General features: G+C 43.7%; 2 protein-coding genes across 2 annotated transcripts; one reads left to right on the forward strand and one right to left on the reverse strand.

The window, feature by feature from the left end:
- The first annotated feature begins 37,302 nt into the window (after positions 1 to 37,302).
- DLD (dihydrolipoamide dehydrogenase) lies at positions 37,303 to 62,847 on the forward strand. Its single transcript, XM_044280206.1, has 14 exons — positions 37,303 to 37,441; positions 40,667 to 40,745; positions 42,806 to 42,885; positions 44,654 to 44,722; positions 45,424 to 45,493; positions 47,866 to 47,966; positions 49,859 to 50,002; positions 50,083 to 50,184; positions 51,566 to 51,756; positions 52,945 to 53,115; positions 58,504 to 58,693; positions 61,755 to 61,892; positions 62,149 to 62,238; positions 62,346 to 62,847. Exons 1-14 carry the CDS (start codon positions 37,403 to 37,405, stop codon positions 62,409 to 62,411), a joined length of 1,530 nt encoding a protein of 509 aa, XP_044136141.1. The 5' UTR covers positions 37,303 to 37,402; the 3' UTR covers positions 62,412 to 62,847.
- Positions 62,848 to 66,391: 3,544 nt separating this feature from the next.
- Positions 66,392 to 117,784, reverse strand: LAMB1 (laminin subunit beta 1). The gene is made up of 34 exons (XM_044280207.1): positions 117,681 to 117,784; positions 117,529 to 117,602; positions 110,145 to 110,320; positions 106,136 to 106,271; positions 104,927 to 105,000; positions 104,333 to 104,521; positions 104,175 to 104,238; positions 101,499 to 101,701; positions 99,205 to 99,325; positions 98,809 to 98,997; positions 98,356 to 98,535; positions 98,155 to 98,267; positions 96,017 to 96,096; positions 94,534 to 94,669; positions 94,298 to 94,456; positions 94,033 to 94,160; positions 90,342 to 90,462; positions 89,768 to 89,966; positions 88,483 to 88,626; positions 87,050 to 87,281; positions 86,550 to 86,713; positions 86,147 to 86,371; positions 85,612 to 85,829; positions 85,427 to 85,523; positions 79,528 to 79,897; positions 78,836 to 79,011; positions 77,695 to 77,936; positions 76,611 to 76,814; positions 74,887 to 75,031; positions 73,746 to 73,953; positions 72,759 to 72,900; positions 72,408 to 72,584; positions 68,920 to 69,079; positions 66,392 to 67,085 (listed from the first exon to the last, which is right to left on the reverse strand). The coding sequence occupies exons 1-34, from the start codon at positions 117,767 to 117,769 to the stop codon at positions 66,949 to 66,951; spliced, it is 5,472 nt and encodes a 1,823-aa protein (XP_044136142.1). The 5' UTR covers positions 117,770 to 117,784; the 3' UTR covers positions 66,392 to 66,948.
- Between the last annotated feature and the right edge of the window lie 4,112 nt (positions 117,785 to 121,896).

Genomic DNA, 121,896 nt, shown 5'->3' on the forward strand with positions numbered 1-121,896 from the left:
AGAGGATCTCAAAATCTGACCTAAACGGTTCAGTTTTGATTACACATCAGTATGCTTTCGCTTCGTTAGGATGCGGTTATGTGAAATTGAAACGGAACAAACCGGATCCTTCATTAAATACATTGAAAGTCAATGGGTGATGGATGCGTTTTTTTTAAGACCCTAAAAAAACAGTCCGTCACAATTGACTTACATTGCTTTTAGTAACTGATCCGGGTTTTTCTGTTTCGATGACTGGACACAAAACTGCATCTTCCAGTGGTTTTGTGTCTGGTCACAAAACGGAATGCTGACAGAACGGAAGATATCCTAAATGGATCTCTTTCCATTCAGAATACAAGGGGACAAAACAGAACTGCTTTGGCCCAGTTTTGAGATCCTCTGCTGCATCTCAAAACCGGAATGGCAAAATGCATATGTGAAAGTAGCCTACCTGAGGAGGTTTGAATAAAGGAAAGTCAGTGGCCATAATGTATGTCATAAAGCATCCTCAGGATAGGTCTTCAACATCAGATTGGCGGGGGTCCGACATCCGGAATCCCAACGATCAGCTGTATGAGGAGAAGGCATGTGCCGTCTCCTGTCTCTCTTCCTGCTCGCTGCTGCTATGTCTATGGCAAGCAGGAAGAGAGAAAGGAGACGGCACCACCCCTTTCCATGGATTATGTCTGGTACTGTAGCTCGACTCAAGAGTTGGATTCAACGGGACAGATCAGCAATACCGCACACAACCTTAGGCCAGGGCTAGTGTTGTTTTTGTAAGAAAGCAGCCATGTTTTTTAATCCTGGACAACCCTGGACAATCTGGCAGTATAAAAGTGCATATTGACACTACTCCTGAGGAGAAAAGGTCCACAAAAGGTATGTTTGTATTGCTCTCCCCAGCCCTTTACTAGTGCTGTTAGCAGTTCTACATGGTCAAAACTGCTGACAGATTCCCTTCCCTCAATGCAAAATACAGGTGAAACTCAAAAAATTAGAATATTGTGCAAAGTTTATTTATTTCAGTAATGCAACTTAAAAGGTGAAACTAACATATGAGAGAGACTCATTACATGCAAAGTGAGACATGTCAAGCCTTTATTGGTTAAAATTTCGATGATTATGGCTTATAGCTTATGAAACCCCAAAGTCACACTTTTGAGGTGCCCTTTGCTCAGGGAATATGGATTAATTAGCTGACTAGACAGTGTGACACTTTTAGCCTAGAATATTGAACCTTTTCACAAAATTTGAATTTTAAGCTGCATTAATGCAATTTACTTTAATTTGCATTACTGAAATAAATGGACTTTTGCACGATATTCAAATTTTTCGAGTTTCACCTGTAAAATGTTCTATGTAACCACAGCTTATAATGGCAGCCTCTGCTGTTCTACAATGTTACTTAAAGTAACCTGTATTTGTTCCTGATTTGGTAGGTTCAAGCTCAGGTTGTTGAGTACATTAAGAGCACCTGCTTTTATTTTTGGATCAGCGTGTGAAAGGAACCCTCCAATAATACAAATACCATCTAAATTCCGAATAATATCCTAAAACACAGAACAAATCCAGGTGAAATATTAAAGTGGATGGCCACTTTATAGGAAAATGCCCTAAATACCCATAAACGGTTATGTTGTGCCGTGGCATTAAGTGCCTAAGTGGGCGTTCCCATGCTTGAGCAGTAGGAGGATAAATTTCACAGATGGAGAAATGTATGAACACAGTTATAGTAGTATGAACCACAACATAACAGTTTATTTTCGTTTGGGTAATTTTCCTATGAAGTGATCTAAAGTATGTGGACACCTAAACATCACATTCATGCTCTTTATTTCATAACACAGGAATGCATCCCCTGCTCTGCGTACCAGGTGTATCACTGTGCCTGGTATAGTAGCCGAGTTCCATTCTCTTGAATGGGATGAGCTGCAGTACAGGGCACAGTGCTACCAAAAGGTACAGCACTGTATGGGTAATACAATATAACAGTGCCACAGAGGCAAAGTCTGGGATTGGAGTCACCCGGTACTGCCTCTGTATACCAACTGCATGGCTTATGAGGGAAAGCGGTGTATAAAAAAGTCCAGCACATGTCCTCCAGAGTGGGACAAAAGCAGAATTTTGACCAGGCGTATACTAGACAGTTCACCACAGTAATAGGCTACTGTTACTAACATGGTTTACGGACAATGCTGAGATCTTACAGAGAGTGATTAAGATCTGCTCTTGTGCTGAAGCATCTAAATTGCTTGAGAGAATCTGAAGAAGAGTTTCTAAATCATTTCGTTCCAAATTACTAGCCGACTTCAGAATGGCTTCAGCTCGGGATTCTAAGAAAGAGGAAAAATATTCTATATATACATCTTCAGAACAGTCAAGAATTCTTCTGTACAGGAAAACATGATCATTTACACATATGTAACTGCAATGACCCTTACAAAATAGATTATGAACCACATAACCATTACAAACCATGCCAGAATATTCAGGGGGTTGTGCCAAGTTTAGGTTATCCAGTTATCCCCTATCCACAGTGTAGGAGACAACTAACTTATTGTTGGGACCCTCACAGATCTCAAGAACTCCACCTAATCTGATGGAGCAGCATGTCAAGCATGCACCCTGCCACTCCTTTCATTCTCCATGGAACCGCCAGAGATAGCCGAATAAAGAGCTCAGTCCCATAGACAATGGAGTGGCAGGGAACATGCTTGACCTGCTGCTCCATCAGAATGGGAAAGTAGGACCCCAGTTCTGAGGACTGGTGAGGGTCCCAGCAGTTAGACCCCAGTGATCAGTTAGTTAGGGCATAACTTCTAAATGTGGCATAAGTTATGTAACCCCTTTAAACAAGCACACATTATCTCATGTACACACGAGAAAGAAAAGTGTTAGATGTCTCAAAAGTGTCCTTCAGAAAGTATGTGTTTTCAGTCAGGCACATGTCTATGGTGTATTTTTGCAGTAGCAGTTTATTTCTTCTTTAGGTCATCACAAATGCCCTGCCCACCCCCCCCCCCCCCCCCCTTATGTTTCCCGGATGATACCACCTTCTGAGTGCAAAAGACATCAGTTTTAACTCTTCATCCTTGAGATGGCCTAAAATAAAATCTTTCCATCTTCTAAAAAATATTGGTGTGCGTTATGCGTTATGCTCCATCTCAATGCACTGCAGGTTCACTAAACTAATGTTTGAATGTCTGGAACCTGGCCTTTAATCCGATCACGTGGGATGCCGGCTATACCGCGGTCTGCACCTGTTCGAGTGAGCGGGGAAATACATACCAGACTGTAAAGGAGACGGTACATACTGCCGGCGAGGAGACAGTAACAAATATATGTTTCCTATTGTTATTCCACCACCGTTAATTTGCCATTGGTTCAGGCGGTGAATGAATAGGTCCTATAGACCCCTCACAGCTGATTTGCCAGTGAGGTACGGGACAGACAACAGCATCTCTTTTTAGATCAACCAGGCCACATTAACCAACTGACCTGGGTTCAGATACTTCCCTTTACTATCACTGGAACATCATCGATCAGAATAATCTATATGCAGCTACAGCTATATTTATTGGATCACTGGAATACCATCTATTAAAGGGATCCATTTGCAACTGTAGTTCTATTGACTGTTTTGAATATATGGAACATATGGAACTATACACTCACCTAAATAATTATTAGGAACACCATACTAGTACGGTGTTGGACCCCCTTTTGCCTTCAGAACTGCCTTAATGCTACGTGGCATTGATTCAACAAGGTGCTGATAGCATTCTTTAGAAATGTTGGCCCATATTGATAGGATAGCATCTTGCAGTTGATGGAGATTTGAGGGATGCACATCCAGGGCACGAAGCTCTCGTTCCACCACATCCCAAAGATGCTCTATTGGGTTGAGATCTGGTGACTGTGGGGGGCCATTTTAGTACAGTGAACTCATTGTCATGTTCAAGAAACCAATTTTTCCAGTCTTCAACAGTCCAATTTTGGTGAGCTCGTGCAAATTGTAGCCTCTTTTTCCTATTTGTAGTGGAGATGAGTGGTACCCGGTGTGGTCTTCTGCTGTTGTAGCCCATCCGCCTCAAGGTTGTGCGTGTTGTGGCTTCACAAATGCTTTGCTGCATACCTAAGTTGTAACAAGTGGTTATTTCAGTCAACATTGCTCTTCTATCAGCTTGAATCAGTCTGACCATTCTCCTCTGACCTCTAGCATCAACAAGGCATTTTCGCCCACAGGACTGCCGCATACTGGATGTTTTTCCCTTTTCACACCATTCTTTGTAAACCCTAGAAATGGTTGTGCGTGAAAATCCCAGTAACTGAGCAGATTGTGAAATACTCAGACCGGCCCGTCTGGCACCAACAACCATGCAACGCTCAAAATTGCTTAAATCACCTTTCTTTCCCATTCTGACATTCAGTTTGGAGTTCAGGAGATTGTCTTGACCAGGACCACAACCCTACACGCATTGAAGCAACTGCCATGTGATTGGTTGACTAGATAATCGCATTAATGAGAAATAGAACAGGTGTTCCTAATAATTCTTTAGGTGAGTGTATGTGCACCATGTGATATGGTTTTGAGGGACTTGTAGCATCCTCTTGCCGCATTGGATGCCATCACCATTGTTTGTTGCTATTATCCATTTACCCGCATGTTCAACTAGACCTGAGAGACGTGTGCTAGAACACAACCAGCTTAGGGTCTATGATCACATCTCTATCTACTAGTTTTTATAGAATATTTCTACTGTGTTATAACTTGTAGTATTACATTTTATATTTTATAGTGATCTTAATTGCTTATGTTTTTAGCAATATTTCTATTTGAATAAATCTGTTTTCTATGCTATTCCGGATGTTAGAGTGCCTGTTCCATCTTTCTCTTTAAAATCTGTCTCTCCTGGTAAGGCTGTGCGACAGCCCTGGAACAAGAGCACCTTAGTCCACGAGTTGATTGGGGTGAGCCGCTATATCGAAAATTTTTTACTAAACTAATCTTTGTTTCAGGGGCGTCAGTAGGTCAAAACATTTGGGGCTTGAGCCCCAGATGTTTTGACCAGTGCCCCGAATGTTATACTGGCAGGGCCGGCTGCTCTGACTCTCCTGCGCTGCGCTGCGCAGCACTACTCTTCACTGGCCCCACCATCCTAATCCATATCCTGCAGTAACTGAACTTTAAATCAGCGTTCATCTTGAAATAGAAATCTGTAATAATCTGTTGTAGAAAAATTAACTGTGTAATCAGCTCGCATCAAAGTTTGTGTAAGGAAAAAGGTAAATCCATTCTTATCATCTGCAGTCAGAGACAGACCCACTTGTTACCATCTTGATTGAATTCTCCTGAGCATCCCCTCCCGCCCTGCTCAGTGTCCGTCATTTATTGACTAAACAAAAGGTGTAAAAGGGGCCGGCCCAAGACAAGGATACAGGAAGTGATGACGTACAGGAAGTGATGACATGGGAAGACAAGCATTTAGAATAACATAGCCAGCTAACAAACACATGTATACAATAATCTAACATTACCACTGGAGTGAACTTTATCCAGCCTTGCTCAGTGATCAATGCCAGATAAAGTTACTATGATCCACATGCAGGTTTATTTACAGCACAACGTCATTATCTCCAGCGGCTGATCAGGCGCACTAGAGACAACAAACGCACGTTCCTTTCGTTTATATTGTTCTCTTAACAAATGCATCCACGCCAAGCCAATAAATCCGCGTCTTGCGCGGGGGCCCTAGCCGGCGGCAATACACGAGCCAACAAAACACTGCTCTGCTGAACACATCAGTCTCCTCCGGCCCACAGCCCAGTGCTTAGCACATGGACCATTCACCAACAGAGACCCCTGTGCCCAGCAGCTGTGACAGTACATACACGGGAAGATATCCACTCCAATGGTTTACCCTGACACTGAGAGACATGATGACAATACACAATATATCAAATTCACATCCTAATAAAATTTCCACAACAGTCCCTCCTCTTTGTCATATGCTCCCCAGTGTTCCTTGACGAATCTCGATCTTCTTCTTTGGAAAAAAAAAACAGTCTTGTCTACGAAAAGTCCTGAATCCATAAAACAAAACAGATGATGGAGAACAGAAAGTCAATCTTGACACGTAGCTTAAAACAAATCTTGACTCAGAGATTCTTTTCTTTAGGAGCTGACTCAGGGGGTGGTGTTTCGCGCTGGTCGCCGGCTGGTTTGGAATCCTCTGCATCTGGTCCATGGTCTTCAGGGCATCTTCTCTGTTCGGGCTTCGGTAACTCATTCGACTAGACATCAGGAACATCTCACTCCGGCGTATAGAAGGAATGGAAACAAAAAAAAACATAAGTTCATGTCCTATTTTCTTTCGCCTGGATCCCATGGAAACCAGTGAGCCCCAAGACCTCCCAAAGCTTTAAAAGGATTCCAACCCTCACTAGTCATAGCTCCTCTGCCCTGCTCCTGTCAGTATGGGCCTGACCCTTATCAATGGTGTCTGCTAGCCAGGTATAACTGTCATCTAATTCACAGAAACCCTCCTCTGGACGCTCTACTGATGTTTCTCTGTGATCTCTCTCTCTGCCTCAACGGTTTCATTGAACATCTCATCCACTATGGACGAGGAATTGTTCAATCGCTTCATAAGTACAACTCCCCACCCCGTCCAGCCACAAAACAAATCCCTTCCAGCTCTCCCTGCCCTTCTTACCTCCTTCCACACCATCAGTTTCTCCCAATCGGCTGCAAAGTAAGATGCAGGGACAAGCTTTACCAGGACACATGAACCTCTGGCATTAGGGCGAATTACCTTATAAGTGGCTAAACCGCATTGGAAATAATATGGACCCGTCAACTCCACACAAGAACTTCTGACGGTCACAGGCTTCCAGTAATAACTGAATATACTGAGGTATCGCTCCCTGAGTCTGAACGTCACACCCTTCTTTCCAGCAGATATAATCTGGTCTATGGGTGTTATTAAAGAGATCGGGGGTTTCATTAGCAAGGTTGACCTTTCTCACAACTGGAGGATCCCACAAACTTATGCCCTTTACCACATCTACGTGCCGTCTAGCTGCCTGGACACCCATACAGGATTAACAAGCGAGGAGCAGGAGCCAGAGCTATTATTAAACCTATAGCTGATATTACCCTATAGCAGTGATGGCGAACCTTTTAGAGACCGAGTGCCCAAACTGCAACCTAAACCCACTTATTTATCACAAAGTGCCAACACGGCAATTTAACCTGAATACCAATATAGTGTATCTTCCATCAGGGGCCTACATAGAAAACACTGGGCCCCAAAGCAAGAATCGAAATTGGGACCCCATTCCCCGTTTATAGCCCCTCCCACTACCCATTCCAGGACTCTCTCTTTGTTCCATGAACTATTCCTGCTGCTGCATTTTTTAGTTTATGCCTTCAGGGCCGGATTGGGATTACAAAACAGCCCTGGCACACAAAAGAGGTATAATAGATGCAGTGTGTACAGATGTATAGAGTATACAGCAGTGTACTTTTATGTGAGGTACGAGGTATAATAGATGCAGTGTGCACAGGTATATAGTATATACAGCAGTGTACTGATCTGTGAGGTACGGGGTATAATATATGCAGTGTGTACAGGTATATAGTATATACAGTAGTGTACTGATCTGTGAGGTACGGGGTATAATATATGCAGTGTGTACAGGTATAAAGTATATACAGTAGTGTACTGATATGTGAGGTACGAGGTATAATAGATGCAGTATATACAGATATGTTGGTAAGGCTGATTAGTCAGCCTGCATTTGTGGGAGGGGCGGTGTGCCCAAGTCTATTATACAGTTTATGTTAGCGGGACACCGCTGAGATCTAGATGCTGCGGGACGCCGCTGTATATTAGTTTGTCACTGTGTGCGCTATAAAGGAACGAACTTCCAGCTACCTTGCATTCGGATTTGCTGCTGAATTAGTGCTGTTGACTCCTAAAGGACATTGTTTCCATTAACTTCTGCTATTTTCTTCACTTCTGCTATTTTGATCGAGCTACCCAAGTCCATTTGCGCTGCTGCGCATTTTTACCTAGCATTTGAAATAACGAATAGTGCATTTCTAATAATGAAATAGTATATTCGCTGCTATCCAGGACCATTGGTGATTTTAATGATTGTACCGTCATATTTATTTATTATTTATTTTACAGATACTGGTTTATGATTGTTTTAACAAATAAATGTATGGCTTAATATCTTGAGGTGTGCCCAGTCTTCGATACGCGGTCGAGTAGTGGGGTGTTACTACTTGACCGCGGGCACCCCTTTTTGGTGGTCTCACAAACCTGTGCGTCTGACTACCTTTGATTGACTTGTAATTTCTAGGAGTTGTCCCAATACTTTTGGCACAGAACCTTTCTACACTGTAGTACCCGTATTAATTATGCCAAACAAGTCTACAATTCGGTGTAACAGCCACAGATATACAAACATTAAGCAGAATCATCAACTATAGGCTAAACTGCCACTAATGTTCACACAATGGTTCCTGTATCAGACTGGTCACTGCGCTATACCATAACCGAACACTAAACCGATATCCAGCACAAAACTCATCAAATCAAACTGTACATAGAAAGGTTACAAAAGGACAAGATAACTATTCGACAAAACTAACATTTCAGGCAAAAACAATCAAATCGACTCCATAGCAAACTAACTAAGATGGCCGACAAGCACATGGTCATCAAGATGGGCGACAAGCACACGGTCATACACACACTAAAACCAATTGCTGCCTCTATAAACCTCTATAAAATTGCCTCTTACAAAATCACAGTAACATAAAAGTTAGGAAGTTACAAAAAAACACAATTCCCTGTACTATTCAGCACACACTCGCATCATACAACCTCCATACAATCAACACAGATCCACCAAAAACTATACAACAGAAAAACTGTTACCTTATCCTTGCACAAATAGAGCGAAAAATGTTCTTTTAACAAGCAGAAATTTTCTCTGACGCAACAGACAAAACTATAGTTTCCTATATCCTCCCTTTTACCTGCTGTGCAGAGAAAAAATAATCTGTTGAATCCTCCTAGCTCGCCATCTGAACTAGAAATACAACAATCTGATTACTATCTTACACACTGGGCTCCGGAAACATGCAGTGCGGGCGGCGTTCGCTCAGTGACGTCACGCACCCGCTCCTCCCACTAGGCGGTGAGGGTGGGGGCGTGGCTTCACGGGGCGTGATACAGTTTGCTTGTGCCCTGGATGTTTTCAGACCCTAGCAACGCCCCTGGTTTGTTTATGAGCCAGGCACCGAGGCTTGCAACCACTGTTGTAGGCATCTCAGCTACTACCAGAGTGAAACAGCTGGGGTAAACCTCAATTCTCTGCCTCCCAATAGTGGTAAGGGAAGAGGAAGGTAGTGGAAGACCCCAGCTTGAGAAGATCATTTGTTGTAAAGGCTATGTACACCTTTGGAGGCAATTTTTGTTTGCGATTGCATTTTACTCATTTTTGGCTAAAAATCATACTTTTAATTGGCGTTTATTAAAAATATTGAGTCGTTCTGTCACAGAGGGTTAACTTTTTTTTTTTAACTGTGTGACTGGTACTGTCACTTTTTGCCGGTCATCTAATAAACCTCTTCTCTAAAATACTAAAAGGTCATAAACATTTAAGCCACGTTCTTATCAGTAAGATAAGACCTGAGATATAATGAGTGTTTATAAGGTCAGAGAGCAGATAAGGAGCCCGTCAGCTCCCCAACTGATGGAAAAGAGATAACCCAGAGGCTGCTATTAGAGCATCTCAGCTATGTACAGACAAAAGGGTTCAATATTTTTAATAAAGACAAATTAAAAAATGATTTTTTAGCTCAAAATGAATATAATGCAATAATGCAAATATTGTCCCCAAAGGTGTACATAGCCTTTAAGTTGTAGCCAAAAAGATCAACTGTGCTGCAGCCCCAGGGGCCATGACGTAAGTCTGGCTCATACCCTAGAATTCGGGCAAGAGTTGCAGTCACACCTGCAAGTTTTCTGGTGCTTTCTTTTGGAATCAAACACTTTTCCTTTTTTCATTCCAGAACTTTTCTGAAGATATATTGTAGCAATCAAAAAAAAAAAAAAAGTATTAACAAAAAGTAATTTTTAGGGAATGTCTTTGTGGAGGATCTGTCCAGCTTTACACAGACATTTATAAGAATGGTCACTGTGTAATGCCATATATCCCCCTGGTACCACTAAAGGGAAAATCAAGCTATTACTACCAGGTATCCCCACAGATTACACCTGGTCGCTGGTGCACCCAGCCAATTTTCCACTGCATGGTACTGGCTTTACCTCCCTCTTTTACGTATGAAGATGCAGTGTAGTAAAGATTCTCTCTGGCCAATTACTAGACAGCATTGTGATCATATTACTTCATAGCACTGGCTTGGCTCACTTGAAACCTCCTTAGATCAGGTACCAAAAAACAATACCAGGTACTATTTTCAACTTTGGCTAGTGGGCAAACAAAAAACAGGGTATAGTCAAAAAGTCAGACCAGTTCCATAAGGTGGAAAAGGGGCTTCTGTGATAAGATTATTTTCAGAGGACACCTTTAAAAAAAGAGTACAAGTACAGAACTTTAGAGTAGAAGCATGGTGGCTTTGGTCTCCCAGATGTCCTCAACTTTTATAGAGAGATCCACTTGAAAAGATAGCTCCAAATTCAAGTCCCCAATTATAGGGTCCTAGGCAATGAAGTGGAACTAAGACATCTCACACACGAACAGAGAGAACAGAGAGCGGGAGAACAGAGAGGTGTCTCTGCTGCCTCTATAGGGGACAGTCCTCTTCTTAGAGGAACAATATCAGTTGTAAGAACACTAAACAAAGACTATGGCTTGCTTAGTAGCCCATCCCTTGCAATGCCGGCAGGTCTGATTCCCTTTCTAGTAAGACCAGGGGTGACCAATCTCACACCGGTATGGGACAGGTTCCGAGACCACATATTGGAAGATTTCCTTGGGGAAATGCCTAACCCAGAAGGAGATCCTCAATCTGCTTTTTTCACCTCCACCCGAGGTAATTTTCTAGCTACCTCTGAACTCCTATCTACTGGTAGGCTATTATGTAAACAATTGGGAGAGGTAAGAGATACGTTGAAAAGTTAATGCATAAGAGGACGGTCAGATCCAAATTTATTTCACTTTTGTACCACTCCCTGTTGACACCAAGGAACAAAGTGACCCCTCAATACATAAAGACCTGGGCCACAGAATTGAGCATCGATTTTTTTCAAATTGACATTCTGCGTATACATTCTCACTCTCATGGGTTCTCGCAATGCATACGGGTTCAGGAACACTCTTATAAAGTATTGACACAATGGTACAAAACCCCCAAGCAGATGTACTTAAGGGGCCTACAATATTCCTGCACATGCTGGAGATGTGGGACTGGAGAAGGCTCACTGAGCCACATCTTCTGGTTCTGCCCAAGAATATAAACCTTTTGGTTGGAGATCACACACTCAATAGCATATCCCCCTTCCTTATTACCTTGACCGCAGAAGCTATCCTTTGGTTACCCACGACCTCTTGGCAACCATCTAAGGCTACTTTCACACTAGTGTTTATATTTTCCGGTATTGAGATCCGTCATAGGGTCTCAATACCGGAAGAAAACACCTCAGTTTTGTTACCATTCATTGTAAATGGGGACAAAACGTAACTTAACAGGATGGAATGCTCTAAGATACATATCGTTCCGTTCTCATACCGCAGATCAAACCACATGCTGCGGTTTTCTTTCTGTCATGGGATGCGAAGCATGATGGATCCGTCATGACCCACAATGCAAGTCAATGGGTACGGATCTGTTTTCTCTGTCACAATCTGACATAATAAAAAAAGTATCCGTTCCCTATTGACTTTCAATGGAGTTCATGACGGACCTGTCTTGGTTATGTTACAGATACAGATGGTTGTATTATCAGTAATGGAAGCGTTATTGCTGAACCCTACCGGATCCAGCGAAAACGCTAGTGTGAAAGTAGCCTTAAGGGGATTTGGCTACCCACCTGATTCAGGCAGCGAGACTATTAATCCCACTGAAATGGTTGAGTAGGGATCCACCCACCATAGAACAGTGGAGAGACAAAGTAGACCAGATGTACCACCTAGTGGCGTTGGCAAGTTGGGAAGAGAGAAAACATGAGAAATTCCTAAAGATATGGAATCCCTGGAGGACCTATAGGCTTAGCAAACCCCCTGATTTCAATTCACCAAAAAGAGCAATTCAGGCGGCACTACACCAAAACGTCGCTATAATAAGCATATAAATCGTCCTCTGTGTAAACCGGGGTAGTATGCAGCTTTCGGTGGTGCCTGCTATAATACACTGCAAACAGAGTCCAATCCACAAAGAGATGAAAATAGCAAAATCAGAGGCACTCACCAGTTGCAGTTTTTTCTTTATTGCTTTGCAAAAACATCCAGACATCACAGGGCTGAGGCAGACAAACCTTCACAGAAACAAAAGCCTTTTTCAGTTGATGTATTAGGGTCATCTGATGCACTAGAATCAGAATCGGTTGTCCAAACGTCCGTTCTATTTCTCCTTTGTGGGTGTCTCCTACGTTGTCTCCTTCTTCCCCAATCAAATGCCCTCCCAGTTTCATAGTCATTTTTATCCCACAAAAATGTATCCTTCTTATTCTCTTTTATTTCTGTTGTGTGATAACCAACTTCCTATTAAGTTTTCTTTCAAAAACTTGTATTTGGTTTTCAGTTAGGCGTGTACGTAATTTCTCTTTTGCTTTTAATAAGGCGTCATTCACTGCCTCATATTCTTGTTCATTTCTATGCAGCACCATCTTTAAAATTTGCATTGAAAAGTCCATATGTAATTTTTTCCATTCCAAATTAAATGACACGTCATCTGCATATTGTGCTAGCTCTTTGTATATATTCGTAAACCGCGCGGTACTCTCCCGCTGTCTCTATATGATCTCAAAGAATTAACCAACCAAAATAGTCGTGCCTCTTTGTCGGCCAATTGGGAAATCTTCATTTCTAAAGTCTTTGTACTGATTGCCTGTAAGTTGTCTTTGGAGTTACACTCCGTAAAGAAGGCGTCCGCCCCTTCTCTGCCCTCATTCAAACCCGGACCCACGTCTTCAGACATAATCAATGAATGTACACAGCTGCAGCGAAACCAAATGCAAGTCCATATAATTCACCAAAAAGAGCAATTCAGGCGGCACTGCACCAAAACGTCGCTATAATGAGCATATAAATCGCCCTCTGTGTAAACCGGGGTAGTATGCAGCTTTCGGTGGTTCCTGCTATAATACACTGTAAACTGAGTCCAAGCCTGATTTCAGTACCTAGGGAATCATAAGTCCACCGAATGCAGGCAACACCCTGACAACGCGAACATTGACAAAACCCTGTGACTGCAGGTCACTCCCACCAAAACATGCGCTTTTTATGTGCACAGGCCCATGTATATTTGAATACTTGAATGATGATAGTGTGCCTACCTAGGGAGGGGAAGGGGGGTGACTTCTCTCTTTGCCCTTACCCTATCCCCCCCCCCCCCCCCATTTTCTCACTACCCTATACCATACTATATCTAAAGTCTGGTGTGGCAGCCCATCTGCACCTGATACCTCATTGGAAATTTGTTGATTTGTTGCTATGATCCATACCATGTTTGATAAATGTCAACTGTGAATCTTAAGCCTTTATACTATTTGTATGAGCCATGTATGTTTCACTTATACATTATTCATCAAAATTAATTTTGAAAGGACTTTAGAGTACTACAGCACAGGGGCTCAGTACTTAGTACTGGGTTTTAAAACTGACCAGGGACAGCGGCATGGATTTTGCATGTTCTCCCTGTGTTTGCATGGGTTTCCATCATGAACTCCGGTTTTCTCCCACACTTCAAAAATAAGCAAATAGGCAAACTGGCTTCCTACAAAATTTCTAGTGTGCTGTATGTTGGGGTCCAGCACCTATACGGTAGCCACTGACTTCCCAGGGAGTTCCCCTAGGTCACACAACTACTGTATCCCTGCACTTTGAGACTTGGCCCACTAGTAAAATTATTTCTGGGGGCCCACTGTACAGATTACTACAAATATTACCTGCTCACAAAGCAGCAAGACTGTGGGGGTCCCTGCATGACTTAGGCAGGTCCTGATGAAAAAATAAAGCTGGCTGGCCTGCTTCTGTACCTAGAAGTCATCACCACCCATGGGCAGATTGGCCATAGACCCTTCAGAATAATTTCCCAGTGGGTGGATGCGCAGGAGGCTGCCCAAGCCCTTCTCATGGCCACCAGCAAGGTACATATATAATGATCTGATGCTATCAGTATCATTTCATGTAGGAACATTGGGGACTTAAGAACTTGACCAGTAGCGGCAGGTTCCCTCCTGAATTCAACGATATTGCTGTCCTCAGGATGAGGATAGTTTCATACTGTGGCAGCACTATTTTGTTCTGCACTGTGGTATTTGATTTTACAAAGGTAGTATGTTGTTCTGCACTGTGGTATCTGGTACTGCTGGGGTAGTATTCTGTGCTGCACTGTGACATTTGGTTCTGCAGAGTCAGTATTCTGTGCTGCACTGTGGTATTTGGCTCTGCTGGGGCGGTATTTGGCTCTGCACCATGGTACTGCTGGCCCCACCTACTTCTGTTATCCTACCTTATGTAAATTTGGACCCGCCTACAAAATTGGTCCGGTTTCAGTTTTTTTTTTCCCAGTCCACCCCTGCCTAACTGATGTGTCTATAATAATATAATTTAATAAATTTTTTATATGGATGCATAGGCTAGCTGCAACAGTATTTACGGACAAATTGGTAAACCATAATGAACGATAAAGATTATTAGTAATAAATGTCTATAGCTTAATATATAGTATGGTAAAACCTCATCTCTAGCATTTAGTGTGAGTTGTAAAATTATAATAATTACCACTAAAATAATCTATTCACGTACTACTGGCCTCCAAAAAAAAAAGGGCATGTCTATTTTTTGTCTATTTTTTTTACGGAAAAAAAAGTCTCCTATTTTTACAGACTGTTCAGAAATTTCTGGACGGTTGGCAACCCTGATGGCAACTCCGGTATTGTAATGTGTTCTTGACCGTTGGTTTAACATGTAAAACATTTGTATGAAGGACCCCATCTTTAATATTCAACAATCTGTATAGAAATTGTATTGTTGACTCAATTGTATTGTTGATACAAGTGTAAACTTAATCCCCTCGTCAAATGCATCAAGACACTAGTGACTCCATCCATATTAGAAACACGTCATCTATGTACCTCAGTCAGATGTATTTAGTCCATGGCCAACCTAATCAGAGAGGCAATATTATAGGTAGTGTTGAGGGAATTAAAACATCCGAAGTGGAATTTGATCTGAAGTTTAGGAAAAACTGGATTCGCAACTAATCAGAATTTAATGGCTCCTCGTGTTAACGAATCAATTTTTTCCTAAAATGGCGGCTACATGTGTTACAAAGTAAAAGTAAGGAGCCCAGGAACAAGAGATCACCCATAATGCAGTGCAGCCAGCCCATGGGCAGATGACCATCCTCTGTGATGTTACAGCCCAATAAAAATCTTAATCCCCCATAGTCTCCACCATTTGACAGTGAATTGAGCTTAGGGACAGACGTGCCAAGTGCTAGAGACAGCGTTTAACAAAACTTTAATTGTAGAATCTTGGATACAGAGACTGAAGGAACAGTGCAGGAGCAGTGTAGGGAGATCATAGGGAGAGTTTTTACACACTGTAGGGAGAGCATAGGGAGAGTTTTTATACACTGTAGGGAGAGCATAGGGAGAGTGCAGGGACAGTGCAGGCTTTATAATCTAAAGGGATTCATAGGAGACAGCTCAGTTTGCATCAATCCCTGCACAGAGGTATCTAATTGAACAGTGTCAACCTTGTTTATTTCCATTAGACCTTGATTCTCAAACTGGGGTGAATAACCTGTGTAATTCAACTGTAATTAGGGTGTTCCCCTTTTTAAATAGATAAGCAATTCCATTAGGCCTGGATTCTCAAATTGGGATGGATAAGCTGTCTATTTTTGCCGTTTTTGGAGTGCCCACCTTGTTTCTTAGATAAACAATTCCATTAGGCCTTTGATTCTCAAAGCAGGTGGCAGGCCAACATAAGAAATCAGCAATTCTAGTACCATCATGGATATTTATGAAACATGATGGTACGGAATAAAAAAATGGTGAGTATTGTAGCCTCAAACATGAGCTATAAAACCATAAAAAAGCAATACAAAAATGTAAAAAAAATATAAAAAATAAAGATCGTCCGCACAGCTCAGTAGATATAACAATAAAAGAAAAATATGGGGGTCAAAATATTGTGCTGAAAACTTTTTTTCATTTATTTTTACACTATTTAGACATAAAAAAAACTATGCATTTGTAGTAATCGCACTGAATGAAGATCAAATTTTTTCCCTGTTTCCCACTACTTTGTATGCCATATTAATAGGTGGCATTAGAAAGTACAACTTGTCCCGCCAAAAAATAGGCCCTCATATTGATATGTAAATGGTAACAAAAAAAGGTTAAAACTCAAGGTAATTAGGGAAGAAAAATGTATGTGGAAAGTGTGTGTATGACTGCCTCCATGTATGTGGAGAGTGCATCCATGTATGTGGAGAGTGAGTATATGACTGCATCCATGTATGAGGAGAGTGTGTCCATGTATGTGGAGAGTGAGTGTATGATTGCATCCATGTATGTGGAGAGTGTGTCCATGTATGTATAGAGTCAGTGTATGACTGCATCCATGTATGTGGAGAGTGTGTCCATGTATGAGGAGAGTGTGTGTATAACTGTGTCCATGTATATGGAGAGTGCGCGTATGACTGCGTCCATGTATGTGGAGAGTGCGTGTATGACTGCGTCCATGTATGTGGAGAGTTCGTGTATGACTGCGTCCTTGTATGTGGAGAGTGAATGTATGACTGCGTCCATGTATGAGGAGAGTGCGTGTATGACTGCGTCCATGTATGTGGAGAGTGCGTCCAAGTACGTGGAGAGTGCGTGTATGACTGCGTCCATATACGTGGAGAGAGCGTGTATGACTGCGTCCATGTACGTGGAGAGAGTGTGTATGACTGCATCCATGTACGTGGAGAGTGCGTGTATATATGGAGAGTGCGTGTATGACCGCGTCCATGTACGTGGAGAGTGCGTGTACGACTGCGTCCATGTATGCAGAGAGTGCGTGTATGACTGCGTCCATGTACGTTGAGAGTGCGTGTATGACTGCGTCCATGTACATGGAGAGTGTGTGTATGACTGCATCTATATACGTGGCGAGTGTGTGTATGACTGCGTCCATGTATGTGGAGAGTGCGTGTATGACTGCGTCCATGTAAGTGGAGAGTGCGTGTATGACTGCATCCATGTACGTGGAGAGTGCGTGTATAACTGCGTCCATGTACGTGGAGAGTGCGTGTATGACTGCGTCCATGTACGCGGAGAGTACAGTGTATGACTGCGTCCATGTACGTGGAGAGTGCGTGTATGACTGTGTCCATGTACGTGGAGAGTGCGTGAATGACTGCGTCCATGTATGTGGACAGTGCTTGTATAACTGTGTCCATGTACGTGGAGAGTGCGTGTATGACTGCGTTCATGTACGTGGAGAGTGCGTGTATGACTGCGTCCATGTATGTGGAGAGTGCGTGTATGACTGCGTCCATGTATGTGGAGAGTGTGTGTATAACTGCGTCCATGTATGTGGAGAGTGCGTGTATGACTGCGTCCATGTACGTGGAGAGTGCGTGCATGACTGCGTCCATGTACGTGGAGAGTGTGTGTATAATTGTGTCCATGTACGTGGAGAGTGCGTGTATGACTGCATCCATGTACGTGGAGAGTGCGTGTATGACTGCATCCATGTACGTGGAGAGTGCGTGTATGACTGCGTCCATGTATGTGGAGAGTGCGCGTATGACTGCGTCCATGTACGTGGAGAGTGCGCGTATGACTGCGTCCATGTATGTGGAGAGTGCGTGTATGACTGCGTCCATGTACGTGGAGAGTACGTGTATGACTGCGTTCATGTACGTGGAGAGTGCGTGTATGACTGCGTCCATGTACGTGGAGAGTGCGTGTATGACTGTGTTCATGTACGTGGAGAGTGCGTGTATTACTGCGTCCATGTACGTGGAGAGTGCATGTATGAATGCGTCCATGTATGTGGAGAGTGCGTGTATGACTGCGTCCATGTATGTGGAGAGTGCGTGTACGACTGCGTCTATGTATGCGGAGAGTGCGTGTATGACTGCGTCCATGTACGTGGAGAGTGCGTGTATGACTGCGTCCATGTACATGGAGAGTGCGTGTATGACTGCATCTATATACGTGGCGAGTGTGTGTATGACTGCGTCCATGTATGTGGAGAGTGCGTGTATAATTGTGTCCATGTATGTGGAGAGTGCGTGTACGACTGCGTTTATGTATGCGGAGAGTGCGTGTATGACTGCGTCCATGTACGTGGAGAGTGCGTGTATGACTGCGTCCATGTACATGGAGAGTGCGTGTATGACTGCATCTATATACGTGGCGAGTGTGTGTATGACTGCGTCCATGTATGTGGAGAGTGCGTGTATGACTGCGTCCATGTAAGTGGAGAGTGCGTGTATGACTGCATCCATGTACGTGGAGAGTGCGTGTATAACTGCGTCCATGTACGTGGAGAGTGCGCGTATGACTGCGTCCATGTACACGGAGAGTACGTGTATGACTGCGTCTATGTATGCGGAGAGTGCGTGTATGACTGCGTCCATGTACGTGGAGAGTGCGTGTATAATTGTGTCCATGTACGTGGCGAGTGTGTGTATGACTGCGTCCATGTATGTGGAGAGTGCGTGTATGACTGCGTCCATGTAAGTGGAGAGTGCGTGTATGACTGCATCCATGTACGTGGAGAGTGCGTGTATAACTGCGTCCATGTACGTGGAGAGTGCGCGTATGACTGCGTCCATGTACACGGAGAGTACGTGTATGACTGCGTCTATGTATGCGGAGAGTGCGTGTATGACTGCGTCCATGTACGTGGAGAGTGCGTGTATAATTGTGTCCATGTACGTTGCGAGTGCGTGTATGACTGCGTCCATGTACGTGGAGAGTGCGTGTATAATTGTGTCCATGTATGTGGAGAGTGCGTGTACGACTGCGTTTATGTATGCGGAGAGTGCGTGTATGACTGCGTCCATGTACGTGGAGAGTGCGTGTATGACTGCGTCCATGTACATGGAGAGTGCGTGTATGACTGCATCTATATACGTGGCGAGTGTGTGTATGACTGCGTCCATGTATGTGGAGAGTGCGTGTATGACTGCGTCCATGTAAGTGGAGAGTGCGTGTATGACTGCATCCATGTACGTGGAGAGTGCGTGTATAACTGCGTCCATGTACGTGGAGAGTGCGCGTATGACTGCGTCCATGTACACGGAGAGTATGTGTATGACTGCGTCTATGTATGCGGAGAGTGCGTGTATGACTGCGTCCATGTACGTGGAGAGTGCGTGTATAATTGTGTCCATGTACGTTGCGAGTGCGTGTATGACTGCGTCCATGTACGTGGAGAGTGCGTGTATAATTGTGTCCATGTATGTGGAGAGTGCGTGTACGACTGCGTTTATGTATGCGGAGAGTGCGTGTATGACTGCGTCCATGTACGTGGAGAGTGCGTGTATAATTGTGTCCATGTACGTTGCGAGTGCGTGTATGACTGCGTCCATGTACGTGGAGAGTGCGTGTATAATTGTGTCCATGTATGTGGAGAGTGCGTGTACGACTGCGTTTATGTATGCGGAGAGTGCGTGTATGACTGCGTCCATGTACGTGGAGAGTGCGTGTATGACTGCATCCATGTACATGGAGAGTGCGTGTATGACTGCATCTATATACGTGGCGAGTGTGTGTATGACTGCGTCCATGTATGTGGAGAGTGCGTGTATGACTGCGTCCATGTAAGTGGAGAGTGCGTGTATGACTGCATCCATGTACGTGGAGAGTGCGTGTATAACTGCGTCCATGTACGTGGAGAGTGCGCGTATGACTGCGTCCATGTACACGGAGAGTACGTGTATGACTGCGTCTATGTATGCGGAGAGTGCGTGTATGACTGCGTCCATGTACGTGGAGAGTGCGTGTATAATTGTGTCCATGTACGTTGCGAGTGCGTGTATGACTGCGTCCATGTACGTGGAGAGTGCGTGTATAATTGTGTCCATGTATGTGGAGAGTGCGTGTACGACTGCGTTTATGTATGCGGAGAGTGCGTGTATGACTGCGTCCATGTACGTGGAGAGTGCGTGTATGACTGCGTCCATGTACATGGAGAGTGCGTGTATGACTGCATCTATATACGTGGCGAGTGTGTGTATGACTGCGTCCATGTATGTGGAGAGTGCGTGTATGACTGCGTCCATGTAAGTGGAGAGTGCGTGTATGACTGCATCCATGTACGTGGAGAGTGCGTGTATAACTGCGTCCATGTACGTGGAGAGTGCGCGTATGACTGCGTCCATGTACACGGAGAGTATGTGTATGACTGCGTCTATGTATGCGGAGAGTGCGTGTATGACTGCGTCCATGTACGTGGAGAGTGCGTGTATAATTGTGTCCATGTACGTTGCGAGTGCGTGTATGACTGCGTCCATGTACGTGGAGAGTGCGTGTATAATTGTGTCCATGTATGTGGAGAGTGCGTGTACGACTGCGTTTATGTATGCGGAGAGTGCGTGTATGACTGCGTCCATGTACGTGGAGAGTGCGTGTATAATTGTGTCCATGTACGTTGCGAGTGCGTGTATGACTGCGTCCATGTACGTGGAGAGTGCGTGTATAATTGTGTCCATGTATGTGGAGAGTGCGTGTACGACTGCGTTTATGTATGCGGAGAGTGCGTGTATGACTGCGTCCATGTACGTGGAGAGTGCGTGTATGACTGCATCCATGTACATGGAGAGTGCGTGTATGACTGCATCTATATACGTGGCGAGTGTGTGTATGACTGCGTCCATGTATGTGGAGAGTGCGTGTATGACTGCGTCCATGTAAGTGGAGAGTGCGTGTATGACTGCATCCATGTACGTGGAGAGTGCGTGTATAACTGCGTCCATGTACGTGGAGAGTGCGCGTATGACTGCGTCCATGTACACGGAGAGTACGTGTATGACTGCGTCTATGTATGCGGAGAGTGCGTGTATGACTGCGTCCATGTACGTGGAGAGTGCGTGTATAATTGTGTCCATGTACGTTGCGAGTGCGTGTATGACTGCGTCCATGTACGTGGAGAGTGCGTGTATAATTGTGTCCATGTATGTGGAGAGTGCGTGTACGACTGCGTTTATGTATGCGGAGAGTGCGTGTATGACTGCGTCCATGTACGTGGAGAGTGCGTGTATGACTGCGTCCATGTACGTGGAGAGTGCGTGTATGACTGCGTCCATGTATGTGGAGAGTGCGTGTATAACTGTGTCCATGTACGTGGAGAGTGCATGTATGACTGCGTTCATGTACGTGAAGAGTGCGTGTATGACTGCATCCATGTATGTGGAGAGTGCGTGTATGACTGCGTCCATGTATGTGAAGAGTGCGTGTATGACTGCGTCCATGTACGTGGAGAGTGCGTGTATGACTGCGTCCATGTACGTGGAGAGTGCGTGTATAATTGTGTCCATGTACGTGGAGAGTGCGTGTATGACTGCATCCATGTACGTGGAGAGTGCGTGTATGACTGCGTCCATGTATGTGGAGAGTGCGCGTATGACTGCGTCCATGTACGTGGAGAGTGCGCGTATCACTGCGTCCATGTATGTGGAGAGTGCGTGTATGACTGCGTCCATGTACGTGGAGAGTGCGTGTATGACTGCGTCCATGTACGCGGAGAGTACGTGTATGACTGCGTCTATGTATGCGGAGAGTGCGTGTATGACTGCGTCCATGTATGTGGAGAGTGCGTGTATGACTGCGTCCATATACATGGAGAGTGCGTGTATGACTGCATCTATATACGTGGCGAGTGCGTGTATGACTGCGTCCATGTACGTGGAGAGTGCGTGTATAATTGTGTCCATGTACGTTGCGAGTGCGTGTATGACTGCGTCCATGTACGTGGAGAGTGCGTGTATAATTGTGTCCATGTACGTGGAGAGTGCGTGTATGACTGCGTCCATGTACGTGGAGAGTGCGTGTATGACTGCGTTCATGTACGTGGAGAGTGCGTGTATAACTGTGTCCATGTACGTGGAGAGTGCGTGTATGACTGCGTTCATGTACATGGAGAGTGCGTGTATGACTGCGTCCATGTATGTGGAGAGTGCGTGTATGACTGCGTCCATGTACGTGGAGAGTGCGTGTATGACTGCGTCCATGTACGTGGAGAGTGCGTGTATGACTGCGTCCATGTATGTGGAGAGTGCGTGTATGACTGCGTCCATGTACGTGGAGAGTGAGTGTATGACTGCGTCCATGTATGTGGAGAGTGCGTGTATGACTGCGTCCATGTATGTGGAGAGTGCGTGTATGACTGCGTCCATGTACGTGGAGAGTGCGTGTATGACTGCGTCCATGTATGTGGAGAGTGCGTGTATGACTGCGTCCATGTACGTGGAGAGTGAGTGTATGACTGCGTCCATGTATGTGGAGAGTGCGTGTATGACTGCGTCCATGTATGTGGAGAGTGCGTGTATGACTGCGTCCATGTACGTGGAGAGTGCGTGTATGACTGCGTCCATGTATGTGGAGAGTGCGTGTATGACTGCGTCCATGTACGTGGAGAGTGAGTGTATGACTGCGTCCATGTATGTGGAGAGTGCGTGTATGACTGCGTCCATGTACGTGGAGAGTGCGTGTATGACTGCGTCCATGTACGTGGAGAGTGCGTGTATGACTGCGTCCATGTACGTGGAGAGTGCGTGTATGACTGCGTCCATGTACGTGGAGAGTGCGTGTATGACTGCGGTATGAAAGGTACAGAGGCTATAATACTTGTGGAAATGTAGCGGTAAATCAGACATGTCTAGTACAATTGCAGCGCAGGTTGTGAAGGGTTTGAGTTGAATATAAACTCCGTCAGCAACTGGAAATGTTAAAAAACAATAAAGTCGTGCTAAAAATGAGAGGCAAATAAATAAATACAGTAAATAAAAAGTCACAAAATGAGATGGGTTTGCACAGGAGGAGGGGGTTTGTGAATAAGTGTGTAAGTGTGTGGGGGGCCCCGTACAAAAATTTGCTGTGGGGCCCAGTCAGTTCTAGCTACGCCTCTGATTGGGTGCCACCTCTGAGACCCGCTCCTATCTAGAGAACAGGGAACACAAAGTGAAGCAGAGCCTGACACACATGTGCTCTCCAGTCATCACTATGGGAGCTCCACAAATAGCCAAGCAAGTGCCCCATCTATATGGCGCTGCCGGAAGAAGTTCCTCCGTGCAGCGAGGCTGCTTTCTGGTCACTTTGGGGGTAGTGCTACAGAACGTTTCTGTGTAGCCCCAGCCTGACAACTGCTGTTACTATTCCCCTCGTCCCTATGAACAGACTATGTAAGAACTGTATAGGTTGTCAATTTGTTTATAAACTTCCAGGAGGAATAACAGAGGAATGGCACAATGCAGAGATTTCTCATAACAACAGAATTTCTTATAAATATGGCACATGTGCCTCCTAATATTTTTATAAAGCAAATTATTGCTCCAACTTTGTGGCATATTTTATTTCATAAGAGTTTTCAACGTGTTCCTTAAACCTCAAAGTAAAATGGAAACTTAAATCCATTATATTTCAGATAAGAAATGTATTTTCAATAGATATGTTCAAAAAGAGCCTGGCACAAATGGCTGAACGCTATTGGCCAGTTACTGGGCACATCACAATCCATGTAACCAGGGCAACTGTGGTGCCCGTGTCTGAATGGTTGGTGGCAGTTAGAAGTGGCAGTTGGAGTTGACTGGCGACGGAGGACATATCTGCTTACCCCAGGGAAAGCGCTGCGATGGATAAAGAGGAGATTGCTGTGAGGAAGAGAGGACAGAAGAAGAGGAGACACATTTCTGACTCATCGGCTGATGAGCAGAAGAAGATGGAGGAAGAAGAGGAGATTGCTGTGAGGAAGAGAGGACAGAAGAAGAGGAGACACATTTCTGACTCATCGGCTGATGAGCAGAAGAAGATGGAGGAAGAAGAGGAGATTGTCATCAGGAGGAAAGGAGGGAAGAAGCAACGTACCATCCTGACCTCAGCTGATGAAGACAAGGAGACACCCAAGAGGAGCAAGAAGAGGAAGAAGAGGATAACATCCAGCTCCTTTGAGAAGATGTCTCCTAATCAACCCATCATTCCAGTGGATGAAGATGTGACTCAACAGCCAAAATGCGGCAAGAAGAGAAAACTCATCATCTCTTCAAAAGATGGAAAGAAGTCACGGATCAAGAAAGAAGACCAGCAGGAGGACCAGGGAGTCTCAGGTAGATGCACACATACAGTAATACAGAAGCTACACATCCTGGGCACATTGTATAACTTTACATGAATCTGTTCTGTAGAGCTGAGACCTGAGACAAGCAGAAGGAAGGGGATATCTGGGGTGGTACTAGGGGTGGGGGAGGAGTGCTAGCGGGGATGTACCCTGGGAGCGCCAACAAGCCATTCTGCCTGCTCAGGGTATTTAGACACTGGGCTAGGGCAGTGCAGTGTGAATTAGGCCGTACACAGGTCTGTTTTAAGCATTTAATGTTATTATAGGAATTATTTCTAATCCCCCCCATAGTGTCCTGTATGAGTTTTCAGCAAAGCCTGTGCATGGAGAGAATATAGGCTGTCATAGACAGCAGCCTGTATTGTGTATAGTACAACACTGTAACAACCCCGCATACACGGGAGTGATTCTGATACATGGACGCTGTGCCCCTTTTGTAAGGGAGCAGAAGTCATCAGGAGCTCCAGGTCCCTATAGATGTACAAGGCCCCGTGCAGAGCTCATGTCTACAGATCCCTGACCTCCAAGGTGACTTCTCATATTCTGAATAATGTATTATAGGAAGTGCATTACACCCTTCAGCTGCTGCAGAACCTCTTTCTGTAGAGTTAGGTCACTGTCAGGTATATTTGGTTTGTATATGTCAAACCCAGAAATACATAAGAAATACAGAGGTTTCCATCACCCTTCCCCTCTGTGTAGGTCCCACTCTGGGTTTTGGCTTCCAAATACTGATCCCAAATATTGAGCTGAATATATAAGTGGGGCAGTGCCCCCAGTAATGAGATGAAAGATGTTGTGCAGCAGCTTTGACACAAAACGGTATTCATTTAGATGATTTGGGGTCTGTAGTTATTCTGGGGTGTGTATTTATTCCAGGGTTTGTATTCAGGGGTCTGCTCTGTAAGTTTGGCGCTCAGTGATGTTACCTTTATCCCGCGGATCAGCACAGTCATAGCGCTAATAAATATCCATTGTTTTCCTTATGTTTTATTACATGTACAAAATAAAAAACGTCTGGCATTGTGTGTGTGTTTGTAAAGCATTTATCATGGGGTATATTTTATTAGGGTGGAAGTTTACAGACGCAGTGACACCAATTATATCATTATGGCCCCATGCACACGGCCGTTGTTCACGGCCGTGTGCGGGCCGTGGAACCGCGGCCTGGATCCCTCCTGAGAGCAGGAGCGCACGGCGTCACTGGTTGCTATGACGCCGTGCGCTCCCTGCTGCCGGCACAGAACAGTAATACACTGGTATAGATCATACCAGTGTATTACTGTATTGCGGCGGCAGCAGGGAGCGCACGGCGTCATAGCAACCAGTGACGCCGTGCGCTCCTGCTCTCAGGAGGGATCCAGGCCGCGGTTCCACGGCCCGCACACGGCCGTGAACAACGGCCGTGTGCATGGGGCCTATTACTGTATACAAGAAAAAGGAAAGAGGCTTTTTTAGCTTCTTTAAAATGAATTTTTAAATGTGATTCTTTTTATTGCACACTTGGCACCCCCTGTGGAGCCTGCTCCATACACCGCCCTGCAGCATTACAGTGTATAGGTATATGATATGTCAGGAAGGGGAAATGGGTTGGTTCACCATTATATGTCATATCCATTATAAAAACAGAGCACATTTACCATTCAGATTCTGTAAAAATGTCTCTATTTTAGAGTTATGACATTTACTTACATAGTATAGCGCCACCTGGTGTTCACAGTGTATAGCAATGTGCAGGTCCACCTACTGAGCTCAGTGAGCCGATTAGACATGCTCACTCCTCCAGAGCCAGGTCTCTGCGAAGTGATCCTGTGTTCCCAGCAGAAGAACCAATAGAAATAGCTTTCTGCATGGAAGACGCCTTTCTTATTTAGCTCCTCTGCAGTGAGCACAGGGAAGAAAGCTATTTCTTCTAGCTGCCCTGCGGTGAACAGAGAGGACCACTGTGAAGAGACCTGGCTATGAGGACAGAGACTGACCTGTGACCAGCAGCACTTAGCTCAGTAGATGCAGATTGTTATATGCTTTAAACAGCAGGTGGCGCCATACTGTAAATGTATATATCATAATTCTCCATGGGAGTAACAGCAGGTAAATGGCACATAGGCTTCAGTTTTTATCATCCATCCCCTTAATGCATAATCCCCTATATGTATGTCATATGTGATAGAGCGTTATATGGATCAAGCTCACATGTTGAGGTCACTCTCTATATATGGTGGATGCTGATTGTATAATACAGTAGACACCTGCCAGCAGTGCATGTGATGATGATACCGGTCTTTTAACCCCTTAGATGCTGCTGTCAATAGCGACTGCAGCATCTATGAAGTTTGACAGAGGGAGGGGGGGGGGGGTTACCTAAGTCCTCCAATTGGAACCCCTGTTGAAAAATCGCAGGGCTTATTAAAAAGACCTAGGCCTGTCATGGGTTGTTGCCCAAAAATACAGAAAAATCATGGTACAAAAAAAAAACAATACACCACAAAAATATGCCCTTACATGGCTCTAATAATAAAGACAAATGTGGGTGTCAGAAAATGGCGATGCAAAGAATATTTGTATTTTTTTAAAGGGTATATATACCGTATCTTTCGCCCTATAAGACGCACTTTTTTCCCCCAAATGCGTCTTATGGGGCGAATGCTGGCAGTTTACATCGCAGTCTGCGATATATTAGGGAGGATGGAGGAGGGAGGCGGGACTGTAGTAGGCGGGGAGAGCGGCGGGCAGTGCAGGCACTGTACTCAGTCCCCGCCGCTCAGTATGTACTGTATTATACGTAGTGTTAATCATCGCACTGAATATTGATGCGCTCCCCCTGCTCCCCCTGTGCTTACCGGTACATGACACGCTCCTGTAGTAAGCACTAGCATCTAGCAGGCAGGCCGGGCAGCCGTTACTCACGGAGGTCACATGCCTGCTCCGCCTACTTTATGAATGAAGCAGGCGGAGCAGGCATGTGACCTCAGTGAGTTACGGCCGCCCGGCCTGCCTGCTAGCTGCTAGTGCTTACTACAGGAGCGTGTCATGTACCGGTAAGCACAGGGGGAGCACATCATTATTCAGTTTAGATATTATGATTAACACTACGTATAATACAGTACATACTGAGCGGCGGGGACTGAGTACAGTGCCTGCACTGCCCGCCGCTCTCCCCGCCTACTACAGTCCCTCCCTAGGAACCTGTGGATGGGATAATGATGGGGAAGGGGGTCTGTGGATGGCATTATGATGGTGTGGGGGATCTGTGGATTGCATTAAGATGGTGGGGGGGTCTGTGGATGGCATTATTATGGGGGCATCTGTGGATGGGACTGTTATGGGGGGGAACTGTGGGTGACACATATAGCAGTGTCATCCACAGATCAACCACCCTATAACAGTGCCATCCACAGATCCCCCCCCCCATCATAATGCCATCCACAGATCCCCCCCCCATCATAATGCCATCCACAGACCCCCCACAATCATAATGTCATCCACAGATCCCCCCACCATCATAATGCCATCCACAGACCCCCCCATCATAATGCCATCCACAGCTCCGCCCATAACAATGCCATCCACAGATACCCCACATAACAGTGCCATCCACAAATACCCCCTCATAACAGTGCATCATCCACAGATCCCCCATAATAGTTTCATGCACAGACCGCCATTAGTTCAAACCCACCAAAAGCACACCTTTTGGTTAGATTTTTTCTTTTTCCTATTTTTTTCCTCAAAAATCTAGGTGCGTCTTATGGGCCGGTCCGTCTTATAGGGCGAAAAATACGGTATAGCTATATATATATATATATATATATGTATGGTGACACAGAGAGAGGTTTGGTCTGGGAAAACAGGTATTTTCCTCCCAGCATGTGCTGCTGGGCTGATTTACAGCCAGGTGAGGGCAAATACCGGACCGGATTTTAAATGCCGGTCCGGGTTTTGGCAGCACCTGGCTGTCCTTAAATAGGCAGCTGGGCTTAAATGCCATGTCTCTGTGTTGGGATCTGGGAGCCTTGTGTCTGGATGAAGGCTTGCTACCTGTTTGGTGTGAAAACAGTTTGGTGCTGCTATCAGCAAGGACTCTTTGAGGCAGAATTGCCGCATTGTTTGAATTACCACCAACAAAGCAAGGTGACTTTTTGTTTGAATATGACTGCTTGTTTGAGCACTTGCCTAAAGTGTGAATAAAACACTGAACTGTTTGATCCCAAAAACTTTTTGTTGCCTCTATACTGCGTCCGCTAATCCTGTCTACCAGAGGAAGTACCCACAATATATATAGGGGTTAAGGCACTTGGTCTGGGGTCTGTATTTATTAAGGGGTCTGATTTCAGTATATATGTTAGAGTCTGGTCTAGGTCTGTATTTATCTACGGTGCTGGATTCTGTTAAATGGGTATTCCCATCTGAGACAACGGGGTCATATCTGTAGGATCTGCCACCATTGTCTCATAGGTGCAGGTTCCACCTCTGGGACTCCCACCTATTTCATAAACGCAGCCAACAAAGTCCCAGAGGGCGCACCGCACAAGTACGGCTGCCCTCCATTCATTTCTATGGGAGGCAGAAAATAGCTAAGCCCCATTGAAATAGTTCGGCCTCATAGAAATGAATGGGAGCAGTGGCTGCGCAAACGGGTGTGCTCCCATTCACTACTATTGGAACAGCGCTTGGTGGTGGCTGGACCCAGTGGACATCTGGGGTCCTCCAGCCACCACTTTCCCAGCTCGTTCTCGATATAGGTGTGGGTCCCAAAGGTGTCTCATTGTCTCAGATGGGAATACCCCTTCAAATAGAACAGTATAGACCCTCACCGATCACCATTCAGAGTCTATGGGACTGCTGGAGATAGCTAAGCTCTGTTCTTGGCTATACAAATTTGGGATTGTTGGCAGCTATCGTCTATCAGAGTAACAGAAAGAACCAAGCCAATCAATATGGTATAAAAGCCTAAGATGGGAATATCCTTTTACATGTCTTTCTATTATTTTCCCCCTAGTCGAGGACAGCGGTGTTCGGCCAACCTGCTCTAGAAGCACACTCTCCGATACCATCAGGAAGAGATTAATTTTCCATCATGTGCTCGGGGAGGGAAGTTATGGTAAGGTCGTCTTGGCGGAGGATACTTCTAACCATCAGAAGTATGCTGTTAAGATCAGCAGCAAGAGAGCCATGGTTGCCAACTGCGATGAGGCGGATGTGTTGGTGGAGCACCGAGTCTTACAGCTGGCATCTGGGAGCCCCTTCCTTGTCCACGCGGAATTTGCATTCCAGACCAAGGTACACTTCTGATTACTTTACTTTTGTCAAATGTCTCCACTCGTAACCCAATCAGCAGAAAAGGGGGCAGCAGCACTTGGGGGAGAACTTAGGCCCCTTCACTGCAGCACCTCTCAGAGCGACCAGCCATTTGAAAGAAAGGGGTCAGATAGGACTGCAGGGACCCCCAGTGATCAGAAGAATGGAGGTCCCTGAGTCCCCATATGAATGAAGCAGTAGTTTGGATACATGACCACTGCTCCATTTACTTACAGTCTGAAAATGGCAGCACTGATTGGATAGAGTGAGTCTGTGCAGGTACACCCCCCAACTGGTTACTGTTCCTCTGTACCCTCACTGCAGACTGCTAGCAATTCAGGCATGTCAGGAGTGGTGAAAGATCCTCTTTAAAGGAGCAAATAAAGGTTATTTATTCTATGATGACAGGTTATATCATTTTCTAATTTACTTTATTTGTGGACTATAAGACGCTCCCAGGTTTGAATTACAGAAAATTCGAAAATAACATTTTCCACTTATTTAACCTTCCCTGGTTGAGGTCACTTATTTTGTGGTCTAGCGTAGAGAGGGTTAATAGATTTAGTCAGTGTGTCATCTGCTGACCATAGAAACAAACCGCAATGGCGCATATGATCACCTTATTAAATGTACATACCCAAGTGTCTCCTGTCTTTGCTCTGCATTGTCCTGCCATGCTTCTTCTGCTGCATTATTTCATTTTTTAGGTATTAGTTTTTATCTTTTAGGATTATTGTACAAATACAGTACTCATGCCCGATCCTCGAGGAGCATATTACATACACAACTCAGCATATCCATAAACACTGTATTACTTGAAGTTATGTAACAGGATCCTTCATTGTTTACCTCCAGTGGCTAAAAACCTATCCTCCCCATGTTATGGACACGCAGACACTTGGCTCAATAAAGTCCATGCTATGCACCATATCTCCATCACAGGACCAGGACAGATTTATAGCAGCTGGGAGGAAACTAATGACGGTTCCCATTCAGTAACTGCAAGCAGAGATCCTAATAAATGAGTATTTGATACAGAAAGATTGTAAAATTGTAGAATCTTTCACTATATACAAATAATAAACTTTACTTATTGACACTGGAATATCCCTTTAAAGATGACAGAAGCCACTGCTAGATTCCATATAGTTCATGTGTAGATGTTCTGAGGGTTTGGTAATGGTGTCTTCTATGTCACAGATGCTTGTTCTACTTGGTCTGGAATACATGAGCTGCGGGGACTTTGATCAGTTCCTACAGATGAAGGGGCGGCTTGACATCCCCAGTGCAAGGTATAGTTAAATAAGAACCTCAGCTAAACGGTTAGAAAATGACCTGAAATATTAGATCCAGTGTCCGGCCTCCTGCACATCACACTGATGAGATCTGTTCCCCCAAAAGAAGACTTGAAGACAGAGAGGAAACGTTCCTCCAGAAATCACATCTTTGTGATCTTTTTTTCTGATATCTCCCCAGTCCGATGTGTAGGAGCCTTAATCATATTCCTAGGTATTAAAGGGGCCCTCCGGGAATAGTTATTAATGGCCATAAGCGACACATTCTAGAACATGACTAGGACTAGTTGCTCTTTAAAACCCTGGAATAGAAGTCCATGTGATTTTAAGCCACCATGCAGCCCTTTCCATAAGACACTGCCTCATCATTTGACAGTGATAAGAAACATTATTGTCTCTTATTCTGGTGACTGGTAAGAAAGTCTAAGAGTCTTCTGTGTTATCCTCGCATTATATTCATTCATTTACTTTTCTGACAGATTCTATGCCGCTGAGCTCGTGTGTGGCATCCAATATCTCCATTCTAAGGGCATCATCCACAGAGACCTCAAGCCCGAGAACATCCTGGTGGCTGAGACGGGCCATATTAAGATCACGGATTTCGGTCTCGCACTTGAGAACATGCTTGGAGACCGCACAGCCACCGAATATGCTGGAACAGAAGGCTACGTGGCTCCTGAGGTGAGAAAAAGGGGAGTTTGCATCATTTTCACTGATCCATTAGTATTGAAGGGGTTCAGAATATTGATCATTCATCCTTAGGATAAGCAGGAGCATCATATTGGTGGAAGTCTGACTTTTTCTGGACCCATGAAATGACCTCTTTAATTACCTTCATGCCATCTACTGATCTCAGGGGTCAGCTGGTATTGCCAGGGGAAGCTCGGGGTGACCATTCATTTCCACTGCAGTGGGTGCTTGTGGAGAAACCTAATATTAGAATATGCTCATTCAAATGAATGAACCCCCATGTAACACTTGGTTACAGCGAGTCTACAAAAGATGACTTTGTGGTTGCAGTGTATCTGCTGCTGGATGGAGGCAGAACATCTTGTCATCATTCAGCTAAACACCTTGAGTGACTCCATTCTATGATATGTTGGCAATGGCAGAAACCTTAGCACCTACAATGTGGGTAAGAGCTGTGTACTAATCTTCTCTCCTTCCTGGCAGATGCTGGCTATGAAGGAGTATGGCGTCGGAGTGGACTGGTATTCATTTGGGGTCATCTTAAAAGAAATGATTACCAGTCAGTGCACAACACGCTCCGACGCTAAGGACATCATTAAAAAGGTCAGTATGTTCCTACATGACACTACTGTACTGTATACAATGTTACATGACAACCTGTGATAGAAGACATCTCTCCCTACAATACCCCATAGTGCACCATGATCTCCTTCACTAGTACTCACCATTGTAGTGTTCGGGAAGGGTCGCCCCTCTGAGGTGCTGCTCGCTGGGTAACAATACACAACCAGCACTTCTGTAGTATACAAGGTTACAATACTGGTCTACACAACAGAGGATGCTAAGGAGTCACCTCTGGACCCACAACCTGACCAGATCCAGCACAGACTTAGTAATAGCACAATCTATGACAAGAGTCCTGGCCCGTAGCCTGGTTAAAAAGGAGCAGCATGGGCTGCCATTTTTACCAGCACTGAGGCAGACGTTATAGTCGTTCTCCCATGGTAACATTTTTAGGAATAATTTACCTACTGGATAGTTGGAATATGAGTTTTCCTTTAAAGTAAGAGTCTGGTAGTTAATGTACAGAGGACAAGTCTACATACTTAGTCCACCCCTCTGAGCTTATGTAACAAGCAGCCACAGATTTCTAAAATCTCCCATTGCTGACACTACAGCCTAAGTCCAGCATTCAGACAGAATAAACATTAGGGCAAATTTACCAAAACTTGCGCAAGAGAAAAGTGGAGATTTCATTTCCCAGCTTTCCCCTGAAAATGTAAGATCTGGAATGTGATTGGTCATTGTGTTCAAAGGTCGTTATAGTCACTAAGTTATCATTACATTTCTCATTTTCAGCTCCTCCAGAGAGATCCTGCCAAGCGCTTAGGAGTCCATGGTAACATCAGAGGCCATCATTTCTTCCAGCATATTGACTGGGTCTCAGTGGAAGCCCTTCAGATGCCACCACCACACATCCCTGTAGTAAGTACATAAACAGAAAGTCTACCGTGCTCTAGATACACTTCATACACTGTATATGCTGGGGTGTAACTATAGGGGAAGCAGGGAAAGCGGCTGCTTTGGGGCCCTGACCCAGAAGGGGCCCATGCAGGAAGAGGAGGACTAAAAGATTTTGTCAGGGCCCCCATAACAGTATTACACAATGAAATTATATACAGTGACAGTATATACAGTGTAGAAAACGGATGGAACAGCTGCCAGGCCTCATCTGAGACACAGGAATGGGGGCAGCATAAAAGGAAGGGGTTGCGAAAAAATTACTGGGGGAGGGGGGCTTCATTCAAAAATTTGCTGTGTGGCCCAGTCATTTCTAGCTACGCCACTGTGTATATGATTCTCAATGTCAGGGGCTTGATAGGGGGACATGTTGGCAGGTAATAAGGAGGGGGCAGAGCCATCAAGCAGTAGCAATTGTCACAGGATATGGTGGTTTGGGGATTGGGCCACTGAACTCCAACGCCAGTAATGCATGTCAGCATACAGAGCTTTTATGTGTTTTCAGTAGTTCGCACCTTGACTGTATTTTGGAAGGTAAAGTCATAATTATATTTGTGACAAATAATTCTTGAATGGAGCTGGTTGGAGGCAGACCCCTGTAATGAGTGCAGGCCACTACCCGAATTTGGCATTTAATATGCTTTATACTCCTACAGAAAAATCTATCTTATTATGGTGGGGGATGAGTACATAAGATAATCATATTACATGTGGAAATACTACCAGCATAAGCTTCATATCAGGTCTGTCACCAATTGTGATGACCATATCCTCAGTTATATCTATTTCTTTTTCTTGTAGCCATCTATACCTCAAAGCTGTTCCACACAATTCAACCTGGACGAAATGGAGGCAGCAGCGGCCAAGAAGCGACGATTGCCACTGAAACATCAGGCCATTTTCAGAGGGTTATCATTTGACACCCAGTAAACCCTCCACCAGCTCTAATGTCACCAGAGCAAAATGTCCTCCTGAGCCCCTGGAGAAGATCAATGGATGGACAGAAGAAAAGATCCAGGTATATAGATTGAAATAAGCAGTGTTCCTATACAGTTGTATAAATTCAAGATTTAAGCTGCTCCAATTGTGAAGCTCAAATTTTCTGAGCATTAAACAGTTGTGTAAAATCCCTAATCTTCATATGTAGCACAAAATCTTTGTATATTACACCACATTATATGGTATCTGTATTGATTCTTCCTATCATATATACCACAGTATGAAGACAATAACAGGTAAGGGAAGACTGGATCCTGGAAGCCCTCCCTGCGATTGGACTGAAGGAAAACACCTTGAAGACATCTTGACGACAGAGGACACTGATCCTGGAGCCGATCCCACTGGATGATGTGTACGGGCATTTGATCCAGGGACTATTTTCCCACTGCTTTATTTGCAGTCTGGAAGGAGTGTTTTTCCCCTTAGATTAGGACAGATTGGCAGATGTCATAAAGGGGTTTTTTCTCTCCTTCTTCTGGATCAACACAGTTGCCTTCCCCCCAATTCAGCCATTCACCTAATTCAAAGTATAATTTGGCCATCCCCTTGCGGACAGATTATTTAGTCATTGATTCTGGGACTAATCTGACTGCCATGCATGGAGTCGGGAAGGAATTTTTCCTCATTACAAGCTGATGGCTGCGGCTCAGTGAGGTTTTTTCGCCTTCCTCTGGATTCATAATATCTGATCCAGGGAAATCGTCTGACTGCCCTAAGCGGAGTCGGGAAGGAATTTTTCCCCCTACAGGGGGTTTTTTCGCCTTCCCCTGAATCAATAAAAGTCAATGGATGTAACTTATCCTAGACTTTGATTTGCAATTTACACCAAAACTTCAGTCCCATCATTAATAAGATTATAAATTAAATAAAATTCTCCATTCCCCCTTATATCGTTGTGTGCCTGGCTTTATTTCCACTGACTTAGGCTACCTTCACATTAGCGTTTTTTGTGGATCCGTCATAGATCAGCAAAAATGCTTCTCATACAATAACACAACCGTATACATCTGTCATGAACGGATCCGGCTGTATTATGTCTTCTATAGCCATGATGGATCCGTCTTGATCACCAATGAAAGTGAATGGAGGAGGGATCAGTTTTCTGTTGTGTCAGAGAAAACGGGTCCGTCCCCATTGACTTACATTGTGTGCCAGGATGGATCTGTCATGCTCCGCACCACATGGCGGACAGAAAAATGCTGCAGGCAGCGTTTTGGTGTCCTCCTCCAGAGCAGACTGGTGACTGAACGGAGGCAAACTGATGCATTCTGATCGGATCCTTTTCCATTCAGATTGCATTAGGGCAAAACGGATCCATTTTGGACCGCTTGTTAGAGCCATAAACGGATCTCAAAAACGGAAAGCCAAAACGCTAGTGTGAAAGTAGCCTAACACTTGCTCAGGGCTGGATCTCGCTGGTCTCATCGTATGATCACATTTTAAGCTTCTGCTCTTTACTTTAACACTTGCGGCAGAGGATTCCGGCAGGCAGTTTCCGTCACCGGAACTGCCTGCTGGATCCAGCAATCCTGACGCAACCGGATGGCATTTGTCAGATGTATCCGGATGTGGGTTGAATTGCATTGAAATAATGCATCCGTCTCTCCAGTGTCATCTGGAAAAGCGGATCCAGTATTTTTATTTTTAAAGGTCTGCGCATGCACAGACCGAAATACCCAGATCCGTTTTGCTGGAACACTTAATGCCGGATCCGGCACTAATACATTTCAATGGAAATTAATGCCGGATCCGGCATTCCTGCAAGTGTTCAGGATTTTCAGCCGGAGAGAAAACTGCAGCATGCTGCGGTATTTTCTCCTCCCAAAAAACGTAAGAGGGACTGAACTGATGCATCCTGATGCATACTGAACGGAATGCTCTCCATTCAGAATGCATTAGGATAAAACTGATCTTTTTTTTTTTTTTTTTGGTATTGAGCTCCTGTGATGGAACTCAACACCGGAAAAGAAAAACGCTAGTGTGATAGTACCCTAAGGCCAAGTTCACATGTCAGTTATTTCCATCAGCTATTGTGATCCAAAAGCAGAAGTGAAGCCTACTCAGAGAAAAAGGTATAATGGAAAGATATTCACCTGTTCTGTGTTTTTGACCCACACCCAGTTTTGGCTCACAATAACTGATGGAAATAACTGACCAAATAACCGATACGTCACCTCCACGAGCTCCAGGAGATACAAGCAAGCGCTAAAAGAGAAGGATTTGCATGGCTACAGAGAGAGAGAGAGACAGCAAAGTAACCCAGATTAAGGCGATCCAGACCCTGCTGCAGCAGATGGATAACAAGTTAAGACAACCTACGTACTCTAGAATAGCGGACACTACAGCCACAGTTGCTAGAGCACAGCTCTTAGCCAGTGGACCCTATAGTAGATATTTTAGCCAAAGTAATCTGAGGGCCAATGACATATTCATCTGCTTAGCTCATGCTGCAACATCTGTGAGGACGTTGCATTTTATACAAACTACTGCTGGATGTACTAGAACTTTAATCCTGCACACAATAAAGGAGGACTCTTGTTTAATCTGGCCTGGTCTCTGACTCTCTTTGACACCAAATGTATGCAAGGCTGAGCAGGATGCAGGAGTGCAGGGCTGGAGGCTGAATGTCCACCCCCTGCAGTCCTACCGCTTCCTGAGGCAAAAAGACCAGTTTGGATGGTGCACCCCGTTGCACTGAAGGGGGTGAAATCTGTGGCAGAAAACTACAGCCTACTAATGTCATTCACAATCTGCAGATTTGACTGAGTAAACTGGAAGCTGGCTGTCCTTCCTGTCAGTCCCCTCTTCCTGCAATGGTAGTTCCAGCCCAGAGGTCCTCTGCTGTCCACACCACCAAGTTCAGCATCCCTCCAACACAGTGTAACACACGCTACCAAAGCTCAGCGTACAACTTGTCACGTGACGAGCAGCCGTGCGTGGGACGTGAGACTACATTGCCCAGACTGCACAGCGGCCGCCACTCCCCTTGGCGCCTGCGCACCTTGTGGAGTCCTTGATCCTAGGAAGCCTAGACAGGGAGCCGAGTGGGTCACATCTACGAAAGCAAAATGCACAGTTGGAGCCGCGTGTATTGCACCATAAGCAAGGTAAAGCAAGCAGGACGCAGCCGGACACCCTCCCCCGGGCCGTAGTGCGGAGACAGCGCTCCCTCCGGCTCCTGTCAGTGTGAGAGCTGGGCCTAGAGTACCAGTCGTGCCTGTCCCGGAGCTCTGGGCTGTGCTGACCTTCAGTGCTGTGTGTAGTCCCCAATCTCAAGTACCACTGAGCGTAGGGAGCCAGGCTCTAGTCCTGACACCTGCCATTGGTGCCCAGTCTGTGCCTGTGGGTGTCCTGAGTAAGAAGCTGGCCCTATAAGCCCTTCACTTCTCCTCTTCTTAAAGGAAACATTACACTTATCCGTTAACATTTTCCATCCATTCCTGGGGTGAGATTGGCAACAGCTGATATGAGTCTGTGGTCATGTAGGGTCCGCGGGGTCTTTTCTTGGTTAGATCATCGGATACGTCACATGTAGGCCATATCACCGGGGAAACAGTCGGCGTCTACAGATCGCCATGGGACGTGTAGTATTAGGCTTCTTTCACACGGTATTATGAGATCCGTGAAATCCAGTTCTTGTGACAGTTGTCCAATCAATCTGTGGTACTGTGAGTGGGGCTCACCCTCTGTCAGTCCGGGTATGGCGGCCGTCTCATGGACTGCATTTCTCGGATCACAGTGAAAGCAGCCTTATATGTTAGTAGGTGATCATGGGAGTTCTCAGCTTTGCGCTTCGGCTAGTAGGCAGCTCGCCAGTGAGTGCCATGTGCCCGAATAGAAGGTCTGTGTCACTGAGTGGCATGTGACTGCACATCTCTGGTCACACACCAGCCCCATGGCTGACACCTCTGTCTAACCTGCAGCAAAGGTGTCAGCTGACTGATCCTCCACCTGGTGAATTCCTCAGCACCTCTCAGTACACCGTCATACCAACTCCAAAATATACTCTGACCCATGAGGGGGAATGGCTCGCTGGTGATACTGAGCAATCGGCTGAGATTGCGGGCAATGCTACTGGTATCTGCAGAAGGCCTGTTCACACAGCAGATTTAATGTCTGAAAATTTCTATGACTGCAAATCAGTTCCATGCATCTGAATGCGGCTTGTAGAAATCCAAGTGCTTCCCACCAAAACAGACCCCTTTAGATGAATGGGACTTGAATTTCTGCAGTGGGAAGGCCCCCTAATGCATACGGTAGTGCACAATGTACCCTGTACCCTGGCTTGTAGAGGAGGGGAGGGGACCCCCATCATTTTCAAGTGTTTTAGATGGGATTTCTTGTAGAGCATTATAAATGAAACCGTATCCAGTCATCAGAAGAAAACCGATTATAGCAGTTAGAGGGTCTGTCCCCTCTCCTGACATGTCTGTAGTAGTAACTACCCTGTGTAATAACAATTCTGGAGCCTCTATTCTTATAACTATGATGTGCCATTCCTTTATTATTCCTTCTAGAAGTTATGAATGAATTGCCAACAGTTTGCAGTTAGGGTACAGAGGGGTGGTAACCAGTTGGGGGTGTCCCTGCACAGTCTGACACTATCCAATCAGAGCAGGCTGTGCAGGGACATACCCCCACCTGGTGACACACAGATTGACCTTTACTGCAGACTGCTGGCAATTCATTCATATCTTCTAGAAGGAATTATAAAGGAATGCCAATCATAGAGTCATAAGAAAAGATCCTTCAGAATTATTACATGGGGTATATAAGTACTTACTAAGGCCTCATGCACACGACCGTTGTTGTGTTCCGTTCCGCAAAATGGGGTTCTGTTGTTCCGTAATCAGTTTTTGTTTTTGTGTGTGTTCCTTTATTTTTGCAGGACCACCAGACATAAAGGAATGTAAAAAAAAAAGTCTAAGACAGGTTTGCCATGCAAATGATAGGAAAAAAAAGCCGCTGATGACAATCTTGTGTGCCTCCCCGTTTTTTAGCGGTCCCATTGACTTGAATTGGGCCGCACACCATTTTCCGCGAATATAATAGGACAGGTTATATTTTTTTGACGGACTGGAATCACGGACACGGATGGCAAACGGTGCTTTAGCCGAGTTTTCAACTGGCCCATTGAAAATCAATGGGTCCGCAGTAAATCACGAAAAACGGTGCAACGGACACGGAATAAAACGGTCGTGTGCATGAGGCCTAAATCGCACATCAGGAGAAGTGACAGTCCTCGTTAAATAAGACCTATCGGTTCTCCTGACATGACTGTTTTAGTAACATGATTGATAATGTTCCGTGCCTCTCTGTGATCTCAGATAAAGTTATCACTGTGATTTCGTAGGAAAGAGATCACAGAGAGGCACGGAGCGTTATCAGTCATGTTAATGCTCCGTGCTTCTGCTGTCCGCATCGGGTCTTGGCTGTCATTCACACAGCAGATGTCACGCACGGCATCCGCTCGTGTGAAACAGCCCTAAGGGTCCTGAAATTTATTCTATTACACTGACAGCATTATGTCAGTGCAAGGACTCATGTCCACATCGGATCCGGATCCATTCACTTTAATAGGGGCCGCAAAAGATGTGGACAAACACCGTGTGGTACGCACACGGCCGGTATTCGTGTTTTGCAGACTGCAGAAATAGCAGCTGCCGTATGCATGAGCTCTAAGAGCCTGTTCACATGACTGCATCCGATCCGCATTTTTTGCACGTCGGTTGTGGACCCACTCACTAAAGCGGGACTGCAAAAAATGTGGACAGCAAACAGTGTTCTGTCCGCATCCTTATGTTGGTTCTGTGGCACCCGCAAAAAAAAAATAGAACATGTCCAATTCTTGTCCTTGTTATGGAAAGGATAGGACTGTACTGTTACGCCAAAGTGCAGAACTCACGCGGCCAGTATCTGTGTTTTGAAGATCTGCCAAAATGGCAACGGGCTTGTGCATAAGCTGTAATTCAATAGATTCCAGGACCCTCAGGGTTACACAGTATTCTGTCATAGGAGCGGAGGCCAGAACGGGACCTCTCACTGACGCACGCCGCGAGTTCCTCGCATTGAACTTGCTTGTGTGCATCTGGCCTTACAGTTCTGAGAATTCTGCATTATGCCATTCCACTGTTATTCCCGCTGCTACAGAAATAAGTTACAAGTGTGTTTTACCAGGGGGAAGAACAGAGGAATGACATGACATACAGTTTTAAGACCAGATGTTTTAGTATTGGTAATTCCTGGCGATGCAAGGATTTACTACAAGAGAGTACGTCTTTAACCATTTATGTGCTAGACTACACACTGACCTCCTTGTGTTCTTGTATTAGAAGGCTCACTTAAAGCACGTCACTCCTGGGTTGAAAAGAATATGTGCTGTGCCGCTCCGAACCTACTCAGACCAACCATGTAAGTTCTGTCTTGTCTGGTGACATCACCCTCTGACCCTGCTCCTAAGAATGTACTGGGCAGTAATGGCCGTCCCAGAATGTCAGCCCTTGTATGCTCAGGATGGCTTTACCGTTTTATGTGCTGTAATGTAGAATTATTTCAATCTATAATTTATTAGTATTACAGAAGCTTTTAATTTGTAACATTTTAGCTGTGCCAGCATATCATAGATAATACAGGTGAAACTCGGAAAACTAGAATATTGTGCAAAAGTTCATTTATATCAGTAATGCAACTTAAAAGGTGAAACTAATATATGAGAGAGTGCAAAGCGAGATATTTCAAGCCTTTATTTGTTACAATTTGGATGATTATGGCTTATAGCTTATGAAACCCCAAAGTCACAATCTCAGAAAATTATAACATTTCATGAAATCAATAAAAAATGGATGTTAAATAGAAAAATGTAGGACCTCTGAAAAATATAATCATGCATATGTACTCAGTACTTGGTTTGGGCCTCTTTTGCCTCAATGCGGCGTGGCATGGATTCTATCAGCCTATGGCACTGCTGTGGTGTTATGGAAGACCAGGATTCTTCAATAGCAGCCTTCAGCTCTTCTGCATTGTTCGGTCTCATGTCTCCCATCTTTTTCTTGGTAATGCCCTATAGATTCTCTATGGAGCTCAGGTCAGGTGAGTTTGCTGGCCATCAAGCACAGTAATCCCATGGTCATTGAACCAGGTTTTGGTACTTTTGGCAGTGCAGGGCAGGTGCCAAGTCATGCTGGAAAATGAAGTCACCACCTCCATAAAGCTGGTCTGCAGAAGGAAGCATGAGGTGCTCCAAAGTCTCCTGGTAGACAGCTGCATTGACTCTGGACTTAATGAAGCACAGTGGACCAACACCAGCAGATGTCATGGCTCCCCAAATCAACACAGACTATGGAAACTTCACACTGGACTTCAAGCAACTTGCATTGTGTGCCTCTCCATTCTTCCTCCAGACTCTGGGTCCTTGGTTTCCAAATGAGACGCAAAAGTTGATCTCATCAGAAAAGAGGACTTTAGACCACTGAGCAACAGACCAGTTCTTTTTTTCTTTAGCCCAGGTAAGACGCTTCTGACGTTGTTTGTTGTTCAGGAGAGGCTTGATAAGAGGAATACGACATTTGAAGCCCATGTCCAGGATCCTTCTGTAAGTGGTGGCTCTTGATGCACTAACTCCAGCCTCAGTCCACTCCTTGTAAATGTCCCCAACACTTTTGAAAGGCTTTTTCCTGACGAGCCTCTCCGGGCTGCTTTCAAATAATGTGCTTTAAAAAAGGCACTTTGGGAACATCCAACTTCTTTTGCAATTACCTTTTGAGGCTTATGGCGGTGTCACTGATTGTTTCCTGCACAACTGTCAGGTCAGCAGTCTTTCCCATGATTGTGATTCCTACTAAACAAGACTGAGACAATTTAAAGGCTCAGGAACCCTTTGCTCAGGGGGTATGGATTAATTGGCTGACTAGAGTGTGACACTTTGAGCCTAGAATATTGGACCTTTTCACAATATTAAGTTTTCTGAGATTGTGACTTTGGGGTTTCATAAGCTGTAAGCCATAATCATCCAAATTCTAACAAATAAAGGCTTGAAATATCTCGCTTTGCATGTAATGAGACTATCTCATATATTAGTTTCACCTTTTAAGTTACATTACTGAAATAAATGAACTTTGCACAATATTCAAATTTTTTGAGTTTCACCTGTAGGAGCGACCAGTGTCTGGGGACTTGAGAGGGCTAACATCCCTGCGATAGCACCCAGCTTTTACTTATTAGATTATGGCTACACCGTGACACTGGTCGTGGCCTTGGTGTGCATGTGTGCCGCTAGTGTGACCCCAGAATCACACAGCGGTATTCTTGCCATCCTAATGATGGAACCCAAAGGAGCCTATTAAAAGTAATTGGAGTCCACTAAGCGATGCTGATATCCATCATACAGCATTGTACCTTTCTAGCAGGTCGGAGAATAAATAGTATTTTTGTGGGAGTTCTTCTTTAATTTTGTGTGATTCTTTGTGTTGAAGTGGATGCTGATGTCACAGTTATTGGCTCTGGTCCAGGAGGTTATGTCGCTGCAATCAAAGCCGCCCAACTGGGCTTCCAGGTGAGTGCCTGTTGTGCAGTGTCATGTACCTCATGGTATAAAGCTGCCCGATGCTAGGGTGTGCTTTTACCTGTTAGTTTTGATCTTAAATGGGTTGTCCAGGATTTTGATATTGATGGCCTATCCTCAGGAAGGGCCATCGATATGCGATCAGCGGGGGTCTAACTCGGCTGTTATCTTGTAGCACTGAAAGTAGGTGCTGGGACTATACACCTCCTTCGATTGTGTAGTGGATGGAGCTGGTGACTACAGTCCTGCTTTCATTCGATTCAGTGAGTATAGGTTATCAATACAAAAATCCTGGACCACCCGTTTAAGGACCACAAACGGTTTAATTATTCCACCCTGGCTTTCCATTTTAGTTTTATTTTTTATTTTTTTACTTTTTTTATTTCTGTATTGATGCAGCAACATGGGATGTTTTTGTTATGTTGGAAAATTGTGCTGTGCCATTTTTGAGACCTTTACTTGTCCGTTTAATTCTAGTACAGTTCAATTCAGATAATACAGCTAGGGTATGACCACATTACGGAATTGCATGCTGAAGATCCGCAGCGTATAGGGCATGCTGCCATGGGGTCCACTATTGATTTTTCACAGCAGCAAAATCCACACCACGTTGTTCCGATTTTGCTGCAGATTTCGTTGTGAAAATGCTGAAGATTTCAGCCTCTGCAGGTACCCGCCTCTACTTTTGCTGCTACTGTACAATGTGCAGCAACTCTGCAGCGTTTACACCACATTTTTCTGAAGGTTCCACTCCTGATTTTGGATTCCAAATACTGTTAAGGGTCCATTCACACGTCCATTGTGGATCCGCAAAACACGGACATTGGCGATGTGCGGTCCGCAAAATGCAGAATGCACATCGCCGGCATTCTCATAGAAAATGACTTTTCTTGTCCGCAATTGCAAACAAGAATAGGACATGTTCTATTTTTTCGGGATAGGAAGTGCGGATCAAGAAATGAATGGGTCCGCAATTCCGTTCCGCAAAATGCAGAATGAAATTGCAGATGTGTGAATGGACCCTAAGTCAAAGTGAATAAGATTTGGAAATATTTAATTTCTACTAGAAGTTATAAATTAATTGCTAGCAGTCTGCAGTGAGGGTACAGAAGGGTGTTACCAGTTGGGGGTGTGACCCTGTACAGACTCACTCTATCCAATCAGTGCTGCCATTGTCAGACTGTGCAGTTACACATCCCCAACTGGTTACCTCCCCTCTGTACCCTTACTGAAGGTTAATAGCAATTCATTCATAACGTCTAGTAGAAATAATACAGGAATGGCACAACATAGAGCCATAAGAATAGATGCTCCAGAATTTTTATCACATGGGGAATGCATGTAGCTTTTAAAACGGACAAGTCAGGAGTGGTGAAAGGTCCTCTTTAAATTCAAAAGAGCCTTAGGGTACTGCTTAGACGGCAAGTCATTTAAATGTGACATATGCCTTTTAACTTTATTAGCCATTTAACAAAGCATGTGATGCAGGGTGGCCCACAAAAAAGGATCCCGTCTCCAAATCAAACTGCCTAGTAGTAAATCTGTCTAAGTTGTCCATAGCAACCAATCAGAGCTCAGCTTTCATTTTTTCAGAGCCCTGTAGCAACTAAAAGCTGAGCTCTGATTGGTTGCTATGGACAACTAAGACTGATTTACTATTAGGCATTTGATTTGGAGATATTGGAAGCTGGCTACTTTTTCTTGGGCCTCCTTGTATTTATTTAAATGCCATTTGATAAATCTATAAATTATATTTTAGACTGTTTGTGTGGAGAAGAATGAAACTCTTGGTGGAACCTGTCTAAACGTTGGATGTATCCCATCTAAGGTATGTTTGAATGGCTAATTATTATAAGTTACACTTAAGATATTGCTGTAGATTTGCATTAAAATCTGAGGTAAAATATTGTCTGTGTCAGGCCTTGTGGTTCTCTGGGAATTGTGTAAAAACAGCCGCCTGTATTCCGTCCTAGAATGTGAGTTGTATGGTTTGCTTCCACTTGTACAGCTGCCCGTGGGGCCTCGATACACTGCGCTCCGGTGTCTGCTTTCTCTGACGGCGTAACCCCATACATAATCACTTCATAACGATCTAATGTACAGCGGGAACTGTGCTCCGCAATAGATAATAATGATGTGATCCTGTGTGTGATATGCCACCATGGCTAAACAGCCAGGCAGGTGTAGGGAGGAGAGATGTGGTCCAGCTCCCCATTCCTATCGGGCTGCTCAGCTATGATAGCATATCACACACAGGAACACGTCATTACAATCTACTCCAGAGCACAGTTCCCGCTGTACAGTAGATAGTAATAGCGTGTGAGTTATGTGATCATCCTGACAGCAAAGCTCAGCAATGTAAAGTTAAGGCAGTCACCTGCCCGGGGTGCGGTATATAGGGGCCCTGCCCCCCCTCCCCCTCACACTTCTAACGTGTTTGTACACTTTGTCTTTTACCTGCCTAAATTATTGTTTTATAGAGATTTGGTTTTCAAACATAATGTAGATTAAACTACTATCCTTTTACAGGCTTTGCTGAACAACTCCTATCTCTACCATTTAGCGCATGGAAAGGATTTTGCAAGCAGAGGAATTGAAGGTAGGTTTGGGCAGTTTTATGGCTGCTACACGTACACGTATCAGTTTTTTAGTTCACACGGTTGTTTAGAGAAGAGTGCTGCCGAAAACGCCATAAAAACAGCATGTGGCATTGAAAAACCCAAGATGTTTCTGTTACGGAATCGCATGCACATAATCCACAGTGTTATACACTCATTAGTTTTAGCAAAAATCTGCAGCGGAAACTGACCTGTGATGAAGATTTCACCTGTTGCAAAGCATCAAATCGGCAGCATTTCTGCAATGAAATTTGCACCAATAAATGCACCATTTGTTGCACTTTTACTAAAACGCTTGAGGTTTGTGCTGTAGAAAATCTGCAGCATTTCCACAATATGTGAACATACCCTTAGGGCTCTTTCACACCTGCGTTCTTTTCTTCCGGCATAGAGTTCCGTCGTCAGGGCTCTATGCCGGAAGAATCCTGATCAGTTTTATCCTAATGCATTCTGAATGGAGAGAAATCCGTTCAGGATGCATCAGGATGTCTTCAGTTCAGGACCGGAACGTTTTTTGGCCGGAGAAAATACTGCAGCATGCTGCGCTTTTTGCTCCGGCCAAAAATCTTGAACACTTGCCACAAGGCCGGATCCGGAATTAATGCCCATTGAAAGGCATTAATCCGGATCTGGCCTTAAGCTAAACGTCGTTTCAGCGCATTGCCGGATCCGAGGTTTAGCTTTCTGAATAGTTACCATGGCTGCCGGGACACTAAAGTCCTGGCAGCCATGGTAAAGTGTAGTGGGGAGCGGGGGAGCAGCATACTTGCCGTCCGTGCGGCTCCCAGGGCGCTCCAGAGTGACGTCAGGGCGCCCCACGCGCATGGATGACGTGATCGCATGGCACGTCATCCATGCGCATGGGGCGCTCTGACGTCATTCTGGAGCGCCCCGGGAGCCGCACAGACTGTAAGTATACTGCTCCCCCGCTCCCCACTACTACTATGGCAACCAGGACTTTAATAGCGTCCTGGCTGCCATAGTAACACTGAACGCATTTTGAAGACGGATCTGTCTTCAAATGCTTTCAGTTCACTTGCGTTTTTCCAGATCCGGACAACGCAAGTGTGAAAGAGCCCTTAGGGTGGCTGCACACGATGTAGATTATGTGCAGAAAAACCAAAGTGTATCAGATTAGATACATCTCATGTAAACTTGTAGAAACTGATCTACTGTGCGGATTTTGAAATCTGCAGCGTGTCAATTGTTTATTTTTATCTTTTTGTGTGTGTGCGGATTTCACACTTTCAAAAAAGTGATAAATAGTGCAGATTTTTGGGCCGTTTTGTTGCCAACATTTCTGTAAGTGAAAATTCGTTCCATTCTTCTAAATGGCCGCTTTCACATGAGCGAGTTGTACACTCCGGACTCGGTGCGTAAGTATAAGACAGTTCCCGTCCTGAACTCCTAGCACTGCCGGGGTCGCATAGCATTATATTGATTTATGATGCTATGTAACCCTTAGAGGTCTGGAATGTATTGGATAACAGTGACATAATGCTGTCAGTCTTATCCAATACATTCCAGAACTATAAGGGTTACATAGCATCATAAATCAATAAAATGCTATGCGACCCCGGCAGTGCTGGGAGTTCAGGACGGGAACTGTCTTATACTGGCGCTCCGAGTCCGGAGTGTACAGCTCGTGTGAAAGCTGCCAATGTGGCTTGTAGAAATCCATGTGTTTGTTGCCAAAACAAGTACATTCGAATGAATGGAACTGATTTTCAGTCACAGAAATTCTCAGCAAAATCTGCCATGTGTGAAGGCACCCTTAGGCCTCTTTCACACGAGCGTGACGGATTAGGTCCGGATGCGTTCAGGGTGCGTTCAGTGAAACTCGCACCATTTTGCAAGCAAGTTCAGTCAGTTTTGTCTGCGATTGCGTTCAGTTGTTCAGTTTTTTCTGCGCGGGTGCAATGCGTTTTGATGCGTTTTTCACGCGCGTTAGAAAAAACTGAATGTTTACAAACAACATCTCTTAGCAACCATCAGTGAAAAACGCATCGCACCCGCACTTGCTTGTGGATGCAATGCATATTTCACGCAGACCCATTCACTTCTATGGAGCCAGGGTTGCGTGAAAAACGCTGAATATAGAACATGCTGCGATTTTCACGCAACGCAGAACTGATGCGTGAAAAACAACGCTCATGTACACAGACCCATTGAAATAAATGGGTCAGGATTCAGTGCGGGTGCTATGCGTTCGCTTCACGCATTGCACCCGCGCGGAAAACTCGCTTGTGTGAAAGGGGCCTTAGTGTGACGCTATGTTCACAATGTGCTGACTGAGATCATGACATGTCTGTAGTTATACTGTGAGACATTATATTCATTATTTTCTTTCCAGTGACCGGGGTCCATTTAAATCTAGAGAAGATGATGGAACAGAAAAGCGGGGCCGTAAAGTCACTCACAGGGGGCATTGCTCATCTGTTTAAACAGAATAAGGTCTGAATATCACAGCTTTATTACACCGTAATATATGCATCTAGCTTTTGTTTGATCATATGTTTCATAGTTATATTTTTACATTTACGCCTACAAAGTTATGGCCATGCTGAAATGTATCCTTAAAGTGTACCTACATGTTTAGGTATACTTTAATAAAGCAAATAGAAAATATGTCAAAAATAATATTTGTAATTTGTTTATTTTTTTAACCTTTTCATGCGAAATAGGCACCTGAAGTTCATTCACCTGTGCACTGCTGTGTGGGCTCTGTCCCTGGGGCCGTACTGCAACTGCTGTACAGACAGGAGCTCCATAGCACAATGCAGCACCTCTCTGTACCAGAGCTACATCCCTAAAGCTTTGCAGTCAAGTGCTATGTCAGGCTTTAGCAGAGTGGGCACAGGTAGGAAAGCAATGTCTTATGTCAGCTCCCACCCTGCTAGTTAGCTGAGCGGAGAGGGCGCAGAGCAGGAGCTGACATAAAGCATTTCTCCTCCTGCCTGCCATTGCTCTGCTAAAGCCTAACATAGCATTTGTATGCAAGGCTTTAGAAGAGCGGTGCAGTGCTATGGAATTCCTCCTGCCAGTACAGCGCTAGAGTATGGCCACAGGGAGGGAGTCCTTACTCACCTACTCAGCAGAGCATGGGAGTACGGATTCTAAAGCGCAAATAGTCACCTGGATTTCAGGTGCCTATTTTGCATGAAAAGGTAACAAAATAAAGTCAATTGCGAATTTTATTTTTGAATCATTTTCGATGGCTACTTTCACATCTGCATTTTTAATTCAGGTTTTGAGATCCCGCAGAGTATCTCAAAACCTAAATTTTAAATTGATCAGTTTTGTCCCCATTCATTGTCAATGGGGACAAAACTGATCAGTATGCCTCGGTTCAGTTCTGTTGCGTTTTGGGGCCGGACACAAAACCACTGCAAGCAGTGTTTTGTGTGTCCGGTTTGCAAAACTGAACAAACCTGATTCGGCATGAAAATCAATGTAAGTCAGTGGTGCCTGATCTGTTTTTCTAGGTACAGAAAAAAAAACTGATCCAGTGCCCATTGACTTACCTGATCCGGCATGAAAATCATTGTTTGTTCAGTTTTGATTTAATACCACCAGATCTGAAACTGAGCCATCAGGATGGAACGAGTCCTTTTAGGGTACTTTCATACTTGCAATAAACTTTTCCGGTATTGAGTCCCGTCCCAGGGGCTCAATATCAGAAAAAAAAACTATCAGTTTTATCCTAATGCAGTCTGAATGGAGAGCATTGCGTTCAGTATGCATCAGGATGTCTTCAGTTCTGTCACTGTACGGTTTTTGGACGGAGGAAAATACAGCAGCGGCCAAGATTCCGGAAAACTTGCCGGAATGCCGGATCCGGCATTTTTTTCCATTGCAATGCATTAATGCTGGATCTGTCCCCAAGTGTTCCAGAAAAACGGGTCCTGTTTTGCGGTCTGTGCATGCGCAGACCTTTAAAAATGTTAAAAATATAAATACCGGATCCGTTTTTGCTGGATCTCAAAACCAGAATGCAAAATGCAGATGTGAACGTTGCCTATGAATTTTAATAAAGTGTGCCTAAAAGTTTAGGTACACTTTAAAGTTGGTTGTCTCAAGCCTTGTGTGTGAGCAAGCAGTCTGGAAACCAGTGCATAGTTCGCTAGGATGGCCATCAGTGACGGCTACATTATTCACCGTGTTGGATGAGTCTACTTAATTACTCCTTTCATATATTGGGCAAGGGCCATGGTTGTAGTGGTTTAGAAGAGATTTACGCCAGTGTTTTTCCTATTACCGCTATTGATCGCTCTATACCGCTGTAATCTGCCATGAGCATATGTACATCCACATTTCTGTAGTCATCAGCAGTGTATCTACTGCAGGTTGCACATGTTCAAGGCTTTGGAAAAATCACAGGGAAAAACCAAGTGACTGCAACAAAAGCAGATGGCAGCACGCAAGTCATCAACACAAAGAACATCCTTATAGCAACTGGATCCGAGGTTACTCCTTTTCCAGGAATTGAGGTATTATCGTCAAAATATGATCTGATGGAAAATTTGTATATGTGTGTAAATTTATATTTATCTAGTGCTGTTCATTACAGATTGATGAAGAAACGGTAGTATCATCCACTGGTGCATTATCGCTGAAGAAAGTGCCTGAGAAGATGGTGGTCATTGGTGGTGGTGTAATTGGTGTTGAACTGGTATGTAGAATGCTTATCATTTTAGTATAGTGGCTATATACACTGAACAAAAATATAAACACAACATTTTCGGTTTTGCTCCCATTTTGCATGAGCTGAACTCAAAGATCTGAAACATTTTCTACATACACAAAAGACTCATTACTCTCAAATATTGTTCACAAATCTGTCTAAATCTGTGTTAGTGAGCACTTCTCCTTTGCCGAGATAATCCATCCCACCTCACAGGTGTGGCATATCAAGGTGCTGATTAGACAGCATGAATATTGCACAGGTGTGCCTTAGACTGCCCACAATAAAAGCCCACTCTGAAATTGGATCTACGCTATTCCTGTACTGTCGCATCATATGTGCATTACACTTGCATTTGACATCACTGCTTGTATAGTTCCAGTGTTGTAACATGGCTGGGTAGATTATCCCTGTCCTGTGACATCAGTGTATTGATCATCTCTGTACTGTGACATCACTGTGTGCATTATAGCAATACTGTGACATCGATTTGTGCACTATCCCTATGCTATGACTACACTGTGTGCCTTTGCCCTGTGCATTTCGGAGACCTATCATAAGTATTTCTGAACATGTCGCTGAATGGAGTCATGGTGGAATGGGGCCCCATTCCAAGTTTTGCTATGGGGCCCCATGGTTACTTGCTATGCCCCTGGATGTAAGCATAACTGGTTGCAACTAGGGATATAATCGAACTTGTGTTTTACAAGTTCACGGTTCGAGTTTTATTACAGTTCCGTGAAAGATTCCGTTACCACGGACCATAAGGGAATTTAAGAGGCATTCCGTCATAATAGAAGTCTATGGGTGGCATAACGTATCCGTCTAGTTTCCGTTATGCTGGAGTTCTCTCCATAGACTTCTATTATGACGGAATGCCTCTTAAAGGCATTCAGTCATAGAATTCCCTTATGGCTCGGGGTAACTGAGTTGTAATAAAACTCGAACTTGTAAAACACAATTCCGCTCATCCCTAGTTGCCTCCAATCCTTTATGAAGAGATGAGTTGGTGCCATATCTACAAAGTGCGTAACCCATCAGATGCTGTGGTCAGTTGCGACCACGGCATCTGAGCAGTCATTTACTGAGTGCTGTGCTATGGTAGCTTGGGGCTCAGGAAGGCTTTGAAGCTTACCATAGCAAAGTTGTTAGTGGCAGAGCTTGACAGGAATACAGTGATTATAGTATATGCAAGTGCCAGAGTGTATTGTGTAGAAAGTCCCCCCCCCCCCCCCCCCCCCCCCAGGCACCTCTGCAAGTGGAGTCAACCAGTCCTGCTCGAAAGGTTCCTTGCTGCCATTTTAAATAATTCTGGGAGCACCCTTTTATCGTCTAACTGATGTCATTTTTTGCTTCTCATCTTTTTCAGGGTTCTGTGTGGCAACGATTAGGAGCAGATGTTACAGCAGTTGAATTTTTGGGACATGTTGGTGGAATAGGGATTGACATGGAAATCTCCAAAAATTTCCAGAGAATCCTTCAAAAACAGGGTCTGAAATTTAAGCTGAACACAAAGGTCACGGGTGCGACTAGGACAGCAGATGGGAAAATTGATGTTTCGTAAGTGCGGTTTATTGCTACAACATGCCATCAGTATAACCCTTTCTATAAGGGAAAGAGCAAAAATATCTTTATCTTACCGGTAAGATACTGATCCGCAAAAAATTACAGATTGCATCCGTTTGTCGTTTCTTTATTTTTGCGGATCAGTTGTAACAATACCTATCCTTGTCCGCAAAACGGACAAGAATAGGAAATGCTCTATATTTTTTGCGGGGCTAAAGAAAAGACATACGGATGTAGATAGTACACAGTGTGCTGTCCGCATTTTTTGCAGACCCATTGAAATGAATGTGTCCACATCCAATCGGCAAAAAAATGGAACAGACACGGAAACAAAATCAGTTTATGTGCATGTAGCCTAGGATTGATAGTTCTGCCCATGCAAGTTTATAATCTAGAGAGATTTGGGGATCTTTGGTCTGGCCCACAGCATGAAGGATGGTGTCTGTGCAATAAATTATGCTTTAAAGGCTTTATCTCCATACATGCACAGAAAAGGGTTTTCTTCAAACTTGGGACCAATGGCAAGTTGTGGTCACTATTAGGCTTATTTAACACTTTCATGTTCAGTCGTGTGATGGCCTAATTTTCCAAACCAAACTATGCTAGCCCGAACTCGTATCATTATAATGATCTATGTGCTGTGAGTTCATGCCTGACCTGGCCTACTGCACTGTACGCACATAATGCTATGAGTACAGTAAAAATTTGCTCAGTGACTTGCGATTATTGCACAACATATGTCGATATGTTCCTGCCCCTCAGGTTGCCTTTCATTTGCTGTGACCAGCCAAATGCCCCCATGGAACCATAGCCTTAGCCAACAATTAGGATGGGATCTCTTACCCAAGGAGTTTAGAAGTAAACTAATCTTTATGTAGGAAAGTAAAAAAATTCTAGAAGGTTGAGCTATGAACAAAAAAGTGAAAATGAAGCAGTATTCTAAAGGACTGAGCTATTATTAGTATTAGGTTGGGTTCACATAGATGTTGGTATTTCTACTTTTCTGTGCTGGATCTGCTACATTATGGACAGCAGCGGTACCATATGGACGCCATTTAGTATTTGTCCTGTTTTTTTTTAGTTTTTTACGGAATCTGTAACGTAGGCTTGTAATGGAGCCTCTGACCTTATGTAACAGAAATGAAATGTTGGCTGCTGACTTGGTTTTAATTCTGTTGACAGTGTTGAAGCAGCAGCTGGTGGAAAGGCAGAGGTCATAACCTGTGATGTGTTACTTGTGTGCATCGGTCGCCGTCCCTTCAGCCAAAATCTTGGTTTGCAAGACCTTGGAATTGAGCTGGATAACAGGGGGAGGATCCCAATCAACTCTAGATTCCAGACAAAAATCCCAAAGTAAGTAAAAACTTGTAATCCAGAACTCAATGCATTCATTACATGCAAACCCTGAGCACAGTAAATGATGATGGGAAACTGCCACAGGACCACATACAGATGTTCCAGAAATCTACATTTCTCATCCGTATCTTTTGGGGGACACAGGCATTGACCATAGGTATAGCTGTTGCCGCTAGAAGGTGGACACTATGCACACGAAGTGTAAGGGTACTTTCACACTTGCGGCAGAGTGAGCCGGCAGGCAATCTGCATGCAAACGGACAGCATTTTGTAGACTGATTCGGATCCTTCTCACAAATGCATTGCAAGAATAGATGTGTCTCTTCGTTTGTCATACGGACAAACTGATCCGTTTCTATTTTTTTTTTCCACATTTTTACGTCATAAGGACGGATCCGGCATTGTGGTATTTTTTATACCGGATCCGGCCCTAATACATTTCAATGTAAATTAATGGTATTTCCTCCCCAAGGGGCCACACCCTGAAGGTGGTGATCCGGCTGGAGCCAGGGGGGCAGAAGACGCCGCACAGGTGAGTATATACCAGTACCTTCCCCTCCCCCTCCCCAGGAGGGCGCTGCTGGGGGAGGGGGACTTTAGAGTGACAGAGTGTGTGGAGTGTACTGGGCGCCATGTACCTGCGCTGATCATTGGGGTGTCCGTTTTCCATTGTAGTGCATCCCTAATCGCACTCCCACAACGGCAAGCGCATCGGCTTGATGCTGGGGCCATGGTTAATTGAGGCCCCGACTTTTGTGCAAGTTCCCCCCTTGGCCTATTTTTCCCCCGGCCAGAGTCTTGAGTCTTGAGTCGGCCGGGGATGCGGGTAGATGTTCCCGTTTCCTAGGCCTCTCCTCCTCCTGCTAGGGAGTCTCACTCTGACGTGTCCTCAGTGGAAGAGGCATGTTCTGAGGGGGGGGGGGGGTAGATGAGGATGTTGTCTAGTCGGAGGGTCAGTCGTCCAAACTATCCTCTATGGTGGACAATCTAAGTACGGCGGTTATCGAGACGTTGCAGGTTGAAGATCCCGATCGTCTGCCAGCTAGTTTTTTTTTCCTTTTAGAAGGTCCCGTCGCTCGCACAAGTGTTTCCCCCAACCACCAGGAGTTTGATTCCTCTATTTCCAAGGAGTGGAATTTCCCGGATAGACGTTTTATCTTGCCAAAGCTCTTAAACGTCCTGTATCCTTTTCCGGAGGGTTTGACTAAGAAATGGTCGTCCTGACCCCACGCGTTCATCAGCCCTGTTGGTTACCATTTGCTGTACCCTATGGCTGTCTTGCTGGGCGGCAGCAGGCTTTTTTGGTAGGCACCTGGATGAGATAATTTTGAACGCTACAGGTGATAAGAGCACGCATTTACCACAGAACAGCGGGCAGTCTAATAGGTAAAAAAAAAGCTGAAGTTTTTCCAGCCCCAAGATAGCGTCCGACAAGTCGGCCACGGATCAGAAGCGCAAACCCTCCTTCAAGCTTCGCCCTTCCTGGCGTTCCCGTCAACAGGGCTCCAAGTACTTTAACCCCAAGAGCTCCGCTGCATGACGGGCGGCTCCTGACTCCCTCCGTTCGGGTGGGCGGCCGGCTTCATTTGTTTCGGCATGTCTGGCTGGCTCGCGTCTCAGACGCATGGGTGAGGGAGGTCATTGTAGAGGACTACAAGCTGGATTTCAAGTCCTCCCCTCCGTTCAGTTTTTTTTGGTCATCTCCCTCCCGCCTCTCCCTCAGCCGCAGATTACTTTTTTCAGGCTATTCGGACGCTGCTGCAGCAAGGTGTGGTTGTTCCGGTTCCTGCGTAAGACTGTTTTCGGGGGTTTTACTCCAATCTCTTTGTGATCCACAAAAAAGAGGGGGCAGTCCGGCTCGTTCTGGACCTCAAGGCGCTCAACCGTTTCCTTTGCGTCCGCAGCTTCCGGATGGAGTCCCTGAGGTCGGTCATTGTGTCTATGGAACCGGGGGAGTTCCTGTCCCCAGTAGACATCAAGGATGCTTATCTTCACGTGCCCATATGCGTCAGTCATCAGAGGTTTCTCCGGTTTGCAGTGGGTCCATTTCACTACCGGTTTGTAGCCCTCCTGTTCGACCAGGGTCTTTACGAATGTTCTGGCGGCAGTCGTGGCCCTGCTCCATGCCAGGGGGATCGTAGCGATCCCTTACTTAGACGACATCCTGGTAAAGGATCAATCATTTGGGGGGGGGCGGCTGACAGCCTGAGCATTGTTCTGCACACCCTAGAGCGCTTCGGATGAATCCTGAACAGGCAGAAGTCTTGTCTTTATCCAATGCAGCGGTTGACTTATCTGGGCATGGTAGTCAACACATTTCAGGCCAAGGTGTTCTTGCCCCCGGAGAAGCTATCCACTCTCTGTCTTCAGATTCTTCCCTTGTTGCAGCCAGGTTCGGTTCCCATTCGTCGCTGCATGCGGGCTCTGGGTCACATGGTCTCTGCCTTCGAAGCAGTTCCCTATGCTCAATTCCATACCAGAACGCTTTAGCGAGCCATTCTGTCCATCTGGGACCGCTCCTCTGCCTCTCTTGATCGGCCCAGGCGTCTCCCTGCCCTGGTTCGCCAGGCCCTCAGATGGTGGTTGGTCTCTCCGATGTTGTTATCAGGTCGCTCGTTCCTTCCTCTCAGTTGGAAGTTAACTTGTTGGGGGGAGTGTTTGAAAATATCTCCTGTTCAAGGGGTATGGTCACGCGAGGAGTGCTCCCTTCCAATCAATGTTCTAGAGTTGAGGGCGATTTGACTTTCTCTGTGGCATTGGGCCGACCATCTCAGGGGTCATCCAGTTCGGGTTCAGTCCGACAACTCCACGGCGGTGGCGTACCTTAATCACCAGGGTGGCACCCGGAGCCCGGGAGCCATGGAGGAGAAGGTGCTGATTTTCAGCTGGGCGAAGAAACCTGTTCCAGCAATTCACATCCCCGGCGTCGACAACTTAATCGCAGACTTCCTCAGCCAGGAGCCTCTCAATCCCGGCGAGTGGGCTCTTCACCCGCAGGTCTTTTGTGCCATCTGCGAGCGGTGGGGGCGACCGTATGTGGATCTCATGGCCTCCCGCTTCAACAACAAAGTCGAGGACTTTGTTGCGCAGTCCAGGGACCCCTAGGCCCTGGCGTGCGACGTGCTGGTGACTCCGTGGAGTCGGTTTACGTTTCCTTACGTGTTCCCGCCTCTTCCTCTCATTCCGCATCTCCTCCGGAAGATCAGGTCCGAGGGACTGCCCGTCATTCTTGTGGCCCGAGATTGGCCGCGCCAGGTGTGGCACTCATCTCTGGTTGCCCTTTTCGCCGACGAACCCTGGCCTCTTCCTCTTCGAGAGGACCTTCTGTCGCAGGGGCCGATCTTCCTCCCAAATTTAGGGTCGTTACATTTAACGGCATGGCTGTTAGCCACCCTTCTGAAGGCTCGGGGTTTTTCGGATGCGGTGGTCCAGACCATGATTAGGGCCGTCATCTTCCAGAATCTACCACCGGACCTGGAAGTCCTACTTTATTTGGCGTGAGCGGCATCAGCTGCCTCCCGTTCGGTTCTCTTTGCCGCGACTCTTGGCTTTCCTACAGTTGGGCATGGACTTGGGGCTGGCTCTCAGCTCCCTCAAAGGGCAAATGTCAGCTCTCTTTTTCAGTGGAATTTGGCTTCACTTTTGGTGGTTCATGCTGCTCCCCCTTTCCGTCCTCCATTGGATCCTTGGGATCTTAATCTAGTGCTCAATGCTCTCCAGTCTTCTCTGTTTGAGCCCTTGCAGCAGGTGTCTCTTCACTTTCTGTCTTACAAGGTGGTGTTTTTGGTGGCAATCACGTCCATCCGTAGAGTGTCTGAACTCGTGGCTCTTTCGTGTCAGTCGCCTTTCCTGATCCTCCATTAGGATAAGGTGGTCCTTCGCCCTGTGCAGTCCTTCCTGCTGAAGGAGGTGTTGGCATTCCATCTAAATGAGGAGATTGTTCTCCCTTCATTTTGTCCGGCCCCGTCTCATCCCTGGGAGCAGTCGCTCCATACCCTGGATTTGTTACGAGCCATTCGAGTCTATCTGTCCCAGACAGCATCTTTCAGGCGGACGGATTCCCTGAGGGCTGGCAGCGTCAAAGACTTCCATTTCCCGATGGATTCGTTTGGCCATTGTGGAAGCGTACCGTGTTAATAGCCAGGCCCTACCCTTCCGGGTGACTGCTCATTCGGCTCGGGCAGTGCATCAGGAGACTTCGGCCCTTGAGGTGTGCAAGGCGGCTACCTGGTCGTCTTTGCATACTTTTTCAAAGTTTTACAGAGTGCACACCTTTGTGTCTGCTGACGCTTCTCTGGGGTGTAGTTTTGTAGACAGCGGTTCTCTGATTGACGGGAGGGTTGCTTGTTATGCCCACCCTTGGGGACTGCTCTATAACGTCCCATGGTCAAGCCTGTGTCCTACCATGATACGGATGAGAAAACTAGATTTTTGTACTTACCGTAAAATCTGTTTCTCTTCCGTTCATTGGGGGACACAGCTCCCACCCATTCTTTTGTTTAGGGGCCTTTTCGGGGATTTTTTATTTTTTTTTCCTGTTTTTGCACTAACTGATTTAGCTTAGTCCCTGTAGGAAGGTTATAGCTTAAGGGGAGGAGCTTACACTTTGTGTGCTTAGTGTCCGCCCTTCTAGCGGCAACAGCCATACCCATGGTCAAGCCTGTGTCCCCTAATGAACAGAAGAGAAACTGATTTTACGGTAAGTACAAAAATCTAGTTTTCAGGGCTTAAGGTGCATTTACATTTGTTCCTTCCCAACTGTCAGCTGCTTGTTAAGTTAAAGGTGAAGCTCTTCATTTACATGAAGCGATCACCTCCACAGCTGCATTGTTTCTGGGCAGCAGGTCGCTGTTTAGATGGCATGATCAGCTGCCCACAATAATTGAGGTATCTGCACGAACGACAGTTTCATTCATTCGAGTGATCAGCTACACAGGCAGATTGTTGGGAACGAGCGTTTGCAGGATAGTTTGTTTCCAATAATCTGCCTGATTATCTGGGCATCTTTACACCATATGATCTATAAATCAATCTTATCTCACTGTATCAGTTACCAATTAGTTATGAGTGTTAGCTTGTGTGGATTGCATCCGAGTTCTGTCATCCTTTCTTAAATGAACTGAAAAGCCAAGGTACTGATTGAGGCTGAGTTGGAGTTCTCTAGACATTTCCTGGTCAGGACCAACTCTATGTAGAGTAAAGCCACAGAAACTGTGGCAAATCTCATAAAAAATGTTAAGTTAATCAGCTCAGCCAGTTGATGACTTTTACTTTTTGGAAAAGTAACACGGTTTCGATCTTGGTGTTAACAGAAAACATAATGTTGTGTTGAACTAGATCTTACATTTCTCTGTGGACCAATTATTTATATTGTGTTTTCAACAGTATATATGCGATTGGTGATGTAGTAGCTGGACCTATGTTGGCCCATAAAGCTGAAGATGAAGGTATAATTTGTGTTGAAGGGATGGCCGGTGGAGCAGTCCACATTGACTACAACTGTGTGCCATCTGTGATCTACACTCACCCTGAGGTGGCTTGGATTGGAAAAACTGAAGAACAATTAAAAGAAGAGGTAATGTTATAAAGACAGTCTTATCTAAAATATTACAGTTTGAAAGTGGCCGTCTGGTGTACAAATATCTTTCAAATTTCCTATTAAAGAGTTAATTGGGGAGGAAAGTCCATCTATAAGCCAGAGTGGAGAGTGGCTGAAAAAGCTTCTCTCACTCTAGTGGACCCAGCACATCGGCATTTCAGTGGACATTGTGTAACGATTAATTTCTCCTGTATTTTGTCGGGGGTGGGGAACCTTCTAACTGAAATGACTTGTTGAAATGGGCAACCCATTTTAAAGTCTATAGACACCTTTGGGGATATTTTTTTCATTATTGCATTCTGATCATTTTGGGCTACAAATCAATTTTTTAGATTCTAATTTTTAGCCTTTTTCTCTGTGCAGATGTCTGTCTCTGTGTAGTTGCAGAGTAGAAGTCTTTGTGTTCACAGTGAGTCCTGTGATAGCTGTGATGGCTCTTGTGTAGCCCTTATCTCTGTTTTCCAGACAGCTCATAAACACTTATTTAAGGGATTCTCCAGTAATATTGATTTTTAAGCAAGTGCCTGCATTCTGTTCCCCAAAGTAGAAGATTCATACTTGCCTGTTCTACACCGTCGGGCTCCTGTGCGCTGCCTCTGCTTTCTCCATCTTCCAGTCCTGCACTGTTTATATCCAGCAGTGCGTGGGCATGGTCACATGCACCGCTTCAGCCAATGACTGGCTTCAGTGGTGACATGCTGCTTGTAGCCACATCACTGCTGGAGCTGTTAATGGGACCATGCACATGCACTGCCGAATGTAAACGGTGTTAGGACCAAAAGATGGAGGACCAGAGCGGTGTGGTGCAAGTAAGTATAAATCTTCTACTTTCGTTGGGCAGGCTGTGGGTAGTTGCGTAAAAATCAGCATCACCCAAAAACCCCTTTAAAGGGGTTATCCGAGACTAAAAAATTTCCCCTATATGCCTGGGCCCCTCACACTGAATCTACTTAGGCTACTTTCACACTAGCGTTGTTTAAATCCGGCGTTCAATTCAGACACCGGAACTGCCCGCCGGATCCGGAAAAAACGTGTGAAAACGGATTACATTTGAATCCTGATCAGGATTTTGATCACAATGAAAAAATGCATTGGAAAAAACGGATCCGCCATTTATGGACTTTTTTTTCACGTTTTTCGGGTTTAACATGCAAAAGCCGGATCTGGTTTGACTGAACACACGGCGTTAATGCAAGTCAATGGGAAAAAGGCCAGATCCGGCATTCAGTCAAAGTGTTCAGGATTTTTGTCCGGAGGTAAAAATACAACATGCTACAGTTTTCTGAAAAGCCTGATCAGTCAAAAAGACTGAACTGAAGACATCCTGATGCATCCTGAACGGATTACTCTCCATTCAGAATGCATTAGGATAAAACTGATCAGTTCTTTTCTGGATTTGAGCCCCTAGGACGGAACTCATCGCCGGAAAATAAAAACGCTAGTGTGAAAGTACCCTTACCTGGCTGCTTCTCCCCATGTGTGGATGAAAACCTCCAGTGTCGGAGGGGGAGCAGCCAATGGCAAGCGGGGATGAGCCTCCCTAGCATTCTGGGTGAAGCTTGTGAGGCTAGTCACCGCCTGCCATTGGCTGCTCCCCCATATACCCCACCGACACCGGACAATGACTTTTTGCGGCTTACTTTCCTTGGGTCTCCAGGACAACTGGCAAGTCGTCAGTCTTCTTCATGATTGTGTGCAGCCCCCTGAACCAGGCTGAGGGACCACTTACAGGCTTAGGAAACCTTTGTAGGTGTCTGGCGTTGATTAGCTGATTAGAGTGTGACACCATGAGCCTACACTATGGAACTTCTTCACAATATTGCAGATACTGACTTTTGGGTTTTCATTAGTTGTAAGCCATAATCATCAACATTAAAAATAAACACTGGAAATAGATCACTGTATGTGATGAATTTATCGAATATGAGTTTCGCTTTTTGAATTGAATTACTGAAATTAACCATTTCGATTATATTCTAGTTTGAGATGCATGACCTTTTTTACTCCTCTTGATCTGTCTCAATTGGATTTCCTCTACTGAAAGACCTTGGGGGAGATTTATCAAACTGATGTAAAGTAACAGTGGCTTAGTTGCCCATAGCAACTAATCAGATTTCACCTTTCATTTTTTACAGCTTCCTTGGAAAATGAAAGGTGGATTATGATTGGTTGCTATGGGCAACTAAGCCAGTTCCACTTTACACCAGTTTGCTAAATCTCCCTACTTAATATATCTTATAAATGTGAGATAATATGTGACTAGTTCCCAATTAATATTTAGGGAACGGGTGTGGACCCATTCATTTACATGGGGCCGCAAAATATGCAGACAGCACATAGCACACCGTGTGCTGTTCGCATCCGTTGTTTCGTTCTGCGGCCCTGCAAAAAATATAGAGCATGTCCTATTCTTATCCGCAATTGCGAATGTAGCTTGAATAAAGCAGAGCTGCAGTACCATACAAATCCTGTTTGGGCCTTTTTTTTTTTTTTTTGCTGAAGCAGTTTTCTGGTATTGAGATCCGTCATAGGGGCTCAATACCGGAAAAAAACGCTTCCATTTTGTCCCCATTCATTGCTCCAAAATGCATTCCGTTCCGTTTAGTTGCGTTCCCATACCGGAGAGCAAACCGCAACATGTTGTAGTTTGCTTTCCGTCCTGAGATGCGGAGCAAGAGGGATCCGGCATGGCCCACAATGCAAGTCAATGGGGACAGATCCATTTTTCTCTGCACAATAGAAAACGTATCCGTCCTCCATTGACTTTCAGTGGAGTTCATGACGGATCCGTCTTGGCTATGTTAAACATAATACAACCGGATCTGTTCATAACGGATGCAGACGGTTATATTATCAGTAATGGAAGCGTTTTTGCTGAACCCTGCCGGATCCAGTATAAAAACGCTAGTGTGAAAGTACCCTAAGACTTGTTCTCTTCAGTATCCTCTTTTTTTAATGGAAATCATTGAAATCTGTTTGGTTTTCCAATTGACTATAATAGTTGAAAAGATTCAATCGCCAATGTTTTTGTGTACAGGGTGTGGAATACAAAGTTGGGAAGTTTCCTTTTGCTGCCAACAGCAGGGCTAAGACAAATGCAGACACAGACGGCTTGGTGAAAATCCTGAGTCATAAGTCAACTGACAGAATGCTGGGAGCGCACATCCTTGGATCAGTGAGTATTCTTCACTTGTATCACAGTTCATCATGGCTTAAAGCCTGGCGATATGGCATTTAGGCATTAATGAAGTGAAATATTAATCTACATTTGGAATGTTTTTGGAATTGTTTGAGTATAATTAATTCTTAGTTTTTGCATATCTTCATATCTTCTGAGTTATTGAACTTACTAATAACTTTTTTTCTGCCATATAATTTTGCTCTGTGTTGTGAATGCATCCTGACTAGCGATTACGATTTTCCCCTTCCAGGGTGCCGGGGAAATGATTAATGAAGCTGCTCTTGCCATGGAATACGGTGCCTCCTGTGAAGATATAGCCAGAGTGTGCCATGCCCACCCTGTAAGTATTCAGCACTTTTTGTATTACTTTTCAGTTATGTGTTATACAATTGTAGGTTTCTTATTTGTTTATCTGCCCCAGTAATACGAGTTGTTTCCTTCTTGCAGACTGTATCAGAAGCCTTCAGGGAAGCGAACCTGGCAGCATCGTTTGGGAAAGCCATCAATTTTTAAGTGGACGGAGAAAGCTGTTGTGTGTACATAGGTTTCTTATAAGATCCGTGGCAGGCTGCTAGATGTCTGTCAATGTTTAATACTCAGTCCAACGGACTCTTGTCAAATCCAAGTATTTAACGTTATGTTTGGAGTCGGGAATGTACATGACTAAGACCCATGTACAATGCACTTAATATAAATGTCGGTTGGTAATACACACAGGAAACACTATTGTGGAAGCCAAATTTTTACAGTGAAAATTCAACGCGAAAGAGCTGAAATATAGTTGTCATCTGCCTAAAGGAGATGTATTCATACTTTCACGCTGAGTCTGTATCTTTTATTCTGTTTGTGGTGTGATCTCATGTTTTCTGAACTCCAAAGATCAATATCATGATTTAAACCATGGTTGTCCAAGTGGCTTTCATCATAAACATTTCACATACGTGTTGTAGGTTCTAGTGTATTAGTTCTATTAAGATAGCATAATTTCATTTTCGGAATGGAAATCTACATATATGATGCATGAATTTAATAACGTTCAGATTTAACTATGTGTTCTAGACTAATTTTCGAACATGTGCCGAGAATCTGACAAAGGTGCTGACATCTTTGAGAGCATTTTCTGACCCTGAGTTTAACCCTTTTGCTGCTCAGGACAGATATCATACATCCCAGCATTGTGGCACTTAGCCAAGGGTGACAGTAGCCAAGCATGTATGAGATGCAATCTTGCTACTAAGCTCTTTGGCCCCTTTCACTCGAGCGAGTTTTCTACGCTGGTGCAATGCGTGAAGTGAACGCATAGCACCTGCACTGAATCCTGAACCATTCATTTCAATGTTTCTGTGTACATGAGCATTTGTTTTCACGCATCAGTTCTGTGTTGTGTGAAAAACGCGGCATGTTCTATATTCTGTGTTTTTCACGCAGCCCTGGCCCCATAGGGGTTCAGTAAAAAACGCATTGCACCTACAAGGAAAAAACTGAACTTACTGGCAAAATGGTGCGAGTTTCCCTGAATGCATCCGGACCTAATCCGTCACGCTCGTGTGAAAGAGGCCTATCTTGGGCTGTATAGTGGCTATAGATTTAAGCCAGATCTTTTTTAGGATAAGCACCTATGCTTTATAATAGGACCATGGATTCTAGCCATGATACAGCTGGTAGAAGTGGGAGCTGTGTATATACTTGCAGCTTTCACTCCTGGCCTGTTTTCTAAATGTTCTGTATCCGGCTGTATCACAGCTAGCGCTGTGTTCCATTTTTGTTTTAAAGGGGTTGTCCAGGTCTTTACAATTGATGATCTATCCTCTATCCCCTGGCTAGTTTATTAATATCAAATTGGTGAGAGTCCGATACCTGGCACCCCTGGCGATGAGCAGTGCGCATGTGCCATCTCCTGTCTCGCTTCCTGTTCACCACTGCTGTCTGTGGCAAAGAACATAGACCGCAGCAGCGGACAGGAAGAGAGAAAGGAGAGGGCACTGCGCGCACAGTCTCCTCATACAGCTGATCGGCAGGGGTGCCGGGTGTCGGACCCCTGCCCATCTGATATGCCCAGACAACCCCTTTAATGTTTTAGATCTTTTACTATACAACTAGCAATAGAGCGGATCGAAGTAGCATGCCCCTCCTTCCCCCAACATAGGAGGGGGGGGAGGGTACTGCAGCAGAGTTCCAAAATGTACAACACTTTACCTGGTAAAGAATTAAGGGAACACAACGGTCTGGCTCATCAAGTAAGCTGATGAGGAAGTGAGACCTACATCAGTCTGAGATGGATAGACTGATTTCATACAGAGTTTTATTTTGTGGCACTGGATTTCGCTTTTTGCAATATATAGTGCAAACGTGTAACACACTATAAGGGACTTAATGCTAGCCATAAACATGTCAGATTTAACACGCATACATGTGTGTCTGTAAGGGAGAGATACCATTGCTAGATTTATACTTATTTCCAATGTATAAAAGCATCAGGCATGTTTAAAAGCCAACATGTCTTCTCATTCTCTACCGTTATGGAAGATTTTACATTTTCAATATGATGTGTAAGGACAACTGTAATGTGAAAAACATGTATATTTAATTGGGCTACAACCTGCAATTTAGTATATAAGAGTAACATTGGAGAGCTGGGGGGGGGGGGGGTGATAGAGATGGGCACCTGCTATTTGGGAATAACTAGGTTGTATTGTCAAGGATTACAGAAAATACGTTTGTAAACATATGTCTAAAAATCCTATTGCACACGTTATATGGACTTAAAGGGCATCTTCTATGTTCACAGAAACGTTTTATCATCCGTATTTGATGCTGATATTTGGAGTCAGGGCTCATGCACACGAACGTATTGTCTTTCCGTGTCCGTTCAGTTTTTTTTGCGGAGCGTATGCAGAACCATTAGTTTCAATGGGTCCGCAAAAAATAAAAAAAGGAAGTTTCTCCGTGTGCATTCCGTATTTCCGTTCTGCAGAAAAATAGAACATGTCCTATTATTGTCCGCAGTACGTACAAGGATAGTACTGTTCTATTAGGAGCCAGCTGTTCCGTTTTGCTAAATACGGAATGCACACGGACGTCATCTGTGTTTTTTACGGACTGCAAAATACATACGGTTGTGTGCACGAGCCCTCATGGAGGATTTCTCTACCTCCTTATTTAGGGACAAATTGGTATTTACTTCAGCAGTTTTTCTTTTTATCTTGCTATGGATCAACACGGCCAAGAAGTAACTAATTGTACTTTTGTGTAGTCAGGAACCATGTCTATATCTTTATACCATTGATATTTTCTACAGCTGAAGATTTAGATTTTTAGGGTGCCTTAACACATGGCTGCTTTGGTTGCAGAAATCAATTCCATTCATAGGGCGGTAAGCACATGGAAATTGCTGCAACAAAATCTGCCGTGTGTAGGAACCCTTACTGTACTTTATGGTTAACAATATGCCACATAAGAAACTTTAAAGGATAACTGTCACATTTAGACCCTAATTTCAATTTTCATATATGTAGTTACTAATAGCATGATATTCCTGAATCAATTACTATTAGACTGACTGGCCCCATATTTAATAAGATTCAGCCCTTAGCAACCAGTCTGCATAAAACTGCAATTTCTCTATTTAGTTAAGATGGCCGCCACTGCCCTCACCCTGAGGCTAATCCCGCCTGCCCTCACTAGCCAGTAACAATAGCCCCCCAAAGGTGTCAGTAACCAGAGCCCTCCCCCCTAAAGGGTTAATCTCGTGCAGCACAAAGGGGCCCTCTTACCACATGTTGCTTTCATTTATACACTGAGCAGATGGCATATGTCCCTTCCCTGGTCTGTGCTGCTCCAACTCTGCATTGTCCAGCTCTGCTGAGTGAGGGAGCGTCTGCCAAGCGCAGGGACAGGGAGAAGTGCACACAGCCCAGGCACTGTTATCAGCTGCTGGGGAGGACCTGGCTCTAATCATTTACTTACAGTCCCTGGCTGTCAGTAATGTGACCTTGCACGCTGCCTGCTCCGTCCTTCAACACATAGACAGACCATGCCTAGCAACCCTATTTTAGGCACAGGTAAAAGTAGGCAGTACAGGGAACAAAGATGTGGAATTAAGGGGTAATTGAATACACAGTGAAAAGTTAAAATAGGGCCACCAAGGAGATATTAATCACCACAATCCAATACTCCAAAAAAAATAATAATAATATATATATATATATATATATATATAATGACAGTTATCCTTTAAAGTCTGGCTTCACACATAGCAGAAGTGTGCAACACAGTAAAACAGTACATGTTTTAAAGCAAATAGCTAGGGTTGTGCAATTTTTAAAGGTAAAACAAAAAAAAAATGAATTTAACCTGTAAAAACTGCACATACCAAAAACCGTGTTGCAAAACCATTACCAAACATGTGTTTTTTACAGCCGCCACACACAATGCTACATGTGAACCCAGCCTTGTAGGGAATATATCTGAAGTGAACAGAACCATTGGAACAGTTGTAATTGTTTGTGCTTTATTCAGATTATTTGGTGCATATACAGTATCTGGCTGGATGGAGATATAATATATATATTTGTTTTTTATATTAAATAAGTGGAGGTTACCCATCACTCACAATGGAGAGGAGGCATTTACGGCTAAAAACTCCATAATGATGCCAGGCACATCGATGGGGCAAAGCACACCTCATCTGAAATATAAAATTTTTAGGAAATTGAATTTCCATGGTGTGCAGGATACTGGTATATTTAGGTTTTGTAATTGGACAACAAGGTGTTTGTTAGAAGAATATTGGTGTGCACAAAGAAATCCTAGATCTAGTGTAAGTAGATTAATTGCTATAAAATAAAACGCTAAGTGATAGTAAAATGCTTTCTATTAGCAGATGGCAATATATAAACAATACTGCATTGGTTTCCAAAGTGATTACTCAAATCTTTCTTTTATTTCATAAAATAGAGAAGAAAAGGTCTTTTCTTGGGTTCTACTAAACGACCAATAAATTAGAGAACCATTGGTCCCAATGACTTGGTGTCCGTTGTCAGTATCTGGCTTATAAGCATGTGCTGTAGACTGATGCTTTTTGGCTGATGGCCTGTAAGAGTGACCTGACTTGATCTTCCAAAGCTACAAGCGTTTTGGCTTTTTCTTCCAATATTCTTTGGTTATCTTCATAAGATTTTTCTAAATCTGAATAAAAAATAAAAAAAATGCAGAAAATTACATTTGTTTTATGTACATTAAAACCAAGATGAACTGTGGCATATATGTCCTAAATAATGAAGGCTTTGTAATACAAACACATCGCCACCTTCAGCAATGGAAAGACCAAGATTGGTTCTATTGCACGTTCTAATCCAATCTTACAATGGATTCTGCACCAGATTACAATACATGTAAATGTGGTTTAGAAACCTAACCAGGATGTAATGGAAACACCTACTTGGATTTCAGGACATGCTGCAGGTTTTCTACTCAAGGGCATGCCTGATAGCTTGTACAGTGCAAACTCTGGTGCCATGCAAAGGGTGATAGCCGTGGCAAAATACACCACTGCCTCTGTATGTAACCTACGAAGCAAGTCCTCGGTACAAAAAGAATTCCTGCATATAACCTCAATGTCTGCCACTTTTCGGTCAGGGTTCCCCAGGTGGTACTGTGGGTTTGTAATGTGTGTTTTTACTTGCTTTCTCTTTATCCCACACTTCTGTAGTGACCTAATTTTGGTTCATTAGAACTGCAGAAGGATGATCCTTCTTGCTGCCGTTACGCAGACCTCAAAATGCGGCATGGTGATGGCCATCTAAAACCAGCTTTATATAGTTTCTGCACCCCATTGTTATGGTAGCACATGGGTACGCTTAGACAGGTCTCGCGCACATAACCGTATCCGTTTTGCTGTCTGCAAGTTGTGGATCCGCAAAACATGGATACTGATTCTGTGTATTCTGCATTTACTCATTGTACAGGTTGTGCTCTATGTTAAAGATGCCTATTGTGCTCAAAACGGACAAGGATAAGACACATGGATGCAGAAAGCACACGGTATGTTGTCCACATTTTTTGTAGCCCTATTGAAATCAATAGGTCTGTATTCGATTTGCAAAAAATGCGGATCGGATGCAGACCAAAAATACACGTAAATAAACGTAGCAAAAGCTAGCTAAAAACCCTAAATCTACCATGGATCCACGGTGTTCCACACATAGGCGTTTGCTGATGATTTTCTGCACTTTGGTGTTTTAGTGGTGTTTTTTGCCCCCCTAGGGGGCCTGACAGCACAATTCTGTCTGTTGTTGGACAGTTTTCACATACTAGCCATCCTCTTATTTGTGTTTTAAGATGGAATTTTCCTTTACATGAACTTCAGCTGTAATTAGGGAGGGGGTTGAACCTATTTGTATAATTAAATCTGTGAAAATATGAACCATATCCATTTATCTGCAGTCATAGGTCGCTGCTCTTGGCTTCTTTCCCATGAGCTCATAAATCACGGAAAAGCACTGTCAGTAACTTGAGAACATTTAACATTCGAGTATGGCCACACAGGGCGGATAGATCCTCCACACAATCCTGTAGCAGCAAAGTGAATGAGATCTTAAAAGAAAATCTCCTGCAGACAGTGAATCTGCACAGAACTGGACCTGCGGTGCTGATTTTGATTACACGACCTGCCAACTTATGCTGCGGGTTTCTTTTTTTGCAATGCATTAGGTGCAATGTTTGGCAACTTGGTGTCAAAATCTGCATGTAACACAGATTTTGCCCACCCATGTACCCAACGCACCCTTATAAAAGAATCAATCACATTTGCACCATCCAAATTGGGAAAAGTGGCCTGAAGTTGAAAACAAATTCCTTTCCTTTTGTTTTCTACAGGGTTGTTCCGTAGATAATATGATAAAGAAATACAATGTGCATGTTAACACTGATTTCCATGCTCCTATACCATGAAACCAGTAGTTCGATAAAGCACGGTGGAAATGCATATGTGAAAGTATAAAGGTGAATATTAAAAAATTACCTTTTAGTAAGTTAAGCTTCTTGTTTGCTTTCGATAACAAGGCTTTAGCTTCATTCTGAAGTTGTTCTGCTTTTCTTCTGGCTTCGGATGAATCCTCAGCTTTCTTTGCTATTAAGTCTTCAACTTTCTTGTATTTATTACTAAGTTCATCATCTAAGACCTGCAATATTGGAAATGAACAAATATCAACAAAGGCTATATTATTACGTGCCGTACAGACATCTTACATATACATTGGTCAGAACCAGAAAGTGACCAACCCCTTTAAGCTGTGATTTATGAAAATAAAAGTTAAAGGGGTTGTCCGGGTTTAGAGCTGAACCCGGACAGCCCCTCTGAGATGAGCATCGGAGCATTTCATGCTCCAGTGCTCTCCCTTGCCATGAGCTGAATCGCGCAGGAAAGGGCTTTTTCATTCGATCCAGCAACATACCAGGTCTCTGCTAGGCATAGCAGTGTTCCCGGTGACATCACTACGACGGCACTAATGGGTGGGCTTCAGCTCGGCACTAGTCTGTATAATGGCCTGCTTCCGCCTAGCAGTGTAAAAATATAAACAGCCCCTGTCCTGCGCGATGCAACGCAGGGCAAGGGAGAGCATCGGAGCATGAAATGCTCCAATGCTGATCTCAGAGGGGCTGTCTGGGTGAAGAAGGGGATATGTCTGGGTTCAGCTCTAAACCCGGACAACCCCTTTAAACATTACAGACTCTGCAGACACAAAGAGCTGCTATTGGGATTATTGATCCTTAGGCCCCATGCACACGGCCGTGTTTCACAGCCGTGTGCGGGCCGTGGAACCGCGGCCTGGATCCCTCCTGAGAGCAGGAGCGCACGGCGTCATTGGTTGATATGGCGCCGTGCGCTCCCTGCTGCCGGCACAGTACAGTAATACACTGGTATAGATCATACCAGTGTATTACTGTATTGTGCCGGCAGCAGGGAGCGCACGGCGTCATAGCAACCAGTGACGCCGTGCGCTCCTGCTCTCAGGAGGGATCCAGGCCGCGGTTCCACGGCCCGCACACGGCTGTGAAACACGGCCGTGTGCATGGGGCCTTACCCATACATTGGTTTACCTCTTTCCATCCTGAACACACGGTTTAGAGTCTTACACTGCCTTCGGGCAGAATTTACCAGTAATCAATTGAATTGAGGGCGAAAAGTTTTGAAGGGGTTGTCCAGGATTATAAAAAAATGACTGCACTCTCAAAAAATAAGTACCACAGCTAGCATATGGTATATTGGCTCAGCCACATTCACTATAACAGAATTTTCTGGTCCTTAGATATTTAGTTACATAGTAAATACGGATGAAAAAAGACATAAGTCCATCAAGTTCAACCAAGGGATGGGTGGGGACTATTATTACTGTTATTACCCATTGTGCCTCCTTTCCATCACATTATACACAGCACGTATCCATGGTTACGACCACCCTGCACTCCAGCAGCGGTGGCCGTACTTACACACTATAGGGAAAGGCTGGAAGTGTGCATAGGCCAACACCTTTACCTATAGTGTGCAAGCACGGCCACCACTGCTGGATTGCGTAGTGGTCAGTGTATAATGTGATGGAAAAGAGTCAAAATGGAGAATCAGAATACATAAGTAAGTGCCTTGTATTAACATTCTCTACATAATAGATGCCATTTGTTGAAGTGAGGCCGCCCTTGTGCTACACTTAATAGGGTTAGGCAAAAAATTTCTTGGTGCGTGCATTGCGTGTTTCCTATGTGTGATAGGAACTGCATGTGTCTTGTTTCTGACTGACTTAAGGATCTCCATATGAGTAAGGCTACTTTCACACTTGCGGTAGCAGGGTCCGCCAGGCTATTCCAGTGACTTTTAAGAATTCACCTAAACCCTTTTTAAAACTGTCCACTGTTCCTGCTAATAGCCCATCCTCAGGATAGATTGGTGGGAGTCTGACACCCCGCACCAACGCAGTCAGCTGTTTCAGGGAGCTGCCGGCATCCGAAACTGTACAGTGGACAGACCCGGAAGCACAAGGTCCTGCCCCCGGTACTGGCCGTGCTGGGCTACTGTGGCTCAGCTCCCATTCAAGTGAACGCCAGAAACCGCATAGTGGACAGAGACCTCAGTCCATTTTATAGTTTCCAGTGCCAACAGCTGATTGGTGGGAGTGTTAGGTGTTGGACTCCACAGATCTGATATTAACCCTTTCATGACCTCTGTCGTACATGTCAAATGTGACCATGGAAGGAGGAGCCATGTGCTCCCATGACAGCGTCCACCGGCTGAGATTAGGGAACCTGTTACACTGTTCTCATAGCCCAAAGCCTCAAACAGGTTTCAGCAACTATTGTGGAATATACTAATACAGACCACTAGGTGGCAGCATTGTATTGTTATATTGAAAATGAAGTGTTCAATGAAGACCATGTAGCATAAATGAACACAATGGGCAATCTAATGATTACCAGTTATAGTCACACAGGGTGACTTAAAAAAATGCTTACAAAAAAAAATAAAATTTCAAATCACCTAAAATAAAAAATACTTACAAAAAAAAATACAGATCATGGGCAATGGCATAATGAAAATAAAAAATAAAAACGGCCAAGTCACCCTTTTTTGTCACTTCAACCCCCCAAAAATGTTTTATAAAGAGTGATCAAAAAGTCATACACACTTCGAAATGGTATCACTCAAAAGGACAGATCGCCTGGCAAAAATTGAGCCCTCACACAGCTTAGTACACATAACTACAAAAAAGTTATAGGGTTCAGAATAAAGTGCAGAAAAATTTCAGTATTAAAATGCAAGAAAAACTTTACAAGTGAGGTACTCTTGTGATTGTACTGACCTGGAGAGTGAAGGTAACAGGTCAATCTTACCACATAGTGAACGCCGTAAAAAAATTAAATAAATGGTGGCAGAATTTTCCCCCCGCTTCCCACTACATTGTATGCAACCGTAAGTGGTGCGATTAGACAACTTGTGGTGCAATAAATACAACTTGTCTCAAAAAAAATAAAACCTCATAAAGCTATGTGAATAGAAAAATAAAAAAGTTATGACTCTGGGAAAGCAAGGAATGAAAAACGGAAAATCACATGGTCCTCTATCATGATGATAGAAAAATATGGCTCCTTTCTTTCCGAAACAGCACCACATACAATACTGAATGTCTAAGTGCGCATTCACACGAACGTGGTTTGGTTCCACATCTGAGCTGCAGTTCCATGGCCCAGCAGAAATTATAGATCATGTCCTATTCTTGTCCATTTTGCGGATAAGAATAGGCATTTCTATAATGGGCCGCCCGTTCCGTTCCGCAAATTTCAGAAGGCACACTGGCGGGATCCGTGTTTTTCAGATCCGTAAAACATGGCACGTTCGTGGGTGTGAGCCCTTTTGCTGGAAAACCCTTTAAAGGAAAACTCTCTGGAATCCATTCCACTTATCCTAGACGCAATTTTTACTAAAAACCTAAAATATTACCATTTTTGTTATGAACTAACCTTCTTAACACCATCTGCGTTAGCTTTAGCATCCTCCGAAGATTTCTCTATAGAATTCAGAGTTGCAGAATTGGCAGCTGACTTTTTCAGTAGCTCTCCAAGACTTTTTTCAAGATTTGCAATACGTTGGGTTGCGTTATTTAAGGTTTCTTCAGATGCTGCCGCCTCAGATTCAATCTATGAACAGAAAACAACCAGATTAAAACTCTACTAAATTAGAAAACTCGACTAAAATGAAAAATAATGTATGCTGCATTTCCACAATATTATCTTCCCTTATTGGTGCCAAGCCTCGTTAGTCGTGAAAAACAAATGATTCAATATCTTCACATTCAGCTATTTTTAACTTACGGAAGTGAGTAGGTTATTTGTTCCTTTTATGTCGTCGTCTGCTTGTTTAATGGCTTTTTCAGCTGCACTTTGGGCTTTGCCTGCTTCCTCCAGGGCTTCTTTCACCAGGTCAGCTGTAGCCCTAATATCCGATGCAGATTTGCTGTGATTACAAAGAAATGTTAAAGTTATTTTAGGGTTTTCATATGTGGAAAAAGATGAAACTATTATAGATTCCCTCTAGATAACAATATTCTTAAACCACAAGAGAAGACAAACTATTGTCCTGGAGTTTCCTGGGTTTTTTTCACCCCTCAAACGGTAGTCATTGTATGATTCTACAACTATAATTGTCAGGGTCTGTCGTTTCTTGTGGTTTTTACTACACCTGAAGTAAGTGTATGAGCACAAGGATCCCAGACTTCTGCCCAATCCATTTCACCAGCCACAGTCGATCATTGACGTGAAACAATCTCATAACTATGGGGTAAAATGGGTTGCTTTCGTCCAAAATAAGTATTGACATATTATCTGGAGCAATATATTTCCCTCCCCTAATAGAAAAAAAAAATATCCTATTCCGGCTGTAATGAACACACATTTATGGAGCAGACAGAGAAGATAGCCATAGACCAGGGATGCCCAACCTGCGGACCCCCAGCTGTTGCAAAACTACAATTCCCAACATGCCTGGACAGCCTACAGCTATAAGGGCATGCTGAGAGTTGTAGTTTTGCAACAGCTGGAGGGCGGCAGGTTGAGCATCCCTGCCATAGACCATACAGTCTTTCAACTGGCAACTGAAAAACCTGAGCTGAATTCAATATGGCGGATTTCAAGATGGTGGCCGAAAATGTTTCCTCCACCAAATAATGCAGCCTCCCTCTTAATACATTTACACATTGGAAGTAAATTTTCTACAAATTACACCAACTGAAAGAGTGTGTCCAGACCTATATAATGTTCAAAATGGCTTCTTTTTAGAAACCGCATGGACTCAATAGTTACCTGGACTGTTTGGCTTCTTCTAAAAGAGTCTCTGCTTTTGCTATATCTCCAGCACTTTGTTGAAGTATTGTTTCCACTCCAGAAAGACTTTCCACACGTTCACGTATATCCTCTGTTAAGGCCTGTAACTGTTCAGGGGTGGTTGGCATCTCCATTTTTAGAACCTCATTGGCAACAGCTTCTATACTGTCTAGGTCAGCGCCATCCTCTGTCAGTGAAGAAAGACCCAACAAAATATTACCTGTCACATACTTTAAATAAATGATCTGCTAGCCCCTTGTGGTGTGTGCATGGAAACACTATATAAAGGCCCCTATTACAGCCCTGTACAAAGCCTATAGGGCTTATTATTGATTTAGCATCTCATAGTGACTGAACCTGCTGGTCCAAGCTTCCACCCTTCCCATTAAGACAACTCCACAGGATAGGGGATAAGAGTCTGATCAGTGGGGGTCTGATCACTGGGGCCCACACAGATCACTAGAATGGTTGTCCGTGCTGCCTGTTTGAATGGAGTGGCAGACTTGCATGCATGTTCATCACCCCATTCAACTCTATGGTACTATTGAAGATAGCTAAGTACAAGCACTCAGCTATCTCCAGAAGCCCCATAGAGCTGAATGGAGTGGCAGCATGCATGAGTCCACCGCAATATTCAAACAGGAGAACACAGGCTTCAATTCCTGACCCATTCAGACCCTTGTCTGCTATCTTGTGGAGAGAGGATAAGTTGCTTTAATGGGACAACCCCTTTAAATTGAATGTTCACCTTTTAGCACCATGTCATTCCAACATACTGTACCAATTAATTTCTCATTCTAACTTTATAGGGATTGGAGGTCTGTTTTTAAGAGAATACATAACTGCCGAATGAAATGCAAAAATTCGGGTTACCTGTAGCCACCACTAAGGGGAGCTTTGGCACTTATCATATATTGTTTTACTATTGTGTTCAATTCATAACAATAGGCAGTTAGCTCCCTCTAGTGGTGGCTGCTTTATCATTAAACGGTATGTATATTTCACACAAATGGAGTCCAACTCCTCTAAAGATAATTAAGAAATGAATCAGCACAGGTAAGTTCAAGGGTCACACCAGGAAGCATCTACAAAGAGTTACCCTTCGAGAAGTTATACGTACGCATTAAGAAGTCTCTTATTTGTTTAATGAGATTTCTTAGATCTTCATTGCTTTTGTCAACTTTGTCCTTTGTTGCATTTGCTTTGTTGAGAACACTTTGGGCATTTTGTTTTGCTTCCTCTGCCTTTAGCTTCGACTCAGCAACCTTAAGAAAAAACAATGCACATACCACTTTACTTTGGAATTTTTCCGCAATGTGAACAGTGTCGAGTATGGTTCATTGCCATTACATAGTCTGACATGTTTCACTAAGTGCCCTAAACATGGCTCCTGTGACAGTGTGATTAAAGGTTCACACTGATTCTGGCAGGATCAGCCAACTATTTTATAAAGGTGCCACCTTAACACTAGTGATGGCAATTAGGGATGAGCAAATTTCATATTTTGAAATTCGTTCACGCTTTGTTTACTGGTAAATGCATAATGCAATTCTATGATGGAATGCATAACGGAATACCTTTAGAAGCATTCCGTTATTCATTCCGTCATAATAGAAGTCCATGGGCTGCATAACGGATCTGTCCCGTTTCCGTTATGCAGGGGAGTCCTCTCCTGCAAAACAGAAACGGGACGGATCTGTTTTGCAGCCCATAGACTTCTATTATGACGGAATTAATAACGGAATGCTTCTAAAGGTATTCCGTTATGCATTCCATCATAGAATTGCGTTATGGTCCGTGGTAACGGAATCCATAACGCAATTCCTCTTTTACCAGTAAACGAATCGCAAACGAATTTCATAACCGGAAATTTGCACATCTCTAATGGCAATATTGTTCTAATTGTAAGACGACTGATAAGGAACTCAAAATCATTATTGTTTTTGTGACCAAACCCTCAATTTCATGAATCTAAAACTGTTTTTCCGTTATTTCTTATATGATTATGTTGTAGTTTGCGTTCAAATTTTGCCACTAGTCACTATGCATAAATACACCTTACGGGCCGATTCTAACTTGACTGAATACTGTGTAAAAATCTGCTGCGGTTTTTACTGCGTGCCCGCAGCAAAGTTAGTGGCGAAAGTGCATGTGGTTTTTGGCGCGGAAAAGACAATGTGCTTCGCCTTCTCCTTTGCAAAGGGTGATATCCGCAGGAGAGATCCAGAGATCGCAGGATAAATTGAGATGCTGCAGATTTCAAATCCGCACCTTAGGTCAATTTACACTGCGTTTTTCTTACAGAACATGTGGATGACATTTGCTAAAATCTCATCTGCTTTGCTGGTACTGTATAATGCTGTGGATTTGCCGCACGAAAATCCGCAGCTAATCAGTCATGTATGAACCCAGCCTTAGGGCTGTTTCACACGAGCGGATGCCGTGCGTGACATCCGCTGCGTGAATGACAGCCAAGACCCGATGCGGACAGCAGAGACACGGAGCAGTAACATGACTGATAATGCTCCATGCCTCTCTGTGATCTCTTTACTACAAAATCACAGTGACAACTTTATCTGAGATCACAGAGAGGCACGGAATATTATCAATCATGTTACTGCTCCGTGCTTCTGCCTTCCGCATCAGGTCTTGGCTCTCATTCACGCAGCGGATGTCACGCACGGCATCCGCTCGTGTGAAACAGCCCTTAGGGTTCAAAACAGACTGGACTCAACACTGACATATTTGCAAAGGTCATCATTAAAATACATTTCACATGTTTAAGCCATAGAAAGTCATAGCTGGACATGTTATTTGATTTCGAACGTTGGTCATATCACTTACCAGTTTAGAGAGCTCCTCTACTTCTGCCATAGCACTCAGAATCTCTCTGTCAAAGTTCATGGCTGTTTTCCATGCATTATGAGCCACGGTCACCAGCCCACCACAGCCGTCCCCACCACATTTCTTCTCGCCATCTTCTGTTGTGCAGCCCAGCCCTCCACATTGTGAATCTTCACATGATGCGCCAATTGGGGTTCCACAGGTCTAGAAAAAAAAAAAGATCAATAAACTCAAAAGAACATCAGATTATTTCGGAATTAGAAACTTGGGATCGTGTTTTTTCCCCAGTGTGCTGGGAGCAAAAAAACTACAGAAAGAGTGATTTCATGGATATAAGGGATCTAGAACTCAGCAGAGATATAAAAAACAGCTGGGCAACATGGAAAATTACATTCCGCAAGACATTACTGAGATATGCCATCACTTGATTATCACTGGGGGTCAATCCCTTGGGACTCCCACTGCTTAGGAAAATGAAACGGGCCACACAGCAGGTTCAAGAGGACCTGTCATGTCTCCTCACAACTCCTCCTAACTACTTGCCTCCCCATGTAATAACAATTCTGTAACATCTCTACAGCTCTATGTTGTACCATTTCTCTATTATTCCTACTAGAAGTTTATAAATGAATTGGCCTCACTGGGTGTTACCAGTTGTGGGTGTGTCCCTGTAGAGTCTGTTACTGGCAGTACTGATTGGACTGTGCAGGGACAACCCCAACTGGTAACACCGGGATCTTTATTACAGACTGCTGGCAATTATTTCAAAAAAGTGTAAGTTATATAGAAAGATGTTCCATCATTGTTATTACAAGGGCAATGCAAGTTGTTATGAAAACAGGACAGGTGCAGGTCTTCTTCAAATGTTGTGTCCGCCTTAAGTAAATGGGGTTGGCTGCAGACCCCTGCAGAGCTGGCCGGACGCACCGCTGTACAGGGACAGCGTAGAAGGGGACACAGGGCTACAGTTAAACTGAGGATCCTTCATTCTAAAGACCATAAAGTGATTGCATCTCCTGTAGTTATGACTATAATTTTATGAGATAGGCATTCATTGATTTACCAGAGTTACAATTTCACATACCTCTTTAGACACAGAAGACAGGTCCAAATTCTGGATCTCACCGGCAAGTTCATCCAAAATGCGTGACTGCTCATCTTGTATTTGCTTAAAAATAGTTTCCTTTTCATCGATGAGATCTTCCACCTCCCTCCGTGTAGCAGCTGAATGCTCTAGAATGCTATCTGGGTTGACGGCTGAGGCATTGACCTTTTCTTCTGCCTCTAGGGACATCTGGAAATACTTGTTGATGCTGTCCATAGCGCCTGCAAACACAAGAAAAGCAATGCTTTCCCATCAAATTTCAAACAACCTACCACTCGACTGTTCACTCACTTCTCCATCCGATGGCAGGTTGAAGTTTAACCATTTTGGGATTCTTTTGAAAATAAGTAATGGTGGAGCTCTTTTTCTTCCACTCATTCAATATAACAAGCATGCTCAGCAGAGCTAACTATTCACACTGTACTACAAGTGACCACTGAGGCCAGTGACTGGCTGCTGCAGTCATGTGAATGATGGGCAGCACATGACTTCTGCAGACCTTGCAGGAATCAGAGTGGTGTGGACTGGAGTGGTAGCATGGGACCAGTGAGACAGTTAAAAAAGTTAAGGTGTTTTTTTTGTTTTTTATAAAAATAATTTACACAGCCCCTGCTCTCTGCTAAAGGTTTAAAAATCTTGAAAAACCCTTTTAAATGGGAATCTGAAAATATACCAGACAGCAGTGTTATGATTTTGGGAAGGTTTAGGCTTTTCTCAGATTATGTTGTCCTACTCCATTAAAACAGTGGGTGCAGATGACATTGCAGGAGGATGTATACGGCATTAGGGCTCATTCAGATAGCTGTATCAATGAGTCTGCATCCGTTCCACAATTTTGTTGGACGGGTGCGGACCCATTCTTTTCTATAGGGCCGCAAAAGATGCAGACAGCACACTGTCTGCTGTCCACATCCGTGGTTCCGTTCCGCAGCTCCATTGAAAAGATAGAGTATGTCCTATTCTTGTTGAGGCCATGTGCAGTCCGCAAAATTGCGGCACACACACGGCCGGTATCCGTGTTTTGTGTATCCGCAAAACACTACGGTCGTCTGAATGCGCCCTTATTCTGAGGTGTGCTGCTATTCCAGCAAATAATGAAGATATTTTTGGAGAAACCTACCTCGAACATTGGAAATCTTCATGTACTCCAGCTGCTCTCCAAGTTGTTTCAGTGCTTTGCTGACACTATCGGCATCTGCCTGCAGGGCGGCGACTTGGTCAGAACCATTGAGACTGATCTTTGCAAGCTTCTCTTCTACTTCTGTAACTTTCTCCAGCAACTCTGATTTCATTTTCCTTGTAAGATAACAGAAATGACAGCAATAATTTAGCACAGCACACAACCATATTTTGTATCCGTGTCCGATTTTCTGCAGATTGCACATGGACCCCTTCACATAGGTCCATGGACCCCTTCACATAGGTCCATTGACCCCTTCACATAGGTCCATGGACCCCTTCACATAGGTCCATGGACCCATTCACATAGGTCCATGGACCCATTCACATAGGTCCATGGACCCATTCACATAGGTCCATGGACCCATTCACATAGGTCCATGGACCCATTCACATAGGTCCATGTCCTATTCTTGTCCTTATTGCAAACAACAATAGTAATTTCTTGTAATGAGAGTGAGAAAAATGCGGATTGTACACGGAAGGAGTCCATATTTTGCAGATCCATGGATTGCGGGCCTCAATATGGACACGATTGTGTGCATGAGCCCTCAATAAATTATAAGATTATTGTTTGCTTTCACCGGCACATAGACAACGGCTTTCACCCTGAAATATCAACACTTTACTTACTCTGCTTCTTCAAAAAGACTATCAATGTTTTTCAGTGGCTGTGAGGCAGGGCTCTGGGAGATGATGGTTTGAATTTCTTCCAATTTTGCTTGAACTCTATCGACGGTCTTCTGGTAAGGTCCAATGACTCCAGTGACTTTCATAGCATTGGCACGGTCTAACATTTTATTTGTCCTGTTGGAGAGTTCCTTGATGATGACATCCCAGAGGGCAAAGCACTTATGACAGGGTACACAATTTGGGAAAATGCCAGAGTAACCACGTGCACATTTATCACAGCGCACTCCTTCTACTCCTTCATTGCAGATGCAGTGTCCAGTGGATCGGTCACACTGAGGGGTCTGTATACCTCTTGAGTCACAGTCACAAACTGCAAAAAAATATATATAAAATTCAGTGTCCCATTTTAAATTATACACCTAGGGGGAAAATCCACATTGTCTCCATATGTATAGGAAAACATTTCAGGTTGCATTTTTCTATGCAGTAAAAAAAAAAAAAAAAGTATGTTAATTTATATAAAAGTAGCCTATGCCAAATGTAAGACTTGGGGGTTCTATAGATATATTCAGCATATTTATTATTATATTTACTTACATAGCGCTGACATATTCCATCGCACTTGACATGCATTAATATCACTCTCTGTCCCCAATGGGGCTCACAATCTAAGGTCCCTATCAGTATGTCTTTGGAGAGTGGGAAGAAACCAGAGTACCCCGAGGAAACCCACGCAAACACGGGGAGAACATACAAACTCCATGCAGATGTTGTCCTTGGTCAGATTCAAACCTGAGACCCCAGTTCTGCAAGGCACCAGATTCGGCATATGTGCCAAAAACGAACGTTCATTTGTATGGGACAGCCAGGAGAGCTATTGTCTATGACCTCCTTTAGCTATTTATTCTGGCCTCCACTGCATCTACTAAATGTGTGCCATTAGTTTTGTGATAGAACTTTCTAATAAAACAAACCAGCCTTAGGCCTGGCTCAGATAACGGTTTAGTTTTCTGTTTTTCTAATCCATCAAAATAAAATAAGTATAAAAAAAAAAATGGACCCTTTATGTTAAGCATCTTGTGTGGAGGACTTTTTCCTCCTGTCTAAAATAACGGATCTCAGAAGGAACAGACAAGAATGGAAGAAAAATTAGTACAACGGATGCTCAAAATAAAGAATCCGTTTTTATTTTACATTTTTCTGTTCTTCTGACAGATCAGAAAACTAAATGGTGGTGTGAACCCAGCCTTACAAGAATATATGGGCTCTCCAGCTATAATGAACAGTAGAGATAATTTGGTCCCACAGACTTTTCTTTTATGCACCAAACCCCTAGATCTGTGCAGGAAGCCCAGAGTGATTAGGATCTCCCGCTGTGCCTTTCAAAGAGGACTATTTCCTTCAGTACACAACAAAGATCTTTCTAGTGAGGGCCACTTAAACTCTTTTTACATAAAGATCAAAACTGGGAGGGAGACACCAAATACATTAAGAATGTCAGCACAAGAAATGCCAAGATCTTTTGATCTTCAGAAGACCCTGAAGTTGTCCTCTGCTATTTAATACATAATCTAACATTAGATAAACCATTTTATTGCAAGAAGGAAAAAGCACAATTTATTTTCAATATATGTTTTTTTTATAATATTATATCTAAATATATAATATATAATATTTATATACATATAAAAGAAAACTACAAGTAAAGTAGCTATTGAGGATTGAAGTATACTTCGTCAATTAAGTGGAACCTACAGCATAAAAGTAACCTCCTGAAGTACAAAAGAATAATATTAAAAAGTAAAGAAGTGGAAAGCATCCAACTGTAGGAAGTCCTATGATTTCAAATTCAACCGCTATAAAAAAAACAACTGTGACATTGTTCTTTCATTAAACTAAACCAAGCAGGAAAGCGTTGTCCTTGACATTAAAGCTTGAAACAAGTCATCCTTGTAATGTACAAGAACTGCAAGTTAGGAGGCCATGCTGAAATGTCTACGTGTTTAGCGTCATCTAATCATTCAGATGCTTTTGTCCCAGAATTTACGAATGCTCTAATATGGCGTAGTAATACTTTCATACATGCAGATATTGGGGGACATTTTCACAATCCAGATCATTTTTATGTCAATTTTAAGTCTGGTTTTGCATTGTGTGGTTGCACCAAATTTATGTGACGGTGCAGTTTTATTTTTTTAGGTGCAACTGTATTGTGCTGTATAACTTATAATCTAAAAAAAATACACCAGGGGGCTGCTTGGCAAAAGATAAGACTTTTCTGAGACTTGTGTGTGACATTTCCAAGTGTCCTTAAACATAGACCACTTTGAAAAGTGTCATGTCTCCTATGTTGCAGTGTTTGCAGCTTTTACGAACAGCGCTCAAACATCGTGGGAGAACAAAGAACTGGTTAACTTTACTCGGGACAAAACAGCAACCATTAACTGTAAGATAAACCATCAAGATGGAGACTACCAGAGATGACATCTACATCACCAGACAGTACATACCTTGGAAGAACTGCACTTGAATAAACAGTGATGCTTAACGCAGCGCCATCTACTGTCAGCTTAGCATAGTTCCTCCTGCATTAAGCTGCAGCTGTTGCTGTATTTCAGCATCCTAAATGTCACAGAAATGTTGCAGAAAACCCAGCAATCGGGAAATTTTTACACCAAAAACCAGATGTATCTGGTTTGATAAATGTCTCCCATAATTTCAAACAAATTGAAAGGAAAAGTATATTGGAAAGGATTATATTCTTTTTTGTATCCACCCCTGGCAGTGGCTATAAGAACGCACTAAAAATTCTAACCTTAGGGCAGTGTCAAAGGTGTAAAAAGTGTGATATACCATGTTCATTTCCACGCTTTATATAATTCATAATGTAAAGTGAGCTTTTTGAAGGCCGTTTAGCATCCTAAAGGCAGTCCTCCCAAGTGTCCCTCTTTTGTAAGGGACAGTCCCTATTTTGGAACTAAGTCCCTCTGTCCCTCTTTTCTCCTTAAATGTCCCTCTTTTTGATCTGAGGTATAGATTTGCCTTACAAAAGTGTTTGGCTCCTCTTTGTGTATTTGACCCCACCTTGTATATTATTTCATTTGATGCTATTTAGATTTTAGAAATGTTTCTATTCAGATAATGTTTGCGCTATTGTGAGCTAACAAAACTATTCGTCTGTAACAGTCTGTATAAGTCTACATGCACACGAACGTTTGTGTCATACGGTCCGCAAATTGCGGATCCCCCCCAAAAAACGGATGACGTCCGTATGGCATCCTTTTTTTGGCGGATCCATTGTAACAATGCCTATCCTTGTCCACAAAACGGACAAGAATAGGACATATTCTATTATTTTTTTTGCGGGGCTACGAACGGAGCAACTCCGTGTGCTGTCCACATCTTTTGCATCCCCACTTGAAGTGAATAGGTCTGCACCCGAGCCGCAAAAAATGCGGCTCGGATGAGGAACCAAACCACGTTCGTGTGCATGCAGGCTAAGTCTGTAAATATTCTGTATTAAATAGACTTTCACTCAATAAACCATAAGTGTCCCTCTTAGACAGTCCCAAAAGTTGGGAGGTATGCAAAGGAACATTAATAAAACCATGATTGTACTGCATCACTGTTGTCAATGTCTCCACCCATGTCATATACTAACATAAAGAAGAAGTCCGATTTGTAAGGGAACAGTTAGGACTTTGTTCAGCTTTGGCATGCCTTCATTGCCCGTCTCTACAAAGCATTATCTGTCCAGAAATGTGTAGGCTGCAAACAATGCACAATGACTCCAATGATCAGCGCTGACTAAATCACTATAATTAACGAATGCCAGACGAACAGTATACATTCACACCAGTGCCAAACATGAGAAGGCATACTCCAACTTGTAGGCAACCGTTACATCAAATAGGATGGATTATCAAAATTACCGATCAACCAAGTGATATTTACTTCCTGTAAAAAAACTCATAGTTCATATGTTGTTTTAAAACATTGTGCACTTAGATGCATTTCTATGGAAGGGATTAGTGATTTGTTTGGTAAGTGATTCTAAAAGAGACTTCTGTAGCTGGAGGCGAAGGGGGGAAGGGGCTCAAACTTAAAGGCTAATGAGCTTCTTTAGCTAAGTAATGCAGCTTTGCATGAAGAAAATGCAGTGTTTTCTGATCTTCCGCTTAATCCCTACTGATTATGATGAAATACTCCACTTCCCAACTAAAGTGCAATGTGATAAGAGCCTTTGATCTTATGTCACCATTCCAGTTCCCAAGATGTTTGCATTACTCATGTACTCTCATTCTATGTTTACAGGTTTATGGTCTATTAGTTCAAAACTGCGTAAAGGGTCACTGAGCTTTTAAAAACTTTTGATACGTCATAGCAACATATGAAAGGTTTTGATCGGTGGGAGTTTGAGTTCTGAGACCCCCATCAATCACTAAAATGAGGAGAAGCGCTCACATAGTTGCTCTCTCGAGCTGCAGGAGATGAATCAAGACGGCCCATAAACTTCTACTGAGTCTGTTTCCTGCCATGAGAAGAGAGAGTATGCTATGCAAGTGCTTCTGTCTCCTCGTTCTACCGATTAGTGTGGGTCTTAGAACTCAGATCCCCTCGCTATGACATATCAAAAGTTTTTGGACAGCTCAGTGATCCTTTAAACTAGAGGACAAAAAAATTCACTTGTGCCTGAAACTTAAATAGTCACTAACCTTTCAACAAAAACTTTAGGAAAATCAATAGTACAGGTGAATACAAGAAACTTTGTAATATGTCTTATCAGAAAAATGCCTTTTCTCTACCTGTCAGGCCCTTCACTCAGAATTCATTGCTAAATTTATCTAGCGGGACCAGGATGGACTGTCAGTTTACTGCCCTTAGAAGTCTATATAGAGGGGAGGGGGAAGAGGAGTGAGCTGCTATGGTGGGAAAAAGGAATTTTCCTCTTATAAGATATAATGAAATGTTTCTTATATTCACTCGTACTACTGATTTAGCCAAAGTTTGTCCTTGCAAAAATCTAAGTTCTGGCTGCTGAAATAATCTCAATGGAGGTTATTACGGTCAGTTGCAGAAATCTCAGCAAAAACTCTGCTGAATATAAATAGACCCTAACAAGAGATGTTAGTGAATACTTGGCGAAGCTCCAGCTTTGAGCAACTTTAAAGATCATAATAGGAAATGTCATTATCAACAAATTGCCAGTATTTTTATTTATTTTACTCACTTATATAGCGCCGATATATTCAGCAGACATTATCATTGCTTGCTTCTACAATGGAGCTCACATTTTAAATTCCCTATCAGTACGTCTTTGGAGTGTGGAAGGAAACCGGAGCACCCAGAGGAAACCCAACCAAACATGGGGAGGAACTCCATGCAGATGTTATCCTGTTTATTATCACCATTTTTATTAATGTTTATGTCAAACCCCCCACCACTGGGTGGATACTGGCCGTAGAGCAGCCTGTACTTCTTCACTGGACTGCTCAGAGGCTGCTGACATATGAACACTAGTGACCAAAATATTTAGCAATCAATCATCACTTAACAGGTCATTATATGTATTTTTTAAATTTCTGAAAATAAATTAATGGAATTCTATGTACAGCACTGATATAATTCCATAGTAACAAAACTCCATTTATCTGCAAGAAGTAGGGTACAAATAGACAAAAGAACAACTGCTGGATCACATCACACAGGAGTCATTTGCTTTCTGCTACCATGAAGTGATGTAGATCTGCATAGCAGCTGGAAACACAAAATAGCAAGAAATAATAAAGACCATTTGTAAAGTTTCTTCATGTTTCATTCTACATGCATTGGAGAGATATATTTTAAAAAAAAATGCTTGTTTCCAGTTCACAATGGTGGGAAAATGGACTTTATTTACCTTGGCATTCAACATCTGGATTACCCCAGAAAAGTTCTTGACATTCACTGCAGTTTCTGCCACCAAAGCCAGACATGCAATGACACTGCCCTGTAAACTGCAAAGAAAAACATAAAAAAATGGGGTTTTCCATACATCAGCAGAATATATGTAATCTATATCCAAAATATTAGTCATGCACTTACCTGATTGCAGGATGAGCCCAAGGAACGGGCAGGATCACAGCCACATGACTCACACCCATTTCCACTAGCTAGATTCCAGGTATCTGGTGCACAGTGATCGCAGCTCTGTCCAATCACATTGCTCAAACATGGACATTGCCCTGTGGTAATATTACAGTGGCAGCTCTCATCGCCCTGGCAGTAATTCTGATCAGTACCCAGGTAATTACAGACGCACTCTAAAAATAAGACAAGTGTTATAAAAGTTAGCAAACAAGTTACCAGTATAGAGTACGTACAGTAGTATGGAACCATCATCGGTTTAGGCTGCCCTCAGATAAGGGGCGACAGACTCCCTTTAAGTACTTGAATGGTATGTAAATAAGTATTTGTGCCTTCTGGTCTCTCGCTAGATGCATACAAGGAGGTCAATACTCTGACATTCAAGATGAGGAAAGGGACACACTTTTTTTCAAAGGGAAACTGTCTAAGGATCATTTTACTAATATAGACTAACTGAATTTATGCATTAGGGGAACACAAAATTAATTCTCACTTTTACAGTCTTGTTGGAAGGCATTTCCGTAGTAGCCTAGTTGACACTGATGACAGTTCTCGCCCTCTGTGTGATGGAGACATTTCAGACACACTCCAGTGCGTTTGTCACAGGCAAGTGAATCCGACATATCTATGTTATTGTTGCAATTACATGGTTGACATGTTCCTCCAATCTCTTCTGGATTTCCGAAATAACCAGAGGCGCACTCATGACACCTAACACCTACAATGGCGACACAAAAACATCACATTATCAGTTTACAAGTGTGGTCCTAGAAGTGCCTCTACTCAAATGGCAGACTAGGCTTGGCCCTGTAGTACATAGGCATCCATGGTCTGTAATAAGACATTATCCCTTCAGTGGCTGAAAACGTTCCTCTGCAATGCCAGCTCATGATTACCTGTATAGCCTTTGTTGCATGAACATATGACATGCTCAGTTGAAGGATCTTTGTAGCATCCACTGGCAAATTGTCGTCTACTACCAGGTCCGTCAGGGCATGGGCAAGGTCTGCAGTGATCACCTGAGCCTAACCTGGGATCACCATAATAGCCAGCTGTACACCTACAAATAAGCACATAATACATTAAACTAATTGGTATAGAAATATTACAATTGATCTCTACTTTCCACCATGAAAAATGAAAACCAAGACGATGAATTCACAGTTAGTCCAGTTCACACCAACTTTACATATTAACAATTTACATACCAGCCCGCCAGTCAATATCAGTTGGTTATGGGGACCTGAGCTCAGGCACCAAGATGCATAAATGTATTTACATTCAACATCTACCACAGCAATGATGAAATTATGAAGAAGTACCTACTACATCAATAATAAACTCACACAGAACCATAACTAAAAAAGTTTCTTTCATTTCTTTGAGAAAGATCTACCTGTCACAGCCGTAGCCTTCAGTATGATCTCTACAGTGGGTGCACTCTCCAGTGAGTGGGTTGCATTCATCTGCATGCCCATTACATTGGCATTGTTGACAGTTAGGAAATCCCCAGTAACCAGGCAAACATTCATCACACTGACGTCCAAAGGCACCATGGAAGCATGGGCACTGACCAGTCTCCACGTGGCAGAAGGCATGAGAAGATCCTTTCAGGTTACACTCACAAGCTACAAAGATGAGGGTAAATTAATTGGATGTGTTTGAAAAAGGTGGTTATGGTGATAATAATAGTGATTAAAGGCTTGAATTTTTACTTTTGCAGATAAAAGCACAAAATACAACACAAAAAGAAAAAGAAAAGTAGAAGTTACATGTAGCAACAACTTAGCTTGTTCCTTCCATCTACTCTGCAGTAGAATAAAACAAAGTCAGCAAGATCCATCAACAGTCTAAAGCTGGCCATACACATTCAATTTACCAGCTAGTTCTTCCGTGTCCCTCCTGGCTTCCCCATATACATTCATATTCAGCTTGACCAAAAGTGTCTGCATATGCTATAGGTAGAGCAGAGAAAGCCTCTGCCATAGAGTCCTGGCGGCAACTTAAAACAATCAGGTAAAATATTCGGAAGCTCCCCACACCCATTAGTGGGTCAGCTGAACACGCTGCAGATTCGGACGAAAAAAGTTTGGCCAAGTATGGCCAGATTTATGTGTATGATGGATCCTGACCATTCCTCAGAGGATTAAATAATTTTTTGCCTGGGGAGGAATATGGACGACCTATCTTCAGGATAGGTCATCAATAACAGATCAGTGGGGTCTAACCCCTGGCACCCCTGCCGATCAGCGGTTGAAGGAGGTCATGACACTCAAGTAAGAGCTGCAGCTTCCTCCCAGGCCAGTGACATCACGTTCAGTGGTTAGATGGTCTATGTGCACCTCATTCCTATACAAGTGAATGGACCTGAGCTGCAATACCAAGCTTAGCTCCTATACAATGTACGGAGTTGTGTTGGTAAGCTGTGAAGAGGCTGAAAAGCCCACCAAAGTAACACAGCCTCTAGAAAAAGCTGATCATCAGGGGTGCTGGGTGTCGGACCCCCACTGATCAGATGTTGAAGACCTGTCCTGAAGATAGGTCATCAATATTCTACTCCTGGAATCTAACATGTTTGGATTTTAACATGTCAGATTCTTTTTTCACCGCCCTTTCTTTATTAAAAAAATTCCTTATCTAAGGTATCTTATAGGTTTGTCCAGTTTGGGAAGGCACTTGATGTCCTTGCAATAAACAGTCTTATGCATCTTCTAAGGATAAGTACAGTAAACCACTAAATTGCAGAATTACAAGTTCCCAATTACACGTTGTGGACTTCCTGATGAGTTACTATTACATTTCTTTAAAGTAATATAAAATAATACATACGTTTACATCCATTAGGTCCAAATCCGTAGGTCCCTGGGGCACATTTATCACAGTTCCTACCGACAACATTTGTGCGACATTGGCATTGTCCTCCATTTGGGTCACATACAGCACTCAAGGAGCCTTGTGGGTCACAGTGGCATTCTAGGTAAAATGAAAATGGCAAAACTGTAAAAGTGCACCGCTACTCCATACCAATACTTCCACCATTGGGCGTTTCTCCTTTGTCTGTCCCACTTCTGAAAATCCCACTCAAATGCAATTTTGGTTTCATATATGTTACATACATCCTCTGATTTTTCTCACAATATTATTTTTATGCTTCATTTTTTAAAATAGATTACTAAATATAGAAATATTGTTTTAAAACTATGGCGCACATTTATTAAGACCAGCATTTTAGACGCCGGTCTTAATAAATCCTGAAGCTGGCGGTGGAGCCGCCAAAGTTATTACGAGACGCCAGTTCTAAATGTAAGACGGCTTCCTATCTTTCTTACATTTAGACCTTTTTCTACGCCTGAATCAGGCATAGAAAATGGTGAATGAGACGGTCCCCTTCCCCGTCCATGCCACGCCCACTTTTTTAGAATTGACATGAGCGTGGGAAAATTTGCAGACTGCGGCACAATTAACCGCTGCGCCTGAAATACGTCTAATTTAGGCGTATTTCAGATTGATAAACGACCCCCCTATATTGTTAGTCATCGTTAAGAGATATTCGCATGTGTTAATACTTTCGGAGGTTCTGACTGATTGTAAGAATGGCGCAGCATGCAGGCAAACCTTAACGGAACACCCACAGACCTGTTTACCAATCAGTCGTCATTCTGATCTATTTTAAGACTGATCCATCACATCGCCATGACTTCTGTTATAAACAGGATCGACAATGCCAGTGTGAACAGTCTTATATACATATTCTAAAATGAATAGTATTTTAATGGGAGAGGCTTTATTTGTACCATGGTGTATTAAAGAGGACCAGACACCTCTGGACATAAATAATTTGTATTTGACATGAAATTAAAATTTCTAGCAGTCTGCGTTGTGCCATTCCTCGGTTATACCTACTAGATGTTTATGAATGGATTACCAACAGGGATGCACAGTCTGGCAGATCAGTGAAGCCGGTGGCGGACTGTGCAGAGACATACCCTTTGACATAGGGAATTGGAGTTGGCAATTTATTTATACATTTACGGCAGGAATATTAGAAGACTGGCCCAACAGTCTCCACCACAAAGAATGACAGTCAGTAAGTATGGTGAATATAGATACATACCCAGGGCACCTTCATGTAGGATTGCAGAAATACTGAGAAGGAAGTCTTTGCAGACCTCAGTTTGTGGAGTTTTCACAACACTCTGGCTGTTTTCTGCACATCTGTATCTCTGGAAGGTCTGCCAGGCGTTGCTGATGTCCTCGCCTGAGCCTCCCATGCTGAATAAGTCCAGGGATTTGACATGAGGCAGCAAAACAAGCTGTGGAAATGAGGTTACAGATGCAGTTCGGGATTCCATTCAGATCATTATATGTTGCAGTGCATGGGACAGAAGTCTACTCTCATAAAGTCTAAAACCACTAAATGACCATAAAGTACAGGGTGCCGCACTCCATAAGCCCAGCTTACTGCTCCTCAGCCAACCAAGGTACTTCAAGGCAAGTTGGACTAGTCAGAAAATATCATGTGAAGAACAATGTGAGAATAGCTACGACCGTCTTATTGAAGATGTGTAGAACCTGTAGTCGGATTTCTGCTCAAATGTAATATTCAGTATATAATAGCTGATTCTTCATAAAAGATGATCAGACAATGAACATACAAAATATCCAACCAGTCATAAAAATGCACTCACCGAGTCAATTAATGTATAAGGATTCTCCACATTAGAATTGATGGAATACCGAGGCAGTTCCAGTCTTATCGTGTAATTCAGGCCTTTTTCAAAGCATATGGGACGAGGAAGGACAATATACCTAGAAGTAGAGAGCAAAGCACGTTATACAGTAGGTTTACAGAGCGATCTGATGTAACCTCTGTAGGCCCTGAGACTTGTGGGGTTCAGCCCACATACAAGCTGTGCTTCTGGCCTAACAGAGGCCAAGCATATCCATGAAAAGGCAAGCTGGAACTAATTAGTAGAAATACGCTTCACTAATCATCAGACCGGCTTTCTCCTTCTAATTGAGAATGACTAGCAAAACGTATTAAAAAAAAAAAATACTAAAAGTCCAGTTGCTCTAAATTCTCACTACTGATATACAGTCAGGTCCATAAATATTGGGACATCGACACCATTCGAAAATTTTTGGCTCTATACACCACCACAATGGATGTGAAATGAAACAAACAAGATGTGCTTTAACTGCAGACTGTCAGCTTTATTGTGAGGGTATTTACATCCAAATCAGGTGAACGGTGTAGAAATTACAACAGTTTGCATATGTGCCTCCCACTTGTTAAGGGACCAAAAGTAATGGGACAGAATAATAATCATAAATCAAACTTTCAGTTTTTAATAACTGGTTGCAAATCCTTTGCAGTCAATTACAGCCGGAAGTCCTGAACGCATAGACATCACCAGACGCTGGGTTTCATCCCTGGTGATGCTCTTCCAGGCCTCTACTGCAACTGTCTTCAGTTCCTGCTTGTTCTTGGGGCATTTTCCCTTCAGTTTTGTCTTCAACAAGTGAAATGCATGCTCAATCGGATTCAGGTCAGGTGATTGACTTGGCCATTGCATAACATTCCACTTCTTTCCCTTAAAAAAACTCTTTGGTTGCTTTTGTAGTATGCTTTGGGTCATTGTCCATCTGCACTGTGAAGCTCCGTCCAATGAGTTCTGAAGCATTTGGCCGAATATGAGCAGATGATATTGCAAGAAACACTTTAGAATTCATCCTGCTGCTTTTGTCAGCAGCCACATCATCAATAAATACAAGGGAACCAGTTCTATTGGCAGCCATACATGCCCACGCCATGACACTACCACCACCATGCTTCACTGATGAGGTGGTATGCTTAGGATCATGAGCAGTTCCTTTCCTTCTCCATACATTTCTCTTCCCATCGCTCTGGTACAAGTTGATCTTGGTTTCATCTGTCCATATGATGTTGTTCCAGAACTGTGAAGGCTTTTTTAGATGTCGTTTGGCAAACTCTAATCTGGCCTTCCTGTTTTTGAGGCTCACCAATGGTTTACATCTTGTGGTGAAACCTCTGTATTCACTCTGGTGAAGTCTTCTCTTGATTGTTGACTTTGACACACATACACCTACCTCCTGGAGAGTGTTCTTGATCTGGCCAACTGTTGTGAAGGGTGTTTTCTTCACCAGGGAAAGAATTCTTCGGTCATCTACCACAGTTGTTTTCTGTGGTCTTCCGGGTCTTTTGGTGTTGCTGAGCTCACCAGTGCGTTCGTTCTTTTTAAGAATGTTCCAAACAGTTGTTTTGGCCCAGTCTAATGTTTTTGCTATCTCGCTGATGGGTTTGTTTTGTTTTTTCAGCCTAATGATGGCTTACTTTACTGATAGTGACAGCTGTTTGGATCTCATCTTGAGAGTTGACAGCAACAGATTCCAAATTCAAACAGCACACTTGAAATGAACTCTGGAACTTTTATCTGCTCATTGTAATTGGGATAATGAGGGATTAACACACACCTGGCCATGGAACAGCTGAGAAGCCAATTGTCCCATTACTTTTGGTTCCTTAACAAGTGGGAGGCACATATGCAAACTGTTGTAATTCTTACACCGTTCACCTGATTTGGATGTAAATACCCTCAAATTAAAGCTGACAGTCTGCAGTTAAAGCACATCTTGTTTGTTTCATTTCAAATCCATTGTGGTGGTGTATAGAGCCAAAAATGTTACAATTGTGTCGATGTCCCAATATTTATGGACCTGACTGTACCATGACCTGGGGAAATGAGAAACTTCAGAGAGTTGGAGCTATTGATGTTGGTACCAGTCATCATCCATCCACACTAAATGTGATTTCATCTTCATCCGTTTTACTATATAATATTTGCTAATATTTACTATATAATATTCATTTTACTATATATATGCTATATATTAAATGGTTGCATTAGCATATTTAGAATATTTACTAATATAGGTTTAAACAGGGAAATCCAAAAATATTTATAGCGATTCAGTATTATGTACCATTTACCTAAATCATTCCCTACAAACTAAAATAACATTTCCTGTGCTTAAGGCCTCATGCACACGGCCGTTGTTTGGGTCTGCATCCGAGCCGCCGTTTTTGCGGCTCGGATGTGGACCCATTCACTTCAATGGGGCCGCTAAAGAAGCGGACAGCACTCCGTATGCTGTCCGCATCCGTTGCACCGTTCCGTGGCCCCGCAAAAAAAATATTGCATGTCCTATTGTTGTCCCACAAAAAATGCCACGGTCGTGTGCATGTAGCCTAAAGGGTATCTGTCAGCAGATTTGTACCTATGACACTGGCTGACCTGTTACATGTGCACTTGGCAGCTGGAGGCATCTGTGATGGTCCAGTGTACATATGTGCCCGCATTGCTGCGAAAAATAACGTTACCGTTACACCTAGAGGCTCAGCTCTTTTATTTGCATATATTAAAATCTTAATTTTTCTCAGCAATTCGGGCACATATGTACACTGGACCATCACAAATGCCTTCAGCTGCCAAGTGCACATGTAACAGGTTAGCCTTTTTTTATAGCCTACTGACACATGCCCTTTAATACCCCCCAAGTGCGGCCCTTTCTCCTATGACAGAAAGCTGGCACAGGAAACACTATGTAAAGATGGCTGCTGTGGATATACTGATGAAGGTACACACTTGTGAAATGTCCTTGAGCTCTACATGAATTGCTCCTGCAAGTAAAGGAGGCATTTCGTATAATATTTGTGTATTAAGGAATTACTGCAGATACAACGGCTCAGTTTACAATGACTTGAGGTGTTCATAGACTGAACATTAAGTAAATATTACCTGAACCCATCGGTTTCTACAGGATCAGCCGGCCATCTAATGGGCATGGGGATCATCAAACTTTCCTCCAGCAGCAGACACTGGAGGAAAGAATTGGGCATGCGTAGTCCGTCCTCTCCATTGAAAACACATGCATGCTTGGGTCAAGTCAAGCGTGTATTTGGGAGTTGCGATGTGTGAGACAATTCATTTTGGCCAACACCTAAAAGTTATGGGCAGCTTTGGAGGCTGACATTTTAGTTGGTGTATGAAAGCTTCTCAAAACCACAGGATCATTAGTGGACACGTCTGGAAATATCGGCAGAAAATGAGCACTGGGGTTAGTGGGATCATTTATGCTACTGGGTGACGGTGAGATTGTGTCTGGTAATATTGCTCAGCTCCACTGAAATGAATAGGGATGAGCTGTAATACCACACACAACCTGTGGACAGGTGTGGTGCTGTTTGTGTAAGAAAGCAGCCTCTTTTCCTGATGCTAGACAACCCCTTTAAGGTGATCGATCAATCAAATAAAATTTTCAAACATACTGTACTCTGTGTATGGACTCTGTACTCACCGAGATCCTGGTGGTAATGCCACAATCTGGTTGTCATCGGTGGGCACGGTGTTACCACATCTGCTGCTGGTGGGAATCTTTCCAGGACGTATGATGGTAATCACTGCTTCTTCCCATTGTTCTGGAAGCTGACAAACAAATAACAGAAAGACAAACAGATCAGAGTGTTGTCGAGCATCCAAAATCTGGCAACGTACAGCAATAAGGGCTACTGCCCCTCACCCTGCTTTTCCCATAGTATTAATAGAGTGATACAACTGCTTACCTGTGGCTCATAACGAATCAAGAGGTCATACTCCATAGAGGTTGGGATATTGTTGATATGAAATTCCAAGTATGCTCCTTCTGGAACGTTGGCAAAACCAGGTCCTGTCCAGGAAGGAGTGCGATCTTGAGGGAGCTGCCTCTCCACAGTTCTTACGCCCTGTTGGCAAACAGCACAGACTAAGCAATGCTAAGAAATGGAAACCAGAACCTCCCACAAGACATTTAACTTCTTACAGGTCCAAAATCTGCATCCTCGGCTTCATAGATGTAATGGTCTAAGGAGATGAAATAGAATCCAGATTGCACTTCATTGCACTGGCGGCCAATCATGTGTGGTCTGCAGCGGCACTGGCCAGATTCAGGAGAACAGCTGGGAACAGAGTAAAACAAGCCTAAAACACAATGCGCTGGGCCAGGAAACAAGCCAGAATAGACAGATGGATTTGGAAACCGCATTTGGCCCATACTTGAGCACTATTAGATTTACACTATATGACATATTTACAGGATATGCTATAAATGTCTGACAGATGCGGATCCCAGGCAGAGAATGAATGGAGAGGTGATTGTGCATGTGTGCAGCCCTCTGCAGTCACTTCTATGGAGCTTACGGAAATAGGCGAATACTTCTCCATTCGTTCCACACCTGGATGTGGTGGCCTGCGTCCCACTCACTGAGCAGGATGCGGGTCCTCTGTTCTACAGGGGCACTGCATCTATCAGACTTTTATGGCATATCTTGTGGACAGGGGTGCACCAGCAATGAGGCCAGGCAGCACCAGGTAGGGGCAAGAGGGTGGCAGCGAAAGGGCCATGGGCAAGGAGCGCTTTCATTGTGGCAAAGGGGTTAGGTTAAGAAATTGGCACCGGGGGGGGGGGGGAATGTGCGCCGTTTCAGTTTTCGCCTCAGGCAGCAGAAGGCTAGGTGCACCCCTGCTTGTAGATATACCATAAATATATTGCTGGGAAAAGACTCCCGCCTTCATCCAGTCTTATCAGTTATGGAACTAGTATTTATTAAATTTTAAAGGGTTATTTCAACCTTAGGGCACGGCAACATGGTCAGGATTCCTGGTGCAGTTTTGGAAGCCAAAATCCGGATTGGATCACAAAAAGATCATAACTGATACGACTTTTCTTTATTTGCCTGATTTGGGCTTCCAAAAATACATCAATAAATCTGACCATGTGGTCATACCCTAAGGTCAGAATACCCCTTTAAGAATTGTACTATTCCCCTTTATCTACGCTATCTTTCTATAAAGACTGGATTCAGTCAGGATTCGTTTCCCAGTGATACAATTACATGATCTGTCTTGTGACCATGCATCCCCTATCTGTGATACTAGTGCACCTGGACTTTGTCCGTATTTCGGTCTGCAAAATACGCATACTTTCTATGTGCATTCTGCATTTCTCTCACTCCTATTACTAGTAGAAATCACTAGAATAGGACAGGTTCTATCATTTGTGGAATGGTCACATGGATCCACAAAGCTCTACATAGCTCCATAGAAATGAATGGGTCAGTGGGCTATCGCCAAAAAATGAGGATAGCACATGGATGAAAAATATGGTCTTGTACACAAGGCCTAAGGGGTTAACTACATAGATTTGATTTGTAGAAGGTAGTTTAGAGCTGTGCTCTGCTAACTCGTTGGCATGTTCCACCCTAAAAGTGAATGATTACTAGAGAATGAAGTCTCGTGTGGCTTACTTATTGTCAAGTGATCCACCGCGGTCACAATCACAGGGCCGACAGCCATCCAAATCGTTGCTCAGTCCCCAAAATTCTTGCTGCAGAGAAAAGACCACAAACATTGCCGTTATTTTTATGGTTTGCAAATATGAACAGCCATTGTATATATGCTTTGTATTTTTTCTCCGTATGTAACAGTACCTCGTACAGGCGGCATTATGCATCTGAGCCATGCCATGCTTTATTACTGCACAATAACTAGCTACAAATACTATAACCTACTGCTAGTAGTATGACTACTCCCCTGTTCGTGCAGCAGATTTAGAGTATTGCATAGCCTACTGCAAATGTGTCATGGGTGAACATGCAGCATTAAAGGGCATCTGTCAGTAGATTGGTACCTATGAAACTGGCTGACCAGTTGCATGTGCAACGGGGGCGTTGCCATTACACCTAGAGCCTCAGCTCTCTCTGCAACTTCCGTGCTCTCTCCGCTTTGACAGGCCTAGGTAGTTTTCACTGCCTAGGGCCGAGTTCACACGAACGTGTGTGATCCGTGGCCGTATTGTGGCCCTCAAATTGCGGGCCGCAATACAGGGCCAGAGTTCTGTGTGCATTCCGCATCACGGATGCGGACCCATTAACTTCAATGGGTCTGCAAATCAGGAATTGCGGAACGGCCGCACGGAACGGGACCCCTCGGAAGCACTATGGAGTGCTTCCGTGGGGTTGCGTCTCGTACTTCCGTTCCGCAAAAAGATAGAACAGGTCCTATCTTTTTGCGGAACGGACGGATCACGGACCCATTACAGTGAATGGGTCCACGATCCGATGCGGCTGACCCACGGCCGGCGATCGTGCAGCACGGGCACGGGTCACACACGTTCGTGTGAACTCGGCCTAACTGAAAAGGGTGCTGCAGTTGCAGAGAAAATAGTGCCAAGTGTAACGGCAACACCCCCGTTGCTCCTAGAGGCTCATTTGCATATATACCAACAGGGATTCCTTCAGCTGCCAAGTGCACATGTAACAGGTCAGTTTCATAGGTACAAATTCACAGACAGATGCCCTTGAAAGGGAATGTGTCACATTACTAATTAAAACCAGACATTGATAGTTTTTCTTTTTTTCTACTCTGTTTTAATTATTAGATTGTATATTTTTCATCCTATTTTCAGTACATAAGTATGAGGGTGACCATCCTGCCAGAGCTGCAGATAACGTCAGAGATATGCTTTACAGCAGCCACATAGACCATAGGAACCTGTAGTCAGGAGATGTTCATTGATATCTATGGGAGAGTCTTCTAGGCACGCTCTGTGACCTGTGCGGGGGTCATTATACAGAGGAGGCAAGTAGATAGGCTCTGACCAGAAGCTCTTGTGAATGGAAGATCCTGTGTTATCTATATGTATGTTATTGTTCATTAATCTGCCTGTGGTGATAATGAGATGACTGCTGATCTCTACAGTACAGAAAATGACAGCATATTACAAACTTAGTGATCAGCGTAAAAAGTGCAATATATTTTTTTTATTACAGATCATTACAGAATTTTTTTAAGTCACCAAAAGTGCCTAAAAATATGTTTAACATAAATAAAATATGATTTAAACACTAATCCGTTCTCTGAGAACACATTCCCTTAGTCAGGGATGTCAAACTCGTGGCCCTCCAGCTGTTGCAAAACTACAACTCCCATCATGCCTGGGCATACTACAGCTATCAGGGAATGATGGGAGTTGTAGTTTTGCAACATCTGGAGGGCCATGAGTTTGACATCCATGCCTTAGGTAGTTTCTGAATGATGGTAAAATAACAAAAGAATTGTTACTCACCCTTTTCTACCCTGAGCTCTGGACTCCCTGCTGCTGTATGTTTTCCTGGCTGCAGTAGTGATGTTCCATGTACACAAGTCACCGCTACAGCCAATCACTGGACTCGGCAGTAACGTCCTGTGCACTGCAGAGGCCAGTGATTGGCTGTATGGCGATCTCTATGCACGGAATGTCACTGCTGCAGCCAGGATGATGACATCAGCAGCGGACCAGAGCTCAGTGCTGGAAGGGAGAAAAGGGCGAGTTTGTCATTTTAGCACATCTGCAGGACACAACCAGGGTAATGTAGGAACAAGTATTAGTTAAGGTTAATATTACCATGCACTGGTCACACTTCTTTCCTGTCACAAAACGCTTGCAATAACAGTTTCCATCTTGAGAGTCACAGGAATTACCGCCAGGTATGGTCCCCAGAGGACTGCATCCACAAGCTGCAAGAGACAGAAAAGCATTGCCTAATCTGATCGAAACGGTCACTACGTAAAAAAATATTCCCAAATCACTCTAAAAGGTTCTCACGTTGGCATCCATCTGGATCTTCTGCACTTAGCTGGTAGTGCCCTTCCTTACACCGGTCACAGCGTTCACCTTCCACATTTGCTTTACAGCGACACTGTCCAGCAATGAGGCCAACTGAGAAGTCGGTGTAGCGGTCACATATGCCTTCATTTTGAGAACCAGCTGGGTCACAATTACAAGCTGAAAAAAAACGGAACATTGATGAAAGGATTGTTTATGGATACGGCACGGGTATATTCTGCAGCGGGTGCCAAGTGACAATGCTGCTCTTCTAAGAGGGAATGCATCTGCCTAAAAAAGTCTAAGCAGGTTCTGAGAAGAGGTCCTTATAAAGTCATACAACACCTCTCCTCAGGCATCGCGAACACTAAAAGAAACAATAGCTGCCGAGAGCTGGAGATGATGGAGGACTGCCAGCAGAGCAAAGACTCGCCTTTTATCTAGGATACTTACTCTGGCATATATTTGGGTCCCGGACGTCTTTGTCTGGGTGCTGATAGAAGAATGGCTTGCACTGCTCGCAGTTCCGTCCCATTGTGTTGTGCTGACAGTCGTCGCATACCCCACCGCTGCTATTTCCAGTTGACATATAAACAGCCATGTCAAAATGACAATGTGTGGCGTGTTGATTGCAATTACATTCTGCAGAAAAAGACAAAACACATACATCATATAGGGCAGGAGATGACCCCAAGACTAAGGACGCAATATACGTTGAGACATCTCCACCGCACAAGGGCAACCTCATAACATAGGATTGGTTGCGACGCCTTAGGCTTTTGACAGCTTTAAACCTGCTAGCTACAAACCGTCCATGAATAAAGCTCTTTATTTTGGGGGGTCACTTACTTTTACAAGCATTACTGCTCCGACCTTCTGCAGGTCTCCAAGGCAAATCGTTGTAAAAGTCCATGCACTGCTCACAATTTAAACCTTTTGTGTGATGTCTGCAAACACAGCGGCCGTGGACCTAAAATGTGAGAACAGAGCTTTGTTACGGGGGGAATATTCGGATGTTACATTTTACTGCATGAACACAACAGAACAAATGACTTACGAATGCTTAGCCTTTCAATCTGAACAGTAATAAAATGTCTGATTGCAGGGCTGTTATCTGTGGACAAACCTACAGAGGAGGCCTATTATGGTAAAACCTTGCTTAAAGAGGACCTGTCACCGCTCCTGACATTTCTGTTTTAATAGCTTCATGCATTCCCTGTGTAATTACAATTCTGGAGCCTCTATTCTTATGGCTCTATGTTGTGCCGTTCCTTTATAGAAGTTATGAATGAATTGTTATAGTAAGGGTACAGAGGGGTGTTACAATTGCACGCAATTTAGCGCAGGTTGTGCTAATATCTATTGCACCAGATAAAACAATAGTCCTTAAAAGTACTTTTGGGTCTCTAACACCTTTCAACACTAAAAAAAATAACTACTGTCCCTACACTATCTGTCTCTTCTGCTGCAGCTCTCCCTGACTAAGGAGCCGATGACGCGTTCCAGCCAGCCAATCACTATAATGCCAGTAACCAACATGGCTACGGCATTACAGTGAGGGCAGTACTTACCTGCATGTTTATTGGCTGCGTAGCAGCCAACGAACGTGCAGGGAGGAGATTCGAGCATCGCGATGCTAGGCACATCGCGGTATTCGGCTGAGTCAGAATGGTGTTCAGCAGAGCATGCTCGCCCAACACTGGTTACCACCCCTCTGTACCCTTACTGCAGACTGCTAGCAATTCATTTATAACTTCTAGCAGGAATAATACAGGAATGACACATCATAGAGCCATAAGAATAGAGGCTCCAGAATTGTTATCACATGGGGAATGCATGAAGCTATTAAATCAGACATGTCAGGAGTGGTGACAGGTCCTCTTAAGGAAGTCTAACACTTCTAGTTGTATAATCTGCCAGTGTATGACTGCTCATACCCCTATGATTCTGATGGATGCCCCATGGCTCTAGATTTTCCTTGCACACCGACGCTCCTAGGACACTTCCCATGTGTGGCAGCTAAAAGCCCAGTGGGTGATTATTTAGTGCCATTGTGCAGAAGAAATGCCAACACAACTGTGGCCCCTTCGGATTGTTAGGATCACACCCCCTTTGATCAGAAAGTTATGGCACACCCTTTCTTACAGAACAGTAATGGTACCGCCACACAGTCAGGTTCTGCGGGAGGTTTTGTAAGTCAAAACCAGGAGTAAATTCAAAATGGAGAAGTCGTATCTGTTCTTAACTCTTTCTATCCTTTTGTGATCCACTCATGATCTTGGCTTCCAAAACTGCATCAGGAAACCTGACCGTGTGGTCATAGCCTAATAAACCATCAAAATGTGTGTGTGGGGGGCAGCTTTCCAGGAGAGAAATATCCGCACAGTGACTCCATAAATGAATGGGAGATGCAAAATCAGTGAGCCTGCTTGTCTATTTCCACGTGCCCCATACACTTGAGATGGTAGCTGTACCCCCCCTTCTCGGGGTGGGTGGGGGTGGATAGGCCATAAAAGTCTGCTGTGGGAAAATCCCTTTCAAACCAGCAAATAATAAGACGTGGAAAGCAGTTATCACTTACTATTAGCAGTGCAACCCAAGGCTCGGTGCCAAAGGGTTTCTAACAGACATTTATGTAGCAGAGCTGACTTTCTCACCTAACACTTTGGCGCTTCATTGTGCAATGGGATAACGCTCTATGTTAGATTGGATCTGTCACCATTCCTGACATGTCCGTTTACATTAATACTTGTATACTTCATGAAATAACAACATTGTTTCTTATATATCTGCGTAGTGTTGTTTCTCTGTTATTCCTCCTAGAAATGTTATTGTATTGCTATTTCAAGGGGATTGCAGGTATTCAATAAAGCTAGAGAGGAGACACGTCCCCTTTAAGCTATTAGAATACTCCTTCCTGTAGTCCTGTGGAAAACCAGCACTATAACGTAATATCGTATATAATCACGTATTGATATATGAATGCCAAACAAACTCAGCACTGCTACATCTGAAAAACAAAGCCCTGCAAAATCTGTATCACAAAGAATATGGAACCAACCACTGGGCAATCTGATGCATACAACATACGGGGTTAATGGGGCGCAGAATGATTCTTTGCATGGAATAAATGTAATAATTACCATTCCTTCAACACTGTCATAGTAACCTTTAACAGGGGCGCATTCACCGGCATGTCCATAGCAGAAGCAATTGCCACGGACAACCATATCATAAATCGCATAGTAGTATTTTTCCTTGATTTCCACCCTGGAATCCAGCAGGTTGTCTCCCAAAGTGTGGAGCTTCAAGAATTTAATTCTCAGGTTGGTAATTCTCAGCATACCTTAAAACAAGCACAAAGATGAGGAGCAATAAGACCTGACGTCTAGAAAGTTCTATGTGGAGACACATCTACTGTGTTTCCTACTAAGAATTCTGGCATTTTCTCAGTCCCGGGATTTGCAGTCTGGTACATACAGATGCAGCAAACAGTCACAGTCATAACGTGTTAACTAGCTGTTAACAAGTGCGTACATTAACTCTGCTACATCTGTATAGTACTGTATAAGTAATCACGGATTGGATTCGATATTTTCTCAGCATATGAAAGCAGTCATACTACCTTTGTACTGGATTATTTTTCTAATGTTAAGGGACCAGTAAGGCCTCATGCACACGACTGTTCCGTTTTTTGCGGTCCGCAAATTGCAGATCCGCAAAACACGGAAGCCGTCCGTGTGCCTTCCGCAATTTGCGGAATGGAACGGGCGGCCCATTGTAGAAATGCCTATTTTTGTCCGCAAAACGGACAAGAATAGAACATGTGATAATTTTTTGGGGGGGCTACGGAACGGAGCAACGGATGCGGACAGCAAAAGCTGCGGCTCGGATGTGGACCCAAACAACGGTCGTGTGCATGAGGCCTAAAAAGCATTCACTGTGTGATTAGTTTTGCCTTGTTTGTCATTTACTGGCCATATACATTAGATTAACGTCAGCCAAACCTGTCGATTCTGTGGGACTGGCTGACCATCAGAGGACATAGGACCTTGTCCGCGGCGTCTGACAATGACTAAGGCCCAATTCACACAATCGTATGGCCACGGTGTCCGTGTTGCAGACCGCATTGACGTGAATGGGTCCGCTATTAACAAAATATGGCAAAAGACAGGACATGTCCTATCTTTTGCGGAGTGGAGACACGGATTGGAAGCTCATAGAAACACTCGGAAGACCTTCCGTGGGCTTTCGGGTCCGTAACTCTGCACAGCAAAAGATAGGACAAATCTTTTGCCGTATCTTGCGGATTGCAAGCACTGAGTTCACACGGCTGGTGCCTGTGTATTGCGGACCACTATTTGCGGAACACAGGCACGGTGGCCATACGTTTGTCTCAATGAGGCCTAAGGCTACATGCACATAGCAGTGTCATTTGTGAGGACTTTCCTGCGTTTTTTTTTTTTTTACTGTGTTTCCACATTAAATCTGCAGCAAAATCCATGATCTCACCGTATCCATTGGAAAGGGTAAAATCTGCACTGAAAGTTTGCACAAACAACAACATGCTGCAGACTTCAAAATCCACAGCACAGGTACATTACCATGCATAAAAATGCACCGTGTACGTAAGATTTGGAAAATCTCATTAACTTTGCTGGTATGACGTGTATTTTGTGCAAATCCGCCTAAAACAGTGTAATATGCATAATGTGCATATACCCTTTAAGGGGTTGTCTCACTTCAGCAAGTAGCATTTATCATGTAGATGCAGTTAATACAAGCCACTTACTACTGTATTGTGATTGTCCATATTGCCTCCTTTGCTGGCTGGATTCATTTTTCTATCACATTATACACTGCTCGTTTCCATGGTTACAGACCACCCTGCAATCCATCAGTGGTGGTCGTGCTTGCACAATATAGGAAAAAGCACCCGCTTATGTGCGTTCCCATGGTCCCGGTCACCAGAGAGGCTGACACTGATGCATTGCAGGGTGGTCTGTAACCATTGAAACGAGCAGTGTATAATGTGATGGAAAAATGAGTGCCTTGTATTAACTTTATCTACATGATAAATGCCACTTACTGAAGTGAGACAACCCCTTGAAGGCCCTGAGCAATATTTGGGCCAGTGATTGGGAATAAGTGTGTAATTGTGCTGCTGATCAGCCTACAAATGAGTAAGCTCTCATCGTATATGCAATACAACAGACTGGAGAGTAACAATCGCAATAGCAATCATTCCTCCCCCATATAGTCTGATGCAAACATGCGCCAATTGATGTGTTTATCCTCGCACGGCCTGAACACTGGGAAGTGTAACAGTGCCCTAACCCTGCTTTCACACCTGAGCGTTTCTCAAACGCGCGTTTTACGCGTGTTTTAGTCGCGCGTTTTTATGAGCGTTTTTTTCAATAGTAAACGCGCGTTTGACGCGCGTTTTTGTGATTGACTGCAGTGTCCTATGGCCACAAACGCGCGTCAAAACGCCCCAAAGAAGCTCAAGAACTTGATTATGCGTCGGGCGTTTTACAGCGCGATCGTACGCGCTGTAAAACGCCCAGGTGAGAACCATTCCCATAGGGAAGCATTGGTTTTCATGTGTTGAGCGTTTTACAGCGCGTTTGAACGCGCTGTAAAACGCTCAGGTGTGAACTTAGGGTAAGTCTACCCGTTCCCAAAGAGTGCACTCATGGTGTTGCTGGGCATGCATGGGTATGGTCGGTCAGGAGAGACAGCTGTCTGCCGAACCTTTAAAACCACACACTGTAAAAAAGCAATGTACAATACTATACAATGCACATATGGCTTCTTACTTTTAATTCTAGTACTGTATGGATCATCAATGCGGAAAGCTGGGTCTAAGACGCGATAAATAACCTAGATCACAAAATAAAAAATAATGTAATAATGCCAACCTTTAAAAATTCCACATAAAATTTTATGAGCATACAATAAAAAGGTAAGAAAATACCTCTCCCTCTGTAGATGGCTCAATATCAGAGTATCGCGAGTCGCAGATGATATCATCGACTTTTTTCATTGGCCCATTGGAGATTCCAGGGAAGGAAGACTCGCAATCATAGGCAAAATATCTGTATACGTTCCACGTTTTCCCGAAATCTGATGATCTCTCAATCAACATTGCAGCTGGGCGGAAAGTCTGCAAAGAACAGGAGAAGTTCTTAGAACATGGAGAGTCTGACCAACAGTAAAGCTCTTGGCAAGAAGGCCTGCCAAAAACACAAGAGCACATCTAACATGTACTAAGTATGTACATTACAGCGCATACGTTATTTCCTGACATCTGTTTGGGTCTGGGACAAGGACGCTGTATGCAGATGTGGTGCCTCGGTAAACACACGGCAAGGGGATTACACAAATTGACTTTGGTTACTCTATGTGCAGATATCCTATACTACAATAAATCTGCTCTGAAGGCATGTCCGCTTTGTAGGTTCCCCTTCAACGGTCGCATGCCCGCCTTCACAATAGGCCCTTATACTGTACAAGTTAATCACATACTAGCGGCCATTGTATCCGCGAGAAGAACTCATGGATTCCTAACCTTAAAGGTCATGATGAGATGAGTGAAATGGAATTCCGCTTCAAGATCCAGCTGGATGGTGACATTTTCCAGACCTTGGTAAAGAAAAGAGAAATATATCTTATTCTTTCTGTGCTCAGTGAATAGACCTCATTATTTCTGAACATCCTGCTTGGAGTTGTAGTGCAAGGAACAATAACATTTAGGTTCTCTACCAGCTTGTGGTCAGATGGTCAGATCTTCCCCACCAAACACATTTCTCATCTATACCCAGGATGTTTGGCGGCTGGAGTCACTAGAATGGGGGTCCCTAGTCCTCCACATTCCATGTTACCAGCATGACTATGTTGATGAGGAGTTTGAATAGATTGGTGAAGGAGCTGTTCGTTTATAGTAGTTATGGAATGGAAAAAGTAGTCCAGATGGGTCAACCCCTTTATAATAAGCAATTTAGGCTACTTTCCCATCTGTGTTTTCAATTTCTGCTATTAAGATCTGTCATAGGATCTCAATGCCTGAGAAAAACGCTTCAGTTTTGTCCCCATTCATTGTCAATGGGGACAGAATTGAACTGAAGCGAACGAAGTGCACCAGAATGCATTCTGTTCCGTTTTATTGCGTTCCCATGACACAAACAAAAGCGCAGCAAGCAGCGTTTTTGAGTGCGTCCTGGGATGTGGAGCAAGATGGATCGGTCATGACTCACAATGCAAGTCAATGAGGACAGATCCGTTTTCTCTGACACAAAAGAAAACGTATCCATCCCCCATTGGCTTATAATGGTTTTGGAGACGGATCCGTCATTGCTATGTTAAAGATAATACAACCGGATCCGTTCAGAACGGATGCAGACAGTTTTATTATCATGACGGAAGCGTTTTTGCTGATCCATGATGAATCCATCAAAAATGCAGAAGTAAAAGTAGCCTTAAAAGGTCACTGGGGATTTATCAAAACTGGTGTAAAGGAAAACTGGCTTAGTTTCCCCATAGGATCCAATCAGATTGCATCTTTCATTTTCCAAACGATCTCTGAAAAATAAAAGGCGGAACCTGATTGGTTGCTATGGGCAACTAAGCCAGTTTTATATAACTCTACCCCACTGTCCATCATGAGAGAAAATGTGGAGCAGACATGTAAGAGTCTATGGTATATGTTCCCAGCATTCAGAGAAAATAGCTTACTGTCAAAGAGATCACAATCTTTATATTATAGACTACGATAAATTACCATTTTCTGACTGCCACCAGTAATCTGAGCGATTGGGGTCAAATGTAGAGACTACATTTTCTATACGATGGCTCTCTGTGTTAGTCTCGGCGTCATAGGGCGTTCTGGAATCACAAATGAAGCATTTCTTTTCATCCTAAAAAGATAATGTGTTTCAGATTTGGCATTTTTTTATCAAAGTATCCATTTACACAAAGCTTTCAGTCCAAAGTCCTCTCCTATTTTATCTTTAAGATACAAGATGGCCTAAAATCCCCCAAAGTCTCACAGTTTTAGTGCAAAAGACACTTGTGCATCACTGATGCAAAGATGAGGATGCATTCTCCCTGGTGTGCTCTATGTTTCATCTACAATAGGGCGAACATAGGAGTGTATTACATGGTGTCATACATGTAACTCCATAATAACAAGTATTCAGGAAGTTCAGATTGTTTAAAAGGGTTTTCCGGGACCCCTATACCGATGACCTATCCTTATCTGATTGGTGGGAATCTGACACCTGCACCCCCGCTGATCAGCTGTTTGATGAGGGGCTGCAGCATCCTCACAGCTAACTAAGCACAGCGCCGTGCATTGTATAGTGGCTGAGCTTGCTATTGCAGCTCAGGCCCACTCGCTTGAATGTGACCGGTGAGCGTGACATCACTGGCCTCTTCAAACAGCTGATCGGTGGAGGTGCCAGGAGTTGAACCCCAACTGATCACTTATTAAATGGGTTATCTTGGAAAAGATAATGACCTATCCTCAGGATAGGTCATCATTATCACATTGGCGGGGGTCCAAGTCCTAGCACCCCCGCCGATCAGCTTTTTCAGGGAGCCGCTGCGCTCAACAAAGCTCTGGTGAGCGATGCAGGCTCCGGGGGGACCTTTCCAAGGACAGCGCCGTACATCGTAAAGTGGCAGTGCTTGGTATTGCAGCTTAGCCCCATTGACTTGAATGGGGCTGAGTTGCAGCTAAACTATGTGACCAATGTACAGTGATGTGACATTGTGGCGCTCAAGGCCTCTTCTAACAGCTGATCGGCCGCAGATCTGATACTAATTACCTATCCTGAAGATAAGTCATAAATATCTTTTTCTGGATAACCACTTTAATGACCTAACCTATGGACAGGTCATCAATATAGGATGATATATAAACCCCTTTAAATCTGTATCTATTCAGCAGAGATCTGGGCTTAAAAACTTATTTGGGACAACTTTAGCTCCTAAATCTAAAAACTAAAGATCCAAATCAAAGCCATTGAGCTTTGTATTATTAGTCATTTACTGCATAGCATTTAGCTGAGGTCCGGAGTTATATACATCTTGACAAGTACTCAATACTCCCCTCCCTTTTATCTGTTCCTTCCATGAGAAAAATGCTTGTCCCAGTATAATCATGGGTCACTAGGTCACGGATAATCTACTTCAAGTGACCCTGCGCTGCACCTCCTCCTTTCCTGCTTGCAGCACCATGACGGGCTTTATCGCAGCCGCCTGGCTCTAAGCAGACTACAGTAGATAACAGAGCTTTGGGAGTTTAGACCAGCAAATTACTCATCAGAAAAACAGTGTATGTTTATAGAGAGAGAAAAATGTTCTGGCTGTAAAATGAGAGAATTCGTCAAACAGATACAATTCTGGCAGGAAAAGCACACGGGAAACATGCAAGTTACATGAGAAGATTGCAAATGCCAGAGCAGAACACAGAATGAAGAAATCTTACTTACTATTCCAAAAATATTCAAACGCTTTGCAGATATTTTCTAACAAAAACTTACTCTACTGCATAAACTGAAAATGTATGAACTGGTATGACTGACTAGACTTAGCAAAGCCATAATATACTGCCTCAGCCTTTTAAAGTCACCCGGATCAACGCCACGCATATAACTGTCCTAATACATGTATATTGGGGCACAAAACGGTTCAGTTTGTTTCCGTTATACATAACAGAAAAAATAGTCCTGTCGACAGGACTACAGGTGAAACTCGAAAAATTAGAATATCGTGCAAAAGTCCATTTATTTCAGTAAGGCCTCATGCACGCGGCCGTTGTTTGGGTCTGCATCCCAGCCACCGTTTTGGCGGCTCGGATGCGGACTCATTCACTTCAATAGGGCCGCAAAAGATGCGGACAGCACTCCGTGTGCTGTCTGCATCCGTGGCTCCGTTCCGTGGCCCCTCAAAAAAAATATAACATGTCCTATTCTTGTCTGCGCTTTGCGAACAATAATAGGCATTTATATTGCTGGCGCCCGTTCTGTTCCGAAAATTGCGGAAGGCAACACGGGCGGCTTCCGTTTTTTTGCGGATCCGCGGTTGGCGGACTGCAAAAAACGGCACGGCCGTGTGCATGAGGCCTAATGCAACTTAAAAGGAATTGCATTAATGCAGCTTAAAATTTGAATTTTGTGAAAAGGTTCACTATTCTAGGCTGAAAGTGTCACACTCTAGTCAGCTAATTAATCCATACCCCCTGAGCAAAGGGCACCTGAGATTGTGACTTTGGGGTTCCATAAGCTGTAAGCCATAATCATCCAAATTCTAACAAATAAAGGCTTGACATATCTCACTTTGCATGTACTGAGACTATCTCATATGTTAGTTTCACCTTTTAAGTTACATTACTGAAATAAATGAACTTTGCACGATATTCTAATTTTTCGGGTTTCACTTGTATATTTTCCATCATCTATAACAGAAACAAGCGGAACCGTTATGTGCCCCCATGTATTAGGACAGAGTAAAATGGAAGGCCTCTTAAAGGCTTCCGTTTTGCATTCCGTCCTAGAATTCCGTTATATTCCATTATAAGGGAACTTATAACGGAATTCAACTGGCCTTATGGTGTTTGTGGACATGGGGCTTCTAGTCAGATTCATATAGTCTTTAGTAAACTGGGATGAGGTCCCCTCTTATCATCAGTTCCATAAGAGCCTCTGTGATATGTACATCCTTGCCACTGAAGACCTTAGCTGCACGTACGTAAGAAGGAAGTTCCAGCAATTAGGAAATGGTCTAGACACTGCCTTCTGGAAAACTCTATCTAAGTATAACAGACTGTGCTTCACAACAACGAGGGTGATATAAATCCACAAAGTATGCGGCAAGAATTTGTTTTGGTGTCACCCATTTCTAGTTATGAATAATACGCAATTGGATCGAATACATGGAAGGACTCCTACAGTGTCATCAACAGCTGCTTCTGCATTTTCATGTAGGGCATCAAGACAGCTGAAATTGAGAATAATTTCTACACCCACAAAAAAAGAGGCCTTTCTGCCAACCCCCACCCCATGGCCATGCCTGCAGAGGGAAGCACCCTTACTTCCCCAGACACTGTTTTCCATCTCCTTCAGTCCCCCACTCCCACAACTTTATATTTGACGCAGTGATGTTTCCCCCGTGACTTGACACATGGGGGACACATCACCGATGTGGCCAGTCATTGGATGCAGCAGACACATGACCCATGTCAAATAAAAGAAGTTGACATGCTGGGAGGCAACAGCGGTAGGGGACTGAGGGATCTGGAACCCAGCAGCATGGCGCAGATAAGTGTACTTCTCTCCACAGGTCCAGCCATGTAGGGAGCTCTGGCAAGGATGAACAACCCCTTTAAGGCTGGAAATTTGCTGTGTTCTCAGATCTGCATTCTGCAATATTACAAACTATAGCCAGAACCTGTAAGATATATTGTAGTTGTACATAGTATACAAATAGTTAAAACTGGAAGAAAATGCTCTTTTAGGCAGAATAAACAAGCACAGGAAACACTGTACAGATGCAACTGTTCAAACAATGCAAATGTGCGTGAATATTCGCATTACGGCCTGACGGCAGCCAGATGTTTTGTGTTTAGTGGGGAATGTTGAGGGGGAGAGCTGCATCCGTGCCTGGGAAGATATACAGATCCCCCATAGGACACATTGCATCCTCAGATTTCATGGGAAAAGAATGCTGCTACCATGCCTTGTGGACAGTGAAGAATAACATTAAGAGGGTGCAACAGGAGGCATTACCTGGAGATGGCTGACAATACAGAAAGGTTCAGGTTTCTGGATCCCACATGTGGAGGATGCAAAAAGTTGCTCTGCCCGTCCTATTAAGAGGTCACCGGTGGCTGGATAACAGCTGCCTTCTGCACAGCCATAGCTGAAGTCCGGCTCTTGAGACTGGGCAACTCCCAAAATGATAACTGAAAAGATGAAGTAGAACAGACCTTTAATAAATAAGTATATAAAGTCACAGGAATTATTTGAAGCTGAGCTTTTGTTACATGAGTATTAAAAGTGAAGTTCAGCTTGATATGAAAAACACTATAAGCAGTCTTTATAGTCACATAAAAGCATCTTACAGCTTAACAAAGTCTGGTGGTGTCTCTATTTGTAGCCTTAATTGCTAGAAGCCACCCCAGAACTTACTATATAAATGCCTTCAAGACAAGAAAAACACTATTCTATGTACACACAGGAAACAATAAAAACGGGTGACATCATGTGGCTTAGACGCACACGAGATCCCCTTCTAGCCATTAGCATTTCATTAGACTAGGCATGTTGTATGACAGATGTGAGGAACCAATACCTCGGCCAATGATACTTGTTCTCTGTTCCTTTCATGTTCTAATGTTTTCCCACAAAATACATTTTTTTCCTATTTCCTTTTTAAACTTAAGGTGGGTTTACACGGGCCGGCAAGCAGCAGATTGTTGGGAAAGAAGCGTTCCTTCCTGATAATCGGCTGATGGTAAAGTGGAGGAGACTGCTGCTATCACATACCTTGATTACCTCCACGGTATGAGAACGAGCAAGTACTATTGCGATCGCTCATCCTCATACAGTTGCATTGTTTCTGGGCAGCAGATAGGTGTTTAGACCACACGATCCACTGCCCAGAAACCATAATTTAGGTGCCTACACAAAGAAGACTTTTAGATGCAGCAATCACCTCCACTGTATGGGAGTGAGTGCTAGAGTGATCAGTTGTCCCCCATACACATTCATTGTTTCTGGGCAGCAGATCACTGTTTAGACAGCATGATTTACTGCCCCATAACAATGATTTAAGTGGGCGCATCAGGGAGGTTTCCACCTGACGAACAAGCGTTTTCATTGTTATTCGGTGATCAGCGGCACCAGAAGGATCGTTCCGGGATACGCTGCCAATAATCACTCCGATCATTGGCCTATAAGGCTTTCTAAGTGGATAGTTGAGGGCCCTTCTATCTGAATCGGGCTCTATTAAAATAAAGCCAATACCTGCAAAAAGTATAGGTACTCTAGTTTCCTCCCACATGCTAAAGACATGTAGGTAAAGCTAACTGGCTTCCTATAAAAGTGGCTAATCTAGATTGTGCATGACAGCAAGCCACATTTCCATGGTCCAGTGGGGACAGAGAAGAAGGGATCTTGGTGCTGGAACTGGAGCGCTAGTGACAGCTGAGTCTTTTATTTTTTTTATTCATGCACACTGCCTGGCCATATCTAAACTGACTGACCTGTTACATATGCGCTTGACAGCTGAAGGCATCTGTGTTGGTCCCATGTTCACATATGTTTTCATATATGCAAATGAGCCTCTAGGAGCAACGGGGGTGTTGTCATTACACCTACAGGCTCAGCTCTCTCTGCAACTGCTGCACCCTCTGAACTTTAATTGACAGCCACTGTAAATGTAATCGAGTCTGGCCCTGTCAAAGTGGAAAGGGGGCAGCAGTTGCAGAGAAAGCATATCTTCTAGGTGTAACGGCAACGCCCCCATTGCTCCTAGAGGCTCATTTGCATATATTAAAACTTCATTTTTCTCAGCAATGCGGGCACTCCCCCCCAACCTTTTACCACCCCTCTGTACCCTTACTGCAGACTGCTAGCAATTCATTCATAACTTCTAGCAGGAATAATAAAGGAATGGCACAACATACAGACATAAGAATAGATGCTCCAGAATTGTTATTACACGGGGAATGCATGGAGCTATTAAAACAGGCATGTCAGGAGTGGTGAAAGGTCAAATGGAGGAACTTATCATTTCCCATACACCAGTTTTCTGGTGATAAATAAGTGCAACTTGCATTTTTAGGCTGCTGTCACCAGTTCCTGAAAAGGGAGCATGGTGAAAGTGTGGTTTGGGGGGAAAGGGGATCGGCCCCTGAACATTTTCATTATTTATGCTGATAAATTTGTTGTATTATAGTATCCAACCTAAATGTATATTATCTATTACTTGGCTTACTTTGCAGCAGAATTTTACACATATTTTGGCGCACTGCGATACATAACTTTTCTCCCTAAGTCACGCCCCAATGCCAAGAGAGGCAGAAAAATGGTCTAAACATATAATAAATGTGGTGCAAAGCATGTATGCCAATACAGAATTCTGCTGCATTTAGCTTAGCAATTTCCCCCAAATGTTTTCTCTGAAAAGTGGCTCCAATGTGTGGCCAATCAGAATGACTTGTATCTTAGTCTGTAGTAGATATCAGCAAGATTCACCTAATTGAAAGAACTTCAAATGCCAGGAAAAGTCTCTCTCTGTCTCTTCCTATCTCTCATTCTAAATTCTACCAAATCAGAAAAGTCTGATTCTAACAGATCAGAATTTTGGGATTCTAAAGAATTTACCATCCAATGACATGACCTAATGTATTATCTGTTATACCTTCTCATGTCCACTTATGGGTGAAGATAGCGTTCTAATTCTGTTTTACAAAGCTGAGAATCCGGGACACGTTGGTCACGTCAACAGCAGTGACAAGCCCCTACCTTCACCATACAAAGCCCACTCCACACTGATCAGTTAACCACACAAAATTCCACAACTAGGTTCAACTTCAAAGGCTAAACAAACTCTGGGATTCAATAGTCTTCCTCTTCTCACATAGATGGTAGGATTCCTGAATTAGTCGCCCTTCCCAGGGAGCTCTAAAGACAACATGTCCTTTTTACTTAACTTTTTCTAGCATTACTTTTATCTTATACCGTGAGTCACTGTTATATTCCATGTTATCCAAGCACAGATGGTTTCTATACATTTCTAAACTGAGAAATGGAAATCCAGGTAATCCAGTTAAATTGAGATTTATGGCCAAAAATAATAGGTTTCTTCAACCAATGGAATGGGACATGCGTTTGATCTGAATTTCTCACATTTATTTCAAAACTAAAAGTATAAAAAAACACACACAAACCACTAAAGTACTTCCATGACTGGCCACTTCTGTCAAGTTCCAATAGGGGTTTATGAGATGTAACTACATGTGGTTTAGGACTCTTATTTTTATCTTGTCCTTTAAAGGGTCACTGAACATTGTGACATATCAAAGGTTTTGATTGGTGGAGGTCTGAGTGCTGATACCCCCACCGATTGCTAGAACGAGGAAAGAGAAGTGCTCTTTATTAAAGTGACACTTTAAAGGAAACCTGTCATCAATTTTATGCTGACCTCAATGAGGGCAGTATAAAATAGTGACCGAAGTACTGATTTCAGCGGTGTGTCACTCATGAGCTAAAAGTAAGCGGTTGCTGAGAACCAGCATCATAATCATTGCAGCCCAGGCCTTGAGAAGAGTCAAACCTACCTGAGAAGAGTCATGGTTATTCATAATCTCCTGCACTCTCACCCATCTCCCTAGAGAGAAAGGGAGAAAACTAGGTGGGCATGGAGAGCAGGAATTTATGACTCTTCTCAGGTGGCCGGGACTCTTTTCCAGGCCCAGTCTGCAATGATTGTGATGTTGGTTCTCGGCCACCACTTACTTTTAACTTATAAATGACAGACTGCTGAAATCAACTCGTCTGTCTCTGCTTTATTCTGCCGTTAGTATGAACGAATGATTAACGTAAATACTGGTTTGAGTGCTTATAATACTAAGTAACTGATTAACTGCCAGAGAAGGACACTTAAAATGATAAATGTATTATATAAATATTAAAATATAGTGGCTACCCGCCAACAGTTCAATTTAGGCTAGGTGCTGTAGGGTAGTGGATTGTTAGCATAAATATGCAACCACTAGCCCCATTGGCACCAATGAGTAAAACAAACTGTGCGCGGTGCTGGAAGTGTTCACTTGATGTGTATCTGGTTACTCCGCAGGTCATTCAGAGCTAATGACAATATATTCTGACGAGAAGGGTGTTTGATTGGTCTGATATGCAATTGTAGCCACCGATCATGCCCCAATATTCTTGTCTAGCTCAATGACCTGAGTATAGTAATTGATCCCTGCCTAATGTAGCATCTACGCGACGCGTTTCTGTGCTACCCTAATAGGGCAGCCTTTCATCAGGAGCAGAGTATATCATCTCCCAGATACAGGTCGCCCATACATTTAGCATTTCCTGCAGCCTGGGAGGAACAGGGAATCGTGCTGCGCGCTGGAGACCTCTCAGAGCCGGAGGCTGCGTCACTCGGTGCTGCACGTATGGCATATCCAGCGAGACGCATAATTCGTACCTCTCACTCCTGTCTTCAAGACTTTTCTCGAGCTGCACCTACCCTCTGGAATACTCTGCCCTGGAATACTAGGTCAATCCACAACTCCTCCACCTTCAAACGTGTCTTAGGAACACATCTTTTCAGGCAGGCTTATCAAGCTACCTAAACTGACTTTTCCCAGACTAACCCCCCCACCACCACCAACTCCTCTGGCCTAAACTCGATCCTCTAGTACAGTGTTTCCCAACCAGTGTGCCTCCAGCTGTTACAAAACTACAACTCCCAGCATGCCAGCACAGCCAAATGCTGTCCGCGCATGCTGGGAGTTGTAGTTTTGCAACAGCTGGAGGCTCAATGGTTGGGAAACACTGCTCTAGTAGTCCTAAACCCGAAGCAGATCGGCCGGCACCACTCCTGTCAGTTCAATAATGGCCCAAATCCTACTTATCACAATCAACTACCTAATGTGTCACCCCCAATTCCTCATAGATTGTAATCTCTTGCGAGCAGGGCCCTGACTCCTAGTGTTTCAGTTGTATATTATCCAGTTATTTTTGTTTTGTATATGAACCCTATGAACTTGTAAAGTGCTGCGGAATATGGTGGCGCTGTATAAATACATTTTATTATTATATTATTAAAGGACAGGGCAGAATCAAATGTTATCCCCGGACAGCGGACTTGTAAGACTGGAGAAAGTGTGGTGCTATTAACGGTGAAACAGCCTAAAATCCATTTTAACAAAGAGAATACAGAAAACAAAGCAAGTCGTTGAAAATACTTGCTAGAGGTTGCCTTTGCCAAAATACTAGTGTATCAGGCCAAAGTAAGGCTACTTTCATACTTGCATTTTGGCTTTCCGTTTGTGAGATCCGTTCAGGGCTTTCACAAGCGGTCCAAAACGGATCAGTTTTGCCCTAATGCATTCTGAATGGAAAAGGATCCGCTCAGGATGCATCAGTTTGCCTCCGATCAGTCTCCACTCCGCTCTGGAGGCAAGCAGCGTTTTGGTGTCCGTCTGACGAAACTGAGCCAAACGGATCCGTTCTGACACACAATATAAGTCAATAGGAATGGATCAGTTTTCTATGACACAATCTGGCACAATAGAAAACGGATCTGTCCTCCATTAACTTTCAACAGTGTTCAAGATGGATCGGTCTTGGCTATATTACAGATAATACAAACAGATCCGTTCTGAACGGATGCATGCGGTTGTATTATCTGAACGGATCCGTCTGTGCAGATCCATGACGGAGCCGCACCAAACGAGAGTGTGAAGGTAGCCTAACTCCCCATCCTTATATTTGCCTTTGCAGTGGGTGGTGTACTTGCTCTAGTTGGAATGCTATGCTGTTGGGTGGGAGGCTACAGAAAAGGGTCATTTCAATACAAAAGGCTTTATCTACATACCACTGGCAACCTACAGAGCACTCCATGTGTCTCATTTCTGTTCCCTCTGTTGGGGGTAATTAACTATTTTTTTGCTGCAGGATGTGACCGGGATTTATAATCTTTTCAGTGTTATGTTCAGCATACCATTATATTTTTTCCTCGGATGTCACAATAACGCAGTTTTCAAAGCAACATAAGACTAAACATCTGTACCACCAGAACATAAGAGATAATGCCGAGGTCTGTGGTTGCAAATAGGTTTCCTCTGTAGTTACTAAGAAGTAATATGAATGGAAATAATTATCAGCTCCATGTAGTTCCCAACTCAGGGTGTACAGGCTGCTGTTTCTGAAAGATCCAATATTAATGTTTCCCCCTAAAATGTCAGCAAATTCCAAGAGTCTCCTTGATAAAGTAGAAGAGTTCAACAGAAGATCTACATTATCCTGGAGATACATGGTGTACACTAAGCTAATACACAAATCCAGAAGCCTGGTGTGTTTCAAAATGCACTGGAGTATGGATTTGACTGACGTTCCATTTTTTAGCTTTCTAGAGAACCCAGGAGACTTGGTCCTATTCTCCATCCCTCATGCAGTCAGTCCAGGAAAGGTTTCTACATTTTTTTTAACTTGCATAAATGAGCTTGATTTTCTTTTGGTAACCATTAACTTCTCTCCCTAAGGTCATGAATGGCAGTCGAATAATAATTTCATTAGATATTAACTGGAGGAACTTGGGTTGTACGACTTTGCTTGGAACACATCCCTGGCAGACACACCCGGAGTAATGTTACAGTAAAACTGGCCATAGCCAGTGAGGCTTCCAGTAAGATGCATCGAAACTATCATAAGCCAAGTTGAGCTCGGACAGTGCTGTGTAAGGGTACAGCCACACACAAAGGTTTTGGAAGTCTAAACCAGGAGTGAATTCAAAAAAAGAGGAGAACTCACATCAGTCCATTATACGTTCTCTCCTTTTACGATCTACTCAGAATTTTGGATTCCAAAATTGCATCGGGAAGCCTGACTGTGTGGACATACCTTAATAGTGCAGCATAAATGAAAGTGTGACAATAGTAGTTTTGTATAACTAGTAACCAAACAACTGCATTTACTAAATGGTTTGTCCTGGTGTATGTGATATCATCTATAAATGAGCTTTTCTTTTTGAGTGTCCAGCGATGGAAAAAGATCAAAGTCCCAACTGCTTTACCATTGAAATGATAACGTACATAAATTAGTCATCCAGTCATTCATAGCTCTAGCAACAGTATGAGTAATTGTCATAACAGTCTAATCTTAAAAAGAGTAGAATGGATACGTTCAGATTTAGCTGGATCCTCTAAAATGCATGGAAAACTAACTTTTCCAGTGGCAGCAACACCCGGCAAAGTAATAGGGTCAATAAAAAGTGATTTGCCTCTATACAGCACACACCTCACAAAGGGAACGGGTTAAATCCTAAGCTGAAGGTCACATTGCAGAAGACTCTCAGCCATGAAGCTTCACCCTAGCATCTAAATCACAGAGCATGAAATCCATTGCATCCAGATGCAAGTCTTGATCTTACCTAGGATAAGTGCTGGCACCTGAAGCTGTCCCATTGTCCTCCTGGCTGGGGACTCACTCAGAATCAGCTCCCTCCTGCAAAAGAAAAAAACAATGAGGACTCGAGCTATACAATTGCTATAATACATATGAGGAGGAGAACATCTGTCTTACAGGATGTGCTTCCTCCTCTGCCCTCTGAATGACTGAGGAATTTTTCCTTTCAGACCCAAAAAAGTTGAGACTTTAACTTTCTTGAGCATGCTCAGTGCAGAGAACATGACCCCCTCCTCCAGTGCTGCACAGTAGTCACACCCCTCTCTGTCCTGAGCATTGCTGTGTCCTCCAGAGGTGACTTGCTCAAAGGTGTGAATGAATGAGATGATAGTGGAGACTTGCAGAAGCTTGTGTGCAATGACAGCAAGCACAGTAAGGATAACAGCCCTTCTCAGTCTGCCATGTCCTCCTGTACTAGATCTAGTGCTATACAGTCGGGGAAACTGTTTTGTGGACAAAGCAATGTTTGGAGTTGTAGTTTCACAACAGCTGGAGTCCTAAAGGAAGCTAATCCCTGTTTTAGATGCTGATGACCTATTCTCCAAACAAATAAAAAAATCTGCTCACCGGACTGTGTATCGTAGGTATGGCCACCAATATCATGAAGCTTCAGTCCAGCACTTGGCTTAAGTGCATTCACAAAATATAAATATCATTGTTTATTTTAATCCATATAAAAGGCGTTTTATAGAATAATGTCATCAATATCAGATTGGTGGGGGTCTGACACTGGATACCCTCCAATCAGCTGTTTGTAGCAGAGAACTCACTAAACCACACCAACACAGGGGCAACATACAAACTCTAGGCATATAGGTCCTTGATCAGATTAGAGCCCAGAACTCCAGCACTGTAAAACGAGCAGCTAACCACTGAGCTATCCAAGGTTGCTTGGTTTCTTTGTTTCAGAGCAGAAATTCTCAATTTCCCCCACCCTGAATCAAACTAGTTCATCCAGCACCCCCATGGATCAGCTGTTTTGAGCTTCCATGGCCCTGAAAGCTAAAAGTGTACAAAGCGGAAACAGTAGACTTAATTCACAATGTACTTTCTACATACTGAAGCTCAGCTCCCATTCACTTGAAAGAGAGCTGAGCTGCAGTACCCAGCGCGGCCACTACACAGGGGACAGCGCTGTCTACCTCCGGCTCTGTATAGTTTGCGGCACTGTGGCAGGCTTAAGCATCAGGTCAGTGGGGGTTCTGGGAGTCAGACCCCCACCAATCTGATATTGATGACCTATCCTGAGGATTGGTCATCAATATCTGTAGTCCAGAGAACCCCTAGTTGTCTGTCAGTAATTAAAGTGTACAGTATTTAGGAATATACTGGCAAACAATAGATTTCTGATTTATGAATTTTACCAGCTGTGTATATATAGTAAAGATCCTGGGTTAGTAACAGCTAGTTGTTAGTGTAGGCGTGCTCCTGCAGCTTGTAACCCCCCTCAACTGCAACAACGTCAAATTACGTCTCTGCAGACAGAAGACTTGCAACGCCTGCCGTTAAAAGATAGTGGGCAGTCGTTAAAGGGTTGATGTTTGTCACATCTGAACTTACATGTGATTGGAAAAATTGGGGTTGATAATTGCAAGATGATCGACTGCTAACACAATACTTTTCTATACCCAAAGGTGAGTTCACACCACTGCTATATATTTATGTTGTTCTGTTCTGTTTGAGGAGCAGAACAATGAAAATAATGAAAGTGTTGGATTCTGCACATAACTGGGGCGAACGGATGGAGTCCATTTGGGATCCAGTTTTTTTTACTAGACAAAAATACTTTTTTGCCAGGTCCTTTTGATGGAATCTAGGACAAAGGCCCTGAACGGAGCCTCCAGCACAGATGTGAACAAGCCCTGAGGCTGTTTTAAAGGGATAGCTTGCTTTTACGGCTTCTTGCACAAGAACGTGTTGTGTTTTGTGGTCCGCAAATTGCAGATCCGCAAAACATGGATGCCGCCCGTGTGCCTTCCACAATTTAGGGAACGGAACAGACGTCCCATTATAGAAATGCCTATTCTTGTCCGCCAAACGGAACGGAGCCACGGAACGGAGAAACGGCCCCATTGAAGTGAATAGGTCCGCACCCGAGCTGCTAAAAATGCGGCGCGGATGCGGAACCAAACCATGGTCTTGTACAAGAGGCATAAAAATGAGAGAGGAACAGAAAGAGTGCATGCACAGGGAGGAGAGTCCACTGTGCAGTTTCACCCCAACTTGCCTGACTTGTGTCTGGATTTACTTATTATAAGCAATAGGCCAAGCTGCGCAGGACAGAGAGAAGCTTTACAACAGACTCTTCTCCCATGTCCAGACTGGAGTATTTCAGAGTCAGGGCTCATGCCTACAGCTGTGTGCCGGCTTGCTCGGCTGGGCATGTGCTGCTGTCCTCAATGCACAGGCACGACCGTGGGGCAGCCGCATGCCGATCGCGGATCCATTCACTTGAATGGGGTCCGCGATCCGCATCCGATGGTCCGCACCGCAAAAAAGGAGTGCATGCACTACTTTTTTGCGGTGCGGAGGCACGGCCAGAAACACCATGGAAGCACTCCGTGGGGTTCTGATTCGTGCTTCCGCACCTCAAGTGAATAGGTCCGCAACCGTGATGTGGGGTGCACACGGCCAGTGCCCTGTGTATTGCGGACCCGCAATACGGCCACGGCGGGGCAACGGCCGTGTGCATGAGCCCTAAAACATAGCTCTCTGTAATGATGAGCCTGTCAGGATTTCATGGTGCAGGACCTTTCTTTGTGTGGAGGAATCTGCAACAGAGGTCCTGAACGGGGTCTCCAGATCAGATGTGAACATGCCACTACACGTATAGAGAATTAATCGTATTTACATAGCAGTACATCCTTTACAGATCATGTAGATGACTAAGAACAGTTTATTAACTATCATGAAACCTTTCCTACACCCTGGCATTTACTCCATGCTCTTATGTGATTAAGTGCCTGGAATGCAACTCTTACAACCACTGATCTCTAGGAATGTGGTGCATGTCGTCCATCACCTATGGCTCCATTGGCAAGAGAGCATTCAGTCCATTGTCTCATTTGCAGCTATGAATAATATTTCACACAATCATGTACAGTGTAGTACATAATCTGTTCCATTCACTGATACCACAGAGCAGTGAATAAAAGTGTATTTAAAAGGGGAATTACATTTATAGGTGTCCAAGTGTTTTATACGGATGGCCTATCCTCAGGATGGTCATTGGTATCTGATTCAAGGCATCCTTAACCATCAGCTATTTGAAGAGACCAAGGCCAGTGAAATATAGAAACATAGAATGTGTCGGCAGATAAGAACCATTTGGCCCATCTAGTCTGCCCAATATACTGAATACTATGGATAGCCCTTGGCCCTATCTTATATGAAGGATGGCGTTATGCCTATCCCATGCATGCTTAAACTCCTTCACTGTATTTGAAGCTACCACTTCTGCAGGAAGGCTATTCCATGCATCCACTACTCTCTCAGTAAAGTAATACTTCCTGATATTACTTTTAAACCTTTGCCCCTCTAATTTAAAACTATGTCCTCTTGTAGCAGTTTTTCTTCTTTTAAATATTTTCTCCTCTTTTACCTTCTTGATTCCCTTTATGTATTTAAAAGTTTCTATCATATCCCCTCTGTCTCGTCTTTCTTCCAAGCTATACATGTTAAGGTCCTTTAATCTTTCCTGGTAAGTTTTATCCTGCAAAGCAATCCATGTACTAGTTTAGTAGCAGTGATGTCACGTTCATTGGTCACATGGCCTGGGCGCAGCTTAGTCCCTTTTAAGTGAGTGGGACTGAGCTGCAATACCAAGCGCAGCCACTATCCAATTGAGGGCACTGTGCTTGGTAAGCTGTTAGGAGACCGTGGCACTCACCAGAGCGCAGCAGTCTCTTCAAACAGCAGATTGGTGGCGATGCTGGGAGTAAGTCCCACTGCACCATTCATTGGTTAGTAGATCGTTGGTGCAGCTATCTAAATCATCATTCACATACAGCTATCCCCTATACACTGTATGGGTAGGAGCTATCGCTAATGCTATTGCTCGTCCCCATACAGATTCAATGTTTGCCGGCAGCAGTTTAGTTGCTGCCATCAAACAATGATTCTGTATGGGGACTAGCGATGTATTAGCTATCGCTCCTCCCCATACTGTGGAGACGATCACTGCATGCAAATGTGGCAGTTTCCTCCTCTGGCGAGCAGGCAATTCTCATACATTGGGCCATGTAAAGGGGCCTTTAAGCAGTGTAAACAGCCAGACTGCCTCATTCTGCACCCGATTTATCACAGTGGCTGATGCTGGATGATAAAGCTATGC

The sequence above is a fragment of the Bufo gargarizans genome, chromosome 2, assembly GCF_014858855.1.
Source record: "Bufo gargarizans isolate SCDJY-AF-19 chromosome 2, ASM1485885v1, whole genome shotgun sequence".
Taxonomy (NCBI): Eukaryota; Metazoa; Chordata; class Amphibia; order Anura; family Bufonidae; genus Bufo; species Bufo gargarizans.

Bases quoted from the DNA above. Each gene is read 5' to 3' on its own strand.
- DLD (XM_044280206.1), top strand. From the start codon at position 37,403: ATGCACAGTTGGAGCCGCGTGTATTGCACCATAAGCAAG. The intron at 50,003-50,082 runs GTATTATCGTCA...TGTTCATTACAG, and splicing joins CTCCTTTTCCAGGAATTGAG to ATTGATGAAGAAACGGTAGT. The intron at 50,185-51,565 runs GTATGTAGAATG...CATCTTTTTCAG, and splicing joins GTGTAATTGGTGTTGAACTG to GGTTCTGTGTGGCAACGATT.
- LAMB1 (XM_044280207.1), bottom strand. From the start codon at position 117,769: ATGCTCAAGAAAGTTAAAGTCTCAACTTTTTTGGGTCTGAAAGGAAAA. The intron at 94,161-94,297 runs GTAAGCAGTTGT...TTTGTTTGTCAG, and splicing joins TGATTCGTTATGAGCCACAG to CTTCCAGAACAATGGGAAGA. The intron at 69,080-72,407 runs GTTAGTTCATAA...CCAATATTGCAG, and splicing joins ACGCAGATGGTGTTAAGAAG to GTCTTAGATGATGAACTTAG.